This window comes from Atractosteus spatula, chromosome 22, assembly GCF_055471065.1.
Source record: "Atractosteus spatula isolate fAtrSpa1 chromosome 22, fAtrSpa1.hap1, whole genome shotgun sequence".
Classification (NCBI taxonomy): Eukaryota; Metazoa; Chordata; class Actinopteri; order Semionotiformes; family Lepisosteidae; genus Atractosteus; species Atractosteus spatula.
The window spans coordinates 10,730,628-10,851,056 of NC_142727.1; the positions used below are offsets into that span (position 1 = coordinate 10,730,628).

General features: G+C 45.5%; 9 protein-coding genes across 10 annotated transcripts; 4 read left to right on the plus strand and 5 right to left on the minus strand.

Annotated features, from left to right (window-relative positions):
• Nucleotides 1–19,519: 19,519 nt before the first annotated feature.
• Nucleotides 19,520–30,394, minus strand: arcn1a (archain 1a). Its single transcript, XM_088939892.1, has 10 exons — nucleotides 30,229–30,394; nucleotides 26,227–26,490; nucleotides 25,445–25,624; nucleotides 24,563–24,765; nucleotides 23,718–23,882; nucleotides 23,171–23,336; nucleotides 22,761–22,908; nucleotides 20,993–21,101; nucleotides 20,361–20,565; nucleotides 19,520–19,817 (listed from the first exon to the last, which is right to left on the minus strand). Exons 1-10 carry the CDS (start codon nucleotides 30,229–30,231, stop codon nucleotides 19,728–19,730), a joined length of 1,533 nt encoding a protein of 510 aa, XP_088796018.1. The 5' UTR covers nucleotides 30,232–30,394; the 3' UTR covers nucleotides 19,520–19,727.
• Nucleotides 30,395–34,479: 4,085 nt separating this feature from the next.
• hmbsa (hydroxymethylbilane synthase a) lies at nucleotides 34,480–49,757 on the plus strand. 2 transcript variants are annotated; one of them, XM_088939989.1, is made up of 14 exons: nucleotides 34,480–34,699; nucleotides 36,455–36,508; nucleotides 38,392–38,464; nucleotides 40,484–40,533; nucleotides 41,227–41,282; nucleotides 41,985–42,062; nucleotides 42,595–42,672; nucleotides 43,275–43,350; nucleotides 43,684–43,797; nucleotides 44,906–44,944; nucleotides 45,532–45,651; nucleotides 46,384–46,437; nucleotides 46,787–46,873; nucleotides 47,987–49,757. In XM_088939989.1, exons 1-14 carry the CDS (start codon nucleotides 34,676–34,678, stop codon nucleotides 48,158–48,160), a joined length of 1,077 nt encoding a protein of 358 aa, XP_088796115.1. In that variant the 5' UTR covers nucleotides 34,480–34,675; the 3' UTR covers nucleotides 48,161–49,757. The 2 variants fall into 2 exon arrangements, with proteins under 2 accessions (XP_088796115.1, XP_088796114.1); XM_088939988.1 differs by lacking the exon at nucleotides 34,480–34,699 and adding an exon at nucleotides 35,980–36,142.
• h2ax (H2A.X variant histone) lies at nucleotides 49,298–51,909 on the minus strand. The gene has a single exon (XM_088939990.1). It carries the CDS (start codon nucleotides 51,865–51,867, stop codon nucleotides 51,439–51,441), a length of 429 nt encoding a protein of 142 aa, XP_088796116.1. The 5' UTR covers nucleotides 51,868–51,909; the 3' UTR covers nucleotides 49,298–51,438.
• A 4,728-nt stretch (nucleotides 51,910–56,637) lies between these two features.
• Nucleotides 56,638–81,902, minus strand: c2cd2l (c2cd2 like). Its single transcript, XM_088940035.1, has 14 exons — nucleotides 80,050–81,902; nucleotides 70,070–70,165; nucleotides 69,466–69,585; nucleotides 68,683–68,793; nucleotides 68,131–68,244; nucleotides 67,471–67,588; nucleotides 66,841–66,958; nucleotides 65,943–66,013; nucleotides 65,367–65,488; nucleotides 64,835–65,006; nucleotides 63,371–63,469; nucleotides 62,269–62,402; nucleotides 61,756–62,002; nucleotides 56,638–61,608 (listed from the first exon to the last, which is right to left on the minus strand). Exons 1-14 carry the CDS (start codon nucleotides 80,422–80,424, stop codon nucleotides 61,382–61,384), a joined length of 2,124 nt encoding a protein of 707 aa, XP_088796161.1. The 5' UTR covers nucleotides 80,425–81,902; the 3' UTR covers nucleotides 56,638–61,381.
• A 1,442-nt stretch (nucleotides 81,903–83,344) lies between these two features.
• On the plus strand, nucleotides 83,345–91,460 carry dpagt1 (dolichyl-phosphate N-acetylglucosaminephosphotransferase 1). The gene is made up of 9 exons (XM_088940019.1): nucleotides 83,345–84,166; nucleotides 84,802–84,922; nucleotides 85,793–86,006; nucleotides 86,630–86,776; nucleotides 87,663–87,747; nucleotides 88,454–88,642; nucleotides 88,763–88,850; nucleotides 90,234–90,389; nucleotides 91,050–91,460. The coding sequence occupies exons 1-9, from the start codon at nucleotides 84,012–84,014 to the stop codon at nucleotides 91,113–91,115; spliced, it is 1,221 nt and encodes a 406-aa protein (XP_088796145.1). The 5' UTR covers nucleotides 83,345–84,011; the 3' UTR covers nucleotides 91,116–91,460.
• A 4,397-nt stretch (nucleotides 91,461–95,857) lies between these two features.
• Nucleotides 95,858–104,166, plus strand: hinfp (histone H4 transcription factor). The gene is made up of 9 exons (XM_088939747.1): nucleotides 95,858–96,022; nucleotides 96,598–96,824; nucleotides 97,499–97,613; nucleotides 97,788–97,940; nucleotides 98,340–98,417; nucleotides 99,185–99,305; nucleotides 99,909–100,047; nucleotides 100,342–100,466; nucleotides 100,979–104,166. Exons 1-9 carry the CDS (start codon nucleotides 95,866–95,868, stop codon nucleotides 101,460–101,462), a joined length of 1,599 nt encoding a protein of 532 aa, XP_088795873.1. The 5' UTR covers nucleotides 95,858–95,865; the 3' UTR covers nucleotides 101,463–104,166.
• A 1,492-nt stretch (nucleotides 104,167–105,658) lies between these two features.
• LOC148816797 (complement receptor type 2) lies at nucleotides 105,659–108,331 on the plus strand. Its single transcript, XM_088939462.1, has 6 exons — nucleotides 105,659–105,746; nucleotides 105,928–106,074; nucleotides 106,532–106,699; nucleotides 107,121–107,321; nucleotides 107,568–107,595; nucleotides 108,238–108,331. Exons 1-6 carry the CDS (start codon nucleotides 105,659–105,661, stop codon nucleotides 108,329–108,331), a joined length of 726 nt encoding a protein of 241 aa, XP_088795588.1.
• A 1,323-nt stretch (nucleotides 108,332–109,654) lies between these two features.
• LOC148816798 (transcobalamin-1-like) lies at nucleotides 109,655–112,144 on the minus strand. The gene is made up of 4 exons (XM_088939748.1): nucleotides 112,003–112,144; nucleotides 111,490–111,634; nucleotides 110,284–110,405; nucleotides 109,655–109,863 (listed from the first exon to the last, which is right to left on the minus strand). Exons 1-4 carry the CDS (start codon nucleotides 112,070–112,072, stop codon nucleotides 109,802–109,804), a joined length of 399 nt encoding a protein of 132 aa, XP_088795874.1. The 5' UTR covers nucleotides 112,073–112,144; the 3' UTR covers nucleotides 109,655–109,801.
• Nucleotides 112,145–115,803: 3,659 nt separating this feature from the next.
• On the minus strand, nucleotides 115,804–119,930 carry LOC148816799 (transcobalamin-2-like). The gene is made up of 4 exons (XM_088940001.1): nucleotides 119,856–119,930; nucleotides 118,226–118,370; nucleotides 117,182–117,306; nucleotides 115,804–116,070 (listed from the first exon to the last, which is right to left on the minus strand). Exons 1-4 carry the CDS (start codon nucleotides 119,923–119,925, stop codon nucleotides 115,991–115,993), a joined length of 420 nt encoding a protein of 139 aa, XP_088796127.1. The 5' UTR covers nucleotides 119,926–119,930; the 3' UTR covers nucleotides 115,804–115,990.
• Between the last annotated feature and the right edge of the window lie 499 nt (nucleotides 119,931–120,429).

Below are 120,429 nucleotides of genomic sequence, written 5' to 3' on the forward strand. Positions count from 1 at the left end.
AAAGCTTTGAAATGAGTAGGGGGGAAGAGGAAATGAAGAAAATGAGGGAGAGCCTCCATCGCTCCCTGGAAAGCAAAAAGTAGCCCAAGAGTTCCCCTGGTATTGTCAGAGACCCCAGAGCCTGTTATCAATGAGAACCGGTCTCTTCACCAGCTGACGCCCAGTCTCCTGTAGACACTGTACCACACTTCATTTCCTACAGGCTCCCTCGCCCTCCTGGGCTGTCATGGTGGACATAGCGCTCAACCAAGCTGATTAACAAATGGACAGTCTAAAATGTGAGGTGTTCAAAGAAATGCAAGAAAAATAACTGCAGAGTCCAACGTTTAAATGAATTTCAGAGACGTAAACCGCTCAATTAAAAAGGGCAGTGCAAGGCTGGCTCTTGAATTGTTCGGAACTTGGCGCACTTTGAGTCCGAAAACTAAATCAAGGGGTGCTTGCAGCAGATGGGAAATAATCTATGCATTGTCTGTGTCTGGTCATTAAGGAAAACAGGATCCTTTGTATTGTACAAGGGAAGACATGAAACATTCTGGTTTTGCCAACATCACTCTCCTGACAAAGAGCTGCATCGTGGTGCAGAGTGACGTTAACTCAAGTGCTGATTGCCAATCTCAGTCTCTCTCCCTCCCGATAGCCTGCTCTGTCCTGCAGTGACAGGTTACTGGGGCTCTGTCTGCATCCAGATGTATTCTACCAACCAGAAACCAGTGCAGCCAGTCACAGCCAGAGGGATGTTCTCTTAACCCTGTTCAAGATTTCTAGTCCTTTGTCTGGCTCAGTGATCTGCCTTTTGTACAAATCTGACAGCAGGCTACAAGTTGCAGGCAGGTGACCAGGGTTTTAAAGGAGCATTGTCATTCGGTTGGTCTACCTCGTGCATTATGCAGAGTCTAAGTAAATGTGACAAGGGTTTGCATTTTGTCCAGATAGCCTGAATCCCACCCCAGGCGTGGTGCAGAAATGGACAATCAATGTGAGTGGAGTACCAGGTGTGGCCTCAAGTGGGAGATCCCAGAGTCACCAGGTTGATAGTTTTGGTTAGCATCCAAGGACGAGGCTACACTAGCTGTTGTGTTCTCCCGGAGACAAGGGGGAGGTTAAATACTGCATCTGCGGATCACTGTATTTAACCATTACACAAGAGCAACCCACTCTGTCCACTCCACAGGCCGTCCTGGCCAGACGAACTCTGTCTGCATGAAGAGACTCCCTCATTCTTACCTGCTGATAGGGTAAGACAAGAAGGTCATGCCCACAGCAGGTTCAGAGGGCACCCATTGGCAGTCTGTCCTCCTGTTTTTTAAAGGGAGGTAAGTGTTTCACATAAGGATGAAAGTCGGAAAGAGAAAGAAGCATAGGAGCTCAGTCTAAATCAGGAAAAAGGGATCGGTATAAGACCTTAGGACAGAAAAAGGGCAAAATTTAGAAAAGTTTTAAAATGAAAAATGAAAGAGAAGGATTTTTCTGAAAATCTGCTTCATGTCTTTGCATACAGACAAAATAAGCTATTTGCAACCTCACAGAAACACATAGGTTTCTTCTGGTTCACACTGTTTCATTTATGTTCTTCAATAAAAGCAACACATTTTTCAATGCTCATACTCTAACCTCACCCCACACTTTGAACAGTTAGGGTACTAACAATTTCTGGCACATGGTGAAAGCTGGCTGCCACGCTAGGCTGCAGTTTGTGTAACAGGAGCACACAGGAGGTGCACAAGAGCTCCACAACAGAGGGGAAATCTTTAACAAAAGAAACATCTTTTGGTGAAAAAGAAAGTGAACATCAAAATGAACAGATTTGAAAAAAATCACAATTACACGTTACCTGATGTCACTAGTACAGCCTTCTTCAACTGCAGGTTAGACTGGGAGAGGTGAAACAGAGCACCCAGAAAACGAGTAATCCCAGACTATCCACGGGCTTCAAGGGTGCACTCACTGTTCCCACTCTTTAATTAATAAGAGACAAAGCAGAAAGTCATGCAATCCTGCCCGATGAGCTCCCAGTGTCGTGTACCCTGTGGTCTTGCCAGCGCTTGTGAGTTGCACGGGTTCTCGCACAGCACTGAGAAGAAGACCCCTGGAGCCAGCCGAGGAGACGCAGCGACAGACCCGGGTCGCTGGAGCCCTGGGGCCTCTCGTTTGCGCCCTGTGAGGCGGAGGGGCCCAAAGACCTCAATCCCTCCCTCTGTCAGGCTGCCCCTCCTCACCGGACACAAGGCCGCCTTTATTTCAAGCTGAAGAAACCCTCGCTTGTTCCTCCACCCCGCAGAAACACAAGCTCATTCTGAGCCAGCACGCCAGTGGGTTTGGACAGGGGAAAAGAGTCCTCTTAAATGTCTGAAATATCAGCAGCTCCCCTTGGCTAAGAGCGCAGACCTTTTTTTAAAAAGGACTCTTTTCTTCATTCACAACGCGTCACACAAAGACACTTGGAACGCCGCCACTGCCAACCAGATATCAGAACTGTCCCACAGAGTCACTCAGAAGAGCCTTTATTTGACAGTTTTCGCCTCTGTTTTTCTTGTCTATTTCTGTCTCTTTCCTTCAGTACGATCCCAAAAGCTGTTTTTCTCGTGTGTATGTTTTACAGGGCCTCTCTGGTTTTGCAATCGGTGAGTCTTCCGAGCTGTAGCATTTACTATCCTTATCCAGTCCTCCTGCTATCTGAAGCAGACAAAATCCAAACGCAGGCCGCTTTGGAGTGTCTCTCTCCACGTGTGTCTCTCTGTCTCTCTCTCTCCACCTCGTGCTCTTAGACGGCAGGCGAAACGGCCACTCTCTATTTCACTCCGCGTCTGTACCTCTTAGGAACATAAGCCACAGCCTAGGCAGGAGAAGGACACAGAAATCGAAATAAATTGAGCCGCAGTGACATTTCGTGGCTGAGCCGAAAAACAAAACAAACAAGCAAACAAACAAAAATAATTTCAAGTCTGACGTACCAAAAACGGAGGTGTATTTTTTTTCTTAAAAAAAAAAAACACAGAAATTGCCGGCTGCTGTTGTTTTTGGATGTGCAGTCTGAGCTGTTATAATTGGTTCAAGCTGCCAGAGGTTTGGTCCAGTTTGGCAGAACACTCTGACAGTTCTTCATAAAAAACCCCGCCCCCTGTCTAAGGAACATTCATTTCCATCCCACTGCAGCTCTGGTGGGGAGAGCGTAGGATGTACCAAGTGATCCAGCTGGGTGGAAATGTCAGAGTCTCCTCCTGGGAAAGCACAAAAAGGCAAACTTTTTTCGGCGTCTGGAAAGTTATTCTCTCCTATCTTCTTTGTTCACCGCGAGAGGCACAGAGTAAACTTGACATCAATAGTGATGGCACCACCGACTACAGTATTTTCCCAGACAACAGAGGAATTTGTGTGAAGGGCTTCGAATGCTTCGAGGTATCAAAACCTTGAAGGGTGGCCCAAGAAATTTTGTCAGCATAAGCGACAACAAAAGAAGGAATTGGAATTTAAAGACTTGAAAAGGAGAGAACTTCTTCTCTCAATGAGTCCTGTGGGTCTGGGCAGCAGCTGGTGTAGTGAGAAAGAGGATCCAGGAGGAAGACACCATATTTGCTCCAACCCAGGCCCAGTGGTGTGGCCTTTAGCCAAGATGGCCACCAGTATATTGAGAAAAGATGGAGAATCAGACGCATCTGGCCAAAGTAAGTCTTGAGCCCTTAGTGTGATTGGAATGCCCTGTGAGGGAAAACAGGTCACAGGATAGGCTCCGTGTGGAATCCCTAAGGGTAATTAAAAGGCTTAGAAAACTGGTTGAGAAGAAAAGGATTCAGTCTGCATCTAGGTTTCAGCTGGAAAGGAAAGAGAGTAAGCGCTTTGCAGGTAGGGGTTCTTGCTGGATCTCTGAATCAGGCCTGTAGGACCCAGAAGCTAGGAAGACTTTAAGATGATACAGCAAAAGCTGACTTAATCTTGGACACGAGTACTAGACTGGAAAGTCGAGTGGTAGCAACAGCTGGGCAGGTAGTGAAGAAAAGAAGCAACAGAAATGGTTGCCTCCATGTCAGGGATGCTTGGTTTACTATAGAAAAGCATCTCTGGCCAAACAGTGTCAGCTGGGAGAGAATGCAGAAAAGGGAGAGAGTGAAGGGTTGAGAACTGGCCATTAGTAAGAAGACCAAGAAGATGAGAAGAGAGGAAGCTGGCTACCATGCAGTGAGGGTACTACCATATGTAGTGAGGAGAGTTAATGAGAAGACTAGGAGAGTGTGAAGAGTAACAAGAGACTGATGTGAGAAAACAGGACAGGGGAGAACCTGCAGAGAGCATAGGATGTACCGAGTGATCAAGCTGGGTACATCCCAACCTGTAGACAGGCCACTGGAAGGGGAATGAAGGAAGATAGCTGGGATCCTGCTGGGAAATCAAATAGCTTTGGAAAGCAGACGCAGACCACGCAAGATGTGGGAGTATAAGGAGACACTCAATGTGTGTAGACACGAGGTCTTGAGGAGGAGTGAACGCTGGCAGTGCTCCAAAGCTCCCCCAGCCAAGCTGCTCAAGCCTCTTTAATGACAAAATGATTGTGCCATTTAGCACCTTTTGATGACACAACAGAGCAAGGAGCTGCACGGTAAAACAACACAAAAGCCCAAACAAGAGGCACACATTATTGCACAATTTAATGCATTAAACTGAATGAAAACCTGCTTCAGAAAAGTGAGTCTTGACGCAGGATGCAACAGTGCTGACTGACCTGCAAGATCTAATATGGGCTGAGAGGTACTTCCACAGGCCTGGAACAGCACAACAATAATAGCAGGTTCAGAGCCAAGCCTTGGGACCTGAATGGAAGCCACTGCCCATCGAGTACAAACAATGTGTAGATGGACAGGGAGATCAACGACATAGCCGGGGAGTCCATAAAGATGGACAGCAATCACAGAACCAGTGCAAAACAGCTACATTGGGAGAGACAGTTGAATAAGATTCTGGCTTCAATGAACTACAAGCAAGTAGGCCCCTAAATTGGGCTGAAAGGCCCTTTTCACATGGAAACTTTAAAACAGAAAACGTTCTTACAGCAGGTTTCTGGGCATTCAGCGTTAAAACACGCATACACTCCTGCTGAGTGTTTCCTCTATCTCAGATAGATATTTTTCCTCATTGCAACTTGCAAGTCCATTTTACAGCTCTTCAAAAAGGGAGAGTAAATTCTTCTGAATTAGCAGCCAACTTGTAGAGACACACATGAGCTCTATTAAACGTCGAATTAGAAGCCGCACCGAAATATTTGCTTACAAAGCAGGCAGAGGATGCGAGTTCGTGGAGAGCCGGCGTGGTCAACGTGCCTCTCTGCTTCAAGTGTCTATTAAGTGCAATTACCATTCCCCCCAGACATTTCAGCGCCACGCTCTGATATCCAAACCACACGAGCCAAGAGTGGGAAGGGGTAACCAGACCGACAGAGAGAAATGAAAAACCCATCCTGGTGCACAGAGAAACCGACTGGAAAGAGTGAATTGAAAAAAAGAGAGAGGGAGCATTTGTCTTTCCATTTTGGCCCAGTCCTAAGCTCTGACTCGAACAAAATTGGACCTGACAAGCCTGACAGTCAGGTAAACCTTGAGGGCAAGAGTAATCTGATAGACCTGAGTGGTAGCTGCTGCCTTTCCTGACTAAAACAACCATTAAACCCAGCCAGCGGCTCCTGGTAGCCAGCCTGCACAGTCTCTTGTTTCCAATGACTGTCAGTAAATGTTGCTAATGCTACTTTACATTGTCTGGCGTTGTTTAAATAAAGAAAACGCTTTCTGCCAGCAAAAGGCAACAACGGCTTGTCTTTCATGTGTAATGGGAAACACATCCCCCCCCCCAACCCAGCTGTTGGGGGCTTTTGGTACAGATTCTAAGCTGTGCAAGTTAATTGAACGAAAAAATTCATTAGAACCTGAGAGCCCTGTGTGATGTGCGGTTGGACTCTTGAAGCCGATTAGTACAGATCAATTTCTCTCCATCTGCTGGAAAATAGATCCGTATATGGTGCCGCCCCGAGAAATGCAATATTTCTGAAACGCAGAGTAAAAAGACAAACCGTCACCCTGACTCCAAAGAGCGAAACGATTCTGCCCGAACGGCTTTGTTTTGTGCTTAAAGGATCGCAGCTTGTTTGATCTCCTTCCAAAGGGGGGAGGAAGAAGAAGAGGAAAACAAACAAACACGAGCAATGACAACAGGAGTAAAGCCAGAGTGAAGTTTGGCAGCTTTGGCGCCGTGGCTGTCGGAGCTGTGCGGGGTCAGGGACGGAGTGTGTGAGGCTGGGGTGAGCCTACCCCAGCGCACAGACTGGGCGACCCCTGTATTCAGCTCTGAGGCCTGGCTCTCGGCCCGCCGTGCGGAACGCCAGCTCTGGCTGTGTTGTGTGTAGGGGGTTGCTATGGCGACCGATCGGCTTTTGGAAAGGATGACTGTTTTCAGGAAGCAGAGGACGACACTCTTGGAAAATCAGCAGAAGATGGGGAGGCAGGCAGGGAGGGAGAGGGGGAAGAGAATTTAAAATCCACTTACAAACAGAAGGAACCTAAGTGGACAAGATTCAGCTTGTATCTACTGGTGACCAGCTCCTTCCAGTTCAGAATGTTTCACAACCCAGTACAGACCAGTTTATCACAGCATTACTTTTCAAGAGTCAGTTTACATTCTACTATTAAATTGGTTTATTACCAGTAGGATTGAACTGGTGAGCAGTTTAAACCAGTTCATACCAATAAATGGCATTTCGGGCCATTTGCAGCCAGTTACAACTTAGAAATCTCTAGTTGGGAATGAGATCAAACTGCTCCTCACTACGGGTTTCAAACTGACACTTCTTTTTTTCTTTTAACTCCAGTTGTGTTCAAGGACATTTTTACAAGCAAAACATTACCTGACACAGTGGGGTTGTGGGTTTGGACTGAAAGGGCTTTTAAATTTGGTCTGTAATTAAGAACATTTTGGGGTTTTGTTGTTTTCTATTTCCTTCTGTTTATTCCCTTTACAGTATTAAAAATACCAGAATGACGGCCATCTGGTTCCCAAATGTTAGTGAAGTGCTGCATTGCTTTTCCACCACACTGAAGTGGCAAACAGAACCCCTGACCACTAAGATGCAAGATCCAGCTGTCCATCTTGGAAAAGAAAGACTCCCACACCTGCTGGTTATCACCTGGTGGTAACTGATTATCTCTGAGACAATGTGCAGAAGCAATTGAAAAAAAGCCTACAGAATTCTGTTTTATGTAGAGCAAAGTGTGGACTTGAAATCTAAGGGAAAAATGTCATGATTTCCACAATGTGCTTGTTAGACCTGACTTAGGATACTGCTAGGATGGCTGACTGTTCATTGGAAGAGCCTGTTGAATGACTCACAGCTGCTCTTAATTAGTAATTTGCACTCAGAGTGAGTGACATTCCACATGAGGAAAGCAGCTAATGAGATTGGGTCTGTGTGTGACTGATCACCCCTCTGGGCTAATTGTGAGGCTTATAAGAGCAGCCAGGACAAAAGACACCAGTTTGTCTAGAGTCTAGTATGAAAGGAGGTGTAGGAACTCCCCAAGTACTTCTTGGCTTTAGGAACAACAGACAGACAAGCAGTCATAGGTTATAAATGGGGAGAAACACCCCTGACAAAGCAGCAGCCAGTCTGAAGTTAACTTTCTGTATACTGTAGGACCTTTTTCCCTGGCCAAAGAGGATCAGCTAGTAGAGATAGTTAAAAATCAAGTGATTTGGTGAGGAGTGAGATGGAAAAACTGTAGGGCTTATTAACATGAACATGAAGAAGTGGTGTTAGCTTGAGTTCAAAGCCCCAAGAATTGTTGTTACTATGATGAAGATGGGGAAAACTGGGAGTTAAAGGAGAGGCCAAATCCACTGTGCCAGTGTTTCTGACTAAACCTGACAACTTAGGGAATATTGCAAATGGGTGGTATGACAAACCTTAGCGGAGTTCTACAGGGCCTGTTGGCTTCAGTTACACATTACTGAAGAGTTAAAATGAGAAACTATAGTGAGTTGAGTGCTTATAACCAAGTGAAGATCAGTTGAATGGATGAAGACGTCACTGTTAGATCTAGGATCCTGGAAGGGATCTACAGTAAGAGACAAAGACTGACCATTCAAATGTAAAAAGCAAAAGTGATGCGCTGGAAGTGTCCAGTTGTTTGATACTGACTGTGCTGGTGTCATCCTGGTTGCTGTGTAGGATTCTGGCCACCATGCTGTTTATTGGAGAGAATTCCTATTCTATGGGGAATGCCCTACTCGGACAGGTCAAAGGACATGATTCTAATTAGTATTGAACAGGAGAGGTCAGAAGGGGGCTTGATATGAGTATTCAAGGTCCTGAGATCTAACAAATCATCAAATATCAGCAGTGTAACAAAACCGTGTGGGCACAACTGGAAAATGGAAGTACATATGGGACCTGAGAACAATAGGCCCTTTTTTTACACAAAAGGTCTGGAAGAAGCTTCTAAACCATATTATTGTAACTGAATCCCTAGAATCTTCAAGACTTGGACAAATAGGCCCCTCAGATCTAAGTTAGTTATAACTAAATGAGCACGATTAGTCAAAAAAATCTCCTTTCCTTTGTACTCTTCTGTAGTCTCCTCATCTTTTAGTCTTTTGTTCTTAATGTCATGCATTAGTGCTATAGCTACACTATAACAATGTGCGTCATACAGTATAGTGGAAAACATTGATGTACAAAATAGTGCAGGTGCCAGTATTAAACTGCTTGTGTTAGGACCATGCCCTTTTTGGCTGTGAAGCGCTGTGAACCATTGCTGTCAGCAAAATAAGAGCTCACTGTGATCACTGCACCGTCACGCTGGCAAAAACTCCCAGACAAACACTGCAGGTCTGTCAGACCCTACTGGCTGTTTTCTGCCAGCTGTTCTGGGCCAGAGTGTGAAACAGAGAACAAGCTATGCATTCAGATGTTATTTTGGAAGTGTAATAATAGCATTTCAGCACTCAAAAGCCAGCAACAGACAAACAACACGTCTTTATTATTAGGCCTGATGTTAGTATTTCTTGTATTTCATTAGAATTGCGTGAAAATGATCAACTTTGATTGTTTACTCAGTGTTACTCAGATCACAGTGTTTAATTTCTGATTATGAATCCTTTTAGAATCATTAAACACTCTTTTTGGGAGCATTTAGTTTAGAAGTTGATGTGTGAATACTTTATTTACAAACTGTGTGCTGTACGTATCATGACCTGGTCTGTTGTATATCAGGGGTCTCTGGTCCTGTAGAGCCATCAAAAACCATCCATTTCTAAAGGCCTGAAACAGTTCACTGATGATCAATTGAACAGGTGATTCAATTGTGTAATTCTAGAAGTAGTTTGATCAAAAATCAGAATATTCTTCAGTCCTCAAGGACTAGTGTTCATTTCATTGAAACATCACTTGCTTAATTGAACATTTCTCGAAAAGAGTAGGGGTGTAACCCCGGTGTCCTGGCCACATTTCCCATTGGCCCTTACCAATCATGGCCTCCTAATAATCCCCATCTATGAACTGGCTTCATTACTCTGCTCTCCTCCCCACTGATAGCTGATGTGTGGTGAGCGTTCTGGCGCACTATGGCTGCCGTCGCATCATCCAGGTGGATGCTGCACATTGGTGGTGGTGGAGAGGATCCCCATTACCTGTAAAGCGCTTTGAGTGGAGTGTCCAGAAAAGCACTATATAAGTGTAAGCAATTATTATTATTATTATTATAACAATTGCTTAAATAAGTATTCCTAACCTTTAGAAAACAGGCAGTTTAGAGCAACCTACAAGAATAACTTCAATGGGGCTCTCCATTACCAGGGTTGGAGACCCCTGATCTATGTAAAATACTTTGGTTACTTCAGTTACTAGGAGATTAATGTCCCAATTAATACTTCATTTATAAAAACACCACCTGAAGAAGGACAAGACATTGTTTCTTCTGTTCTATTTTCAGAATGGAATTAACCTTTACTTCTTTTTAATACATTTCAGGCTAAGTACTTTTAAACATAATTTAAAGCACCTGACCTACGTTATTCATCGTTTTTCAAACACAGTTTGGATGGATTTCATTCAGATCCATTTGCTTTCCACCTGTGCATCAGCCTCAGTAGGTACAAGGGCGCTCTCAGTCTTAAGATGGATATTTTGAGGGAAGTTCTAATGAAATAATGCTCTACTGCCCTCTGCTGAATTATGATGAAATAACTATGACATCATCCCTGAAGGAAAAAAATATCACAACACAGAAGGCTTACACTTACAGTATATAGGGCTTTTCTGGACACTCCAGGTGGGGGCTACACACTGGTGGTGGAGTGTAAAGAACTTTGAGGGGAGTGTCCAGAAATCCAGAAATGTGCCATAACAAGAAACTTAACCAATAAAAGCTTCTTCACCTTCTAACTATTTTATTTGACTGATGATTGTATTTAAAGTGACTTAAAATTGCCACCATTTACACAGCTCAGTATTGGACTGGAACAGGTCAGGTGCAGCATCTAGCTGCAGGTTACCACAGCAGTGTCTCACCTGGATCCAGAACCCTAATAACCCCTCCTCACTATTGCTCCAGAGTGACAATTTGGGAACAGGGGGAAGAGCCAAGCTCTATTGCCCACAAAGTGTCACTGCCTGTGACCCTGGGCTTCCTGCAGCCAGGAATCAGCAGGAACTGAGTCAGGGATAAAGGAACTGAGTCAACCTGTAGCACAGTGCACGTGTGCAGATCTACTGTAGCTCTAGAGAAAAGTAATAAGCACTGCAAAGTGTCCGTTAGGTCCTGGAGTCTCATACATCACAGGGACTGCTTTGTTTGCTGGGTCACGGAAAAAACATTCCACAGGAACTCTTAGAATGTCCAATTTCCTGCTGAACCACAGAACAGCGTTGACCTAAGAGGTCAGGGCAGGGTCTGCTCGCTGGCTGGATAGGGATAAATCAAGGGGGGGATATTTCCCCATGTTCTTGTTTAGCAGGTCTTGGTTAAAAAAAAGGCAAGTTGTTGTAAAAGTGACATTCTCTTCATAGATGTCTGTTTTCTGCCTCTGTTTCCCTTGTGGAGCTGCGATGTTGGCAGTTTGCTCAGAAAAGTTAGAAAAGGTCATTGAGAATTGGTCGCAAAACAGTCTTCTCGGGAAGACTCCAGACTAAGGTGGATCTCGCATCAGTCCCAGATGGCTGCTCATACAGACAAGGGCTGTGACGTTACGTTCTGCTGATTAAAAAAATAGAATCCTGTTGCACAACCCAAAGTGTTTTAAATGCAAAATCGGTTTGAAACTGAGAATAATACGAATTAGAAACGATTCTAAGCGGAAATGATGGCTGGCACAGCCAGTGCCAGGGCTCTTGTGGCAGATCCAACGTGTCAGTGCTGATTTTACACATGGATGTTGAAAACCCGAGGCGCCGTTGTTCTGTGTTTTTGGGGATCCCGCTTGGATCTGATTCCCCCAGACCTCTGCGAGGGAAATGGCTGGGCTCGTGTGTATTTGCTTCTCCAGTTTATCGGTACAGTTTGTAAAAAAATTAAAAAGCCCTCCGCTCGCAAACAATCTTGAGATGGAACACACTGCTTTGCAATAAGAGACTTAAAACCGTTCTGTCTGAGGTTCTGGGTTTTTACTGATTTGCTCAAGCAAATTGCTGATAGTTTCATAGCACAGTCACTCCTCCCCTCCTGGCCCACCGATCATATACAGTGAAACACCAGCCTGCCCTCCATTGGCGAGGAGCGCCAAGATTTACATCAGTGTTTCCCAATCAAGTCCTGTTGACTCACACACCTGTGGGGTTTTGTTCCAGCTGGGCCCTCAATGACACAATCAAACCCTTCAGTGACTGAATAATAATAATAATATTATTAAGATTCATTTGGATTGTCTGTTCCTAGCTCTTAAACATGTTGCAGCTTTTAACCATTGTGTTTTGTAAATGAAACACAATCCCAAACTCGTGACTAGAAGCAAAATGCAAATATGCAATTGAAGCAGCTTCTTAGATCAAGTAAGACTTTGAGGATCTAATGAAGGCGGGCTGGAAGGAAAACCAGCAGGTGTATGTGGGTCACCAGCACCAGAACTGGGAACCCGTGACTTAGAACTTTCACAGAATGAGCATGTGGAAACAGCACAGCTCTTCTGAACAGTAGAGAGAGTGCTGGTCTGATTCAAGGCTTTAAATCACAAGTTCTCTAAATGTACTAATCATTTGTACACTTAGATGGGATAATTCAATAACTCCCCTTCCCCACTGCCCCCCGGATTGATAATCCATAATGGCTGTTTCTTTGTTTCTTGTAAAAGCTTTCCGAATTCCAAGCATAATGTGATTTATTAAGAAAAACCAACACATTTGCACTAAAGAGTCAAGACTATGCAAGGGGGAAGTCAGAGTTCGGGGTTATTTTATAGCTTACAATAAGACCATTCAAATGTGAGCCATGCATTTAGAAAAGCAAAGCTTAAGTTGCCAAGTTTAACCTGGGCAATCTAAACAGAGCATTCAGTGAGACCTTTCAGTTAAAGACGTCTTTGTCGCACATTGAAAAAAAAGAAGAAATTGCTGGATCTGAATGCTTCTACAGGACTGAAATGTTTTTGCTTCAAAGAGGGGGGTTATCATTCCTTTTAAAAGCACTGTACGTGTGGAGTCATGAACCACAGGCCAGCATGATTGTTCTGTCACAATTCCTTAAGGAAAAAAAAAACTGGATTGCTTTTTCATTTGCATTGTGAGAAACCAGAATCAAAATATTTGCCTAATGGGTATAATAACAAGTCAAACGAGATGATAGCAGTAAAACAGCAACTAGGTTAATCTCCCTTTGAAAACCGCACATCCTGGAGAGGAGATATTTCTTCAACATCTGTCCTGCACCTGAATATATTTTGTGGGGTTCTTTCAGTAGCAAAGAAAGAACTCGGAGCCACGAAAAAATGGCATTTTAAAAACATATTCTTAGAATCAGGTAAAACAATTGGTCTAGTGGTGAAAACTACAGCACAGCTGTGCCTTGGAGGACATACCTTAAATCTCACTTTCTTAGTCATCATCTTCACCCCTCTGGTGAGGTGAAATCTTTCCTTTTCCACACGCCGGGGGCTCTGGCGGCAGCGCCCAAAGGTGTCTGTTACTCAACAGCCGGAAAAAAACAAAACAAAACGTCGTCTTGGAAAGACAGTAAAAAATATCCGATGAAAAAAGGAGACTTGGCAAAAAAAAAAAAACAGGCTAGCGCTGATTTTGAAAGTGCCGCCCGAAGACTCTGTTAATTATCTGTAAAATTGTACAGAAGGAGTGTCATTCAGGACCACCGTCCTTAAATCTAGACCTGGAGGCCTGACTGAAAGGAATGACAATAGTCCAGGAGTGATACAGGAGCAGGGAGGCTCTGTTGTAGCTGTTGTCTGTGTTCAGTGGACTGTCTCACTTACAGAGGCACCTCACAAAGCCTCAGGAGCTACCCATGCACTCGTTAGACACACCCCTGAGGGAAAGGGCACCAGACAGTAGGGACACTCCTCCCCCCTGTCGTCCATATTCCAACCCCAAATCAGGAGCTACTGGAGTAGGGAGCCTGAATGAGGATTCATCCACACCCCCGGTCCCCGTGCCCCTTCTCCCTCCTGCCCGTCTCCGTGTCACAGCAGCGTCTTTTTGTCGATATCTGCAATTAGAGACAGACACTCCCCCCTCCCACCCCGCCTCCCCGCCCTTCCACTCCACTGCAATTAAAGTTTAAAAGAGGTCGCCAAGGAATTCATCTACCCTCTCTTATACACACACCAACTCACTCCCAGACACCAATAAGGCACCTCCCACCCAGCATCCTGGGTATGGAATAAAAAATGCTCTTACAAATAAAAAGAAAACATCTTCTGAGTTCAATCAGGGCTGAAATATGTCTTGTGTAGCAAAAACAGATTAGCCCTGCTGTGATGTGGCCTAAATAGTGCCACTGTCAGTGGATGTGTCGTATCGTAGGCAGACTGTGAAAGCAGTAGCCTGTCATCCACAGAACAGGAATATTTAACGAGAACTGAAGTATTTTATTTCTGGAAAAGCACACACTACATTTGAAAGCTTTCGAAAGCGGTGTTAGAGGATCATACCGATTTTTTTTTTCTGATTCCGTGTTTAAAAAGGATCTTACTGCAGATTTCAGCATGATTTTTGATGTTTGCCGTTCGTATGGAAAGGGACACCTACGACAGCCCTTAAGATGAAACTTGAGCGCGGATCAGAAGGTGAACTACTGTCCCAAAGTGCAAGCAGTGCTAAATTGCTCTTTACTGAGCCAGTGGTAAGAAGTGTTAAAAGGTATGGATGTTTTCAATCAATCAGAACTTCTTACCCACTGTTCCATTTATATCTCACACCCACAAAATCACAAATGACTGACAATCCTTTGGTCCTAGTAATACAAGTAGCCAGGACGATATTTGTCATTGAAAGAAATGACAAATGTCACAGGTAGCCCAGTGTTTTACAAGGTGTAGGACAGTCAGTGCAGTGTTCCTACTATGTGCTCAAATAGATATGGTCTTACTGAAGTGTTCCAACCCTAACCTGAGTCTCAGATCCCAGCACTGACCTCAGCTCAAATTATCACAGCTTTCGACACTGCCGAGCCCTGCTACACACTCTCTTTCTCACAGTTTTCCTCTAGAGAAGATTGTCGCGCTTGTCTAGACTCACAGGAAGGGGTCAAAAAATAAAGATGAACAAAAAAATTAAAAGACACCTTGTCTGCGAGAGAGCCAGCATTTTCAGTACACAGGGGTCTGTGTTGAACTGTCTAATAGCGTTTAACTGGGGTGCCTCACTCTCAAGTTATTCTGTTGGCAATTGCTGAATTGCTGCACAGTGCTGATCAACACAATTCGGCAACATTTTGCTTTGCATCTTTCTGGCCACCTGACACCTAGCCACGACAAAATTCTGATCTATTAAGAGTTCACGTCAAAAATTTTAAATCGACAAAACCCGTAGATGACCCTCGCAGCAGCAGCAGTAATCCCATTTCTACGCCTGGCTCGAGGAGTTTTCCTGCTGTGAAGGTGTGAATCCAGTTCACTTACACGAATTTGCTCAGGTTACATTGCCTGTATGACATGGTGGGTGATTACAGGGGTAGTGTTCAGGCAGCAGCGTCTGAAACGGTACAAGAGAGCCTTTCCATCGCTGAACACTGAACGCTGAACACTGCCAGTCTGATCGTTGAATGTCTTACCTGCGGTTTCTGGAACAAACAGTCCGTTTTCTCTCCTGAAGGCCTGTCTTCCTCCGTTTCCCCTCTCCTGCTTGATCCTAAGCGCAAGGGCAGCAGTTTGGGACGTTCGGTGAGCAGGCACTATTCCAGCACTGGCCGGCTCATCCAATCAGGGCTCAGCGGTACAAGAGTGTCTGTCTGCCGCTGTCACTCTGCTTTTATCATTCAGGCGTGAAGAGCCCAGTCCGGTCAACAAAAACAGCTCTGTACCAGAAAACAAAAATCCCCTTTTCTGGCAGGAAATAATAATCCAGATAGCAACTGTATCTGAGGGCGGCCAGTGGGGCTCTTAGTGGAATTGTGCTCGTCCACCCCCTTGTCTCAAAGGCAAGAGGAAAAAAAGCCCCTCCACAATGAAATGGCACGTTTCCTGAGCGTCACTTGCTCTGTGGACAGGATCAGAAGAAGGAACTCTTTGTTATACTCACACACAGGCCGCTGACTGTGTTTTGGCAGGATGTACCTCTGCCTCGTTTGCCAACACAAGCAGCGCTGAGGTCCGGCCCAAGAATCCCCTTCCTGCTTGCCTCATACCCAAATACAGCGAACTCTGACCTGACCCCTGACCCTTGACCCCATTTCTCTTCCCCTCTTATTGACAATGTTGGCAAAGTGGGGGGGACAGATGTCCAAGCGGACAAACACATCTCTGTCTCGCTCTGCCTTTCCCAACTCACACCTCTGCAAGGAATGCGATCCCAGTTTCCCACTGTTCTGCCAAGATAGCCTCTCCTATTTTTGGGCCTCGGAATGAACCTATTATTTCCTCAGTTACTGGTGGACAACATTTGTCTTCACTTGGCACATGCCTTCAGGGTTACTTAAAAAACTTGTTACTAAAAAGTGTTACTAAAAACTTTTCCAGCAGGAGAAACCATTGAGGGAATTACTGGCTGGTTTAGGGGTATGTGTTAATTTCTTCTTTTAGATGATTTAACCTTTGAGTTCAGTGTCTAAGGAAACCACATGCTCTGGTCATCACCTGTAGCTGCAGTTCCCAGACCTTAGCATAGGGAGCCACTCTCTGGCTTTTATACTGAGTTTGTTGGGGCACTTAGTCAAAACCCAAGTAAGGTGGGTTAATTGCTTTCAGGTCTTAAAGCCTTCAAAGGGTTGTGTAGATGGGATCAACTCTGTACCCATATTCAATTCCCAGAACTCAAACGAGAACAGGGTTGTTGGCTGAAATGGATCTCTGCAGGAAGAAAAAGGCAGAAATAAAGACAGGAGTGGAGATTAAGTACAAGTGCAATGAACACTGGGGACAGAGGGGTATGGGGGTCTGGACCAGAGCTACCCAGCCACCTTGTCATTTCTTGATAACCCAATTTCTTTCACGAAACAGCTCGATGAGATTCTCTGATTAAAATAGCGGTGATTAAACATACCGGAGTGTGGAAAAGCTTGCTTGCAAATGTTTATTCTTATTTAAAACCAGTCATGGTGGCTGAGGGCGTTCTCAAACACATTTTCAGGCGGTTTCACTTTCCAGCAATGGACATGTTTTGTTTTTTTTTTAAAGACGCACGTCCGCCCAGGCTAAAGTTAGAAAATGTCCTTACGCTTCACAATCCTGAAGTTTCTTAAGCGTGAAGAGTTCGGAACATTGTGACGTCAAAAAAAAGACCCTTTCCTCCAGCCTTCAAAGCTTTCACTTTTTCAGTTCCTCTGACAGAAGTACGTCTTGAAGTAGACAACCGCCATACAGGAGTGCAAGTAAACGCAGTGTGTGATAGTGGCTGCGAGCTCTTCCAGGTCCCTTTCCTCTAACCTATGAGACGCATCATGCAGCAGTGAGCTCGTGATCAGACAGGGCAGGGGCAGGCCTGCTGTTCTAATAAAAACCCAGAACTGAATTTCAATTCTCTCCTCCCGGTTTTCCGCCTTGTATCATTATTCCTCCGTCTCCACGCAACAATGTGAGGATCCCAGGAGCCCTCTCTAGGAAGGATGGGGAATTAACACACCTTCCAGCCTCAGCCAAGTTGAAAGTGGGATTAAGAGCATGAGATACACGATCAAACAGGCAGTACGAAATGGCCATAATAAACATTTTGCATGAACCTTCTTCCCCAATCTCAGGATCATATACATTGATCATTTTATCCTCCAAATAAAGCCTCCCGAGCAGACTACTGGAACAAACTGCACACGGTTAAGTCACATTTTATAATACACTTTAATTGATTAAAGATTTTTTTGCCTTTTTATTTATTTTTTACACTGGAATGTTATTTGCAATTCCCTCTTCTAGTTTTTTTTTTTTTACAGGGTTACAAAACGGTTTCAGCTTTAACCTTCCACCTCCCCTAACCTCACTCAGAAACCCCCCCCAGCCCTCCCTCCCCTCCCCGAAAATTCAAAGAATACAAACAAAAACAAAACAAATATTCCTTTCTTTTGTCTTCCAACTAGATTGACAATCAGGGCTAAAAGAAGTCAGTACGTAACAAGTAACGTCACGGGAGTCAGGACCATAGATTAGCAACATTTGTTTACATGACGTGGGCTGTGGGGAGGAAATGGGGTAGTGTTGGGGGTACTGGTTCCCTTAACCTTGGGGGAGCCTCCAGTTTTTGTACACGATATCCTACACTAATATATACACTCCTTCTGATGCCAGATCCTAAATCACAACCGAGACGTCTCAGAAATCCAACCACACAGCAGACATCCGTACTTTATACTAAATTTCCCAAAGCCTGATGAATTTTGAGCGTCCCTTATGTTTCTACCCAATAAACCTCAACAGAAGGTCCTGTTAGGTCTGGAAGATAAAGTCAGCTCAGATGTAGGTCCATCCTGATCACTGACCCATTTTGTGCAGGAGTCACTCCACGGACCACACGACTGAAGAACCTGCATGACGTTTTCCCGATTTCCCGCCAGAGCCGCAAAAACGATACCATCTGACCCTCGCCGGAACCGTTTAGGCCAAAGGTGCTTAAAAGGAAGTCCTTATCACTTGATCCTGACAATAGACTGCTGCTGGATATTTAATCATGTTAAGAGGTTTCAACATCCAGGAGCTTGGTAATATTCTGCACCAGCCTGATCTTCTGGAATGGCCAAACAACAGAGAAACCCAGGCTTCCAGTGCTATTTCACAAAAGCCACATTTTAAGTGGAATTGAAACAGTGGTAAAAGGACAAACGAGCCCAAGGAAGATTGGCCACACCAAAAATCAGGAGCAGGAGCTTACCAAGCAGCAGCTAACAGTCTGATAAATCGCAATCTGGCTGATATACAGTACTATCCGCTTAGATGCTACTGCCCCACAGGGACAATGTAGTTCATCTGTTTTTATCTTGCAATCTTGTATCAGAAGCAAAGCAAAGCTACGGAAAATCACTGCCTATGCACAAATTTATTGGATTTTAAAATGTACTGAAAATCTTAATTTTCAAACGATATGTACTGGAGGCCACATTCAGCCAAAATGCCATATATACAGAACACGCCATTTTGTCTGAATTTGAAGCTGTTACTTAAAAATATTTCCAATCACAGTGCAGCTGGGATCTCACACGTACTGAAGAGAGTGCAGCAATAATAAGGTCAAGGTTTCGATTTTTCTTCCCCCCCAGCTCTGCTGATATTTGAATAACATGTCAAGGTGCCCAGCTGTACTCGCATTCTCCCCTGATAAGATTGAGCCGAACGTCCAGCTCCTTCGGGCTGTTCCCACACTGGGATACATAACAAGCCGGGTTCGCACGACTCCCAGTCAATCCGAAGAGGCTGCGCAAGAGGTGCAGGTTAAAGCTGGACGTGAGGCAGTCATCTAGCAACTCGTTTAGTGTTTTTCCTTTTTTTTTTGCCCAGAAAGCAACATAGCTGCTCAAGCCACACTCCGTACTCTTCCTCTGACTGCGGTCGCAGGAACTCATCTGACCCCCCCCCCCCCCCCACACACACACACACACCCTCGTTACAAAGGCTGTCCACGAGCCTGGGATTTTTCCACCCCTGTCTTTGGCCGGGGAAACGTCATGCTCCTCAGGTTATCAGGACGTTCTTTTTATTTAGGTATTCAATTTTTGGATCACACCTGAAGCACAACCCCTAGCCCTCCCCCCCATCCCCACCCCAGCCCCCTTTAAACACCAATCGTCCCTCGTCTCCCCCACAGCCCTCCTGTTACCTTGCTTTGTGTATTACGGTTCTCCTTTGCTGATGCAGCACAACTGCGTCCTGTTCGGTTTTATTTATATATATAGCATTTCTGTTTCTTTTTTTTACATATAAAGGTATAAATACACCAAATACTGCACGCCATGGCGGTAAGGGCTTAGCAGGATTGCGTCCCGTTGATGTGTTGTATTCAATCTGGTACACAGCGGACAGGCTACTATCGGTTTCTCCTTTTCTTTTCTTCCTCTCTCGTCTTCTCGCGGTTGACGGCGGCCATCAGGGATCGCGAGGCGCCCGCGCGCTTACAGTATCTCGTACTTGTCGACGACGAACGACGTTTCCAAGGAGAACCTCACGGGGCTGTCGCTGTCCACCAGGGTGACTTTGGAAATCTGGGGGAGGAGGAGGGAAACCAAGCGCAAAGAATAAGGAAAGAGCAGGAATCCGGAAAGTCAAACTCCGCACGGAATATTCGCCCCGCCTCTTCCTCCAATAAGCAAAGCTCCCCCTACCGGACTAAATACCAAACCTTATTTAAAGGGGGAACTACTACACTACTTTTATACTTCAGGGTTAGAAAGAATCAGCATTGATGAGTGCACTTCATAGCACATGTATATATTCACACCGGGGGTCCCACAGTCACTCCACGATAATTCTCCACGACTTTTCCAATAAAATAGTTTTTCTTTACTACTAAACCTTATTGCCTACACCAAACTGATTCTACACTCCCCTTCAATCTTATCTTAAGTTCTCTAAAGTTTAACTGCAGTCTTTACCCTTTCTTCAGACCACTTTTTTTCCTCAAGGTAGGCTTGAGAAATCTTGGCCAATCAGAACACTGCGACCATGTGACCACAAACAGACCAATCGTGGCGACTCTCACCAGCGCAGGAGGGGGGGGTGGGGTGGGGGGGTGCGCGGAGGCTCACCTGTATGTCGCAGTAGTTGCGCTTGGAGACGAAGGAGACGTGCACGGGGAAGAAGTCGTTGGGCTGGCCCGCGATGCTGAACTCCAGGCTGCCCGTCTTGTTCTTGGCGTCGATGACGGGCAGGCACCACTCGAGCACGTTCCTGCGGCTGTCGTGCCGGTACTCGCCGTCCAGGTCGCCGATCACGGGGGCGCCCACTCCCGAGCTGCAGCGGGGGGGAGGCAGGGGCCACACTCACACGTCGGCTCATGATTGAAAAGCCACTACGTCAAAATGCGCAGGCTGTTCCTAACGTCTTAGCTTAGGGACATCCTGGAAAACTACATCTGAGTAAGAATGAGTAAATGACGCAAACCCTGCGCTGTGACTCAAGAGCTTCTTATTTGTGTGGCTGGTGCAGAGATGCACAGCAGCTGCTGCTCTCTACAGCCTCCAAAGAGTGTCAGGCATGCATTTACTGATGGCTGCACAGGGGAAGGCAGAGGATGCAAGTGGAACAGTGACGAAGAAAGCTGCACATTAGATCTGGCTCAGGTCTCATCTGATGGGAAAACAGGGTTGACGTGTTGAGTCTGTGGGCACCTCATGCCCATGCTGAACGCGTGCGTCATGCGGGGGCCGGGCATACTCACGGGACTGGGATAGAGATGACGACATCGTTGAGCTCCAGCCCCTCCTCCTGCAGCTCATACTCAATGTTCACATCGCAGCCGCTCCCACTCTCCGAAGGCCAGCAGTTAACTGCAGGGGGACAGAGCATGGGCAGGTGACGTCTGCTAGTAAAATCACACAGCTATCGTACCACAAAAGAGCACATCGAGGACTGAGATGACCCCCACAGGCTAAAGGGACAAAATTGACCTTGGATAACAATAGGTTACACCAACACAGACGGAACACAGTTTGAAATGTAAAGTTAAGTACATTAAGGAAAAATAAACAGCCGAAGAGACCAAAAGAGCTGAAGATCAGAGAACTGAAGCCATGTTGTCATGCACGGCTCTCAGCCTAGCTCGCCTCTACCTTCTGTGTTGCTATACTGTTGTACTTTCCCCTCATCTGCGCTACATTCCCTTAGTACAGCACTTTGAGTAAGTAAGTGCCTTTGAGACTTCTAATGGTTGCTGAACTGGAGAAACGCTACTCCCAATCTCAATCCGGCTTCACTTAGCTCGCAGGAGAGAGACGGGGGGGGGGACAGGGAATGCTGTAAATATTATTTCCACTTCACGGTCAGTGGCTTAACCCCTGGTGCTGCTGAGCAGCGAGCTCGGTGACGATTACAGCTATTAGCGCTTCCTCCTGCCAACAGCGGACTCTAAACCACCAGGCCCCGTGCCCCAAGGGGAACCGCGCTGAGCCAAATTATCAGAGCCGGTTAGAATTGGACAAAGAGGCTGATGATCTGAAAGACAATTCAAGTCTTTCATCACGAAGGCACGCAGCAGAATCCTACCACAAGGTGCAACGAATGCAAAAACACCACCCTTTCAATGGCTGAATTGCATGAGGGTTTCTTGTTTTTTTTGTTTTCTGCTCATCAACCTTTTTGTCAGCCTGTCAAGTTAAAAACCACTGCAACCCCTCGCTGCTCACCCAGCGTCAGTGCACGCCTGGCTGCCTGGATTATCTCAGGAACTAGGCACTGGACTCAATCAAGCATGACCACTGGGCTCTGCTATAATGTTCCCTTTACTATGATTTCAGGTCTTCCACAAACTCTGAAGGATACGGTGCCCGAAGTTTCCTTTGTTTTCAGAATTTTTCTCCCCAGCTGACCCACATTTTAGCTTGGATCACGACCAGCAGCTTGTCAGAATCTTTCAAGACTTTTCAGGCAAAAAACAGCCAGAAAGACAACTGGAATCACTGACGAGCCCATTTTAAACTCTGTCAACGGGCGTCTCGGCTGCGTGTAGTAACTGCATTTCGGTAGCCGACTGGAAATTCGGGATTTGTCAAGCAACTGCTCTATTGAAATACGCTCAAGCGTCTCCTACCGCAGCACAGTGAGACATTAACAGGTGTGACGCGGAATTTAGGAAAGAAAAAAGGAAAAACAAAATCCAATATTGCTTCCATTCATTCGTTTGTGTTGCGTTCACACGTTGTTTGGAACAGTAATAACAATGCGCTCAAGCCAGTAATTTGTGTGGGTGTGGGGCACACATTTTCTATTTCTTCTATCCTCTTCTATCTTCATCCTGTAGGATGAAAAAGGTCAACAAGCGCTGCACTGGCTGGCACTAAAGGCTGCTGCTTTCATTCCCAGATCTTGGGAGGTTAGGATTCGCGTGGGACCCAGCTGATAACAATAGCACGGCAGCACAGTGTCCCGAGAGACTCACAAGCTCCTTTCAGGAGTATCTGGAAAGCCCCCAGCGCCAGGGCACTACTCACTGGTGAGAGGTATGAGGGACTCGTCTGTGGTCTGTAGCCTCCACTTCAGCACACCAACGTCGTTGTTGAGGGGAAAGGACTTCTCTGGGTTTTTCAGGCCAATCAGAGACTCCGCTGTGAACAGCTTCTTGTCCACGTTGGGGTGGGTCTGTGCAAAGCAGTCACAGAAATCAGGGAGGGATGCAGAAAGAAAAAGAACAAGCACTGCGTCACACAGCAAAGGGGATCTGCCCCTCTTATTAGGGAAATAAATCTGGTCGAACTAAACTGATGTCCAGATCAAGCTGAATAAGAACATAAGCATGAGCTTCTTCACACCTTCTCTGATGCAACTACCATGCATGCAAATACGAGCTGCAGGACGCCTGGGGGGGAATTGAAATGGCCCTAACCGCTCAGCGGACTCTCACCTGCAGCTGCAGGCCCTTCTTGTCGTCGTTGTGGACGTGCAGGCGGATGCGGCCGCTCTTATCCTCCGAGACGCGCAGGGTGATCATCCCCAGTACCTCCATGTTCTGCAGCCCCCCGTCCCGCCCGCAGGTCAAGGAGATCTTTTCCTCCACCCGCAAGTGCACGCTGCAGGGAGAGGGGTCAGAGACAGGTGCAGTCAGGGGAGAGGGGGGTGATCTAATTTCTGCCGTCCATTCTTAGAAAAGCTCTATCTTGGATTGCTGTGGCTTGCTTTTTTGCAAGCATCCAGATCACCTGGAGAGCTGGCTTTGAGCCCGTTTGGACCCATGCACGGGAAAAACCAACCGCCCCTGTGACAGCTCATGCATGTTTAGAAGCTTTAACTTTTCTTTGGACAGGCAGGACTGAGCACAATTCCTTGAGAAAGATACCCCATAAAAACGGATGTATCAGAACGTGCAAGTGCTTCCACTCTTAATGTTTTCACTGGTGCACCCTTTACCGACCCAAGAAAAGGTGACTTCTGCCACGTGAGCTGCCTGTTACCTCTCCATGTTGACAGGAGGGGGCAGCACTTTGGACACCTCTGAGGGTCTCTTCCCCGAACTGGGTAGGATGATGTTCTCGCCCTCCGATTTCAGCTTGTCCACAAAGTTATCCACCTCCTTCCCCCTCGCCCCCAGCTTCAGGGCCTTACTGGGGCCGCTCGACCTGCCACAGCAAAACATCCAACGAAAACGTTATTGTAAGACGTTAGAGCACAATTATAACCACAGGTGAAACCGATCCCAAATTTTACCACTGAACACTGGCAAGCAAGGTACAGGCAACAGGTGTGCCTCAGAGCTTTGCAGGTGGAAAGAAAACTCAGCTGTGGAGAAAAACCCTGGTACTCCTCCCAAAGAAGAAGGGAAATGCGGGGTTCTTAGAGCAATGCTGCGTCACATCCCTCCGTTCCGTTTGATGGGTCACGGGAGCGATGCTGCATCGTGACTATCCGTTCTGTCTGAATGATCTCTAGAGCAGAGCTGCGTCATGACTATCAGTTCTTGTCTGAATGATCTCAAGAGCAATGCAGTGTCATGACTATCTGTTCTGTCTGAATGATCACTAGAACAAAGCTGCGTCATGACTATCCGTTCTATCTGAATGATCACTATAGCAATGCAGTGTCATGACTATCCGTTCTATCTGAATGATCACTATAGCAATGCAGTGTCATGACTATCCGTTCTATCTGAATGATCACTATAGCAATGCAGTGTCATGACTATCCGTTCTTGTCTGAATGATCTCAAGAGCAATGCGGTGTCATGACTGTCCGTTCTGTTCGAATGATCACTCGAGCAATGCGTCTACATTTCAGCCAGGCAGGCTGTGGCCGCGGGTACCTGCTGGGTGCTGGTGTCGCCTTGGGCTTCTCGGGTTCGATGAGCGTGTCAGTGATGGTGATGGGACTGCTGCCCGACATGCCCGAGCTGCCAAAGCCACCGAAGCCGGGGGCTTTCTTCCCCGAGCGCTCGGCGTCGCGGCGGGCCTGCTGCAGCTCCTTGGCCTTCCGGCGCATCTCGGCCTTGGCCTCACGCTCCTGGGTCTGAGGGAAGGGAGTGGGAGACAGTGAGATCCGGAGTCTGGACCAAACCTTTGCAGGCTCACATCTTCCCAACGCGAGAACATTTTTATTTATTCTTATGCTTGAGCCACTTAAAACAACTTCACTGCAGTACTATACACATGAAAATCCTACGCAATCCCTGTACTTTAGAATTACACCACAGAAAGAGCAATGTGGAGTAGTGGTCAGTGTTCTGGACTTGCAAATGACAGGATGCAGTTTCAGAAACTGGGTTGTCATTTTGTACCCTACAGCAAGGGGTTTCGCTCAGGTGGTTTTATTAAAATGGCCAGCTGCGTAAGTGCATAAATATGCAACTTGCTTTGGAATGCCAACATCACCTAAATTAACGAATACGAAACACATGTGCAGTGGGGCATCCTGCTTTGCAAAAAGAACAATTAAAAAACAGCAGATCAATGCATCTGAATTCGACTGCTTGCTTGTTTTACTGATTGGAGATCTGTGTCCTTTAGTTTGTAGAACAGCCTACATCCCAGAGGTTGGTGTAGATCTTCCTGAAATCATTTCATCTGCGTAGCTTAAAAAGCCACAGTAGTTCCAAAACAAAGCTCACGATTTCATTAGGTAAGGGACACCTGAGTAACTGATTGATCTTGTGATGGGTTCACAAAAGCAGAAGACCGTGGCTCCTCACCTCTCTCACAGCGCGGAACACCTTCTCCTCGTGTGAATCCATCTCTGTGAAGGTGCGGATCTGCGCCAGGTTGACGTTCTCGCGGTACCCCAGTGCCACGATCTCGTCGAAGGCGAAGATCAGGTCGAAGCAGTGCTCCGAGATCTCGCTCTCCTCCAGCACGCGACAGTACTCGGGAATCTGCAGGGAGGAGCGAGCCGTGAACAGTGTGTTTGCATCCCGGCTTTCACGTCACCTCTGCACAAGCATCGGGATATCTCTGCAATCACGATGTACAAGCTCAGATCAAGTTTACTGGCCCATATTTTCCTCTTAGTGTCCTCTGATTTGTGGCTCTTCATTCGGAAGTCTGCTGGTTTGACTTGATCGATGCAATGAATTTTGGTTCTGCTCCTGTAGCCTATCAGAACGGGACACCCTCTTAAGCCCCAGAATGTAACTGGTCATTAATTAACCAAAGAAGGGGTAATTTACATTTGTTTAAGCTGAAAGGACGGTTAGCACTGTCCGGAGGACTGGAACTTGTCTCAATGATGCCACTTCGCCATTTAAGGGTAAGGAAAGGCAGATTACTGGCTACAACTACTGCTACCCGGCAAAAAACATTCTGACCCACGTAGAAAATGGACTTCGCCTGGCTGGGTTTGTCCCACTCTAGGTGGTGGCCCAAACGATTAAAACAAACCTGTAGGAAAGTTAAGAGCGGGCAGTCTTAACGTGACCAGGGATGACTTCCTGCGTCAGGCCCGACGCCTGGCGAGGCAGGAAGGGGGGGGTCTTACCACACGGGAGAAGAGGCGCAGGGTCTCCAGGTCCTCCAGGATGTTGCTGTTCTTGGTGGTGATGAGCACCATGTAGAGCTTCTCCAGGGGCTGGTACACGTAGCGCACGCTCTCCGTCTCCACGAAGGTGTGCTGCTTGCCCGTGTTCATGAGCTTGGGGAAGGCCGCCAGCAGGCCCTCGATGCGCGTGCGGGTCATTTCCACAAACTGGCGCGACACGATGGCCTTGCCCGCCTTGGTGCACACTGCCGCTGCCAACAGCACCTCGGGGAAGAGAAGGGAAAACGGGGGTGTCAGCTGTCAAGCCGTGCTGAAGCCACGCTAGCGCCCTCTCTGGCCCACAGGTGGAACAAGAGATTTGTAGCGCGGCGAAGAAAACCGACGCGCGTGGAGACCTCCCGCACGTTCAGTCTCACAAGCCCGACGGGTTTTGTTCGCTCTGGGGACGGGAGAAAGTTTTTTTTTTTTTGCACTCTTGTGCAATTAAATTTTAGGATAGATCTTCCTCCCCCTAAACTTACAAGGCATATTAAAAATACTGACAAGACAGGTGATTAAATTGTGTACTTATGAAACGTTTTCCCCATTTAGACGGCTAAGACTAGAAGAGTGACTCCTACAAAGATGGAAAGCTGCTCTTCCGTTATCAAACAAAAAACACCACGTTAACCTGGAATGGCAGGGAGAGGATTTCGGATTCTTTTCTTTCTTCCCCTCATTTTAGTTTACTCTGTGTGCTTCTCTCCGCCTTGCCAAGCAGAAGTCTTCCAAGGGACCGATGAGAACTCAGGAATACACGCACAGATGCTTGGCAAAAGGTTCTGAAGGTTCTCGGCCCGTTTTCTGCGTCCTCAATTCTTCTCCCGTTCCGAAGGTCCAGAACAAACCGCAGCGCGGGCCGTTCGTTTCAGAAAACGCGCGGCAATTTTTGCTACCATACTGCTCTGAAGTAATAAAATCCAAATTCGCCATGGAAACGGACAAAGACTTTCTTTTAATTTTAAATACTGTTTTTTTTTACTTTGCATCCTGAAAAACGTTAAGAAATGCCGAGCGACGGTGCCGTTTACAGAGGCAGGCAGCAGACCTTTAAAAGAACATATCGTGGAAAGACAGAACCAGCTCCGCACCGCGGAGGATTCTAACCACAGCTTTCAAACAACAAGGCCGGGGCCTGTGTTGAACAAAGCAAACGATTTGCTATAATCCATTTGATTGCTATATTAGCAAATAAATAGCTTTCATTTCATGTACATCTCTTTCGTGGTTTAATAATTCGAAAACCAATTTCAGAGGATTGAAACAATCTAATTAAAGAAGGCAGCAAAGGGACCTTACATTTACCCAAGGTCTCATATCCACACATTTAAAAGGAATACACCTTTCACAGCTCAGATGATTCGAACCCCAAGACACCTGAAATGATCCAATTTAAATCATGCCCAATGTGCACAGAGGTTGAACACTGCCAAACGTTCCCAGGTGCTACCAATATACTTGTCTGCTGTAACCAGAAGGAAGATGGGACACTTTCTCATGCTTCTAAGCACTGGGGGTCAGACTGAAGCCAACGGCAGCACAATGGTCACAATGGTCTTCTGGCACGTGGTAAACTGACAGCCACCTTCAAGCACTGGATTCATGCAGATCGTCCTCAGGCTTAACTTGCACAGAAAGAACCTATAGGCATTTGTTGTTGTTTTTAACCCCAAATCCATAAGGTAAACAGTACTTCTGCACGGCAACGTCACTTTCCAGTTACGTGTTCACCATGGTGTTCAAGGAGCAAAACGCAGAATTAGATAAGTAGAATAAACCTGCATCGGAGAAAATGAACAGAGTACTTTCCCCTTTTTGTACTGGAAGCTGAGCAAACACAAGGATAGTGAAATTTTACACCAATCCAACAACTCAATCAGATGAGCTGTTTCTCAAACAGCATCCTGATTAACACTTAATACTTAAAACTGATGATGCATTGTTTGTGGGAAAAGGCCTGCTCCTTCCTACATCCTGCCCTTTAAAAAGCACACACACACAAATAGCAACCTCAAGACTCCAAAACATATTGTTGCTTATTTGAAAGTAGTCCTATGACTGGCCCTGCGGATGTGTTTCTTAAAACTGTCAGATGAATCCATTTCAAGAGTTTGTGTGCAGGTTTCACCAACCTGAACTTTAAAAAGAAACGGAAATGTAATTCCTGGAGAGAACTGTTGCTGAAATCAACAGTTGATCATTCCTTGAGAAGCAATTAATTCTACTTCCTTTGAAGCAATTAATTATCACCAATAACATTCGACCTGAGACCTGATTTTAACCATCACACATAGAAAGAATCAGGGAGAAAGTTTGCTACACAGCTCATAATATTTTGAAAAGACCTTAAATATAGTCAGATTGTAGCACTGCTAGATCTATAAATAACTAACAAATAGTTGGGCTTTTCTGGTAAACATAAACATCTGAGGTCTAGTCTAAAGGACCTGCGAGGTAGACTGTGATGGATGCAGTTCAAACATGCAGCAGTGTATATTTCACCCCCTTGTGACCTGGTCAGTAAAACAGGTGTTCCAGTTTTATAAACCGTTTCAATCTGTACTGTGATTTCCAAAATATGAGATGTAACAGAAAAGCAGTACATCAGCCTGTGGACTCTGCTAGTTTTTGTTTCGCCCGCTCTCCTGGTGCTAATTGATGCCTTGAATTGATCAGTGTCCTTGGTTTCAGACATACCATCTCATTTCATGTTTTTTTGACCACTTCAACATGCAGAATATTAAGCAGTTTCTCCTGGGCTCCCTTAATTCTGGCTAAAGGGCTTGTGGGTGATTGTCAAACTCCATAGAGTGTCTCCTGCCTCTCCCCTCCAGTGGCCTAATTGTAAAAAAATTCCGCTAACACCTGAATCAGGGGAGTTGTGAATCTCGGAAATTAGTACGCGGCCGACACTAATTAGTTTTGTGAACCCAGAGCAATTTATAGAACGCCTCAAAGCCAACTGAAAACACTTAGCCTGCGATTAAATACTCGGCTATAAAAATCAGAAGGCGACACTATCACCATCAATACCAGCTTAAGAAGCACTCCGATAAGCGATCTTGCGCGTAATCACCTGGTCTTAGACCAACAGCTATCTGTGCGATTCCTTTTCTGGAATACAACGAGATCGTGTACTGGTGTCCCAAGTCCCCAACTGGGCAGTAGTATTTATTTCAAGACCCGAGCTGATGAAGTTGTTCATTCAAATACGTATTGCCCTCGGACGTCGGTGCTACTCCAACGCTGTAGGTACGAGGTCCGTTGCTTGTTTTTGTAATGCTGTATTAAGATTTTTAAAGTAACTTGTTTGACAGGTTTCGTTATTTTGTGACGACGGTTCTTTAGTGTTCAGTATGTCAGTAAATAAAAATGCTGCAAGCTTGCATTTTCCTAAAGCAATCGGCTAGCTTGATCATGCCGAGGTCTACGAAAAGGCACAGTATAATTGATTGTTAGTGTTTACCATATTGCATAGCTGTCTGAGACACCCAAGCTGAAATTCTTACCGATCTCCACTAACCGTGCCAGCCACGTCACTCGAGCTGTGTTTTACGCTACAGGACAGAGAGAGAGAGTTATTCCATTCACCTACTTAAGGTCTCTTTTTATACCATGACTTGGATGGGAGGAAAAATTGGTATTTTACCTGGGCCAGCAGCTACTGTATTCACTGCCAAGTGCATTATTTCCAGCGGGGCCTACGACAGCAGCGGTTTGATCGCTATAAACCTCTGTCCGCTGAGGATACTGTCTGCACGAATTCCGACAACTCTTTATAAAAATAAAACTACCTCTTAACAGCTGTCGAATCAGACCGTTAACGGTCCTTGTCTCAATCAAGACTTTATATTTCCTTTCCGACTCTCGTCCACTGACCAAGCCGGAACAAGGACTGGTCTCGATCATCTTTCGGTTCAAAACGCACTGTTCGGTAACCGATTAGAAGACTGTAAGGCTTACCATTTTCGCTCCTTGTGCTTGTAAAAGATATTACTTTCCTAATGACGGGGGATCCTCCCAATTTCCAGACGCTTTCTCTGCAAAATATTCAAGAGTCGATCCGCTGCTTTCCACTGGCGTCTCCCAGCCTACGGCTCCAATATGGCAGCACAGAGCCACGTCTCCAACCGGAAGCAGCTTGTCACGGGGTCAAAGTGCACGGCGCTAGGTAGCATTCGAACATGTGGAAGATTCAACATCAGCATCAGTAGCGTAGCTTAATTGCTAATTAAACATCTTTCCCGTTAGCGTTTGTAAGCCCTGCGGCGTGGGTTCAACCTTTTTTTTTCAGAAATCCCTAGCTTTAAGAAACCGCCAACACCCACAACGTAAACACCAGCCTAACCTAGTAATACTACTTGCTACAAAATTTAAAAGCACATCTCCGCAAAGCCCGCATATGCGATGATTATGGACGGATTTTTAAACACGGCTTGGAATCAAAGCATTTAATGCAACCCCTCTATGTTACTAAAGCTGGTTCCCTGACTGCTTTGGAAAAAGTTTACATGATCGGAGGAGCTGGAAGGACCGATTTTGTAAATGGCATAGTATTCCCCATCCAGGAATAACTGGGATCCATGGTTAGGAACCCCTTGTGCTGACGAGGAGGGACGTCGAATATTTTCTTCTCTTGGACAACTTATGTATAAGGTATAATTATATGAATTACTCTTCTTATACTGCGCGAGTGACCTTGCTTTCACCACTCCGAATGACTTTTTAATCTCCTGCCGATAGAGGGCAGTGCCGATGTTTGTAATCGGGCACACGGTGAATCAAAATGTGCCAGAATCATGTTTGATTTAAGATCTTATGATTCATCCCTGATTAAAATTCTTATTTAAGCCACATGCGTCTTGTGAAACCTCGCGAACAGCAGTAAGAGCACGTCTGTATTGATTTCAGTCTTTCTTTTTGCCAGCCATTGCGAGGTTCTTCACCGATGTCCTCTCTTCTAATGTCAAAAGCCATCTTACTAAGACCACAAAACGCCAGGTGGATCCGCTTTAGACAAGCGGAAACTTCCAAGCACCTTCCTTTGGAGAGCCATAGATGCATCAGTTCTTAACTGTTGGTTTAAAGGCATGATAGTTACGTAAGTGAAGTCGAGGGGAGAAAAGTAAGCACCGTCAAGGCGAAAACCGAGCTAATATTCTTAAAGGGAGAGAAGGCCTGCCGTAAAACTATAAAGGTGCGATCAGAACTGACTGATGAATGTTAAAATTTAGAGACTGGACTTGAGGTGCGGGCTTTAAATTGGTCAATGTAAACAACAAGCCCCTTTTATTCATGCCGTAGAACAAAGACTAAATTGTTGACATTTTTATTTCTGTTGCACACGCGTCGAGTCGTACAGTTTGCGTCTCTAAATCTGACCTTTACAACGGTGAAAGACTTAATAACAACTGAGTTAGCTGTTATGATAATTATGAGCTCACACTGCGTTGCTAACTGCAAGGTTCTTGAGGAATAAACCGAGTATCCGGTTGCACCAGGCTGTGTCCATGACGCTGCTCTACGTTTCTGTTGCAGCTTCGCCAGATGGGTGCCGTGTACAGTTCGGATAGCCCGAAGAGCACCATGCAGACCAGTGCCATCACAGACAAACCGTTGAGGCCCCTTCACTTCGGAACTGGTACAACTTCTATGTGGGCATTTCCCCAGAACTACCAGGTGGCCAGACATGGTCCAGAACGAACGGTTTCTACTTATCTGTTTTGTGATACAGACACTGAGCACATCCTTTGGTGAGCTACATAGGTCTATCAGTGCTTGTGACTGACAAAATGGCTGCATTGTAGACGTGCCGTATCACTGTAGCTCCCAAACTCTGTCTCCAGCTTGCTTTTATCAGTGGTCAGTCCTGATACCTTGCCTGTTTTGTTCTTATTTCCTCCTTTGGAGCAGACGGGTTAGTTTAATATATGGGTAGACGTGAATCCCACATCGTCTAATACCAGGAAAATGTGTATGAATTTAAAAAGGAAGTAGCTCCACCAGTTTCTAAGAAAACAACAAATAGGGTTCTCCTTTTAAAGGCCGAAATCCTTATTAGAAGACAACTTTGTAACTATAGCAACTGGCTGTTCTGAGTTCCAAGTATAGATTCTCCAGCCAAATAAATTCTCGTTATACATCATATACAGAAAAGACAATTCCCAAACCAAGCAAACACCTTTTATTACAGAAACGCAAAACACTTACTAACGATCTGCATGAAAAGGGGGGGGGCACTTAAAGTGTTTTATAATTAAACACAAGTTACACCACTTGAAAGCCAGATTGTAGAGGGAGCTGCTGGTCCGTATTGAACTGCAATGAATACCTCACCAGCCCAAGACGCGCCCAGCCACTGATCTGAGACTGGGGCCTGGTCAGCAGAACACTGAGGGCTTGGAGCTGCATAACTGAAGAAAGATGAACAGCATATTGGATTTCTACAAATCATGCTCCTTAGGCCTGTGTACAAATAAAGTTAAATTGCCATTTTAGTTTTTAAAAGTAAAATAAAGACAATTGATAGGCAAGTGTGTGTCTAAATATTTAATAGAACACATTTATTAGTCATATCCAGTTTGTCTGATAATGTACATTTTTATACAGACACTGGAATTCAATATCCATGACAAATTTCAGATGACTTGTCATCTATGACTAATACCGAACATGGTTGATTTTCTTCCCCTAATCTCAAAGCAGAATCCTATGTGCTGTACGTTAAGATGCCTTTCCAGGTTTAAATGATAGTACACTTTTAATATAGCGCCTTTAAAATTGGCTTCTCAAAGTGCTTTACATTGTGGGGGGAAGCACAATGAGAGGAGAGAGCAGCATTTTAATGTCAAATAAAGCAATTGATATTTTAGCTTTATCTGCTCAAATAGTAATACCAAAACAAAATTGAAACCTAACAATTTTACAAAATTCCAGATAGACGGAAACGAGACTCGCTGCCATCTTTTTTTAAATTTTTATTTATGCTTAACAAAAGAACAAACATTACAATACAAACGAGTACATATAACAATTCAAAACAAAAATATCGTCAGGGGTACATACTACTACATAAATTCAAGTTATGAACAAAAGATTAAACAAATTAAATAAAAATAATGTCCGCACCGCTTTCATATTTTTGCATTTCGAAATAGTCTGCAAATACCCCTTTATTTCCATTTTAAAATACTCAAACACAGGGTACCTCCCAGACCACTTCATTTTATGTCTGTGATAACGTGCCAGTATAACTCGCTGCCATCTTGCCGGCTGCAGCGCACCTGACGCACAGGTGGGCGGGGCGTGTCTGCTCACGGTCATTCTGGAGGCGGGCTCGCTGACCTGATTGACAGCTGATCTAAAGTGCCTTGAAATGGGACGTTACATTGTGCAATATAATAACACTCCAAATCGTGTTAATCCAGGCACATCCCAATGCGTTTGTCCTCTTTTGGGTCTGTAGCAGAAATGAAAAAAAGGTGTTTGACAAATTCTAAAACTTAAAGTTGAATGATACAGTGGAATTGCAACATTGTTGCAATTCCACTCATCATTTAAGTAAATTATTGTACTAAACATGATGGTAGGGAACGATACTTTCAGTCTTACGGTAGACAAATGTCCGATTTTCTCTAACCTTTTTAAAGACGGAAAACAGCACCTAGCACAGACACAGCAGACTGTACGGCACGGTTTGCAGGAGTACCTGCTATTCGCTGAAGAGTATATTTTAAATAAAGTGACTGAAGACTGAAGCATGCAGAACGACCAGTTTAGCTGCGTATAATCTTAATGCCCCACGGACGCGTGAAGTAACCGCTTTTCCAAAATATACAGTAGTGTTTCCTAAAAACCCACAAAAAGCCGGTGATAATAAATTCTTCACTCTAGAGGAACAACACAAAAATTTAAAGGAATATAATAATAATTAATAATTGCTTACACTTACATAGCGCTTTTCTGGACACGCCACTCAAAGCGCTTTACAGGTAACGGGAACTCCCCTCCACCACCACCAATGTGCAATATGTAATATGTTACTTTTAGAAGTAACTCAAGTGAAATTGCTAACCTATTACAATGACAAAATACGGCTCTATAATTGAATTATGAAAAAGCTATAAGCACGACAGTATATTAAAATTATTCCTAATATTCTGTCCCCCACTTTCATTTGGTGCAACACGCATGCGTGACCTCCCCCCCCGGAAATGACTTTCTTTGGAGGACACGGGAAGAAGGACGGAATATTTTTCATTTAGCGCTCCGCTCTCGTCTTCTCTGACAGCTTGGCGCGTTGTAGCCGGGATTGCTGCGGTTTCCTGTTCAGCGCGTACAGAGCAGGACAACCTTCACGGCACAGCCGACCTCCTCTCTCCCCCACGCTGACGGTGTCGAAGGGACGGAGATGTCACGCGAGCCCGGCGCCCAGGTGGGTTTACGGTAGACACGCGGAAACCTGAAGTTCCCGGAGCTGAATTCGGAGAGCTGCGATTGGCTGCTGTGAATGTCAATCTGTGTGTCTGAGCGCTGCCATTGGTTGAAACCGAGGAGACCTGTATGTTGGTAGGCGGCTTAAATGAACAAGAACTTTCAAGGGGAGAATGAAACAGGAAAAGTTATTCTTAAAAAGACAGAGGACCTGTTCACAACACTGTAAAAGTTAAATTAGAGATGACTCAGTTGAATGATTGTTATGAGTGTAAAGTATGGAGTATGCACCATTTGGTTTATGGTGCTGATAACTGGGCTTTATATCTGTAGGTGAAAGAAAGAAAGAAACCGAAAACGTCTCATAAATCATGCGATCACATTAATTTCATCACGTTACATTACATCGCATCACATTTAGTGATGTAAAACTGTGAATAAATTGCGCTGAAATTCAATTTGTATATCTCGTAACAATATGTGCCAAAAGTAAATCTTAAGTCTTTTACGTAAATGGCACGTCCTAATACGGATTGAGAGGATTACTTGGAAGTCATGAGAACACACGTGGTTCCAAGGAAGCATAAGTGACACAAGAGAGAACACGTAGAACACAACGGTTAGAAAGGGGCACATCTCCTATTCCTGAGGACTAGAATCCAGAACGTTTTTTATAGGGCTCGTTAAATCGTCGACAGCTGAAGATCTTTTAAAAAATGTTTAATTGGTCCGATTTACTGAATGAGAAGATTAACAAAGCCACCGAGAGCAGGAATGTCAGAAAACTGCCGATTCCGAATGAAGGAACGTTATATTGAATGAAGCAGAACTCTGTTTCACTTGCATTAACCAATTCACCTCCATATTGTGCAATGTTATGTCTCTCTGGGATCTCGTATCGCCACTGCATTTTCTTCGGGTTAATCTTAAACACTTGTCAGAACAGTCAAGATCACCACTGAGCGGATATGCAAAGTATTTTAGGTGCCATGCAAATGTAGTGCTTCCGAGCAGCATTTCACAGCTGTGGTGCTGAACACTTGTACCGCAGTGCTGGAGAGACCTTGATCTGGTAGAGAGAACGTGAGGGCAGTTTGGAAAACACAAGGGTAGTGTGTAATGGGCTTGTATTTAAGTTATTCACCTCTCTATGAATCCCCCCCAGTCCTTTTGCTACAATGTACTGATCTGTATAAGGTCCAGGTGCTCCTCCCTACTCTCTCCAACGGCTGCCATGAATCGACAGTACTGTCTTATCAGCAGCAGCCAGGGGTGGGCGGTGAAGAACCCACAGGCACACAGGGCTAGACACTGTTCTCCCCAGTCAGCTCCCCTCTTTTCAGCTCTGCTCTCTGCTAGAGACGGGGGAACTTGTCATTCCCGTTAATAAAACGGCGATTTGCTCTCGGGAACAATGGAGAACGGGGTTCCTAAATACACCACGGTAAGTAAGATATGCGATGAGAGGGTCTCTCGATGTTAAGGAATGTGAGGCAGAGTAATTACTGCAAGAGCTGCTTTTTCATTGCTGCAGCAAACAGGCTCCATCTCTTTAGTGGGTTGGAAACATTAGCAGGCTTCTTAAATGTGGATTGAGGTTGAAAATGCTTCTGTTTTACCAGTGCGTTTGAATTATCGGTGCCCCCCCAAATGTTTTAATTCATCGCGAGGGAAGGGTTGTGTTCTGTCAGTGGCACTGCGTTCGCCATGTGAGTTCAGCACCTCAGAGGGATCTTGTCTTTCCCTTCCTTTGCAGGATGGGAACGGAAAAGCCAGCCAAGTCATACGGATTGGAACCAGGAAGAGCCAGGTACAGTATAGATCTCTAGATGTTATCGTCTTTTTTTTCTTTGAAAAACGTATCCTTTTCTCTCTTTTCCTGGAAGATCACCAGTCTTCTGATTTTCATGACCAGCAATCACCTGAGGCAAATTGTTCTCTAGTTAAGATATTTATTTTTCCCCGTCCATTGAGAACTGTTTAGCCTTAGTGGTAGGAAGTGTCAGATACACCTGTGAGTGGTTATCACCATTGGTCTTATAAACGTCTTATAAAGTTGTTTAGCCAGAAATGGAAGAGCGTTTATTACAAATAAACAACATGGATGGATTTGTTAGATCAATTTGTCCTGTAACAACCAGCAGAAGTCTTTGTAAATCCAAAGATTGAGTGTGGAAGTTGTTTACAAAGATCGGTAAGTCAGAAGATCAGTTCCATGGATCAGTTGGCTTCACTATTTAAAAGCACAGCTGTAACAAAAACCAGAAGAGACCAAGATTGATGAGCATATTCTCCTCATGCTGTGGTTGTAATTTATTTGTAGTGAACTATATTGGGGACACTCCTGCAACAGGAATCTTCAGTTCATATCCTTGTGACCCCAATATTGTTTCCCGACGAGCTCCTGATTATTTAATATTGCCCCACACTCAACTAGTATCTTCCCAAGATAGTGAGTTGTTTGAGTTGTTTTCAGTTGGGGGAACACTGGTGGAGGTGTTATTTTACCTACAAAAATCCTTAACCAGGGCTAAAGTTTTAGAATTGGAAAGCAGTTGAAATGGAGTGATCAGTGGAATTCAAGCAAAAATGGACTTTTCTGTCAAATTTTAGCGCTTTTTTCTTCAGAGAGAGGGAGGGACAGGGCTGAGCAATCAGATATGGAGCCATGCCACTCTGTCTTTGCAGATAACATGGAGTCTCTTCAATGCACAAATGGTTTGACTAAAACTCCAGAGAGTGAGATAGAGGTGTTATCTGACACCATTCCTTTGTACAGGATCAGTTTTTTACTGCTATATAAAACCTGTATGTCAGGGGCATGAATATCACAGGAGTAATGCTTTTTACAGCTTTATCAACTTCGAGCCTGATCTCGGCAGTAGCTAAGGGAAGGGAATGTCTTCAGAAAACATTGGGTTGGTGGTCCAGTTATGTCCAAAAAGAGGTCTGTCTTCTTGGTTATTAAGATCCTGTGGCCTTGTTCACATGGGTACTAGTGGTGTGACCCCAGAGTCCTGGCTTCATTTTACACAATCTGGCATTCTTAATTAATTAAGGGTGTTAGCTTCCCCATTAATTTCTCACATCTCTGCCTGCTGTGTAGTGAGGGCTGGATTTTAGTTGGCACAAAGTCGGTCTTCTGTGTGTAAAGTCCTGCTTGGTATCCTTTGAGATGAAAAAAGTTGTATAAAAGGCAGATTAGTTAATGCAATAGCTTTTTTGCAACTTGAGCAACAACTTTTAATTGTCTACAGTTAATATATTTTCAGCATTTGCGTTCAAGGAGTAGGATATGGCCATATGTGACGGAGCAGGGAATTTGGAAAAACAGAAGATTATTTTAAAAGCTATCCTTTGCAGAATTTATCTCCTTGTATCATTCTTAGACAGTTCTTAAAAAATGGTTTTGCTCTATATAATCAGATTAAAGCTAGTTTTGTTTCTGTTCAACAATACATTTGTAGTCATAAAAAGATCCATCCACCCTTTTCACTGTAACAGCATGTGTGCCATCGCCCAGGTACTAACTCAGAAGGTACTATGACTGATGCACTGTATAAGGTGAAGAACACACGATCTAGGATGCTGGAGTGGGTTTGCACTGCCTGGATTTAGACTGGACATGCTGCGAACGGGCGACACTGACCTCTTTGTTTGGCTCGTTTTTATGTGCGTGCTGCTGTTTTTCAGCTGGCTCGGATTCAGACCGATAGTGTGGCAGAGAAGCTGAAGGAACTCTACCCTGAGGTGCAACTCGAGATCGGTGAGGGCAAGCCACACCCTGAGAGACACAGCATCCCCAGTACAGGCTCTCCCAGATGTGTTTTAACCCCCAGATAGGAACAAATAACATCGTCTAACAAGACGATTGACAGATTGGATAATGCCTTGCATAAAAAAAATCTACACATGTTATACTGTTATCTTTATGGCACAGAGCAAAGTTATAAGCTTCATGGATAGTCTAAAAAGCCCAGGGAACATGAGGTTCACATTGATTGGCACCCTTATATATCTTATAAATCCTCTTAAGCAGGGATTGCATGTCTTAGACCCCTCCTGTAGTGCACTTCGAGATTGTGGCTCTTCTGAAGAGAGATTTTGGACTATTCTGTCAAATATGGACTAATTTGACTAGTCTGAAAACGGCCCAACAGCTCTTGCAGTTTCTGCGGTGCTTAAAGGAATGCAATATGGAGAAGCAGTTCCTCATAAGCTTCTACTGCAGAACCATAGAAAGTGTCCTCACCGGTGGCGTGGCTGCGTGGTACTGCCATGCATGTCAGGAATGCACTACAAAGGGTTGTGGCAACAGCACCGGCGATTATAGGATGTGATTTACCACCAATCGGTGAGATCCACACCGACTGCTGGCGCAATCGCCCAATCCATCATTCGTGATCCCAAAACTCCCGGCCACAGACTGGCCCCGGCGCTCTGGCAAGCGGTACTGCACTATTAAAGCAGGGACCCGTTAGACTCAAGAACAGCTTCTATCCCACTGCAGTACACATTCTCAACAGCTGACGACAGTGCCTATATACACATCTGCACTTTTTGCATGGTCTGCCATGTTTTTATTTGTCTCACTTCTACATATTTATTTATATGTATTGTTCCACAACATATTTATTGGTCCTGTTGTCTGCATTTTGTGGTGTTGTGTTGTACTGTGTATGTCCCGAGAGATCAGCGCGATAAGAATACCAGTGTACGTGTGCTACTCAACTCTATTCTTCCAGGCAGGATTGCTCAAGGTTCGTCAGTCCCTTTGGGTTCTGTTTGTGAAGGCATTCTTGGGTTTGAATCGCAAATGTTCAATTGGATTGAGGTCTTCAAGTTCAGATGGGTAGTTGAGGCCTTTTAAATTTCAGTTAACTATTGTCATATTGACCAAAGTAGGTGTAGTGAAAATGTGAGCTTTTTGTACATGGTCATCAGCTTTACCTTGGGCATAAAAAGAGCTCAAGCTGATCAAATGCTCCTGGCGTATTTTGCTGTGGGCAGGAGTGTTTTTTTTCCCCAACATGAGGGTCACTTGACTGTCACAAACTGGAAGAGTATGCATCTGGTTCTGGAACAGCAGTAAATGATGCAACTGGTTACTTCAACCACAAGAGACATCTCCCTTCTGTCAGTGTGATCTTCAGGGCCTCTGATTGGTCAGCCCCCTGCAAAGAGAGCTGACTCAGATGTTCTGGATTTCCACCAGCAAACTGTCTCACTTCCCGTTAATAAGGGGAAGTCTGTGTGCTTCACAAGAAAGCCGATTGTGCTGCGAAGAATCAGCCGCAGTTCAGTTTCCTATCTTTTCTTTCGCTGTGACTGCCTGCGTCATCCCACAGTTCCTAAGTTACTACAATTGTGAGGAAGAGGTGTCATTCCTTAGATGGAAAAGAAAGGAAGGACTGAAAGAACAGTCTTTCCATTAATGTGCAATTTTATCCACATATAGTTACAAATGCAGTGCACAATTCAGACTCAATATAATGCACTTACAGCTGAGTAAAATTTCCTTGCTTTTGAGGCACAGAAGCATCTGTAGCTTATAAAATTTGCTACAAATTTTCAGGCACTTGTTACTCCGATAGGGCTCAGACTCAAAGCTCTTTCCATCTGCTGCTTGGACATTTTCTTGGGCCGGTCCTTGACATTAAAACGTTAAGCCTTGATCTTTAAACGCTCAGGAAATCGGCCATCTGCAGACTGTCCTGGTGTCTCAGGGTTTGGTTTCCTGGTGCATCGTTGCTGTGTTCACCTTGTTTTTTTTTTCCTGTGCCAGTTGCCATGTCAACGACTGGGGACAAAATCCTGGATACGGCTTTGTCAAAGGTGAGCTTTTTTTGTCACTGCCCCAACAATACAATTTCAAGCAATTTCGATTTCCTTAATTTGTTACAAGGATCTTACTGAATATCTGCCACGTGACTTGGTTACAAAGTAGCCCTTTGGGTAATAATTGCTACCTAATAACAAATTTAAGATTGTTGTTTGAACACCTGCTTGGAAATGGTTCTCTGTCAGTGTGAGCACATTAATACAAGTCCTGTTTTGCTACCTCTATTGCAGGGCTGTCTAACCCTGGTCATGGAGAGCCTCAATCCACTTAGTCGAATTCTTAAGGACTGTTTGTCTGTTTTGGAAAAATTGGCAACAACTGTAAGCTATTGACGAATCAAACCAGTAATCTGTTCAATTAATTCCATATCTTTAGAAACTGTTGCTTTAATAGTGACCTACTGGACTGGAGCTCTCCCTGGGCATTTTTTTCTGTACAATTTAACCAGGAAAATGTTTACAGAATCTCAGAAAGTGTAACAGTATGATATTGGGGGGAAAAATCAAATTGTAACCTTAGTTTTGGTCTTCAGCCAGCATTCATCGATTTTGAAAAGCTAATGATCATCAGATCTTTTGGAATTCGGAGAAGTCTGGAATAGAGTTCTGTATACGAGCATCAGGATTTCAGTTTAACTATGACCCGTTGATACGGAGTTGTCTGAGTTGCTGGTTTGTGTGTTTCAGATTGGAGAGAAAAGCCTCTTCACCAAGGAACTGGAGAACGCCTTGGAGAGGAATGAGTAAGGCTCCTTATGTACAGGGGCTGTATGCTTAAGACCATTTAAAACCTTGAATTTCAAACTGATCCTTTCGTTACCAAGACTGATACCAGTGTTAGCAAGATCTCGGAAACTAACCAAGTACCGGTCAGTTCAGGGATGGGAGATCTTGGAAAACCATTATGCTGCTGGACCAGTAGGGGGTTCTTCACACCCCTGAACCAGAAGTTCCAACCCATTGGCCCAGTATGGTGACCTGGGACACTGCACTGTAGAAGGTGGCGTCCTTCAGATAAGTTATACAGAAGTCTTGACTGCTTTGGTCTTTACAGATCTGGTGGCAGTGTGTGTAAATCTGGGGGTCCTGGCTGTCTGGGCCCTGTAATTTCTTCCTTAATTCAACTTGGTGATGTAATTTCCTCCCACTTGTTCGGCTATGTAGTGGGACTGCTGGGACAGTATGGCAGTTGGCACCCAGTTGCAGCTGCATTTCAATGGGTGAAATGGGATTTTTTGGGGGGTTCCTTTGGGATGTTTAGTACTATACGATGGCAGCCAGTTATTTTAGAATAAGGCTTCAATGCGTGCCTGTGTGCTTTCTGATCTTTTTTGCAACAAGTGTTTTTGCACAACATGGAGAGTAAAGTGCAGAAGATTTCGTCTGGGCTGCTGTGTGACTCTCTGATTCTGTTAAGCCTCTTCCTCCATGTGTGTTGCTCACAGGGTGGACCTGGTTGTGCACTCCCTTAAGGACCTGCCCACCTCTCTGCCTCCTGGCTTCACCATCGGAGCTGTGCTCAAGTGAGTAACTAGATCGACAAGGACGACCTCAGACAGAAGAGTGGGGCATTATGGAGCCTGATATAAACGTCCTTGCATAACCACATCTTTGTCCAGGAAGACTTGAGGAGTTAGGTTCTCACTAGAAGTTGGGCAGGATCCCAAACTGCAAGATCTTGAACTGGGCTGTAAATCAAGAATCGTGCCCGGTCAGTTGTTTTTTAAAAAAAGTCATTGAGTGTGATTTGAAGTGAGAATTCTTTTTGGACCAGCTTATGAAATGAGACACAAATTTGAATATTTTTGGCAAATCACACTCATCTCGCAGTAACAGTGAGGAGGTACTAGCGAAAATACCTTATCTGAGGCTCTGTTACCCTGGAAATAAGGAGCCGCATTCCGTAAAACGGAGAGGTTAACTTCTGTGAGGCTTTTCAAGTAAAAGAAGTTAAGTAACAGTTTCACTTCCTTTCACTGTAGACCATTTTGTGATTTTTATTTCTGGCACGCCCTGTCCCATTGAACCCTCACCCTGATGGATAACTGCTTTCAGGCGTGAAAATCCCCATGATGCAGTGGTTCTTCACCCGAAGAATGCCGGGAAAACCCTGGGCACTCTCCCAGAGAAGAGGTAAGGAATGGGCTGGAGATCAGGGCGAACTTCAGACCCTCTCATTCACAGAGCAGGAATGAAATACCAGCAAAGCGCATGAATGAAGGCAGGGACCTTTTCAGATTCAACAGTGAAACAGGAACTAGAGGGCAGTGGTGAAAGCTTGGTTGAAGTGCATTTAAAAATCGAAAGCCTTCTTTACGAAAGGGTTGTAATCTTAACCTTTACTCTGCAGCCTGCACCCCTCTATTTCTCTGCACCCCTTATCAAAAATCATTGCAGTAGGTCCGTTCCTTAAACCTAAGATATCATAACTATAGAATGAAAGAAATGGAAGTATACTTTTATTTTAGTTTTGTGGTCAAATTAAGAATACGTGAAAAATTACACACTCTTTTTCAAGCGTACCTTAAAATACCCAAGCTTGATTCGACGAAGCAGTTGCACTTATGTGTCTGCTTAATTTGTGCTTTCAAAGATTTGACCTCCTAAAAACCCACCCCCAGAGGGCACTGCAGGTTAAGGTTAAAGGCACCCCTCGTCGCTGCATTAGACATCAGATGTTCTCGCGGAGCAGCCAGGTTAAAAAGATTGTCCGTCTGCCCTCTCTTTCTGCGCAGTGTCGTTGGCACCAGCTCGCTGCGGCGAGCCGCCCAGCTGAAGAAGAGGTTTCCTCACCTGGAGTTCAAAGATATCGTATCCTTCCCAGAACCCCCTCCCCCACAAGGCTCCAGAGCTTAAGACCGAGGCTTCCTGTCTCCTGTGAAACACATAGCTTGTCTACCACAACATACAAAACAATCCCACGCACTGCAAGCCTTGCTTACTGACATTTGAATCTATACCGTGGCCGTCTCAAAGTACTTCCTCAGACCATGTTAAGGTTATCATTTTCTCATTTTTTGAACCCGGCCACAGAGGCCTTTTGCCTCTTGCCAGAAAGATCTGGTGCTCCCTCTCTTTCCGTTTGTGAACTTTCGAGCTCCACTTGGGTGGGGTTGTGTGCTTCCTTGACCCCTACCCCGCCAGCGAGGGAACCTGAACACCCGCCTGAAGAAGCTGGACGAGAAGGAGGACTTTGCGGCGATCATCCTGGCGGCCGCCGGGCTCCGCAGGATGGGCTGGGAGAACCGCGTGGGCCAGGTGAGACGCTCCTCGCAGGAACCCGTACAGTTCCTGTTCACTAACTGGAGCCGCTCTCGCGCTGGTCTGCCGTACTGGTCCCAGCCGTTCTGCTGTTTTAAAGCCTTGCAGGTGTAGATCTAACACAGGGGCACAACTTGAGGGGCGCTGGCAGCTGGGAGTTCACCACCTAAGGGCGTGTGAATGAGGCGCCAGAGAGGTCGCGAGGGTGTGTTGGAGAGGAACAGGGTGCTGGGTCTCGGCACGACATGTAGTGATGTAGGGAGTGTTTGGTTGTGTGACTCAACCTGGTGGCGTCGGGGCTGGAGGCGGACCTGGGAGTCCGGGGCGCTGGCTGTGTGCGAGACGGTGGCCTGATGGAGTAGGAGCAGGAGGCACCGTGTTGGTGTCTGGGAGCAGGAGGTTCCTAGCAGTGAGGACAACCTGGTGAACCTGAGCCTCCGAAGGCAATGGGCCCAGAAGTAACCGAATATGCACTTATGTATCCTCTTACCCCGATGAGGGGGCCAGTGTGATCACCACTCTCGGAGGAGAGTGCGTGTAAGGGATCCTAAAGGGGTGTGATGGGGGTGAATGGAACCACGCCCAGTGTGATGTCAACTACCCATGTGACACTACAGCACTTGTTTCTCTTTCTTGAAAGCAAAGGAAATGTGAAGGGGATTACTTAAACGATTACTTTGTTTCATTAGGGGGATAGTTCCCTTTATAAGAAAGCATGCTAAACTCGGAGTGGGGGGGGGAAAGCACATCGTGTAGAGATGCATGGGGTCACGTTTTGTGGTGAAAATGGCCACTTCCGGAGATCACTGAAGGAGAAACACACTGGGTGTATTTCCCATTGTGCCCCGAATTACAACAGTATTATGGAGAGTTTTATAGTCAAGGATCCAGCCATGGTCAACCATGAATAGAGGTTTATAAATGACCCTTTCCCTTCTGGCCCAGGGGTTATTGCTGGCGATGTTATCAGCTGTTTCTGAGATGAACATGTACAGCAGCAGGTGTCTGTTTAAACATCACCCAAGCCAGGTCGTGAGTAATGACCCCAGGCCGGAGTCAGATTTCTACAATAGCGAATGGCTCTCTGTTTCTGTCCCGTCTGCAGGTCCTGGGTCCTGAAGACTGTATGTACGCCGTTGGCCAGGTTGGTACATTTGTTTCTGTTCTCATGAAATGAAGGCAGGCACCATCATGTACAATGCCAAGTTGTTAGTTAGCCATTTCAAGCTTTTGGTGTTTAAAAACTAAAAAGAGAATCTATTTTTTTTCCCCCAATTAAAGAATGAGTCGTATCCTTCCGTGTTAGTCCTGCAATTCATGCATTTATTTTGCCCGGATGAAGATTTTCAAGAATGAAAATCAAGAATGGAGTACACAGAGTGATGGAATCACCTTGTCCCCCCCCAGTCTTGGCAAATGTAACCGTTGCAACACAACACAAACCGGTAGTCATTGTTGCTCCTTTTAACGGGTTTCAGCTGTCGTTCTCCTCATTTTCCTGTGCTTAGTAAAATTTGTTAAAAAAAAAAACAAACAAACCTGTAATTTGTGTGGTTAATCCTTCCCGTAGTCAAACGATTTTGCTGTTCATCAGTTCGCAGGCAGTGCTTTGTTCCAGTATTTCAGCTGCTGTTTTTTTTAGTGCCCTGGTTACCATGGAAATATCTGTGGGGGGGACAATGTTGTTGTCTTTGCCCGCTCAGAACATCCACCCCAGTGTCCTGTTTTCAGGGTGCTCTGGCAGTGGAGGTGCGTGCCTGTGACGAAGACATCCTGGACATGGTGTCCGTGCTGCACGACCCCGACACCGTGCTGCGCTGTATCGCCGAGAGAGCCTTCCTCAAGTACCTGGTAACGTGCTGCACTGAACCGGATGGCACACGCAGCAGGGCGGGCTGTATATCCCGAAACGGGGCCCTTTTCACTTTTCACCTCCTGCTCTGGCCTGGATTTTGGGCAGAAATCCTTCCTATTGTGGGACACCAGACCATATCGGCGCACATGGGGACACTTTAGAGACCCCGCCTCACATAGCCAGCATGCTATGCTAAACCCCCAAGATCAGAGAGAGAACGAAGAGTTGTGAGGCAGCAGCACATTTATGCTGACAGTAGGCATAAAAACACAATCTATACAGTATTTATCCATTCATTCATTTTCTAACAGCTTTACAGGTCGTGGGGGAGCTGGAGCCTATCCCAGCAGGCAACGGGAGCAAGGCAGGGTACACCCTGGATGGGACACCAGTCCATCGCAGGACAAACACAGACACACACACATACAGTCCCACCAGAGACCACTTTCCCAGAAGCTAATTAACCTACCAGCACGTTTTTGGACTGTGGGGAGGAAATCCACGTGACCACAGGGGGAACACACAAACTCCACGCAGACAGCACCAGCACGTCAAGGCCGCAGTGCTAACCACTCCGTCACTATGCTGCCGATTACACATTATTTTCTTTTTAAATACCTATGTAGAAAGACTTTAATGTTTAATATTTGGAGTCTATTGCTGTGTAGCGATATGGTGCTCACACGCTTTCTTTCTACGCCCTCACCGTGTCCTTCTCCGTCTCCCAGGAGGGCGGCTGTAGCGTGCCAGTGGCGGTGCACACCGAGGTCAAGGACTCCCAGGTAATGAAAACTGACCGGGCGGGAGGGAAACATGCGCTTCCAGGAATAAAACCAGCGGCCCAAATCTGAGCCCTGCTGTGCTCCGGCACAGAACTGTAGCCCGACTCATTCGAACTGCAGAGCATTCCGGCACGTTCCACACTTTGAAGTGTGGCTCGTACCAAAACAAAAAAATCCCGTTTAGTTTGGATGGAACTTGAAGAAAGAGGGCATCTTTTTTTTTTCCCAACGTTTGAATTGAGTGCTGGGGCGCGGGAGTGAGACGGTGTTGGCTTGTGGTGGGGGGGGGGCAGAACTCCGTGTCCCGGCCGCGATCTCAGCTCTGTTTCTGTTGGACATTCTGTTTCAGCTCTACCTGACGGGTGCCGTGTACAGTCTGGACGGCTCGGACAGCCTGAAGGAGACCATGCAGACCAGCGTCGCCTCGGACAAGCAGGTGAGGCCCGCTCGTGCACCTCTCAGAGCTCGGCATGCTGGTCTCTCGCCGCGTCTCGGAACAGTGGCGGCCCAGTCCTGGTTCTGTAGCAACTGGGTCGCCAGCAGCAGGCTTAGGGCCGTCGGTGGGACTGAAGTCCAGAGACTGGTCAGGCTGTAGGAATTCTGTCCCATGGGACACTAGGCCAAAAGATGGGATTTTAATATTGCCCTTAAACTGAAATGAATAAGTGAACCGTCACTCGCTTTGCTGAGATGAACACTGGAGCCAATAAGCTGTTTGCAGTCCATCAGTGAAAGTGAGTGAAAAGTAGCTTGTTGTTACTGATTTTGTCTGTGGGGCATCTTTGCAAATTTTGTTTTCTTGAGAAGCATAGAAAGGAACTGGAATATTACTAACTGAAAACTAGAGCTTTTTATAGATGTGGGCTTCCTTAGTCAAAGACCACCTGCTTATTTTCTTTCAAACTCAGAGACCTGATTTTAATTCATGATGTTCAATTCAACTTTATTTGTCATTATACTTAGACTGGTGCATAGTATAGTGAAAAGTGTTTCTCATTAGTCTCTCAGGTACGGTACGGTCTCTCAGGCAGACAAGACAATATCCAGAAATAGAATAACAGTATAAACAACAGTATGGTGCCAGTGCAAAATTGTCAAAAAGTGCAAATACACAAATGGAGAAAAGTATACAAACAGGACAAAATCAGTGCTAAAGTAATGCGGCAATGATTAAATAGTACAACTAGTACAATTTCAGCTTACATTCAGTTGTCGTGTATGTAGTGGTGCAGGAGTACAGTCATTGTGAGTACAGAAAGAAGTGAGGAGAGATCATAGTATGATGGAGTACTGTGCTATAGAAAACTATAGAATACACTAATGTGTGCGAAGAAACCAGGACAAACTTCTCCAAAAAAAACCCAACCCTATAGTTCCTCCCGCTCCTGCATCTATGACTTTATAAAAACAGTTGAGTGTTGCTTTGCTGAGGCACAGACACATTCCCAGCCCTTCACTGTGAGGCGTGCCTGTCGGGCTCAGGTCGGTCAGTCCGGTTCGCTGCAGTGCCACGGGCCTGACGGTGCCTTTCTCTCCGGTCCTGGCGCAGGAGGAGGACGGGGTGGACGACGGCGCCCAGCGGGTGGGCATCACGGCGAGGAACATGCCCCACCTGGCGCAGGAAGCGGCAGAGAAGCTGGGGGTGGACTTGGCCAAGCTCCTGCTGAGCAAAGGCGCCAAGGAGATCTTGACCGTGGCCAGGCAGCTCAACGACGCCAAGTAACCCTTGCTCTCGGCATCACCCCACACCCGAGGGGCAGAGCAGAAAGTCTCCACCCCACCAGGAGGCTCATCAGAATAGATCCTTCATGCTAGAGGTGACTCTGACCAAACCCCCCCCCGTACTCTCAGTGACACCCTCCCTGTCTCGACTCGCAGCACGTCAGCCTCTTCCTGTGAACACCTGAAACAATCCACTCTGGTTTGTTGACGTCCTACAAAACTGAATAAATTCAGGTGTTTGGTTTTTATTACCCAAGGGGCTCTGGAGTGGCTTTAGCTGTACAGAGCCTTTCTTGGAGCACCAGTCGTGCCATTAGGCCCAGATGTTGCGGGTTCGAGCCCGGGACCGTGTCACTAGCCGACATTTGCCGGGATTGCCCAAGAACCTCTGTGAGCATTAACTGAGTTGAGTCACACTGCTGCTCCAACAAGTGTGACTCAATCTCAGCTTTGACAGATACTCTAGTCTCATCATCATACCTTCAAACCTCCCTTTGTTCCCTAGGATTGTGAAAGAGGCATCAGGCGCTGTGAAAATGGCAGGCGGTTGGAATTGATGTTCAGTAAGATTTCGTAAATAGGGGAACCTCAAACACCCGTTTTCTTTTTAAAGTTTTGCCTTTGTGAATTGCACATATGTACTTTGACCAAACTGTCTCTTCATTTATACCATCACTTCCCTCTATCCAAAAAGAAATTGGATGTGTAATAGTGTTATAAAGTTGATGATATATAAAGAATGTATGCACACCTATATATATATGACATGTTTCCCAAAGACGTATAGTTCTGTTTTCCATTCTCTCGACTGGAGCATGACAGGCAGATTATGTACGCTAGCAGTGTATGCTAGCAATGATGACTTGGAATGTTTGAGGTACACTAGTTAATGTTACAGAACAGACAGGATTGTCAAGATTAGCTGACTAATGTGGGGGGATTCAGACTTCCTGTAAGTGTACAACACTGGATTTTTTTTTCTTAAAGCACAAGACAATGCAAGTGATACTTTAGCGTTAACATCTCAGCATGCTGTATTTAAAGAGCTCTGGGCTTGTAATTCTACTGCCTTAAAGGGCTGAGCCTTGAGCAGTAGGCGAATACATCGGAGACAGAAAAATAGGCAATGTAATTTCACTTTGCCTGTAAAAAGCTTTTTTACTTAATACATGATCACAAACATAACAGGATTTACTGGAATAGACAGTATACGTGTTACAATGCAGCATGTATTGTCTCTATACTTTCAGCCACAATGCTCTTGAAATGCTGTTACAAGCTGCTTTCAGTTTGTTAAATGTCTTGCATTGTACTTGTATGTTTTTTATACATGGGTGGTTGTTAATATATGTGCATAAAATTTATTTTAAAAAATATAGATCTCTACTCTTCAATAGGCAAAGTTAAGGAAGGAGAACTATTTCCAGAACATCACCGGATACCATGTGCCTTTTACATGTACTCAGAATTAATAGTTAAAGGTAAACAGCCTTAAAGACCTGTGTTAATGATCAACTGTTAGAAATGTAACTGGTATTAAATATTATCTGGCACTGACTTATCTGTGGAAACAAAATAAAGAGGTTTTGTCCCAACTTTATGAAAGATGTATTTTTCTCATGTTTACCTTCTTCCTGAGTTGGAACTTTTTTATCAGTAACCTCTCCCAACTTCACACCGGTTCAGAGGGCAGACTTGTTGCTAAAGCAGTGCATGTGGCTTCATGGTGAGTAGTAACAGTAGATACACAAAAAGATGTCTGTATTAGCAGAAAGTGTTACTGTATTTCAGATAGCATTCTGAATTGATGCTTTAAATGCAAAGAATAAGCATGTTTTTTTTAAAAAGACTACAACCGTTAGCAGATGTGCCTTGAAAAACCCCACATCTGAAGCAGCTGCCTTTGGAAAGCATGTGCTCATTTTGAAATGAGCACAGAGAGGAAGCACCTGTTGGTCAATTGTTTTAACTGTTATATTCCACTCTTCACCCCCAAATCAGGCGGGGGTGGCAGCAACACGTCATGCTCACTGTTGGTGTGATTTTAACCCATCTACAGGTACGATTAGACCATTTTTAGATCTAAACCATACCAACTACTTTTTACAGACTAAATATTCTGAAGATTTGCAAGAAATGTCTGGTTTCGGAAGCCCTAATAAAAATGAATAATGAATCGACCGTTGCGTCTCCCTAGGCATTGCGATTTATATATGTAGCGATTTAATTTAAACAATTAAATATTGTATTTAAATAGCTTTAACTTTCCAAAATGGAATAAACGCGATGGGTAAACGCGTATTGATAGCCGGTTTTCGCGAATAAGACGCTAATTACATGCTAAACAGAAGAAAGAATAAAGAACAGATTTTCGGCTACGCACTACGGATGTAGAAGACTCCACAGTCCGATCACGATCGGTCATTTTGTACAAGCCACCCGTTCTGAAATCGCCTGTTTGGTAACACCGACAGCTTGCTTTGTAATGTTCTGTTCTTTGGCAATTTAATGCGAGCAACATTTAACGTTGTACCACATCACTGCTAACGATACAGGGTCCCACCCTATTGATCGCCGTTTTTTTTTTTTGGTGGTGAGAAGCCTCGGACTATAGTACCAACACCAATCCAACGCAGTCGCCTTAAACCCCTACCAAATGCCGCTATCCCCTATAGACCTCTACTCTGCCCCAGAAAAAAAAAAGGTTGCTGCAGCAAAGGGCTAGGACTACTACTACTTTTGAGGACAAAAAAAGGGATATACATCGACCACCCCACCCCCCTTGGCGGATATTAAACAAGGCCCGCCGCTTCTTAATCGCCACATTTTCAAATCTGGCGCCCAGGCAGACACGTGGGTGAATAGAGCCTGCACCGGAAGTGACATTAAACCCCAACCCCCGACTGCTAAACTTTGGGCAGGGAAACAACCACCTATAAAAATAAAAACAGCTTATAGCAACTTTTAATGTGAAGGACCGCCCTACTTAATAACTTGTAAGCGACAAGGATTTAAACCTGTTTAGCAGGAGTGATGAACGCCCACGGCAGCGCCAGCCTTTTTAAAGCCAGCGCTCCGCGGGACTCGATGCTAAACCCCAATGCAGTCGAGACACACAACAAAAAAAAAAAAACCCATCAGAATGAAATTCAGCTCTTTTCTGCGACTATCTGGGCGGCCCTTAAAAGGGCCTTTGTGTTGAAGGGGGTGGATGGTATCGGTCAGTCAGTAGTAAGGTGGTGCCGTGACGCCGCTCGCCCGTCTTCCTCCCCGGCCAGTCTAGTACTCCTGGGACTGCTGGGAGGCCTTCTTGCCGGATTTACCGGTGCTGGGGGCGGCCTGCCCGGTCTTCTTGGGCAGCAGCACGGCCTGGATGTTGGGCAGCACGCCGCCCTGCGCGATGGTCACGCCGCCCAGCAGCTTGTTCAGCTCCTCGTCGTTGCGGACGGCGAGCTGCAGGTGCCGGGGGATGATGCGGGTCTTCTTGTTGTCCCGGGCGGCGTTGCCGGCCAGCTCCAGGATCTCGGCGGTCAGGTACTCCAGCACCGCGGCCAGATACACCGGGGCTCCGGCGCCGACCCGCTCGGCATAGTTTCCTTTCCTGAGCAGCCGGTGGACACGGCCGACTGGGAACTGCAAGCCAGCCCTGGAGCTGCGAGACTTCGCCTTAGCGCGGGCTTTTCCGCCAGTTTTGCCTCTGCCAGACATAATTGGAGATTCACGACACAAACGCACCTGAAAACCTAAGCTTAAACTGAACGAACTGCTTTCGATGCTGACTATTTTATCCCTGGCGTTAACCGCCGCCCCCATGAATTCGCACTTCAATTCGATTGGATTGAGGTTTCAAGGAGAGTCTCTGATTGGCTCAAAGAAGTAGGGGGCCGTACCTGCTGGCCGGCTATTGGTTGATCGACATTATGTGTAACAAGTCCATAGAGGCGTAACAATCAGGCAAGGAACGATCCAGAAAGGTCACGGATTGGCTGGCTTTGAAGAAGCTCGTCTGTGATTGGGCTAAACTGCCGTCAATCAATTTCAAAACTCAGTGCGCCACTTTCAGCAAATAAGAATCGTTCCCTTAAAATGCAAACGAGAAAGAAGGATTGTGGCGCCAGTGAATACGTGTTTTATTGTGCTATAAAATAGCTCGCATTGAGAATTTGTAGGTTGTATTTAAAAAATAACAGAGTTTCGTGTTATATATTGAATTTAATAATCCTATTAATTACGCTTCATAAGGAAACACGCACTATGCGATATAAAACAATCTTTAACGTTTTCTTATTTTTAAGTACTACTGTGTCCAGCGTCGTAAACTAGTAATCACATATCGCCAAACAAAATTGCAAAAGAATTACCAGTTTTCACTGCTTTATCCATTGTTCCCTAAAGTTCGGGGAGGATAAAATTAAAGCAGTTAAAACTTAACATTAAAACGCTCTCTTAATATTTTCTTTTTGCTTTTGTTCAGGAGTGAGAGCGCACGCGTGTTCTGATCTCACAGACAGACGTGTCGATGCCGAGGAGGCAAAGATAAAAATAAAATGCATATGTGCCTTGTCCTAAATCCCAGTGATACAGGATGTATTCAAAATACAGCCTTTCTTAGTGAAACGTTCCAGACACAGACACATAGCAAGACAGATTATCGCGTATGCTTTTCAAAGGTTTTTATTATTTTTTTTAATACAAAAAGGGAAAATACAACAAACAGGGGGTATATACATACAGATATACAAATATCACAACGTGATAGAACAAAGGTAACATCACGCAAATGAAACAAAACCCCCCAAAAACACTTTGTCCACAGTATAGAGGTTATGTGGTGTTTCCATGTCTGTATGCGTGAAGTTAGAGAGAAACAATGTTGCAATAAACATAGATATGTTTAGAAAAATGTTCAAGTAATAATAATAATTGCTTACACATATATAGCGCTTTTCTGGACACTCCATTTAAAGCGCTTTACAGGTAATGGGGATCCCCTCCTCTTCCACCTGGATGATGCGACGGCAGCCATTGTGCGCCAGTACGGTTATCAGATCACACACCAGCTGTCAGTGGGGAGGAGAACAGAGTGATGAAGCCAGCTCATAGATGGGGGTTATTAGGAGGCCATGATTGTAAAGACCAGGGGAAATTTTGGCCAGGACACCTGGGTTAACACTCTTAATCATTTCGGGAAACACCCTGGGATTTTTAATGACCACAGAGAGGCAAGACCTCAGTTTTATGTCAGATCCAAAGAATGGTCCCTTTTTACAGTAGTGTCCCCGTCACTATACTCGGGCATTAGGACCCTCTGCATTAGGCGGAGTGGTGGCTCTGTGGCTAAGGATCTGTGCCTATGACTGGAAGGTTGCTGGTTCAAATCCTGCAGCTGGCAGAGGAATCCTACTCTGTTGGGGCCCCTGAGCAAGGCCCTTAACCCCAACTGCTCCAGGGGGGTTGTACAATGGTTGACCCTGTGCTCTGACCCCAAGCTTCTCTCCCTGTCTGTGTCTTGTGGAGAGCAAGCTGGGGTATGTGAAAAGATGAATTCCTAATGCAAGAAATTGTATAGGGCTCATAAAGTATTATTATTATTACACACATACTGCAGACTGAGCGCCCCCTACTGACCCTACTAACACCCCTTCCACAAATAATGAGCACCTAGCTCAATATTTCAGTTTCTCTTACTGATGCTGGGTGAATCCACTTTTCTTCATCTCCGCAAGGACCTCCTTCAATCATTGAGCGAAACACTCGCTTTGTTTAAAACTGCAAACAACTTTACGTTTAAACTAAAATGTTTAAGGGGGCGATTTACTTTATAAAATACAATAATATAACGAAGCTTATATTGCTTGAAAACATTTAAACCTTTCCCTGAAAATTGCGATACAATGTATGTTCGTGCTTCGGGGTGCGCTAAAAGCCACTCAATGCGCAAGGCACTCAAATTAACCGTGAGTTAACTGTTGCATTTTAGGGAAAACTTTTCTTGAACGGGGGTCAAGGCCTGTAGTCATTGACAGTATTTTTGCAGGTGCGACTGGGTTTTCGGTGTGTGTTTGGTAGTGGTATGATATTAAGTAAAATTGAAATAGTAAAAAAACTCCATTAAATATACTTTACTAGGTTGACTAACGGTCGTGGAATAAGAGGGCGAATGACTTTTATGTTAAAAAATATTTGAAAGTTCTAAGTCTTAAATCGTTGTAACGTGGTTCAGTTTGCCTTGCCAAGGAAAGGAGCTGAAACCTTTTTCTTTACCCGAACCTTGGCGAATATTAATGTCTCTTTTATTGGTATTATTTTGCAGAACCTCTGTCTGAGGTTCAGTCGCAGGATCCGTGACCTGACACTGCTGAAACCAATTAATGATGATTTTTTAAAACTCGTTCCACATTGTTCGTATTGATTGTTCCAGTCCCACACAGAAATAATTCAAACAGAAACGTTTTCGCGTTTCGCGAAGACCCAGAGTTAGTGATTTCGAGAGTCAATGTTCTTTTTTGTGCCGTACTTGTTTAACGTTTTTCCTCTCATCTGAATCCACTATAGATTGAGGCGTGGTGTTTTTCGTTAGATCTGTAGACGTGGTAAATTTGGGTTTTCGAGAAATCCCGAAATGGCTGCACTGGCACTGCTTATGAGGACAAATTAGATTATATTTACAACATTGCACAAAAAAAGCTTATTGTAAGTATACTGAACATCAAAAGAACCGTCACTTAACTCTCACTTTGCTGCAGGTATTTATCGGGGAAATGGTCATCTGTGTAGCAGGTGCAGTGACATTTTATTGCATATCTGCAGTGCCTGTCTTGCACCAGGTTGCTCTCTTGTGGGATTTGGCCTGTTTTCTCTCTCCCGGAGCCTGGACAGCCTGTTCCCTGGTCACTGACAGCTACACATTCAGTGAGACTTCAGTCAGGTGAGTGGGGCCTTCATTGCTTTGACTGTCTCGTTCTCATCCTGCACACCAGCTGGTTTTCCAGGAGCAGCAGGAGGACATGCACTGTCCTGCTGGAACGTTGTCCCTTCGGGATGAGCCTGCATGAAGGGCAGTGAGTGAGGACCCAGGACATGGGCAGTGTAGCACTGTGCAGCCAGGGTGCCATCAAGCACTACAAGAGGAGTTTGACAGCAGCTAGACCATCACACTCAGAGCTCATTGTGTTTGGCTGTAACGCAGTGGTGGGTTAGAAATTGCTCTTTTACAGAAATTGCTGCAGACCACAAGACAGCGAGCAAGAGTATTGTGCCAATCTGGCCTCCAACACACCAAGGATACAAAGGTATTCTCTTGATATGAACATTGTAATTATTGTAATGGTCAGTTTTCCTTGGCAAGGAAAGTAGTTGAAGCCTTGAAGTGAAATATGTGGGGCAAATGGATTCGTTTGTGCTTTTCTTTCTTGATCTTCACTAGGCTTGATATTCAACAGGACAGATCTCCACTCCATGACCTGATCAGTGCTCTAGGTGAAGAGGTGAGTTAGGGCTCATGCAACAGTCAAGTCACGAGAGATCAGGTTATTTTTGAATAACTGATTTAAATTTGTGTACTTTACATTTTCTAAAAACTTGCATGAGTGGCGTTTCTTTTGATGTTTCGTATAAAGAACACTGATGTGAACATTTTGATGTTCATCTTCTTGAATGAGTGGCACACCAGCTGTAAAGGGACTTAATGCCAGCCATAGCAGTGCAAAGGGAGATACAGATGTGTTTAGGTATCCACCCATCCTCTTACCACTTCTTCTGATTCAGGATCACTGGGGAGTCTGAGCCCATATCAGCAAGACATGGGTGCAAGACAGGGTTCACCCTGATTAGGACTCCAGTCCATCACAGGGCACATTCACACTCACGCCTACATGTAGGGCCAGTTTTTGCAGCTACAAATTACCATACCAGTATGTTTTTGGAGTGTGGGAGGGAACCCATACAAACACTGGGAGAAAATCCAATCTCCATGCAGATAGAGCCCCAGGCCCTGGACTGAGAGGCAGTAACCCTAACCACTGTGCTGCAATGCCACCCTGTGTTTAGGCAGATATGATTAAATCCAGATATGATTAAATATTGCACTTGGATGTAGCCAACTGAATTGATGTGGACTCATCTTGCAGAGAATCAGTGACTTGTGCACCATTGTTTCTCTTAGACAGAACCTCTAGTTACCATCTCACCTAAAGATCCACCCCTCCGGAAGCACAGTGTTCTTGTTTGGTAGAAAATGGATGGTTAACTCTGTACCTGAGGAGAGCGCCACCTGCTGGTCCTCAACACCACTTGCAGCAACAGCAGTAGTCCGGTTTTCCTTAGAGGTCTCCTGTCCCAGTACTGACCTGGTCTGGTATTGTTCAGCTTCTGGTATTTGGGGAGTTAATTCAGGCTGGAAGGTTTTGACGCTGCTGTTAGTTGCAATAATGGACACTTCATCCACCCCACTAAATACCAGCCCACAATTAAAAGCATGCTTTATATCAGTTTGATTCTTTATTTATAAGTTAAATGAAATCCATTACAGTAGTGTAAACCAGATTCCAAACATTTAAAAAGAAAAAAAAGGCTTTGTTTTTGTATCATTGTTATATTCAGCATTGTAAAAGAAACAGGATTCCCTAAACTGAAGTACTACTACAATATCCAGGAAAGCAGCTCTCAACAGCAGGTGAGGGACTGTCGTAGCAGCACACAGGAACTGGAGACAGAAGAGTGCAGAGGAGAACCACAGCACATGGAACCAGCCACAAGTACAGGCCAAGCCCGCTGGACTCTTGACCAGGACACTGAGGTTAGGTGGAGCAGAGACACAAGGGGAAGGAAACTGAGTAGCTCAGAAAGGGATAGTGGAGAGCTAGGGGGGACCTGTTTGTACTTTTACAGTGGTTATATGCCACCGGAGACCAGAAGCACAGATCTCACAGCTCTGTCCACCATGATTGCAGAAACCTAAAACCCTGAAAATGGGTAAAGTTATCTGGGTGAGCAGGCTACACCTCAAATCTCAACCTCTCTTCCAACTGCAAATTACAAACCCAGTAATATATGGAATGGTGTGTTCCCAGTGTATAGCAGCATAATTTGCTACTGATGGGTGCACATTGGGGAGATAAACAAAAATTGTATTCCTGGTCTGAGTTTGAGCAAGTGCTTAGGCTGCACAGCAGAGGTGACCAAGTCCAGCCCTCACAGCCACTGTCAAGTGGGTTTTATAAGCTTGTTAAATTTCCAACAGCAAGGAAGGGCTTCAACTTGTCCAGTTAAGCACATAAGGAATTCAGTTAGCTAATGAAAGTCCCTGTCACAAGAAAGGAAAAGATTGGAGATGTGTGTCACTGCACCACAGTGCAGTTGTACCCAACCCTGGACCAGATAAACACTGCCTTCTGGAATTTACTCTAGCTGAGTTCTTAATTGGAGTCTAGCTGATTTCAGCTTCCTATTTTAGGGGTGTATTTGTCAGTTTGTCCTCCGCTCTTAAAAGGGGAACTGGGATTTGTACCTGGCATCAACCCTGGATCAGTATCAGAGTGTCCCTCACTCAGATGTTGAATGAAATGTAACCAGTCGGATAGAAAGACAAAAATGCTCATTCTCAACTGCGTAAACTCATCCTCAAATTGATCAACCAGTAAAAGCTGTTTAAGTCCAAATAAAATAATGGCAAGCAATTCAAGAAAAAGCTGAGTCATTTTCTGTGTCGGAGAGCATACTCTTGAGTATTATTGACACCCCCAGCTTTGCAGAACATACTAGTTAAGTCTAAACAAGCAAGCAGGTGAATTGAGTAAACACCTAGCACTGGAGATCTGGAGCACAGCTGAAAGGAAGCAGTGTTCCTTCAGTGGTTTTTCAGCTGAAGCAGGGGACAGCGATGAAAGGCAAACTGAAGTGTAACGGGAGCAGGTTTGCACTTTTGGTACTCCGAGAGAGACTAATCGGAGAGACGTGGTATAATCTAGTGCTTTCTGGAATCGTTTCCAACCTGTCCTAGAATCCAAACTACTGCGGGGTATTTAGCTCATCTTAGATTTCACACCTCCCAGGTTTGAGGCATAGCATGCCAAAGAGTTTTGAATTCGTCTCTGCCAAAAGACTGGCCTGCTACAGCAGGAGACTTTTACACAGTCTGGTTTCCTAGGGGTTTGCGTTGCCTTGTAACAGGTTCAGAATGAGCCCGTTATGCAACAGTAGAGCAGTCTGAGGTTTTGACGGTGGTAAATGGAGCCCAAGTGCATGGCCCTGTCTCTGCAGTGTGTGATGAACGTTAAGAAGCCGCAGCTGACAGGAAGGTACTTGAACAGTATTGTCTCTTCATTGATTCTTCTCTGCCTGTGCCTGCAGCGCACCTGCACAATCGGTCTCAATCGTAAACATTACAGCACCGGAGTCTTCTTGTTTTGATGTTCACTGCTTCTGGGAAGCAACCTGCGTGTTCTGCACCTCTCCGGAATTGGAGTTAAACATTTCTTCTCTTTAAAAAAAAAAAATCCAGCTCTCAGTAAATCTACCTCCCAGAAGAATTATATACATTAGTGTACACAGCAAGGTTCTCGGTTTCCTCTTTCAGGAAACACCTTTGAGGAGAAGATTCAAATGACAGCGATTATGCTCCCCCTGGCATAGGAGAACAGTGCGATGGGGTCTGCTAGCAGAATCTGTATGTTACTCTGTACCCATATAGTGGTAGGAGCTGTGAACTCCTGCTGAATTCACATGCTAAATTCTGACCGTCACGCTTGCTTAAGCACAGATGCTTCCCTCCCCCCCAAATGTTGAGTTTTACACAAAACGCCTGATGAGAAAGGAAGGTTTAAGTGCTTTCTGAGTCCTGGAGTGTTGTGACAACATTACCTCAAAGACAGGAGGGGGAGTGTGTAGAGAAACGTGTATATATAAGCTGTGTAGAGCCATATCCCCTTTGAACTACGATAGATACTATAACTATTATGGTCCTTATTGTAGTTCCTTGTATGCATACAATAAAGCTTGGCTTGACGAACGAACGCTTCAGGCTCGAATCTCTTGGTTTCTACAGTATAGAAGCTTCAAAGTCATGGTAAATGTCGGTTTGCAGTTCTGTAAAATTTGAATTGTACTCCGAAACGTTTGCACTTCTCAGTAGTTGCATTTGAGTGTTTTCAGTTTATACTTTAAGGAAAAATAGTCTCTAAGCAGGATTGTGAGGTCTGAGGCCTTGTCTTGTTGCGATTGATTTATCACAGCTTGCCGGAAACTGAGAGTTTGGAGTGGAGGGATGATAGATAGGGATGATGTGTCCCCACTCGCAACTGTGTGATAAATTCCATATATTCCAGAACTGCATGGAATTCACTATACTTCCCTCTCCTTTTCCTTTGAATGATTTTAGTACTTTAGTAAGGGAGCCACAGCCCCTTCATATACATTGACTGCAGCTCTGACACTTGGTCTGTTTTCAATTGAGTTCATTCAGCGCTAGTTGTATTTGTTCCTTGTTTCATTTTTGAGAAAAGCTGAATGTTGGAATGTGCTTTAGTAGCTAGTGTTCCTTACCCTGATAAATGGAAATGTACTATAGCTATTGAAATGCCCCATAAGACTACATTTTACTGTAGCACGGCTTAGTGGAGTGTTCCTCACTTAATACAGTAACTGTTTGGTCATCTGAAGCTTTTTCCGTTTTCTCAGATGTGGTTTATACTGACAAACTCCAGTGGCCTAGAATCTTTCACTCCTGGCGCTTGTACAGAGTGGGGAAAGATGGATGGTCATGTTTCTCCCATCTTCTTCATGGCATTGTTAGGTTTCACAAGGCAGGGGCTGGTATTTGAGGAATTTGATCTTAATCCAGTTGGGGGAAAAAAAAATACAGGAGCAAGCAAAAGAATCTTTCCAGGAAGGAGAAGATCACTCCGATATTTCCAAATGAGCAGCCTCAAGAAAGGAGGCAGGGAGCTCTAGAGGAGACCCAACTCTTGGCAGAGCCGCTCTGTGTTCGATGCGGATCCAAGGGTTCCTTTCAAAACTTCCCAAAAATAATGTGCTCCGCAAACGGCACTATTTTTACACACATCCTTCTTCCTAAAAAGGAAGGCTTAAGAGTCCCAAATCTCCATGACTGCAGTTACAGATGAGTTCTTGCTGACCTGTAGTTGTCCACTCTGCCCCCTTTGCTTTATCTTGTTCCTAGCTTCATTTTTAGCCAGACCCATGACCAGAGATCCCGGGAAAGAAGGAGGAACTCCGAGCCTCGCGTGCGGATAGACTGGACCTAGAACTCTGCTCGTAGAGTGGCGGCTGTGTGTGTAGGCACTGGGATGCCTCCAGTGGTGTATTTTTGTAAAAAGTATCAGACACCCCTCTGTGAAAGAGAGTGGGTATTTTCTCCTGCACCCTACATGTCAATGAAGACCTGTGGAGAAGTATAATTTCTTCTTTTTTTAAAAAAATACAAAATCTGTCACCCCAAGATGTGACCCTTCCCAACACCCGTCTCCCCCTCTCCTACTGCAAGCAATGGGACCTGTAGTGTAAAGAATACCTGAGTTTTCTCAGAGTAGTGTAACCTCCTGTGTACATCTATTGCACTGACCCTTTAAATATGTAGTTCCTTCATAAATTGTTTAGCCACTGTTGGACCTGAATTGCAATTGTAAGTAAAGAACTCGTGATGTGCAGTTTCAGTTTGATTGCAGTGCAGTCAAAACTGAACAATTCTAATCAAATAAAGAGGCCGTTAGCGTGTGGTGAGATTGAGAGAATATGCCTTCCCTGCAGGATTTAAAAAGTCCTTTAAAAAATAGAGTATTTTCTCTGCTCATTTTCATAGTGCAATCAAAATAAACCTGCCCCTTTCTTCTAACAAATGAACAGTACAGGCCACTCGTCCTCCGGGTATTTAAAACTCTTTTCACTTTGGATGCATTCAGTGAGGCTAGTTTGGTGGGGGGAGGGGGGGGGTGGGGGATAAGGACTTATTACTGTAGAGGAAGTCAAAATGCCACACACAGTGCCCTTCTCCTGTGTATCCCAGGTGGGCATCAGTCTGGAATTGAACATTTAAAAAGCCCCGTTCCCAGAGGAATTAGCTCACAGCGCTCCGTGGAATCCGGGATTAAGTGGTTGTTGGTACGAGGGGCGTGCACCAGGGATCTATCCCAGGTTCTTGAATTAAACTGCGTTGCACGCCTTTGTCTGCCCTTCCCCCGCCCCCCTCCCCAGCCCCCCCAACAGCTCAGTCCTCTGCGCCGCCCATCCCACCGTTGGCACTGGTCTTGCTCTTGGATTTGGTGCGGAAGGAGAAGCGCTTGATGAGGCGGCGAGAGAAGCTGCCCGACTTCTTGCGCACCGCCGAGCCGTTGCCCAGATTGGAGACGTCCTCGTGCGATTGGCTGAGGTTGGGGTCCTTCTGCCGGTGCCGCCTGCGGAAGAGGAGCTTGGTACCACTGCGCAGGAAGCCCACTGGACCGGGACCGGGTTGCAGAGACGAGGGAGAAGAGGGCGGATTGGAGAGGGTTAGAAAAACATGTCAAGCTGTGGCAAGAGGTGGAGGCTACGCAGTAGCAGTGCTGGAGGGAGAAAAAGGGATGTGAAATCGGACAGGGGTACCTTTGTGATCTTTCAGGCTACGCGTTTCCAGGGCTCCAGTTGAGCCAGTCTCGGATTCGACGTCGTCCACGGAGGGCCGCTCGGAGATGTCCGAGCGAGTGGTCTCGTCGGGCTCCTGCTGCACGGCACCCTGGGAGGAGGCCCCGCTGTGGTTGGCAGCCCCAGGGACGGGCTCCCCCTGCAGGGCGGCGTCCATCGCTGCAGCGTAGTTGATTGACAGGGCTGCCTCATCCTCCATGATTGGAACCTGGGAGGCAGAGGGGAGGCGTCATGTTGGCGGTGACAACTTCAAGCGCTCGCCGGCACAACGGGACCGACCAATAGAAAGCCACACTACACTTCAGGTTTGAGACAGATACAGATGGGATCGATGAGATGCTTCACAGTGTCGAAAGGAAGTGCTACATTGTTTGAGCTCTTAAACAAGCCTATACTCTGCTATATTAAGGGGCTAATCCGTTTTTGAAAGCGTTGCTCGAGATTGTTTTCCCTCCCTGCGGCGTATGGACTGACCTTCGACACCCCCGAGATGATGAGCGTGCTCCTCTTGGTGGGCGTTTTCTTCGCCGCCTTGCTGGCCGATTCCGTCAGCTGGCGGATGGCGGTCTCGGCCACGGGGTCCAGCCCGTTCGAGAGGTGGCTCTCCGCTGCCCGACGGAAGGAAAGCGAGTTTAGCTCTAGCGGACCGGGGCCGGCGGCAGTTGCGAGGGGGAAGGGAGCCCGCCCGGTTGCGCTGTCTGGAGAGTTCTACAAAGGGTTGATCCCTGTCCTGTTCACAAATCTCGAATTGAGCACAAAACCGTGAGCTTTGTGAAAGTACAGTAAATCGCCATGTTGTCGCCAACTGCTGGTCTCGCCATGGGTAAAGAGCGAGAGTTCCCATGCACTGCGACATGAAGTGGCCCTTCCTGCTCGCTAGTCACTGTAAAGACTAATGTAATGCGATGAACGAGAGAATAAGTATGGGTTGCGCAGCAGACATGTTCACCGCAGAAATGTTCCAACGTGACCTGCATGCAGAGTTAACAAGTTAATTCAATTTATCGGCAAAACCATCTCGAAGTCAAGAGCAAGATTTCTATTGGATTAAAAGAGATGTATTCACAAGCCTGCTTGTTTACAATGTAATAGGGCTGCTTCATGTCACCGGAGGTTTTGTTGCCTCGTTCTGAATGGCAAAATATGGCGCTGACATATTTTGGAAGTTTTACAGGTTACTGTGAACGTTTTTACTTTCATTGTGGTTTGAAATTCACAAATCTATGCTGATTCTTCCAAACCCTGAAATATGAAAATAGCGTTGCAGTTCCCCTTTAAGAGCACACATTTGTATGTGCCCCAAATAACACTTAACCAGTTATATTGCTCTCTACACACTTCAACCGTGCAAACTCCCCCTGCTCTATTTTACTCGGATTTAACCACAACCCCCACCCCACCCCTTGCCCCCTGTGAGGATGTAATCGGTAAGCCCTTTGCGCTGGAGGCACATGGTGCTCTGTTCTGTCCCGGCCTGCATCACTTGTCTGAATGCTGGTGTGGCCCAGATCGCTAGTGGCATCTTTAGGGGCTTTTTTTCTCCCGACAGGAAGCGTTGCCTATGCGTGGGACTTACTGCTGGTGGTAGCGGAGACCCCTTCCTGGAGTTCCTCCACAAGCACGGTGGGTTTCTTCTCCGTTACTTCCACCTTGGAGGGAGAGCAAGAGGGGGAGTCTGGAGGGAAATGCATGCTGGGGTTAGGAGATCCACCCAGGACAGAGACAGTCCCACCTGCCTTCCACTGAAGGCCACTTCCCCAAAGCAAATCAAACCCAGCTTATTTCTCAAAAGCGAAGATCAACAGGGAGTTTAAATTCCCCTTCAAGAAACTGCAGACAACTTTGCTTCTATCTTTTAAATGTATTTTTGCAGCTTTGACCTGATAGATGACGCACAATTAACAAAGCCATGTATTACGACATTTCTTTTGTGATAATTCTCTGACTGTTCCTGGAGGGTCTTTTCTAGCTTTTGGCCCAACGTGAATCGTCGACAACTAACCTCACGATAGTCTTAATTAGACGTGTCTTTTATGGTTTATTACACAAGACATACTGTAGTTAACGGTACCCTTTATGAAGGGAATAAGTCAGCCTGCTTAGAAGTGTTGCAAGTACACAGCTAATTAAATGATTTTTTCAACGACATAACTGAGAACATGGGTGAAAAAAAATCAGAAGACACTGGACCCTCTGGAATATGAGTGTGTGAACCCTGCTTTACACAACGTTTTCAGCTCTGGGCCGAGAAGATTTCCCCTTGGCTTTTAATTTGGCTTTAATCACTGAAACTTAATCAGTTATGTTTAATTTCCTTAATTAGATATTCCTAACTTCTTGCTTAGAAAATGTTCATAGAAGCGTAACAAACAGAACTCCACCCATTCTCTCCTCCACTTGCTTCCCAAATGCCTTATTTCTGTTGAAATAGCTCTTAACAGGTGGCCAATTAATGGTGTCTAGACACTGTGAACAGTGACTGATCTCCAGATGTCCAGTTACTGAAACACTCTTAATGAGCATAGGTGTGAAACTCTGAAGTTGGTTCATTGTTGATGGTCATTACTAACCTGAACCAACATCTTAAGACTTTCAGACACCTAGAGATCAGTTAGCCTAATTAAGATCTCACCTCAGCTGGAATGCAAGCTAAAGGAGACATGGGCGGAGTGGTGACACTGTGGCTAGGGATCTGCGCCTGTGGCTGGAAGGTTGCAGGTTCAAATCCCATGGCTGGCAGAGGAATCCTACTCTGTTGGGCCCCTGAGCAAGGCCCTTAACCCCAACTGCTCCAGGGGCGCCGTATAAATGGCTGACCCTGCGCTCTGACCCCAAGCTTGTCTCTCCCCATCTGTGTGTCTCATGGAGAGCAAGCTGGGGTGTGCGAAAAGACAAATTCCTAATGCAAGAAATTGTATAGGGTTAATAAAGTGATCTTATCTTACATGGAGTGCTCTACCCCATTCTAGGACCAGGGCTGAGAATCACTGCCACGACCCCGTGACCGAGAGACTGGTCTCCATCCCACCAGCGGCCTTACCCAGCTTGCAGTCCAGCTTGGGCCGTGACTGGATGGTGGTAACCGTGGTGACGATGGTGCCATCGGGCATGATGGTGCGGTCCATCTCCACCTTCTTCGTGGGGGTGAGGGAGGTGCGGAGGGGAGTGGCCGTCGGCCAGGCGCGGGGGTCTCCGGGCTCCAGATACACCAGCTGCAGGAGAATCGCCCCTTTCCCATTAGCAGACAGACACCGGGCGTGGTGCCACACATCGGCAGCCTCGGACACTAGCTCGAGTTAAAAACCTTTCCATCTGGGCTGATCGGCCTGCGACCAGATCACACGATTATCCTGCAACCAGCTCCCTGATCATTGAATTAGAATCCTTCTACAAATGAGCATGTACTCTAATACCTTCCTTAATACCTAACTTTTATGGTCCGTTTGCTGTTATCATGTATGGATATACTTTTTTTTTCTCAGAAATGTTGTTTTTTGATTGTTATGTGTTGTATACCCCCCCCCCAAGGAAACAAATAAAGCATTTTGAATTGAATGTTATAGGTTCCAGACCTCCAGAGAGACGGTGCCACTCAATGGCAGTCCTGGGCCTGGACTGATTGGGAGGACCTGTCGGCCAGTGGGAGCCTTCTGACCGATGTCCAGTGGGATAGCAGCCTGGCCGGGCAGGAACTCTGCAGGAAAGAGAAAACGGGTCCCCTTTCGGGCTCAGAATAGCTGAGTGTAATCGCACTGCTTCCACGACACAAATATAGAGAACGGGGTGAGTCGCTCACGGCGGAATTCTTCCTTCAGCAATTTGTTTAAAACATCTGTCCACAAGAGGTCGCCACATCCTCGCAGTTGCACCTGTCACAGTCCGTGCACGTGTATTTGTTTTAAAAAACAATCGTTTAAGAATAATTACGGTTTTAAATGCAGGTAGTGAAGATAAGTAAACCTAAAATCTCAAGGCACGGTCTGATTGACCACTATCTCTCATTTACATGTAGATTAAGGACTTATAGCTTTGATGGCATCATAGAAAAGGGGTAGTAAGCGAAGGATAATTGTTTTAAAATGAGTACTGGAAAGTACTAGAGTTTAATTTGCATTTTGCGGTGTTATTTTGCATTTAAAGAGCCATACGTTCTCCTCCGCTCGTTCTGTTCCTCTCCAGTAGCCTCACTCTCAGCTCCCTGGTGTTCAGGCCCAGATCCCTGTAAAGACACAACAGCACATCGCTTTGCAGGAATCTCTCAAACGGTTTCAAACGCTATGGTCTTTTCCAGCGCCACCACTATTTACAAATCTGCACAGCCCTTTTTTGTCCCTCTCACTCATTGCATAAAACACATACATGCTAAGACTGATTCCACTTTGGCTACGTTACAGTGTTACCCTGTAGCAATTCCATGCTTTATTTGCTAATGTGAGTACTGTAAACATGCTGATATTAGGCATTTCCACTAATGAGTGCAAAAGTGACTGCTCAGCAAGACTGCTGGTCTTCTGCTAATTCACCATCACCGAGCACTATGAACGTCTCTCCTGAGACTCCTCCTCCTTGGAAAGAGAAACACTTTGGACAAATGTTTGGGGTTTTTTTTTTAGTTTTGAACAGATAAGACCACAAGGGGCCTAAGTTATGTACTCCAGTGGTTCTCAACCCTGGGGGTACCTCGGGCGTCGCATCCAAAATGGCGGATTTTCATGGGCTTAGGTTTTAGTAAAATATTTATCAGCTAATTCTGAAATCGTTTAGATTCTAAATGATCTATGCATATTTCCGATATTCCCGTTTCTGTTGTCATGAGGACAACATCCAATATATCCCATCCCAATAGACTGCTTGGGGACCCACTGATCCAGAAGACGGAATAGGAAACTAGGCTGACAGGCTTTCCGCTGAGAGCAGGGGGCACTTCGTTATAGCAAAGGGATGTGGGAGTCTGGAACAAGCTGGGCCCAGGCTGATGCTAGCCACCCAAACAGGTTAGCTGGGGCCAACGGCACCCTGAACCTCCTAATGTGACTGGTGTCTTACAGAGTGATGTCCTCGTTCCAGTCCAGCTCCCAGTCCGGTCCCGAGGGAGACAGGAAGTGGGTCCTTCCCTGGTGTGTGGGCGGATCCAGGTCCAGAACACAGCACAGCTCACCCTGGCCTGTTGGGGGAGCCGTCAAACACTGCGCTGAGCACCGCACTGCTCCCGAACGGTACATCCACTCTAATGCCTCAGACCACACAACCTCCGGTGTTCTTCTATCTCCTATTATAGTACTGTTTTATTAGTATTTATTTATTGTTTTAATAATGTTTATTGCCTGTTTTGTTGAAGCTGGAGACCTCGGGACTACAACACTGTGTTGCGGTAGGCGTAACAAATGCTCCTTGAGAAGAATACATTGGCTCATAAATTTTACAATAAAAATAATCAATCTCATGCATTTTCTCCTACGTGCATTATTAACGTGAGGTTATTTCAAAGCAGGCAACACTGAATGATAGAATTGTCGGATTTTTAGCTGCTCAGCGATCTCAATCGTCCCTTGCTTCGTTGTGAAGTTTTCGCACAGTGAGACTTTGTTGCAACTGGAGGGTTTTTTTTATATTAAAAAAAAACCGGGTGGGAGTCGAGCGCTGTGCGCTGGAGCCCCGGCGGGCGTGCGGTCTCACCTCCTGGTCCTGCCCCGCTGCTCAGGCCGGCCGCCCGGAGCTGCTGCACCAGCAGCCTGCGCGCACAGACCGCGCGGGAGGGGGAGCGCACGGGCCTGACGAGCCGCTCGCCCGGCGCCTGGGGGTTCGGGCGAGAGAAAAACAGTTCGGGTCACGAATGCCTGCACGCCACGGGAAACGAACTGCAGCCGGTTATTAACTCAGCGCGCGGAATTAAATGTGCAGCAGGCGTTTTTCACCATGGGAATGTGCCAACGTGGTCTGCACGCGCGGTTAACAAGTGGGATTCGTCGCAAAACCGTCTCGAAGTCGAGAGCAATATTTCTGTTGGATTACAAGAGATGAATTCACAAGTCTGCTTGTTTGCAATGTCATAGGGCCGCTCTACGTCACTGGAAGTTTTGTTGCCTCGTTCTGAATCGCAGAACTTGGCGCTGCGCAGACCTGGAAGTGGTCTATTTTGTAGTGTAAATTGGAGGTTTTACATGTTACTGTGTACATTTTACTTTTGTTGTGCTTTGAAATGCACTCATCAGTGCTAATTTTTTCTAACCTCCCCTCAAAATAGCATTGCAGTTCCCCTTTAAGTTCCTTTACCATTTCTGCAGTTTTGCGTAACGACATAGTGATTAGAAAAGCGTGCTGGGAAACGTGTCTCACCGCAGGGCTGGAGATGCAGGCCCTAAGGTTGATGATCATGGCTGGCTGCGTGCTGACGATGGTGTCCCTCACCAGCTCCCCAATAGTGCCGAGATCCACCTTCCCATCATTCACCTGGGCAGCAAAAACCACACGGACATGAACAGTGAGACATCGTGTATACACCGTCCCTTCCAGAAGGTTGGTGAACCCAAGGTTCAGTGTTTTTGATCTCCATACAACTATTTCAAAAACTTCCTCTCGTTCTAAAGCCTTTTGTAAGGCAGCTTGCCATCTGCACAGCAGTGTGCAAACTGTAACATATTCACTGTTCACTACAGGCGTCTGAAGTAGCCCGAATCCATTAATTCCTCTTGTACCTCTGCTCAGTAAAACCCCAGAACAAGACCACTGGTCATGGGAAATTAATTTTTTTTTTTTTAGAACACGAGGGAGACAAAAGCTTGGAAAATTATCAGACTGTGTCTCTTTTGCAGATAAGCCCTGGTCTGAGTGGACAAGCGCTGGGGTGTTTCCACAGCACTGCAGGCGTCTGGGGTTCCTGGCTCTTACCTCTCTCTGGACCCTGCGTGGGGTGACGGTGAGGGACAGCAGGGGTTGCTGGGAGAAAGTCCAGGACACCAGCAGGCCCTCTTCCTCCACCTCCTCCAGGCAGACGACCAACTGAATTAGGTGAAGACGGATAGAAACACAGAGTTCAGCATGTGGTGTTCAGGTTACGCTGGTAATGTGAAACCTTGTGTGAGCCAATTGAACCTGTTTCTTCAAGCCGTCAGCTGAATTCACGTCAGTCCAGGAACCCAGGTGCGGGAGCTGCCTGAGGTCTATCCACAGGAGGAGTAGTCCACAAGTCGTACACAGCACCCGGGATGCAAACTATTTTTATGTAAACAAAGCCAGCAGCGCCACCATTTTGTGTCTGATTGAGTGCACCGTTTGTGCTGGTTTGAGTCCCCTGTGGGGTATGACACGTCTTTGAACAACCTTTTCTCAAGAGAAAGAAGTTAGCTCAATATTTCAGCTCAGCCCAGGCCATTTCATTCTTGTTTTCAAGGAAAACAGGGTGATGGAATTCGGATTCTGCAACAGATTTTGATTACTACAGTGGAAGTCATCTTATTTCCTTCCATTCGATCAAAAAATGCCAGGGTTTCGGGACATTGTCTCCCAGTTAGACGTACAGAGACGGGAAGAGGACAACTGAGCGATCGTGTTGCGAAAGACGAAGCACAGAAACTGGGCAGCACCTTAATCCATCTGCTCTGCACTTCACACAGGCTCGTTCTCACACTCGCACTCTTACCCACAAATGCAAACCCTGCACATCCCTCTTACCTGAGCTTCCATGGGCGCCATGGCGACCTGATAAGTATCCAAGGAGACGGCAGCGGGTGACTGCTGGGTGACCGTCACTGGGAAGGCCACTGTGTCCACCGCGCAGTGGCACTGCAACACCTGTGAGGGAGAAAACCAGAGACTTAGAGAGAAAAGCAGAAATAGCGTCAGGTTATGGAAGGGGTGTCCAGTAACCTCTCCAGTCAGAGCTCAAAGTGCTCTCTGGCTCTGGGGACACATTTAGGAGGAAGACACAAGTTAAGAGTTGGGCTACAATTTGTTTTGAGATGCTCAGTGCCTTGTTTAAAGACTTTGAGACTTTAACCATGGTACAAGCCTCCTCAAAAGTCAATGGAGGCACCGCCAGACACCCAAACGTCTTTACACAAAGGGTTGTAGGAGTACGTAAAAAGCTACCCAATTATGTTCTTAAAACTCAGACCCTGGCTTCTTCAAATTGAGTCGATGAGACGAATCGATCCTCAGATCGACTACCTAACAATCAGGCAAGATGGGCCAAATGGCCTCCTCTTTTTCGTAACCTTCCTTTTGAACTGATGTTCCTGTGACCACCCAGACATGTTGGGCAAGGCAGGGAGCTCACCATGCTCTGCTCTGATTGGTCCGTGCAGGTCACATGACTGATGGAGGCCGAGGAAGGGAGCTGGAGGCTGTCCTCAAAGGTGATCTGGATGGAGCTCTGAGGAGAGGAGAGAGAGGGCCCGTATCATTATGAGGTAAAACATTGTTTCCAAATGACCTATCTTATGTTCTGATATCTTCTTTAACATATTCAAAGTGAGGACCATTGACATTAGACTGCATAGATGTATAACTCAGCACTGACCAAAACACCAGAGCACACAAAAGGAGATGAACAATTAATTTGATGGTATTCCACTTAAAGAAGCCTTAATATAGGCCTGGACCTGCAGGGGAACCATAGGAGATCCTAGCCCATGCAGTTTAGATGCAGTCACCTCCCCAGTCTCAGATCTGTAGTTTGCTTCACATCAAAACAAACACGTTGCCCAGCATCCTAGCACAGCCCCAGCCCTGCCGAATCACGACCCTGTACAAGTACTGACCCAGAAAGATCCAAACCGAGTGGCTGTATAAAATGAAGTCACCTTTTCCTACTCCTTCCTACGCAAAAAGGATTCAGAATAAAATAGGACGGAGGACTTCAGAAGTGAGGTGAGCTGATGTGGCTGTACAAGCCGGTGGGGCCATCAGGGGTGGGGGGGGTGGGACAGAACGCCAGGAGCAGGATGTCCTGCCGTTCACAAGGGTGTCTCTCCTGCCTTCTCAGTGTCCCTCAACCACCAGATTAGCCGCACCGTTCGAAGAGCTCATTAGGCAGCTTTAATCAGGTAATACACCCGGCTCAGGAGGGTTTATCAAATCCCATTGTCACGAATTACACTCGCCATCCCCCTCCTTCAGTCCCGAACTTTCTTTCATAGACCAAGGAAAAGAAAAATAAAGGTTATCCCTTAATATACAGCGAGTCTGTCTATATATACACGCAAATTACCAGTACATCCATGTGTGCTATTTTAAAGCAATTTATGGCCTTGACTCAACAATAAATTATGATGTATTACAATGCCTCCATTTACGATAAACTAATGAAAGGTAGTGTTTTCCTTTCAGATCTCATTGCTTTGTTTAAATAACTGAGAATGAATCATCCATGCTAATTGCGTTATTCTGGCCCTTCCTTATCTTCGTCACTGTTTTTCACATATATATAGTACATGTATGCATGCTGCTTTTGCAGTAGGAAGAGAAAAAGATTTCATCATCTCGTCTTGCAATATAAATCCAAGCTCTGACTAAGCTAAATGCAAACAAGGCCCTTCAGATATATTTGCATGAGCCCAGGGCTTTTCACTTTGCAAACCGCAGCACTCCTTTCACGAACGGCAGTGGGAAGAGAAATGAACACGCCTTCCGCAGACTTCAAGGAATGCGTTTCAGGCACCTGAATGCAGATGCTTAATAACCACGTGGGGAACAACGCACTGGCCGAGTCAGAGCACAGAGGTGCTTAATAAAATGGTTTAAGCGCTGATCCTGTCAGCGCAGCAGGGGAAGCTGGGAAGGCTACACAAAGTGTGCTCAGCTTTGAAGTGTCCGTGGGTTGCCAGTTTCCATACAGAGTCACACATTTGCAAGAGTGGCCAACTGGCAGGGATTGAAAACGGCCACCTGGGAAGAGAGTATCGTTTTGCAGTAGGAGGCTAAGAGGGGGTGTTTGGATTTCGGGGTCACCCTGGGCTCAGCAGCAGCGTGCTGTCCACAGCCCCTCCCTGCTGCAAGAGGTCTCGGGGCACACCAAAAATATCACCCCCCTGAAGGCAGAGCTCGACCCATCCAGCACAGCGCCGCAGTGTTTTCTTCAGGAGTGAGCGCGCAGGCCTGCGTTTCTGATCGCACAGGCTGACTTCTATGTGTCGATGCCAGGGAGGCAAAAATAAATATGTGCCTTGTTCTAAACCCCAGAGTGACACCAGCCGATGTCTTCAAAATACAGCCTATCTTAGGGAAACGTCTCAAACACACAGACGCGTGCATAGCAACAGAGATTCCCCTGCACAAAAGGTATTCCCCTGCCCAAAAACAGTGAGATATGAGCACCCAGCTCAATCTGTTTTTCTGACACTACCTGAATCCACTTTTCTTAGTCTCCTCAAGGACCTGCTTCACTCAGAGGGTGAAGAAATTGCTTTTTTTAAAAAGTGCAGTTGGAACATTAGACCGATATTTATCTCTAATAAAAGGTGTTAGCAGGTTGCTACCACTGTCTGAACCTTTCATGTCATCATGAAAATGCTGCTGTTATGTGGCTTTAAATGATTTTACCCTTCATATCCCACCATGCCTCAATATGTGGGTAAAATATTCATATTTCTACACACAGAGACAAAAGACTCTCTCCAGTATTAGTGCTTTGTCAGTCTGGTTACACTAGCTTCAAAAACCCAAGGCCTTTGGAAGCTTTGTCCTGCAGCTCCAAAACCCTTTAGAAGCCCCCAGGCAAAAGGTACAATTGAACAGTCGCCTGCAGAGCTCTTAATCTTCAATGTCTTAAAATTCTGGACATTTCCAGCACATAATTACAGTCCCGTGTTTCCATGAATAAGGTGCACTGTGTTTCTCCACAAGCATGTAATATGACATTCCTATTAGCAGCAGCATGGTACAATAGTGCATGGAAAACAAGAGTATGACATTTCCAGTAACAGTAGGCCTTTTAAGATGAGACGCGTACAGTCCAAAAGCCATCCAGTTCACCTGTAAAGTCTAAATTTGGTCATCTGTTTTAAATAGAGTGGCTGTGGCACTGATGTGGGGAACTGAAGTATGGCATTTCTTAACCTTTTTTCCCTCTTTTTCTGTTCTAGAAATATTCCTGCACTCCTAGATCCTCATGTTTGCTGGCTTAGGAGGCGTAGCTGGGTTCGTAGATGAAGAGGTTTGTATAAAAAAAATTAGGTTTGCATTAAGTCTAGCACAGCAAAAGTGTGTTGAAAGGCACAGGACCACCCGTATAAAAATGCTTCACCAGCTCATACATTTTTTAGACTCTGTTATTATTAGGAAATGAGACTAGTACATTCGCGACCTTGGGATATTGTTTGCAAGTGTACGCAAGTAGAAAGTCAGACGGGACCAAACTGTGGACAAAACGGGACCTCTTTTTTGATTAATCCTGCACAACAGGCACATGCAGGACACAGCTCTGCAAACCTCTTTTCACAAGGGAGCAAAAGCATCGTGTCTTATTCGCCACTCACACATGTCCGTGCGCTCCTTATGTCATTAATGCCGTTGCGCACACTGGCCAAAGATGCACTGGATTGGTCTGAACCCCCCTGTTAAAGCAGTGTCCCCAAACGAGTGTCTGCAGGGGGAAACTGAGACGCACAAACACATCTTCCGGACCCATTCCCATCCTGCCTCTCTGTGCAGCAAATGCAACAAATTCCCAACCAAATTCCCAACTTTACAGCCAACGGTATCCATACAGGCAACGAAGGAGTAAATCGGATGGAAAAAGTCTGGCAAAAGATTTCCCCCTGTCTGGTTTGGATTCCTAGAATGCAGGCTAAATCAGCTGTCATTCTTGAAACGAGGCTGAATAAATGATACGAGCATGATAAATGTGTGCAAGATAGCTGTAGGGCATTTAAGTCCCTGTATCTTAATCACTGCCCTAAAAAATTGCTGGAGGAAAAGCCATTGGTAATTCCCTGGTATGAAATGGATCATCTGAAAGGACTGATTTGCAAGGACTGAATAAAGACAGATGTTGGCCTGAGTCTAAACTGTCACCTATAGGCTGCTAGTCTATGAGAGCTTGTGTCTAGTGATAGGGATGCAGCTCAGCTTGCGTGGTGCTGTGTGCCCTGAGAGGGCGTCCTGTCCGTAACGCCACACATTGGCCAGCTGTGCCATGGCCGTCTGCCAAATCCCAGGATTACAGAGGTAGAAAGCTTCTTAGCGCTTCTGTGGGTTTTTTTTGCACAGCCGGGCTTTGAAGGCGGAGCTGTGCGCTGTCACAGAATGGGAGTCAACAGCTGCACAGCTCCTGCTTCGGCGCGGCGCAGGTTCGAAACTGTTCCGAAACAGTGAACCCCCCCCGCTGCGGTTACCATATTACCAACAATCAAGATGGTCAAAGGGGAAAAGCTCACCAGGATCACTGTATTTACACCAGTCATCATCAGCACTTCCATCTCAATCAGTACAGTGCCCTCCAGAATTATGGGCACCCTTGGTAAAGATGAGCAAAAAAGGCTATGAAAAAATGTCTTTATTGTTTATCGGCTTGATCTTACACTGAAAATATGAGAGAAATCTAACCTTTCAGTGAGGTACAATTATTCAAAGAAAAAACAATCCTTTAAAAAAATAATCATTTTTTTTCATAGCCTTTTTTGTTCATCTTTACCAAGGGTGCCAATGATTCTGGAGGGCACTGTAAGTGCTGATTAAGAGGGGAAGATGGTCTGACATCTCCCAAAACATATTACACATTAGGCAAAGGTTTGACTCTTTTTGCCATTTTATTTTACAGCTCAATATTTAGGATTCGAAAGTGACCCCATGCAGGACACGTGTAAGGAGTTTTGCTTTCAACTGCAGTGCTTTCTTTTTGTTGGGCCCAAAAACTATTTTAATTGCAATATTGTGAGCTTAGTTTAGCTGAATCCTTTGAAGCCCCCAACTCAAAAATGTTGAACGAATCTGTGTTTATTCTATTATTGCAACGAAAACAACAACATACATCAGGCATACAGCTAGAAACCTCTTCTGCACCAGTAATTTGACTCAGGCCTCAGATTCATTCCGCTACTTCTGATCATGTGAAGGTACACACCGAATGAAGCAGCACTTTTCTCCTGATTTCAAGTCATGTTAACCCCCTGCTGGTTCTCAAGATAATAGGTGTTGCTGGTAATGTCTTTCTTCTGAGTTGTAACACTATAGCACACCACACAGCAGTGCTCAGTTGCCTGAGTACCCTCCTCCTCAGCACGTAATTTGAAGTGCAGCCAGTTGAATGAACAGTGCAGCCAGGTAACAACAGTAAGGTGGCTGTTAGCCTTTCAGGCCAAACAAAACTTGTTAAATGGACAGTTGAATGCTCAGAGACAATGTGCTTTTGTACAGCGGTGTTGATGCAGCCAACTTTTTTGGTCTTCAAAATCAACACAGTCTTGGGGATCAGTGATAAATACCACCCACAAATACAGGGTGTCTTCCGCCTCCTGCTGTGTTGTTATATGATATCATGTAGAACAATGCAGTTTCTGCACAGACAGCCAGAATAAGGAACTTTGTATTTCTGATGAAGTCATGCAAAATTATTTCCTTGGTCATATATAATAGGTCTTAATATTTGGCCATTTTCTGTCCCGCAGCTTCTCAGGCTCAACTAAGCAACCTTTTCTTTGTGTCTATGCTACAGCTTCCCAAGAAACCGACAGATGGTCAAACCTTGTCAGCCATCTTGCGACTCCATTGGTGAACGGACCATAATTCAGTCCAGATGACACGACAAAGTAGGAAAAACGTTTTCGTAACACTTTCTACGCAATTCAGTTTGATTACTCATCTGTGATCCCAAGGCGACTCTAGGAAGTATTGTGTTTGAAGAGATGTGTAGGTAAATCACAGCTTTAAGAAAACAGAATGTGTTGTAGTAATTAGCTGTGCCTATAGCCTATAGCAGAAGGTGTTAAGCAGCTCAATGAATGAGTGTGAGTCTACAGTGTTAAGAGTACTGAACCACACTGTGGCAGATCGGTGGTTAGAGTTGCAGGCTACAATGTGTTTTTGCAGTGTGTTCAGTAGTTCAGAGGGTTCAGCAGTGGGCTGCTGTACAATAAGTAGCTCAGCGTGAGAGAGCTCAGCTGCACGGTGTTCAGTGTCTCCATGTTAGGAGTGCCAATCTGCAGTGTGCCTCTAGCTCAGCCTGGAAGTGTGGATCTGCTGTGTGTTCAGCAGCACAGTGAGTACAGTGAAGGCCTGCAGGCTGCGAATGTGTTTGCAAATCTCAGTGGCTAGCAAGCGCTGTTTAAAAGTGGCAAGAGCTTGGGAGAGAGCAGGGGAGAGCTGCACTAATGCAGGGGAGGCTGTTCAAGGAAGCTGTCATCACAGGCGCTCAGGCCTGCCTCTGAGCAATGAGGGAGAGAGAGAAGGGGAATCAGCTGGGTATGTTACTGCACAGAAAAGGGGGGGTGGGGCTGTAGGGGTGAAAAGGCGTAAAAGCTTTAAATTCAGAGCCTGAATTAACTCAAGAACCGGGCTGCTTCAAATTCGACAATGTGGATCCAAGACAAAATGAACTGCCTGGGCTGTATTAGATTTGCGTCTTGCTTTAAAAACCTCTAAAGCAAAACAAAACAAATTCTAAATGCATTGCCTGTATGCACACAATGTATTTAAATGACCCTGCGATTTGTTTAGGACTGTAGAAATATACTTCTAATTTGAGAATATTTTAATTGAAACACTAAAGTGTAAATGTTTATTGCTCAAGCACAAATCCCCCCCCCCCACCCCCCCGCCCCCTTTTTTTAAACAGACCTTTCTCATCGTTTCTCAAACAGGCTCACAAAACTATGCTCCAAACTAGGCTATCTCCATTGTTTTGGTGACAGGATTATGGCAAGTCCACTCTTCCGAAACGAGCGAAAATGTGGGAACGCCAAACAGTAAACGAAGCAGGTATCCGGGTTGTTATACAGTACATAAGACGCAGAGGAACTTCTGCTGTCTCTGCAATCTTTCGACAGTGCTAATCAACTGTATTCAGTTTTTTGTTGGTGGATGCAGAGCTGTCTAGTAAGCAAGAAGCAACAAAACTGGCTGAGGTCAAAAGACGAGACAATATTTTTAGCTCTGATGACGGGTTGGTGTCACTGGAATGACTTTTGAATGTGCCGAAACCTCCGATATTACCCTCAGCTCAAGTTTGTCGTTCCGTACAAACTTGCAAGTCTGGTTTTTCAGGTCCATGGTATTTACACACACTGCGCTGTGAGTGAATGAGATCTTGTGGTTATGGGGGATAGGCCAGACCAGTCGCTGTTCTGCAGCCAGTGACAGGCTCACGTGAGATGGACAACAAAACAAAGGGACTCTTAGTACCATTGGAATGAATACCTTCCCTAAAAGACGAGACTAACCTGATGCCTAAGTGATCAATGGCATTTGAATCTGGCAGTGATTAACCCGGCGAAGAGGTTTTCAGGAATGTCTTTCACTATTGCAAAAAAAAAACTTCTCAAAATACAGCCGCTGCTGATGAGCAAACTCATGGTGACTCTTCCATGTTCTGAACCTGTCAGGCAAGGCCAGGGCTGACTGCGTTTCTGGTCCAACAGCATTCCTCCAAGAGCAGAAGGTAAATACCTGGCATTGATTACTGCACCTCTCACTAGGTGTTACGTTTTATATTTTCCTGTTACAGCTGTTCCCAGGGGGCCACAGGTTTGTGTCCTGTGTGGACTCTCCCCAGCTCCCTCAGCCAGTCAGGTGGGATCATTCGAGTCACTGCACACTCTTCCACAGCGCCGGCTGTCTTACACAAACGCACAGGTCAGGTTTGTCTTTTAAAATAGCAAGCTCTAAACGACCTCGCAAAAACGTTAAATCTGTCCAGGTGAGCCTCTGATTTGAACGCTTTTGACTTAATTTGGAGCTTTGAGGTCGATCAAAAGCCACAAGCCCTGTGGCCTATGAGAACCGTCATATCCAGCCCCTGTTCTCTTTGTTAAGTGAATAGTCAGTAGTTTTACATCAGCTGCTCCTCTGAATATAAATCACCCCCCTTTTTCAAATTTGATTTAATCGCTTAATCAGATTTAACATCGGTATTAAACTGAAAAAAAAAACTGATATCAAATAGTGCTGAACCAAAAAATGTTACTTGGATTGTAAGACTTTTCGGATAGAATAGCTGTAACCGGAAAGAGTTGGGAATCCTGGAAATGACATGAATTTAATTGATGAGTAATCTCACCCTGCCTGTGCAGTAAACGTCATTTCAAAACCTCTATAAAAATAAATCGTGTTTTTTTTTATGAAGGCAATCTGACACCTTTGGCCAGTGAGAATTTCCAGACTGAGTTCCATTTAAAGCTGCGTCGCATCTGCCTGAAGCACCAAATATCCAAAATACCTATAATAACCACTGCAAGGTGGATCTTGTAGAATAGGTTGGAAAGTGTACAAAATCCACAGAAGTCAGAAACACGCTCATGATTTTGATCGTGCAGACTCAGCATTGTGAAAAGTCTGGTTTGCATTGTGGACTTAACAGGATTTCAGTGACTTTTCGGAGATGAAGTCACGTTTTCTAACTTCAAAGCAAGTCACCTAAAGAAGAGTCCATAGTCAATGTTAATATAGGTACATGTTCATAAATGGCAAATAAACTATCACAGGTCAAGGGTGTGTGACACATCGTCAGAGCCCTGCTGTGGTGCGAGAGCCCTCCTGCACAAACGTCTGCTCTGATCCCAGCGAGTTCTATTGCCTCACACATGGGTGGCGGAAAGGGTAGCCCGCCGATTTTATTTCATGTCCATGGGGCATCTCGTCCCTGGCTTTTATATGGAGAGATCAAATGCAGGGGAGGAAAAACAAAACAAAAGGACCTCTGAAGAGTAGATCCTCCTGCCACAGCCAGTGGGTGCAGGGGAGAGGGAGAAGGGGAGGGGGAAGCAGGGCGTGACTGTATTTTCTGGTGGGGACAGTAACTGTGGTCACCATTGGCGCTCTTGTGTACAACTCCCCTTGCCCCTGCTGGGATTCGACCCTGATCTCTCGCAGGCTCTGACCTAGCACAGCACCACTCTCTAGACAGTGGTTAATTCCCCTATGCCAAAAGGCCAGTCCCCTACTGTGGCTGAGTATTACACTGTCTAGATATCAGAGGAGGGTGGTGTCACTTCTGGGGCTGCTACACGTGCATGTCTGACTAAGTTTGCACTGACTTTGGTGCAGTTTCTTGAAAACGGCTCAAAGACGTTAGAAAGTGATCCCTTGCACAACCAGTGCCTTGATTGCTCGTGTCGCTATTTTTGAGGTGACTCTGTAAATGCCTGTCCCCCCGCGTAGAAACATGGTACAGGCTGCAATGGCTAGTGTATCTGTCAGTTCTGGCTCGTGTGTGCCTCACAATATCTCTTCTAACTGGTTTGTGAAGAGATGAGAAATGGGTTCCAGCTCTGCCTGATTCACCAGTCAAGTTTCTGTGGGTCTGGGGGTCTGCCCTTTGTGCAGCTAAGTTTGTCTGCTTGTGTTATTCAACATTTCAATACATTCAATACAAAAGTGAACCTTTGCATGGCCTAAAACAGTCCAGGTTTGACTTTACTGTAAATTAACAATAGTCTGTGGCACTTATATGTAATTAAATTTCAGAAGCATTAACAAGAGGAGATTAAATATTAGCTCCGTGGTTCATTTTAAAAATGACTATTTTCCCTCTTTATTGTCGTCATCTCCTTCATCTGTAAAACAGATGAGCACAAGAGCACAGTTTACAGATAAGCAACATGCCCACATATCATGTCCTAAAACTCCCACCACCCATCAATATCTCTGCGCCCACACAGACAGCACTGGGCATCTCTTGTGCTGACGAGAAGTAAGCTGCTGTAAATCAACACTTATCGACAGACATTGGCATTGGCCCTTACTTACAAATGATATTGCAAACTACCACCCAAACTCTAAGCACATAGATTCACGGTAGAGCATACTGAAAACAATATTAGAACATAACAGAAGTTTAAAAGTGAGACGTTTTCGCTTGTCACTGTAAAGTGCGGCTTTAATTTGCGGAATCCAGCGATGCTTTAAGGTAAAAAAAAGAGGCATTTAATTCATATTCCCAAAGAAAACATTTGAAGCTGACATATGAATAGAAATGCATTCATTCTGACAGGCAGTCCGAAATATCTACCTATTCAATAATGATGTCCATTTGAAGGATATTGCGTCTTCATCAAGCATCACACCAAGATCCCCCGCCCGCTTTGGGAATGTCACGACACTCACCCCATTCCGACACGCTTGCTCGTTGAGGGCTCGAACCCAGGTCCGCTGCCAGTTCTCCCGAAACGACTTAAAGGCGAACAGGGATGACAACAGGCCCTTCACCCCTGCCTCGCTTTCGCCGCTGACCCCGCTTCCTCCGTCCAGCCCGAACCCCAGCTTCAGCAGGGAGCCCCACACGCCCCCGGCGCGGATCTGGCGAGGTGCGGTCCCGGGCACAGAGACCGAGCCGCCGCGCTGGTAGCCCAGCCGGCCGGTCCGCCGCCGCAATACTCCCCTCGAATACTGCACCAGCCACGAGAGGACAGTCAGGACGGAGGCGAAGAACAGCGCAACTAAAAGGAACCAGCCGACATCCTGAAGCCGTACTAGTGCCATGCTTAATATCCACCCTTATCCAAGTACTGGGAGCTGATGCTTGACGTGCAGTCCGAGTGCGAATTCAGCAAAAGCCAAAACAAAACAAAAAAGAGAACGCCTGCTTCTTTTCCCTTCTGTTCTTCTCTATGTCCTTACGATGTCCTAACGATGATAATAAAATGAAATATGTCAGTCATCCGGGGCGCAGTCACAAATTTTAGGAATGGCAAAGGATGTTTGAATTAGACATCCGATGTTGGAAAAGGGCATCCGAAATGAACCTATAGCTGAGCGTGAGTTAAATAATATACAGCATTCGATGTATGAACAGTGCGGTGAACATTATGTAAACATTATGTATATTCATATCATTTATGATGTACGATAGATAAACGTGCGCTAATACACAAATATTCTCACAGGCTTACGTTAATGCAACAATGTCATTAAATGTCTCTGTGTTTAATATTCGCATATTCGGTGGTCTCCGGCACACTTTCAGCTGCAGGGCGCTTGCTGCGGTCGCCCTGGTTATTTGTGACCAAGAGTGAAATAAAGTCTTCCTCTCCTGTCGAGAGTTTCGCGTGTGTTTAGACAGCTGGGGTCCTGGCGTCATGTTCTTGACGTCGAGAAAGATGCATGGCTGAGGTATGCAAACTGCACAAAAAAATAATGAGAGAATGGAAAAAATCTGTCCCTTCGTTTCGTTGTCTCGCTCGTGGGTTTTTTTTTGTGTGTGTGAAAACGAGTTTCCCCACTGACCACTCTTAGTCTTAAGAAATTTACCAGCGCAGGTGCTTCAGTCCGTCCAGGTTATGTCGCCTTACATTGCTCCGGTTAACATCCCACATTATTTCAGAATCCACATTCAGACCCGCTCCCTCGGTCTTGTGTAATATTCCATTGATACACGGAACTTGCGTAGTTGATTTTTATCCTGATAGTATTAGCTGCAATGTGGGTTATATTGATATTGTCACCCCTGGCTGTTTTTTTTTGTTTTGTTGTAGCCGTGTTCAAATAATAAACACAAATGTCCATCAGAATATAATCGCGTCAGTAGTTACAGTATCATTAATAGCTAGTGGGTTAGGATTATTTACTAACGCTACTGCACATCTAAACGGCAACCTATGCAACCAGTTTTCCTTTTTTAACAAAAAAAATCATTGTCAAGGTTTAATACACAGTAATGCCAGCGTCTGTAGAGCAAGCACGACACTAGTAATAATTTAGATACATTATTTTGTATATATTTTCCTTTTTAAATTCTCCCCCCTTCCTCTTCGTCTCCGGGCTGTGTCCACAGTGCCGAACATCCAGCGAGGAAGCTGTAATCTTAACTCCTTGTTTTCTTGTATAGTTACGGTTTCCACTTCAGCCGAAAACGACACGGTTGGTATCCTCGGAGGCGGCTAGTCCCTGTGAACAGCGCTCCCGGAATAGCGACTGGAGCCCTCTCACAGTCAGAGGGCCATAATCGGGAATGCGCAGGACGCAGAGCTGTCAAATCGCAGCACAACAGGGAGCGCACAGCACACAGTTAAAGGGGCAGGCAGACTTTTTCAACCACGTCCATAGTGGCAGCTACTCGCGTAGGCATTAGTAGGACACTTGCAAACCGTGTAGGTGTTAAAAAAAAAGATCCCCGCCCAGATAATTACAGTACTGAGAAACCAAATGGTACTCATTTTCTAGAAGCGTAATGAATGCTTTTGAGCAACTTTACCAATCGTGCAGTAACGACAGTGCGCTTTCAGGAGTAGTGCTTTTAAGGACAGCCGCAATTCAGTGCAATTTAGGTCTTGACATCAAACATTTTCAGTGCACTTTCAATTCTGGAAGCACCTTTCGGGCGTCTTTTAGCAACAGCTACGAGTTATGGAGCCCGCTGGTCCAGGTTATTAAAAAAAAACACATAATGAAAATGTGTAGTACTTTATGAGAAAGGAATTATCCCAATTCACTCCCCCCCCCCATTTCAGTTAACCCCAGAGATACAGCGCATAATTGCCATAATTGGTAGTTAATATATTCAAAACTGTCTATAACGAGTCAAGGTCAATGCGATTAACAGTCTACACTGTACAAGCAAATCTGCCTCTCATTAAGTCGATAATTTCAGCAGTTCAAATTGGTCTCTTATAAAATAATGAACAAGGTGCCGAGGCTTAAGAAAACAATGTGTGCAGGCTGTTCAATAAATGGTACAATATACTTGGAAGGGGTTAATTTAGCTAACTGTATACGGATCAAAGACAAGAAAGATGGGTTCTCCTTTAACATGATTTGCTCTCTGACTCGGTAAATTTCCACGACGTTCATTTCCTCGCTTCCTGACTGGCAAAAGGCACAGAAGCCAGAGAAAACTGTACTCAAGCATAACATGAAACTTGATGTGTGCCGATTTATTTTCTTTACTGATATTGTTAAAAAGTAGGGTGTGTTGCTGCACAGTTCCCCTACATGGAAAATGGGGGGGGGGATGCTACACATTAGAAATGTCTTTCGCAGAATTAAAAAAAAGTAAAGGCAATATCTCAGTCCTAAATGCAAATTTTATGCAGCTTCTGATGTAAATCACAAAGAAGACCACGGATTACTATTTCTTCCTCGACAAAGACTTCAAAAATGCATTTTTTTTCGCACTTCCTAACGCGTGATTCAAAAACTGCAGTATTTCTCGCTGTAGAACAGCAGGTGCCAGCAGAGTGACAGGACAACACAACAACTTCCTTCACGGTGCAACCACCAAATGTGTCCGGCGAGGGCAATGCGACGTTTTCATGGGAATTACAAGATTTTAAGCAGAATGTGAGAGTCCAAACAAACATGGCAGCAATATAGCCTTGTTTCCAGATATCATGTTTTAAAATAACAGTTTGGAACAACCATACAGCTTTTTAATGAAAGCAAAAATATTATCGGAAGTAGACGTGTAACTAGGGAAGCGGTCCCAGGGCTCGACTAGGAACAAGGGCGGATTTAACAATCAGGAGCGGAGATCGAGAACCTTTGTATAAGCTGTCAAATTGCAATGCCAATTTACTGTGGAATAATTTATCCTGTCTGAATGACACTCGATCATGCCATTAATGCTAGCGCTGGTTATCACTTTTTTATGATTTTTGGATGAGCTGCGTATGAACTTGGAAGAGGGACACGACAGGAGTTCTCGTCAATGTGGGAATAAGTATACGGAGAAAAAGTGGACTGAATGAAAAAATGCACAACATGGAAATACAAGTGGATGGTTGTAAATTGTAACATGTACATTTATAAAAAGCTTTATAAATGGTGTCAAATGAACTTCAGTCTTTAGGAATAAATGACAGAAAACTGTCTACGTGGGCTAGATTAACGTGGTAGCTAAAACTAGTTCAAAGTTGGACGACCCTAGGGCTACGTAATGCGGACTAACACGATGTCAGCCGCTAGATAACGGACATTTGTATAAGTTCAGATGAGCCTTGCTAACAGCAGTCGTAGGACAGCAAGGAGTGAAAAAGAGACAATTCAAATTTGCGTTAGCTTTCCGTTTTTGACGGTTTCACCTGGAGCCTAGTATCAGTGTTTATTAAGATCAGCCGACGTGTTCTGCAAAAATGTCACCCCTACCCACCTTCCCTCTTCTCATTAACATCTGCATGTCGGCTGTGGGGTTCTATGCTACCTTAAAACTGATCCCCGCTTTCAGGGAACATTTCATCTCGGCCAGGCTGTACGGCGTGGATCTGAACAAGACCACCAAGAAGGAGATGTGAGTGCGTTGCTGTTATTCCCATTAAACTAAAACAGTCTTAGATGCAAGTGTTAAGAAGTATTACAGTAACATCGCTCCTGGTCCAGTAGTACGGTTAGCTGAATTAGATGTTGTCGTTTTACTGTAGCAGATGCTAAGTCATGCATTTAAGCACATGCTTTGAGATTCCAGGGGAATCAACTTCAAATTACACCAGAACCACGAATCACGTTGCTAATCACTGTTAAGGGTGGCTGAAATCCGCACTCTGACGATTTAAATTGAATCTGTCTAGGCATTTCCTTGCATTTCTACTTGAGTCTGTCCTTTTTACATCCACTGAATTGTTTTTCTATTTAGCAGAGACTTTCTCTGCCAGGGGTATTTGTTATCTTCTGCTTTGTGTTCCGGAACCTTCCTAACAACATGATAGTTTCCCCCCTTACTCTTCAACTTGGTTTAAAGGCTTAACAAATGAAAAGAATTGAGGTTACGCAAATGTGGCTTGGGAGCTTCATGTTATGATTTTTAAACTTGATGACGGCGCAGTGACACTGTCTTGATGATTTGCTCTAGTGCTGTTGTGGTTCTCAGCACGCAAAATGTTCCCGTTAAATCAGAATATGGCCGCCTGGCGGTTTGTCTTCCCCCAGCCCCGAGTCTCAGGGAGTGATCAGTGGCACGGTGTTCCTCATCATCCTCTTCTGCTTCATCCCCGTGCCCTTCCTCAGCTGCTTTGTGGAGGAGCAGTGTCAGCGCTTCCCCCATAATGAGGTGAGAGGGGCCACAGACTGCGCTCTTCACAACCGGACACGATTGAAATCTGGAGATTTTGTCTTAATTTGAAAAAACGTCCATATCCACAAAACAAAAACATTGTATCTAGTGTTCCGGTGTTTTTAAAAAAAGTGCATTTGAGTTTAGTTATTTTAATGTACGTTGGGATTGCACCTGCCCTGGATTGTAATGCCCTCCGTACTGTATTTTGCTTGGTGGCACTTTATCGTCAAGAACGCGCCCCACATGGGTAAATTCCAGCACTCTTTCACGTCCTCCCAGGTTGATTGTGAAAACAAGGGTAGTGAGCTCGCACGTTTAAGGCTCGAGCTGGTGCAAGAGCCGGTGCTGGCGTTTGGTGCGTCAGGTCCGCAGGAACACTGGGCCAGAGCACGAGTGAACTGGAGTGAGTGGTGCGTCAGGTCTGCAGGAATGCTGGGCCAGAGCACGAGTGAACTGGAGTGAGTGGTGCGTCAGGTCCGCAGGAATGCTGGGCCAGAGCATGAGTGAACTGGAGTGAGTGGTGCGTCAGGTCTGCAGGAATGCTGGGCCAGGGCACAAGTGAACTGGAGTGAGTGGTGCGTCAGGACTGCAGGAATGCTGGGCCAGGGCACGAGTGAACTGGAGTGAGTGGTGCCTCAGGTCTGCAGGAATGCTGGGCCAGGGCACAAGTGAACTGGAGTGAGTGGTGCGTCAGGACTGCAGGAATGCTGGGCCAGGGCACGAGTGAACTGGAGTGAGTGGTGCGTCAGGTCTGCAGGAATGCTGGGCCAGGGCACAAGTGAACTGGAGTGAGTGGTACATCAGGTCCGCAGGAATGCTGGGCCAGAGCACGAGTGAACTGCAGTGAGTTTTCTCTCCCCTCAGTTTGTGCAGCTGATCGGCGCGCTCCTGGCGATCTGCTGCATGATCTTCCTGGGCTTCGCCGACGATGTGCTCAACCTGCGCTGGCGCCACAAGCTGCTCCTGCCCACCATGGCCTCCCTGCCCCTGCTCATGGTCTACTTCACCAACTTTGGGAACACCGTCATCGTGGTGCCCAAGCCCTTCCGCAGCCTGCTGGGCCTGCACCTGGACCTGGGTGAGTTCGCCTTGCTTTGGCAGCACATGTCCGCTAAACCTGGAGCGATACAGAGCAGATCAGCAAGGCCCCCTGGGCAAGGATGGCAGGTGGGTGAGTTCGGAAGACAAGCCAGGAGGTGCCCGCACCCCTCTCGTCTCCAAGCCCTTATTCTTCTGTTCTGTGCTTTGTGGACGTGATTCAAATACCATCTGTACTACTGAGAGAAGAACAGGTCTCTTTCGCACTCACGGACTTCAGGTTCCTGTTTTTAAGAACTGGCGTAAATAACATGGAGAGTAGATGCATACATTCATTATTGCTTCCGTTGCCTTGATTCATCACTTTATTCTTCAGTCGGAAGAATCAAAGCCTTTGTGACTGTAAATGCAGATACATCTTGACTGACACAATAGAGTAGTGCTATGGTGTCTGGATCTTTAGCTGGAAGGCTGTGGGTTCAAATCCCAAGTGGGATGTTCAGTGTTCATTGAGCAGGGCCCTTTATTCAGATGGCTCTTGTAAGTATATAAATGCTATATGCTGCTATATAAATGGGGCTAACATTCTATATTGTCATAGGAAATGCTAATTTATTCTCAGTTGGCTCATGCGGTTAAATTAAAGGTTTCTGATTGTTGCAGGTATCCTCTACTATGTGTACATGGGCATGCTGGCCGTGTTCTGTACCAACGCCATCAATATTCTGGCCGGGATCAATGGCATTGAGTCTGGCCAAGCCCTGTTCATCTCTGGCTCCATCATCCTCTTCAACCTGCTGGAGCTGAACGGTGAGGGGCTGAAGGAGCCAACCGAGACTCTTAAAGCCACAGACAAAGAGCTTTTGCTCATTCTGTACACCCTCTTGGATTTTTATTGCCATTACAATTATAGATCACATCATTTTTTTCCCCATTTAAATGACCTACTATGCAGTATGTATTAGGTCATATTATGATATAATATGCCACTTTATAGAAAAGTACCACCTGTGGTGTTAAAATGTCCTAAGAGTTTACTTTTTTTTTCCAATCTGTTAAATTCTGGAAATAAATAGTAACTGTGCATTAAAAGTTGCAGACATATGTCAAGTTTAAGTTTGTTTGCTGCAGAGGTTGTGTTAACTGCTTTTCATTTAGAAAATCAACAAAACATGTAATTTGTCCAGAGGAGCCCAGACTTCTGCATACAACTGTATACACTAGCATTTTGTTTGTCTTTGCTTTGTCTTGAACTGCTTCCCCACATTGTATAGAAGATGCAAATAATGTCGCCACGTAATCTCCTAAGTCTTCTTCAAAAGCAGCCTCTTCTAGCTCAGCATTTCCCATTTTGTATTGATAGTGTTTGTGTTTGCTAACTGCATGCAGTACCCTGCACTTGTGTACATTAAAGCTCATCTGCCAGGTGTTTGCCCATTTGTGAACGTTATCAAAATCTATTTGAAAGTCATCTGCCGTTTCCACAGAGTTGCTTCTATGCTATTATATAGTTCAGGCGAGGGGCCATGTATTTGTGATCAATGTTATCACAGAAACAGAAAATCTGGTTGTTTGTGTCAGTCTGTACCACTGGGAAATTTAAAAGAATTAAAGGCTTGCTTATCCATTCATCTCCCACATGCACCTTCTCGATCTGACCTGTAATGAATCAAACGTTTGCCACTGTCTCTTACAGGGGACTACAAAGACGACCACGTTTTCTCCCTTTACTTCATGATCCCTTTCTTCTTCACCACGCTGGCTCTCTTGTACCACAACTGGTGAGGCCCTGAGGGGTTTTATTCACCTTTAAGCACTGGAATTTGAAGCACAAGCCGAACAGTTTTTTTCTCCAAACAGAACCACACAAGACCAAGAGTTAAACGAGAAGGCCGTGAGAGCACATTTAAAGGCAAAACCTAGCAAGCTGAGAAACGGATGAGGTTTTTCCAAACATTTAATTAAAAGAGTCATTGAATGAACACTTTAAAATGCATCAAAAAGTCGGGACAACTACCATAAATTGAGGTTGATAAGATTCTTGTATGACCCACACTGTGACTATGCTGTTTATTTGTCTCCACCTCTCAGCTTGATACCTAGATATGCCAGTGCGCGCAAATTAAAATTCACAACTTTTACAATTACCAGTGTTCTGGTCTTCCCTCTCTTAAAATCAGGAGTTATCTGCTTGCTGAAAACGCAGCTAGAGATATTACTCCTGGTCTAAATTCTTGCATTCAGGCTTTCTGGGTGAACCATAAAAAAGGCTTGAGTGCAGCCAGAGCTGGAATTCTAGAATTCCATTCCGCTAGACATTAGAGAACAATAGACAGGCAGCGTGAGTTCTTTTAAGTCGAAGTCGACACTTTTTCTTTAGTAGCGGGCTGGGGTGCTCAGGCTTAAAGAGCACTGCGTAGAAATAAATTGACTTGAATATTGGTTCCTCCCCCCCCCCCCCCCTTTCCTCTGCATGGTTTGCTCCAGGTACCCATCCTCTGCCTTCGTGGGAGATACCTTCTGTTACTTTGCGGGGATGACCTTTGCTGTGGTGGGGATCCTGGGCCACTTCAGCAAGACCATGCTGCTGTTCTTCATCCCCCAGGTTCTCAACTTCCTGTACTCCCTGCCCCAGCTCTTCCACGTGGTGCCCTGTCCTCGACACCGCCTGCCCAGGTAAAGCAGCACGCCACAAGTGGGCGTTGTTAAACGTAAGGAAAATGACAGCGAAACAGTTCACAGAAGCTCACGCCTCATCTCTTGTACTTTATCCTTTTCACTTCCTGTCACGTCAAGGCTGAATCCTGTCACTGGGAAGCTAGAAATGAGCTACTCCAAATTTAAAAGCAAGGACCTGTCCAGGTTAGGAGAACTGATTCTGAAGGTATGTTTCTCGTGCGTATTGATCAAAATCTATCTGAAACGTATCTCTGTTAATGTCTTGTGAGTTTGAGATCTTAGTTCTCTTCGGCAGCTGTACTGTGGAAGAATGAACAATTTTAGACCCTGACTCTCTGTGGTCATTAAAAATCCCAGGGTGTTTCTCAAAGAGAGCAGGGGTGTAACCCCTGCGTCCTGGCCAAATTTCCCATTGGCACTTCGTCGTGGCCTCCTAATAATCCCCATCTCTGAACTGGCTTCATCACTCCTCCCCACTGATAGCTGATGTGTGGGGAGCGTACTGGCGCACTGTGGCTGCCGTCGCATCATCCAGGTGGGGCTGCACACTGGTGGTGGTGGAGGGGAGTCCCCATTAGCTGTAAAGCGCTTTGAGTGGAGTGTCCAAAAAAAGGGCTATATAAGTGTAAGCAATTATTAATTATTATTATTATTATTAATTTGAAACACTGTGATCTGCAGCCATGTTGTGACAGAGTAGGACAGTACGTGCTCTGTTACTCCCCTGGATATTTTATATAGTTACATGAAGATATGTAATTAGTTGGGATGAAAGCACAGTTAAGTACTCTACTGATTTTTCTGCTTAACTAAGCCATACATGTGTATTTTAAATAGCCACAGCCTTGTACTTTTTTCAGGGTATTGGATTTAACATAGATATTGCAGATGTACCACTTATATAATTAAACGTGTTCTGACTGAATATCCTTGGGGAAGGTATGATTTTTTTAAAGCTTCAGCATCTTGACCTTCGATGTCTTTGTTTCCCGGCTCTAGCCCAGTGGCTCTCAGTCCTATTGCTGGGAGGACATTGTCTCTTATCGTTTCTCCTCCAGCTGTGTTCTTATTGCAGGCAAATGGGCTTAAGTATTTTTTTTTTCGGTTTATGTGTGTTTTGAAAGTATCTTTCAGCTCTTGAAAGGTTTTTACAAGGTACAGTGTGTAATTGGTGTATTACGTGCATCAACCCTATTTCTGCCATTTCTTGAGTTAGGTTTCAGGGGTGGCAGCTGAAACGTAACTGATTCCACTTCGGCAGAAGGAAAAACCGCTCATTATGAACCACACGCGAGCATACCCAACTGCGTCCCTTCACCATAAATTAATTGCCAATTAAGAGCTTTCCTAGTCGGAAGCAAAGGAGCAGTTTCTGAATGAGGCCCGCATAAAATTGAAAACGATGGATAAGGGTATTTTGGGGAAGTGCAGCAAAAGTGTTCAAGAAGCAGGGAGATCGTGTGCTAGCCCTGGGGACTGAGGGCCCATCGTTTCACGGGGGTCCCCCAGGGGCAAGCACTTCTCCAGACCTTCTGTAGCGTGTACCTTGTTTCCTGGTCTCCCGCAGTTTCCCCTTTCTGTCCTGCAGGGAGCGGGGGCGGTGCGACTGGTGGAGGTGCACAGAGCTGGGGATGGGGAGGACGAGTTCATCGAGTGTAACAACATGACTCTCATCAACCTGGTGATCAAGGTGCTGGGCCCCCTGCATGAGAGGACGCTCACTGTCATCATGCTGCTCATACAGGTGACCTAGGGGCTGGGGACAGTGTCACTCATTCAAGGTTCCTCTCTCTGATTGTGTCCTATTTAACCATCCTTTCATTCAGCTGTATTCCTACTTGTAAGTTAAATGCATCTTTCTCACTCCTTAATACTAACCCCATTTTTTTTTTCTACAGTATATACATTTATGGACATTTTGGGTGGCCTGATTACAATCCCTTTCAAACTCTGGGCATTTATGTCATGAGGTGTTCTCTGACGGAAGCCTGCAAGCTTTATAATTAATACAGTGATTGAGCCAGCACGCCTGAGATGGCATTGAGGTGATGATAGGAACAAACTGTGGATTTAAATCAAAAAGCTTATCATCTGTAACACCTGTTTGTAGGCCTCCTCACCGTTTAAATTAGAATCCACATTTTAATTACTTGATCTGAGTGCTTAATTTTTCACAATAACTGTTGCTCCCAGCTTTAACCAGATGCTGATTAAAAGATTCCAAGTAAAACCTGCAGCCCCTAACGATCCGAGTTAATCACCCGTTTAAATACTAATTGCCCCCATATTCGCCTCTAAAGTGTGCTAGCTTTAATTTAGCTTAAGTTTTAATGAGGAAGCGAGCGTGATTCCCCCGATTGGTCATTCTGACCCCTGACCTCTGGATGACCTCTGACCCGTGCAGGTGCTGGGGAGCGCCGTGGCCTTCGGGATCCGGTACCACCTGGTGCGCCTCTTCTACGATGTCTAGACGCCACACAGAGAGGCCCCTGGGAAAGAGTGCGAAGAGAAAAATCCATGTTTGTCTTTTTTTTTTGTTTGAATTACTTAACTGTCCACTACTGTGAAAATCCTGAATGTTGTTGATGTTTGTTTTTTTTTAATTTACTCCTTGTATCTTTGTTCCTGATCGGGTGTTAGTGTGGTGTACATTTCTGACGTTGTTGCAATGTTTTTAGCCACTCTCTGTCCTCACAAGTCAGTTTGCTCATAGGTGAACTTAGATGTCATGAGATGATTTGGACTCTGGCGCCTGCAGCTTAAAGAAGGAAGTCAGAAACCTGCCTATCAAACCGCTGGAATAAAAGTGAGTCCTGAAGGGTTTTGTTTTTGTCTGGCTTAATCTAGACCCCCCACCTTGCACTTGGGTCTGTGCCATCTTCGTCCCAGGTCTGTCACTGTCGACTGCTGTCGTCCGAGACGAGCCCCCAGCAGTCCAGGAATGAGTGACTGAGTCAGTCACATGCCTGGGTGAAAACATGACGAGGTGGCCTGCTAACAGACCTTTTCCATCTCATATCCAGATGGTTGGCCATGACTAGGAATAAAAACAGAAAATGTTAGTTATGGGAACCATGTAGCATGTATACACAGATTTTCAAACTCGACATGCCATAAATGAGTTTAGAAAATGTATCATACTAATTTTGGATTAAAGTATTTTTCTAATGTGCTCTGCACATTCATCACCTTATTTATATGCTATGAGTATGTTGTCCTCATCTTCTGTGTCCTTTGCTAATGCATCGATGCATTGCCAGCCCAGATCTTAAAGTTTTTACAACTGGATTCCAGTTTGCATCTTTTTAAGATATACAGAAAAGTGGTCAGACCTGGGGCATTTATCTCTTCTGTTAGACCAGTGCAGCTCCTGGAGGGTCTGTGTGGCCGCTGGCTCTCTAACACACTTAAGCATGACCTGAGGAACTGGGAGAGTCCTTGGCATTAGTCCACTTAAGTCAATAATCAGGGGCTGTACATCGGTGAGAGCTGCAGGAATTAAAACCTATAGCTGCACTGGCCTTCTCCTGCTCTGCCGCAAATCGACAACGCTGTGGTATGTAAACAAAAAAAAAATACATATGTTAGAAACAACGAAGGCATCATCAAATTACTTTAACGTGGTTTGTGTTGTTCACCTTTTACATCTTGAATATATAGCTCTTGAAGAAATTAATGAAATGCTTTGCCCCCATGATGTACGGTTTCTGTGCTACTGTAAGTATCCCTTCCAGTTGACCCTTGAGGATCTGGGACACTTCTACGTGTAGAATTTCCTGCAGCTTCACCAGCCCAGTGATTGCTGCAGGGCTGTTCTATCCTGGTCCCGGAGGTTCAGCATCTGCTGGTGTTCACTCCAACTCAGGTCTTAATGTGCTCAATCAGCCAGTTTCTGAGTTAGCTGGCCCAATTTAACAGCTTCTTCCAGCTTTATAGGTGCTGCTTCTTTAAAGAGATCCAGAAAACCTAAGCATAGTGACCCTCCAGGACCAGGTGTTGGACATCCTTGGAATACAGGCTTCCGTCTAAGCATGTACAATCATGAGTCAACATCTTACTGAGCATTGCGCCAGCCTGAGTCGCAAACAACACTGAATATGAATACGCAGTCCATTTGACCCCATTGAATGACTGTAAGTAAGAATCAAGAAACAGATCAATAAAAGTATTAGTTAAATGTTGTGTTGAGTTTATACATAATTATCCTTAAAAGTGCATGGTAGTGAACCATGGAAGTAGATAACATTGATCTAAAATCTTAATATGGGATGTACTTCTGACACACTGATATAAGATCTGAGCAGTGCATGTTCCATAGGTTTACAACTCTGGTCGTCAAAAGAAAAAGGCACCGTCCTTCGGATAAGACGCAAGACCGAGGTCCTGACTCTGTGCTCATTAAAAATCCCAGGGTGTTTCACAAAAAGATTAGGGGTCTTACTCCTGTGTCCTGGCCAAATTTCCCTCTGGCCTTTAGCAATCATGGCCTCCTAATAATCCCCATCTATGAACTGGCTTCATCGCTCTGCTCTCCTCCCCACTGAGAGCTGGTGTGTGGGGAGACTACTGGTGCTCTATTGCTGCAGTCATGTCATCCAGGTGGGGCTGCACACTGGTGGTGGTGGAGGGGAGTCCCCATTACCTATAAAGTGCTTTGAGTGGAGTGTCCAGAAAAAGCGCTATATAAGTGTAAGCAATTATTATCATCATCATCATCATCATCATCATCAAGGACCTGAATCAAGCAGTTATCAACAGCTGCAGACCTGTGAAAAGTGTTCTATTGATCCAGTTTGTTTCATTAGATCATTACAAGTACAAGCAGAACAATTATCTAACTGGCAATCCAGGAGCCTCCAGGTTTTACAGGATAAGGGAACTGCAGGCTTTCGGCACCTCCCAGCTAATAAGTAGTTTAAGGTGCCAAGGTGTAAAACCATTCCACAAACCCAGACTTCACAGGCATTATGAACTGGTTGGCTCTGGCAGCTGTATGGCAGGAAAGCTTACAAGCAAAAGATCCATCATGCAGACTTGATTGTTTGCAGCTAAGTGATCTGAAAATCGTATCCAGCCATTTCTCGAAAGCCAGAATATCACTTTTGCACAGTTAAAAACTCTTCCTGAGTAATATATGCATTTCCCTGACTACCAACAGATCACCAACCTAGAATAAAGTGGTCACATGGAGCATTAATTGTACTGCATGTAGTTCAGGCACACTAAAGACCAGACCCCTACAGTGCTGAAATACACTCCTTGTCCTGGAGGGGAAACGTGTCTTCTGCTTTTCATTCCACCCTGGAATCTTAATGGCCTTATTCAAATCAGCTGAAACTAATAAATGATCTGTATTAGCACCGTTTGTAGGTTTTTACCCACTAAGATTACCCGTGAAACCTGGTAGGACCCAGGCAAGGGAGCAGAATACAGTACAGTGTGAAACTGGCTTTTCAACATATCTGAAACTACTTAAGTAACATCAGTGCATATTTTCAATTTTGCCAATACAATTATCTTATCAGCTTTAAGATTTTTTTAACACTTGTCCATATTGTAACGTTTTTAATGACCAAGTCATATGTCATTCTATTGCTTTTCACTGTTGATGCACTTTCCAGTTTCTCTTGGCAGACTTAAAAGCAGGCATATGTTGCCCGGGAGGGTTTCCATTTTAAAGATTCTCCTGAAAACCGTGCTCGGTACGCTTGGAAAGTGCATTGCACAAGTTAACCACTTGCAAGCGCGTATTAGTTTGTTCGTGAAAAGATTTAATCAATCCCGTTATTTCTCGCCCAATTCATGACTTTCATGAGTGGGACAACACACACAGTACAACCCCCATTTTCTTGAATATGTTCTTAAACTAATTTAAGAATGATGTAAATTCAAAGAAATAATAATAATAATATAGCTGTTGGGAACCTAATTCAATCACATTCATTGACCCTAGTTTCTCGGGGGGGAAAATCTAGCAGACGTACTGTTTTCCTTCCTAAGACTTCTATTGGTCCTGAGCATTTGTCCGGTTTATCCAATTAGCTACATCAGCAGTTAAAGACACCTTTCCATTGGACAGGACGCTTGCCAGTTACGACAACCTTTCAAACACGATTGGTTACAGCTGAAAGTGGGAGTCGGTCAATGTTGAATTGTGCGGGAGAAGGGGGTGGACACTTGAAGTGAGGTGGAGGTAGGAACTGAAAACGTTGTTTTTTAGTATCTGATATTTAGTATGGCTTTGCCTTTTCAATTATGTTATTTTATATCACGTAAACGCTTGTATTAGAAATTGCATAGTGGTCAAAAGTGCTTTCCGTTGTACCTAAATGCCCTCACGATAATATTGAGTTACTTATAACTCTGGCGAGGGTCTGACACGGTGTATAAGTTAAAGTTCCTTCTGTTTTATAAAATAGTTTATTAACATTAAGGGAGGGGTTTCTCGATTGTTGAATGCAAACGTGCATATCGCCGTGTTGAAATTAGGCATTCATGCCGCAAGGAAGGAACCGGATTTTCAAATCAGGTTTTCTGCAGCTGAAAATATTTGATACTTCTGCCCATAATGCGGTGTTGTACAGCAGCTTAGAGTGGCGTATATCACATTTGCATCATGGATGCATTTGCATTAAGCATGGAAATCTAGAGTTCTTGACTGCCTAAAATGGTATGTAGAATGTAGAAATAGTATTGTTTATTTTTCCGTAAAACATCAATACAGTACGGCTCGTCACTTCCTTATTAAGGAATCGTGCTGCATTTGACAAAATCAGGCGGTCTCTGGTGTGGAACCAACTGCGTAATGTGGGATTTTAATAATTTTCACCCTTAATCCCAAGAACTCGTGAACTATGTGACTTTCCAATACAAATGAATACAGTACGGAAATATGCTTTCCCGTCGGTATCTATTTTAAGTGAGGGTTTGTTGAATTTATTAAAAGACTTGTTCTTTTCGTCTATTGGAAAAGAAATACTGTGTATATGTATTTTTAAAAATATATGCGCTTAATCCGGACGACTAATGTTTAAAGTGCTTTAGTACAGCACCTTAAAACTGCAAAGTAATGTACAATTAACCTAACCTGACATCGTCGTGTGAAGTTTCTAATGTTTTAGGGAACGTACTGTATATGGGCACGACGATAAGAGCTGCGTGCGACCCTCTGCCGGTTCTGATGGGCTGGTGGTTCTGCTCCTCCCCAGGGCCCAGGTGCGATGGCTCCTGGGAAGCGTGCGAGGAGGGAAGAGGTGCAGTTGTGCTGCGAGTGGGGACCGTGCCAGGCCACTTTCACCAGGATGGAGGAATTCTGTCAGCATGTGGGGGAGCATCTGGAATCTCTGCAGCTGGAGGCCGAGGGGAGCGAGATGCTGGGTGAGATTTTGGGATTGGGAAGGGGGAGTGTCTCGTACCGGGTGTTTCTTTTACTGGCTGATCTGTAAAGGTATTGTAATTCGGAGAGATGTGGGGCAACTCTGCCATCAGTGGAGAAGAATGTAAAATCTCACAGCAGCATCTAGATTTTAAGAAGATTTTTTACAGAAGCTTTTTGGTGCTACGGGGGAAAAAATGCATTTAAATTAGATAATATTGCTTTGAAATGAGAAACAATTTTGCGTTTAAACTAGTATATTTTTCTCTTGTGGTGCTAATAAGCTTCCATAGATTTTAACATTTGCATTTAACTGGTTAACTGTATTCATACAGTTTTGTCTGTTGTGCACTTGATGTCTGAATAAAAGGCTTGTAATGCAGAGTTAAAATAGTGCGGATGTTTTATGAAATCTAAATTGATGAGAGCTGGGTATAGAATTCACTAAAATAAGGCTGATCTCTCGTCGGAGTGTGCAGGTGAAAGGAAAACAGTTCCTGTGGAGCTGGGGTTTCAATGCTCGGTAGAGAGTTTCACAGTCCCACGCGGGGCGTGTTTGCTGGTGTTCCTGTTCCAGAGGAGCGCAGCTGTCTGTGGCGGGACTGTGGGTTCTGCTCGCTGGAAAACCCCATGGAGCTGGTGAGGCACATCTATTTCCACTGCTACCACACCAAGCTGAAGCAGTGGGGCCAGAGCATCCTGAAGAGCCAGCCCGACCTGGGCACCTGCACCTTGGACCTGCAGAACCGCAACATCGTCCCCGAGATCCTGGATAAATTCCTGTGCCAGTGGGAGCACTGTGAGGTGAGGAGGGGAGGTGGGATGCATCCCTCTGTCCCGAGGGATTGGGGGAGCAGGGACTAAGGGGCTGCGGGAGGGGGGGAGGAGTACAGTGTGTACAGCCTAGCAGATTGTGGGATGGTGGGACTTGGCCTGCAGCATGAGAGAAGAGGGATCGTATGGTAGGGTCTCGGCACCTGCAAATTTAACATTTGCAAATTTGCTCGCTCACGATTCGGTCTGGCCAACGAGGTCTTGTATGCAGCGCGGGGAATGACAGGCTGGAGATGACAAGCTCACTGGTAGTTTTATTGCCCTTTTCTTGACACAAGGAGAGAGAGAAAGCGCAGGCATCCACTGAATGCAGAGGAGGGATTCATGTTGCTTATGTTAGCGGATTACTATAATTTTGTGATTACTGTTGTTTGCTTTAGTTCATCAAAGTTACTTTAACTTAAAGCCAGTACTGTGGTTATCGTATAAGGAAGGGTAACTTATGTCTTTTAACCTTACAAACTATATATTGTAGTACATAATGTGGCAGTATAGGAGTGGACTTGGTAACTGTTATATGGGAACGTGGCTGTTTGCTAATGTTCTCTGCACTGAATCCTCGCAGATTTTGAGACCCTGCCGTACAGAGTTAAGTGAGGCTGCCCACAGCGTGAATCGTACGAACTGTTTTTACTTTTCTCCAGCAGGCCTCCTTTGAGAACCCGGAGTGGTTCTACCGCCATGTGGAAATGCACGGCCTGTGTATGGAGCTCAAGTCCACCAGCAAGGAGGAGCCTGTCCTGCGCTGTGGGTGGAAAGGTGAGGGCGAGATTCCCTGAGGCTTTCCTGTGTGTTCGCTGGCGCTCAGTTTCTCTGCTTTTCTCTCTCTCTCTTTGCCTGCGGAGGTGGGGGGGGGGCATCTCGATTGGGCCTCATGTCCCCCCTCCCCTTCCCCGGCCTGCGCGCCTGATGGTGGTCTGTCTGTCCTCCCAGAGTGCGAGGCGACCTTCAAGGGCCGGTTCAAACTGCGAGAGCACCTGCGCAGCCACACCCAGGAGAAGGTGGTGGCCTGCCCCACCTGCGGGGGCATGTTCGCCAACAACACCAAGTTCTTTGACCACATCCGTCGGCAGACCACCATCGAGGGTGAGCGAAGGGGGGGGGGGGGGGATGTCGAACAAGCAATGTGGAGGGGTGGGGTTGGCGGTTGTCTGATGTGGATTGTTTGAACCCAGTGCAGTCGATCTTACAGCAAATTGTAGAATAAGAGGTTAATTCTGAGACACAGCTCATCTCGTTTTAAATGATCAAATTTGAACCTTATTCCTGATTATATTAAGTTGACTTGTTTCTTGTATCATGTGTATAAATATTTGTTGCTTTTGGGCAATCGATGTCTGTATTCAGAGTTCTGTAGGAGAACTCTGGTGTTCTTTGCTGAAGATCCTTGCGCTTTTTCTCGCTGTTTTTTTCTGTGTCTTTCTCCTTCACCCAATTCTCCATTCATCACCTTATTCCGCTCCTTGCTTTCTCTGTGGTCTCCAGGCCAGCGGTTTCAGTGCTCTCACTGCTCCAAGCGCTTTGCCACAGAGAGGCTCCTTCGGGACCACATGAGGAACCACGGTGTGTATCAGTGTCGTATTTGCCTGCTTTTGTTTGTTTTTTGGCCCCGGTCTTGTACCTGAACACGCTGTTCCATTCTTGCACAGAGCAACGCCAAGCAGGATATTGGACTGTGTGTCACCCAACAGTCGGGCTCTGTTTTCTCAGAATATTTTTTTTACCTTGGGGCAAGAGCCAAAAGATCCATATGGAATGAAAATGTCTGGTCCAGTCAAGCCTTAATTACACCAAGTTATCTCTTAAACTATTATTATGTTTGAAGTATGAGAAAATCTTCTAGACCAGCGCATAATATCTCTGGTGTAAGAACACCTGTCTGCGCCTTTGTGGTCATTTAGGGTGTTCAATTAGGGGGACAGTGCATTTTCGTGCATGAAGCTTTGCCTTGTACAAAAAGCACATGTTAAGAGAATTGCAACGGAATTGTTACCCTTCACGATGCCAACCCCTGGAGGAATGAATTGGTCACAAAGAGACGCTCCACTAACTCGCCCCCAAGTGAAAAGTGAAAAGCTCCCTGATCAGTCGTGATCGCTGCTTATTCCTTGTTTTTACAGTTTTCATTTTTCATGAGTCATGCAAACATGCCTTACGCTACAGAATAATGGAACACCTGAAGAAGGCTCCACAGCTGAAACGTTGTGATTCTTGTCTTTTCTGCCTGGAATAAACCTTTAGTTGTTCCTTTGCAGCTTACACAGCTCCCTACTTGAACTTCTGTTACAGCATACTGTCCATTGTCTGATTGTCCTTTCTCGTCCTGCCAGTGAACCATTACAAGTGTCCCTTGTGTGAGATGACCTGCCCGTCCCCCTCTTCCCTCAGAAACCACATCAAGTTCAGGCACAGCAACGAGAAGCCCTACAGCTGCGAGTACTGCGAGTACAGGTAGGGGGCGCTGTCCCCCTCTCTGGGCAACCCAGGGTGGAAAAAATCAGGCTTCAGTCAGTTAAAAGCGTCTGTTTGGAGGAACTGAATTGTTGCTATCATTCTTAGAAAGAAGTCTTGAGACCATCTTGAGTTTTGAATGTAAGAAATCTCTCTCTGTCAGCATTACTTATAAAACTGCAGCGTTGCATCACCATGGTGTTTCCTGGGTGCTGTGCAGACTGCTTTCCGTATACAAGTTTGCTGTCTTAACAGCACAGGGTGCGTGGGCTTGTGTTTTGTGTTTGAGGTGTATACATGTGGGTTTTTGTTTGTTTCCTGCAGGTGCTAGCCCTGGTAGTCTGTTAGTAGCGTTGCTGTGTGTTTCTGCAATATGTAGTATGTTGCGTGTGTTGCTTAAGGTAAATGTTACCTACAGTTTGTATATTGGGTCTCGTTCCTGTGAAGACAGCCTCTCTTCGCAAAGCGGTTTCATCCGCTTCAGTTTTTCGCTGTCAGGTGTGACGGGAGATAAGCCTAACCCTGACCTGAAATGGCTTCAGCTGCTCGGCAGCAGTGCAGTCTTACGCCCTGAACCCCATGCCCTGCGTTTGTGCCCTGCAGCTGTAAGAACCTGATCGACCTGCGGAGGCACCTGGACACCCACAGTAGCGATCCGGCCTACCGCTGCGAGTTCCTGGACTGCAGCTTCGCCACGCGCTCTCTGCACTCCATCAAGTCGCACTACCGGAGAGTGCATGAGGTGAGAACGAATACAAATCTTAACCCAAACCCATCCTCGCCACTCGATCCGCTGACCCTGGAGCGTTTCGGTTTTAGTGGCTTCCTGCTCCTGCATCTTTCTTCACACCACCTGCTAGAACGTTGCAATCAAGTATTGGATTTACTGGTTGCTGCTGTTGGCCCTGGACATGAATCTGTTCTGGGGGGTTAGGGGGTGAATTGGCAAGGCTCAGTCCTGTCATATTTCACAAACACCGCTATGTCGGAAGCCTGGGCAGGTTTGCAGGCTGCGTCTGAACTCCTGTCCCCGCAGGGAGATCTGACGCCGCGGTACAAGTGCCACGTGTGCGAGAAGTGTTTCACCAGGGGGAACAACCTCACCTCCCACCTCCGGAAGAAACACCAGTTCAAATGGCCGTCGGGGCATCCCAGATTCAGGTACGGTCGCAGGCGGGACCCGCCTGCACACCGCCGAAACGCAAGAGGCGTGCAAAGCAGACGTGGGTATACGTGCAAGGGTGAGAGATGCCTCCGTGCAGCAAAAAGGAGTAAAAAGGTGCAGTCCAGGATCTCGGCTGCCTGTACTAAGACACGCAAATTTGAGTTCCGTTTCCTCTGAGGAACTTGGAAAAAGTCCTGAGTGCACGAGGTTATGCGCGCATTCTCATTACAGACGCAAACGTCAAGGGCTCAAGCACCAGTGCAGGTATATAGACGCAAAAGCACCCGTGCAGTATCGTCCGATCGAGCTGAAAGAAATAATTGTTCTTCCAGAATCTTTTGAGAGCAGCTCTGGAGGACGGTGAGCTCCTTGAATACACAGCGGCAAAAAAAATAACAAACAAGAGGGCGTTTTTCGAATCTAGGTGGGCCAGATCGCATGAGATTTGAGTAAAAAAAAAAACAACAAACGTTCAGGTTTAAGCGTTCCGCCCCTCCTCCTGTCTCAGGTACAAGGAGCATGAGGACGGCTTCATGCGCCTGCAGCTGATCCGCTACGAGAGTGTGGAGCTGACCGAGCAGCTGATGAAGGAGAGGCTGGCGGCGGGGGAGGGCGCGCGCCCGGACTGCCTGGAGCTGGGTCCGGAGGCGGGGGACGCCGGCGCCCCGGATGGGTCCAACAGGGGACCTGAGGACGGGGAAGCGCCGGGGGTGAAGGTGGCAGGCGCGAGAGGGATCGTGCTGGAGAACGGAGCGGGAGGAGGACCGGATGACGGAGGGGCACAGGGGGAGGCGTTGAGTACCGTCATCCGGGTGGAGAACAGGACCAACGAGATGGGCGAGAGTGAAACGGTCTATTACGTGCTGACCAGCAGCAGCCCATCACAGGCCCCCGGGACGGAGGGGGCAGGGCATCGGGCCGAGGAGGACGGAGGCAGCGTGATGCTGCAGCTGCAGGACACGGCGCAGCATCTGGGCATGGAGGTGGTGTAGCGGGCCCGGTGGGGGGGGAACAGGCTTTGCGTCAAACCTTCGGCACGGAGAAGAGCCGTCACGCGCTGCGCTGCGCACGCGGGCGCTCCCACCGGACTCGAACAAGACGGGGACGGGGGGGGGAGAACAGGAGGCATCTCGCTTGTCCGCCATTCGCCATTCCATCTGCAACGCAGCGAGATGCACAGGCCATGTCTCTGGCCGTTTTATTCGCTTTCATTTGTGGGCTTTCCAGGAAGAGATTCGCCTTTCAGTGATGCTGGGGACACATTTTCAGGCAAGGAATATACAGGACGATGCAAAAGTGCATTGTTTTAAAGTGAAGCTGCATGCTTGTTCTGGGTTTTCTTGTAAATTGTATGAGTAATGAGCTTTTTATTTTATTTTTTTTTACTTTTTACTTTTACTGGATGTTAATTTTGATTTTTTTTTTCCAGTTATATAAAGCTGTTTGTTTTTGGGTTTTTTTAATTAAGGTCTTGAATGTGAACATCCTGACACACAAGGGTGAGTAGGATGTGTGTCCACATCGGTACCATATTGCTCGGGACCACTTGTTGGTACTCTGACTTAATCAGCCCCAGTGTCGGCTGGTAGAGTTAGTCTTGGTCTCCAGACAGTCTATGTCACTGGAACCAAAGCAGTCCTGCTCATGTCTCACAGCTGAGGACCCTGTGACCGCACACGGGGGGGGGGGAACGTGTAGGCAGACCCCTCCATGCCTCATGCAAGTCACTTGTTTTAACACCTCGCAGGCTGCTCAGTCCAGCCCCCTGCTGGGGAATCATCACTTTACTGATGGCTCTGCATGCCTGCAAGCTCCCAGGAGGCCACAGGGGGCAGTGTCACCGAGAGCTGAGTAATCCCACCCTGGACTTGACACTCGGCTGATCCCGGTAGGCACCACCTAGTGACATGTCCCAGGTTGTAACCCTGCGATCGTAGAGCCTAACCTGACCTGGGACCAGCCCCTCGGGAAGCCCAAAGTAACTTTTTTTGATAAAAGCGATTTGGAGTATTAAGCAACTATCCATGAAATCCATCCTTCTGAAAAATCCATTGAATGAGTTCCTGTTACTAACAGTGTTAGTGGAAGTAGTTAGGGAAGTGGTGTTGAACAGTTAGGACTCAAGGTGGTGGGTTCAAATCCCAGGTGAGACACTGCTGTTGTATCCTTGAGTGAGATCCTTCACCCACATTGCTCCAGGAACATACCCAGCTGTATAAATGACGATAAATGTAAGTTGGGCATCAGCCCAGTAAATATAGAACAATGACAACTGCCATCATGCCGCTGGCCATACACTGGTGTAGACTGATGTTCCTGTCAAATAGAAGGAGTTTAGGACAAGCTGCTGTGTTTATGTGAACAAATTTTTTTTTAATGTGCTTTCTACTGTACTGTCTGTGCTTCTTCAGGGAAGGAGAATGATATGTTTTTTTACGTCTCTTTTGACTTTAACTTCGCATTGTTATTGAACTTGAAGTCTGCATGGCAGTCTAACATCGGCTACACACTAAGGCAGCTGTGTCCTTTGTACTCTGCATCCCAGTGAATCCTGATTAGTGGTGGGTGAAACAGCTGCATTTTCATGGAGTTTCCTTACTGGTTTATTTTTGCATGCCACTGGTGTTTCGTAAAAAAAAATAATTTTATGCCACATGAGTTTAGAAATGTGAAAAGCTTAAGATGAAATTTGTATAGGTTATATTACCCTTGGTTTTTGATTCAAAAAGACACCTTATTAACCTGAAGACGTATTAATTGTCGTCTTTCTGCCAGTCTCTCGTAAATTTCCTATGAAATTTCTATTTGAGTTTTGCACTAATGGAAAGCCCAATGATCTGCACTATGGCTTGCATTCCAGACTGCCTGACATCCTGCGAACCACTAGAGGGCACTATTGTGCTGCAGCATTATACCCTCTCATGAATACTTTAGTAAAGATAGGTCACTGGCTGGATTCAGTATGCAGTGGTAGTCAGGTTGCTGAAAAGATTTCTTCTGTCTGGATTGCTAAAATGCTTCAGTGTGCTTCCCCAAGAGGTTTAGAGTGGATTATGGGTGGGCAATGATTCCTATAGTTTTAATGGTCTTATACCCATGTCTTGACTTATGAACATAGTCCGTCCCTCGGACATGAAGGTGCAAATTTGTAAACCAAAAATGCAATTCCTATTCGTTTTCATGCACAGCTTTCTGATTCTTTCCAGTGGCCTGGACAGTCGTCCAGTATTATTTTTATCCTGAATTGTCAAAGTAAAGTAAGAACACTATTGTTAGTGTTAGTTTGTCCTGTTTGCTCTAATACAGTAGGCAAGAGAAATGTCTACACTGTCTAAGCACGCAGATGCGTTGAGGACATGTGGCGGGGGAGGTCACGCTCTGAGGGTATAGTGTCTTCCATTTGGCTGTGATGGGCGTGCCGTTGTTGTAGCGCAAATTCTCTTTGCAGCTGCACCAAACAGGCGTCGCAGTGCGAGGGGGGCGGGTGGACAGTGAACGAGCTGCAGCCAGCAGGAGAAGCGGACCTGTAGAAACAGCAGCTCTGATCCTCGGAGAGCCCTGCAAGTGAGCAGTGTTTGAGCTACAGTAGGCGTCCCACATGACACCTGGGCCAGGAGGAAGCTTCTGTTTTCTTTTCTTTGCAATGTAAAATTTTGTTTTGCAACGCAGTATTGCTGTATATAAAATTGGTCGGTGTATCCCTGGGTTTTTTGTTTTCCTTTCTCGTGCCTGTATTTTATTTTTCTGGTTTTCATATATATGCAGCATGATCTTTAATGAGTTCTCAGGGTGTTAGTTGTCAGTTCAGTCCTAAGAAGAGCAAAATCAACAAGGTCATTTTAACTTGAACTCGGTTCATTCTGATTTTTTGGAAACTAGGTTCATACTGCAGAGGAAAGCTCTCCGTTCTCATCTTTTTAAGGCCCAACACTTTGGGTGGAGCTCATTATATTTACTGTAGTGTTTAGGCAGAGGAATAATCGACTTCATAGTTCACCACAACCTACGTGACTGAAAAGGAATTAAAAGCCCTGATTAGATTAAATTAAGCAGGTTAAAATATGAAGCAGATGCGCTCCCATACAACTGCAGTGTAAATGTTTTAGAACAAATATTGAGCAAATATCCTGGAATGGACAGGTGTTGTTAACATGTCGAAGTTTATAGCCTGCATGGTGTACTCTCCTCTGGTATTCACCCCCAGCCAAGACAGCAGGACCCTTAAATACCAACATAAGCTAATCTGCTTAGTGGACCCACCTGCTCAACAAACCCACATTATCCTGGGAAAAGAAATCGCGTCTCAGAGGAAAAACCACTGTCTTTTCAACTTCTACCATGAGCCCAGTGAGGCAAAGGGCTGAATGTGCTGAATTTTTCCATTTGTGGGCACAATGAGGATCAACTGTGGTTTGTTTGGGCTCCGCACTGTTCAAGCACACAGGAAAGGCTGGGTCTGATTTGTTGGTTTGCTGGTCTTTGCTTGTGTGTCATGATATCGAATGAAACCAGGTTTTACAGCTTGGAATTGGTCTGGTTTCATCCAGATGATTTTCCCTGCCTTCCTCTTCTGCCCTCTCCCCTGGCGATTTCTGCCGTTTATCCGCGTTTAACGGATTACTCAGGGGCTTAGGGCACCAAGCACATGACTTGCTGTCTGTTAACCAGGGACTTGTGTCGGTGGGAACTCGGTGGTTTAAACGGGAGAGCCTCTGCACGAGCTTGGGATTGGGACACACTTAAAGGGAGATGGAAACAAAGCCTGTGTTTATTTGTCAGTATATTCGTGTCTCTGCAGTTGGAAAGTGAAGGATCGTAAGAAACGCCGGCTTCCTTGGCATATGTTTAGCTCAAGGTTGCTTGCTAGCACCAAATGACGATCTTCCGATTAATATGAAGAAGCTGGGAGAGAGGTAAAGTCTCCGTTTCAGTCATCATTTCCTTTGCCTGTTTATGTTTGGGTGAATATATCCAAAGAGGGGACCCAGTTCAGAGAAGATTGGTTGGCAAGTCAATGGTGATCCACAAGTGGTGTCTTGGCAGATGCCTGCTCTTTGTGATCTTGTGGCTCCAGGTGAGAACAGAAGTTAAAGAGTCAAGTAAGGGAGGGGGGGACAATTAAAGAAGGCTCTGCTGAGAGATTGGCAGCCAACGATGAACTGAAACCGCAGCCCGACAGACATTCGCCATGAGGATGGGGCCACTCCTGCTGCTGCTGGGGTCCTTGCCGGGGGTGTTCGTGCAGGTGCCGGCGGAGGAGGAGGAAGGGAGTGGCGGTAAGGCAGGAGCCTCTTGTTTTTGGGATAAAAATATGTGATTTATTCAATTCAGTGATCCGTTTTAGTGCAAAACTATTGCGATTCATCTCTCTATTCTGGAAAGGCGCCCCGCTGGCTGCCCTGTACGGACTGGTGAGCTCCTCTTGTCCGTGTTGACTCCCTGCTCTGCGATCTGCAGGCCTGGCGCTGTTGGAGCCCGACACCTACTGGTCGGGCACAGCCCCCCTGTGCCTGGGGGGCTGCCGGGGGAAGCACAAGGAGCTGAAGAGAGACCGCTGTGGGGACGGCAGCTGCTGCTGGCTGGGGTCCAAGTCCCTGTGCCGAGGTAAAAGAGTGACGCACTGACCCTCATCCTCACCCCAACCCTGCAGTACGGACCTATCATCCGAGCCGATCGCTAAGTGCTTCACCTGTCATGTAGAATTCACTCCTGCAGTAGAGCTGCAACTGTACGTGTTCTTGCCAAGGCCCCAGTGCTTAGTAGTGCTTTAAGGTTCAGTGAGGTAAATAGAGGAATTAATCGTGTGTGTGTGTGTGTTATTTATGACTTTTCACAGGAGGCTGACAATTGAGTCATTTCCTAAAAACCTCTTGACCAGTTCATTGTACTTTAAATCAGACTTGTACTTTTGCTGTGATCTATTGCAAGGAGGTTCCTGTAAAGGGTTTTTTCATTTCGTAATTCCATGATAAAGCAGTTTATCGAAACAGTATATGAGGAAGAATGGAGAAGAGGCTGTTGTGTTCTTGTGACTGCTATACTTGCGCTCCCCACCCCCCAGTGAACTGTGGGAAACCCGACGCCGACTTCAACGCGCTGGTGTTCGGGAACGACTGGTGGGTGGGCTCCGTGGTGAGGTACGCCTGCCGGCCCGGGTTCCTGCTGGTCGGAGACCCTGCCCGAGCCTGCCAGTCGGACGGGAAGTGGACCCCCAAGCCAGCTTGCGTGCGTGAGTGGCAACAACTGGGCCCACTGCTCACAGAGGCCTGGCGCACGGTCGCCATGGCGTCGGCGCTGTTTCTACCTGCTGAGCTTCGAAATCCATGCTCGTCTAGCCTAACTGTTTGTTTTTTCTGTTCAACACAGAGATAACTCACCAGCAGCTCCACCAGTAGGTCAGGTTCATAAACCTACATTCTAACGTCTGCAGCTAGAAAAACATTTTTTAATATGGGAAAGTCGGGGTTTGACTTTTGTTAAAACATTGTTATTAAATAGACATGGCCCAACTCAGCAGGATATGTACTTTCAAGGTGTCCTTGTGCCCTGGCCTTTCTTTCAGACACCCACACACCTTTTACCTCATCCTCTCACTCTCCTCCCCCCCCCCCCTTTTGGCACTGTGGCCATTCTGCTCCCTCTCCCCGCAGGGATCTGTCTCCGGGGGCGGCTGGAGATCAACGAGAAGGACATCGACGGCAGCTGCTCCTCCTCCTGCTCGGCCAAGAGGCACCTCGGGCCGCTCCACCACGGCTGCGCCAAGATCGACAACTGCGTCACCAAGCAGTCGGGCTGGAAGCGCTGGTTCGTGCGCTGCGACTACTGCGAGTGCGACTGCTTCACGCCCTGCGGTGAGCCAGCCGGACCCCGCCTGCCCCGGACCCAGACGGCTCGCGCCCCGGCTGCCGCGTTGCACAGACATCCGAGGCAGCCGAAGCCGTTACCCTTGACGCGTAGAACTGGGAGGGGGCGCGGTCGTGGGTATGGCTGCCTCCCAGTGCCTGCGGACCTGGGTTCAGTCCTGGACCCGGGGTGCTGTCTGTGTGGAGTTTGCATGTTCTCCCTGCATTTCTGTGGGTTTCCTGTGGGTGTTCCAGTTTACTCCCACAACCGAGAGGCATACTGGTGGGTTAATTGGCTTCTGGGAAAAATGGCCTTGGTGTGAGTGTGTGTGTGTGTGTGTGTGTGTGTCCTGTAATAGACTGCTAACCCATCTAGGGTGTATTCTGCCTCACGCCCGTCGCTTGGAGAAAGACGTTATGGTTGGAAAATAACTGTGTAAACTTGCACGTCATGGCATTAAGTGGTATTAATTATATGATCCGATTGGTTTGCTCTCCATGGCTTTCCAGGGTCCGTCTGGTTACCTTCCTGTGTTTTTCCATGGTTTACCTGTCATTTCATTCTGCTGTCTTTGATCTCCTTTCACCTCGGTATACCACATTAATCTTTTGCCACATAGCGATGTTTGATCAGATAAATCTGATTTACTCCTGGTCTTCACCATAAAGCTGCCTCATTTTGTCTGTATGGCGGGTATATCAGAAAGGAGACCCTTTTGTAGGTACCTGGAGTTTATCTGTTGTGCAGTAGTTTGAATTCACGTGGGCTCATGTCAAGCTTCCGTCTTACATCAATGGCTTTAATGAACTACCATCAGGCAGAAGCTGTCTCCCCCACCCCCCGTTGTTTTTTGCAAAAATCAACACTGTCTTTCTCTCCCCTAGCTTTGTCTGGTTAAGACAAGAGCCTCACTCCTCCCTCCAGGACAAAGTGTCTTTTAATGACGGAACTGCAGAGAACCTTCACCCTCATCAAGCACGCCAGCGGACAGTTGGATCGACCAGGGCTTCCTCGCTAGACACCAGTTTCCTCCAGCGGCTCGGGTTCACGTTGCCCCTCTTTAAGAGCAGAGGGTTTTTTGGGGTGGTTTTTTAGCAGCCAGGACCAGCTTGCAGGCTCGCTCGTCTCTGCTCGAGTGAGGAGAGGCCGGAGCCGCTCGCAGACTCTGACCGGCGAGCGTGCGAGCCCAGAGGAAGAGTTGAGATCACACTGTGGCACTGCAGGGGGGAGACGCGGGAGCAAAACAAAAAAAACTCTTGACACGTGTCCTGGACCTTGCTGAACACCCCCCTGGATTGTCAACAGCCCTGGACTCACGCAGGACTGCGGCGTCTTTGCTGGTTTGCTGCTGGAATGTAAAGACCTCGTCTGACAGAATAGCGGGGAGGGGTTTCGTCTTTGCTGAGCTCCCCTCGGAAGTGGAACGCGACAGGAAAGCACCGAGAACCTGAAAACTGGCTTCCTGAAAGCCTCAAAGGCAGGGGAGAGGAAGTGACTGGGAAGCAGAAGGTTTGGCGTGCCAGGGAGGGAAGAGAGCGGAGCCTTGTCTGTCCGATCTCGACCGGATTAGGGATCTGCTTTCAGCCCACCTGTTGCCTCCATCTGCTCCAGACGAGCAGTGTGAGGAGCTCAGGTCCTAATCGCATTATTACTCTGTATTTCTCGGCGAGTGGTGGGGGGTTGGCTAAGTCGGTCCGATGAGACTGACGCACCCTTCCCAGCACCGCCTACGACTGACTCATCCCGTTCCGTTACTGGGGGCTTCAGGGGATGTCGTAAAGACATGGGACAGTGTGGGACGCTGCTTTTTTTTTCTTCTCCAAGCTCCGGACATCTGCATGTTTAATAGGGGATAGAAGACGTTATTTGCACCTCCATGGGAGAACTAAAATGTGTGTGTTTTCTGCATCAGTCTCCTGTGACGGACTGGAGGAGCGGGGTTGAAAAATATTGCTGTGTTTGGTGTTCAAATCTGGTCTTGATTCCTTAACAAAAGTGCAGCTGTAGATTGTTTTGCTATCCTGCCAAATGCTTTCTTTGATGGCATGTGGTTAGATGTTATTACTGACCATAAACAAGCCTTTTCTGTATTCGAACCCTTCTCAATTACCTCTTAATGTCTTGGTTATATATACAGTAGGCAATATCAACTTACTTTTACATCAGACCCTCCATTATCCAAAACCATACTACCAGGTAGATGGGTCTGCATCTGCTTAAATAGTGTGCTTAGTGTTCTGTCACAGTTGTCTCCCTGTTACGGATCCTCTTTTTAAATTTGCCTGGCTAAGAATGTTTTCTGTCAGATGTTTAGAAGAAGAATAAAGTCCAAACTTTGCAATGCATTTAAACAATTTATTTCAAGGGTGTTTTTTAAGTCATGACAGGCACTGTCATGAGAATCCTACACGTACAGCAGCCATCAGAAGGATGAGAGGAAGCTCTTGTGGCCAGTTCTGGTATTGCATCCCTCTGGGTTTTCCAGGAGTTAGTACGAGGTGAACCTCAGAATAATGTGGTCATTACTTTGTACAACGTAGCAGCCTATCCCTGCAGACCAAACCAGAGACAGCAGTATGGGAACAAATCCTTTAGCATTCATTACACATATAAAATAGGCGTCTACCCACCTAAACCTCTAAACAGATGAAAAGCAAGTGTTAAATGACATTCTATCTTTTAAAATGTTTTAAGCTAGCATTAAAAGTGTACAGATGGTTTGTTTTTATAATACTGATAAAGTCACAGTACTGGGTGAAACTATGTTGATTAAAAGCTCATTTGTAGGAGCTGATGAAATAAAAAAAGGTTGTTGGAGCTGGTGCTCTGATGTGCATGTAGGATGTGTATGGTGCTGTTCAAAGTGGAGACTCTCCAGGGTCCTCCTGGAAGTTCCAGATATTCCACTGTTTGTGCGCATGTTGGTAAGGATGCATGAAGCCTGAGTACTCGGGGAGTTGATTCTCTTACCCACAGTGAGAGGCTTGTTCGGAGCCTTCAGCAGCTCCCAGTAGGTGTGACTGGATGTGTTGGCCTGCAATCCGTTCACACTCTGCAGGTAGAGTCCGTAGTCTTCCACAGTGTACTGAAAGCTAAATTAAGAGAATATAACCAAACCACACAGTCATGTGATGTACAGAGGTTCAAATCTGCAGGGATCAGCTAAGCAAGGAATGTCTATTACTCAGAGTAGTGTCTCTGCTTTTCTACAGAGCTTTCAGCAGACAAGGTGATAAACCTCTGACGATCTACGTCAAGGTAGTTACCCTTGAAAGCTTTTCACTTTGTTTTATGCCATGCAGGGAAATCTGGGACTGTGATTATTCCCCTTAACCCATCACATCCTGTCCTGATCAGATGAGATTACCCTGGAATGTCTGTGGGATTGGGAATGAAGGAAGGCCTGGGTTTATTCACACTGCAAGGAGCAGATGTAGCAGACATTAATGCAATTCTGAGAAAAAACCAAAATAGCCCAGTGTTTCCTCTAGTTTTTGCCTCCTCGTTTCTGGACTGAATGATAGAGAACTGTTTTCATCTCACAGTTACAGCATGATGGGTTAGGCAGTAAGACGCATGTTTGTTTCATTTCAAAGCAGTACACAAAAAGAGTTTAGGCTTGTGACTTTTAACTGTGTAAGAGGTTTTGAATTCATGCCGTATGATGGTTTATGACTAACTTATCACTGCTGCAGATGTCTGGTAGCTAAAGGTTTTAGACTGGAAATTAGGATTCTCTTCCTCCTGAAAGATGTACTGTATGTCTTAAAACCGTTTTCTACAACTAGAACAAATAATTTTACTGAAAGGCATTAATTGCAAGAATATTGGAACTTATAGGTCGCATTTCCAATACCTCTCAAAGTTGGTACTGTACCTTGTAGATTGATGCTCGGCCCAATCTACAATCTCTGAGTTATTGATTCTATTGATTTCATTCCTTAGTTAAGTGTAGGTAAAAAGTCACTTGGAAAAGTAGTTAGAGGAATAGTAGAGTAGAAGAGCACAGTTTATTCTGACCTGAAAAGGTTGAGGCAAACTAATGGTAAAGATATGCATTAGCAAAGCTCTTGGTGCAAATCTACAGAAGTCAATGAAGCTATAGAAGCTGCAGAAGATGGGTGTGTAAGTTCTGAGCAGATCACAAGTACATGAAGAGCACAAAAGCCCTCTGACCTGAACTTGTCTTGATTGAGCTGGTGTATCTTCCTCATGGCCCCAAACAGAATGGAACCCTTTGGGATGCTGACCTGGAACTGCCCAGTGAAGCTGTTGTTGAAATCGCTGCGGTATGACAGCTTAAACATAGTAGTGGTGCTGCCTGGGAAGACCATAGGAAAGGTTGGATGATGTGCGAGGCTCCTGAGGTTTCAGTTTGGGATCACATTGAGAAAGAGAAACTTGTCCAAAAAACATACCTGAATATCCCTTAATTGGGAAAAGAAACATGGGATTCCTTCATTTCTATTGATTTCAAAATTGTACGTCTCCCAGCCTGAGCAACAAACCCACAGCTTCACCCATTTCCTCTTGGAAAATAGAAATGCTATGGTCTGTTGATATGATAAATAATATTAAACAATGAATCACCCTGATTGAGCCGACCTGTTCGCTTGTGTAGCCTGACTAACACATGTTGTTAAGCCCTTCTGATAGGAGCTAGGATCCCATGCCGTAGTTGTCTCTTACCTGCTTGAACCAGGAGCGCTGGAACCAGCAGCAGCACTGTGGAGAGGATCATGGTCACAGCGAGAGCCATCCTGCCTGACGTCTCAGTCAAATGTCTCCTGTGCTGGCACACGGGGCTACTTATACCTCCTCTCCTGTCACAGATCTGGGGGAGGAGGAAGAGGGTGTGAGTACAGAGGGACCGAGTTTTCAGTATGGGTCAAACTGGTTAGAAAGGATTGATTGTGCTGGAAATTTTGTTCTTGCTCTCCCATCTCCCTCCTCCTTCTTTGGAATGTTATTTTAGTTTTGATAACCTAACCTTTCTTCTTGGGCTGTCTTGTTTTTCGTGTTTTCCCAGCTTGTTCTCAGCAGCCTTTTTGAGCGAATGGCGTGTTCATACTCTTGTCATTTCCTAGATCTGGATTGGTCTGGTTCTCTGTTACTTGCCTGAGGTGCCTGGTTTTTGATCTCAGGGACTTGGTGCACCATCTAGAGGAACTGCTAAACTGATATAAGATCTGCTCTCCCGATGGGAGGTTGGTGGTTCAGAACAAGGCTATGTCAGCAGTGCACTCTCCTTTTATTGTGCTGGTGCCCTCAGTGGTTTGCAGTATGGGAAATCACACAAGTACTACAGCTAATAGGTTGACTTTGGCCTCTGGGGTTGCAGTAGGGTTGCTGTGGAAAGTCATTCTATCTGAGGATAAGAGTAACAATGCACTTCTAGGATAGGATCTAGCTTGCCGTTACTCTCATCAGGATAAGTGACAGCAGATGGATGGATGGACAGCAGAAAGCAAGACAAGACAAGGGAATGAGTTTTAATCACTCCAGAGTTTATTTGGATTCATAGACATGTTCAGATTTTGAGCAAAATCATTATGTATACTCAGAGTTCTCTTACTAGAGTGACTAATTAATTACTGCTAGCAATCTGGAACTTTGTCTGGTACTGTATATTGCATTCCAGATACTGGACTATATTATTGTTATTAAATCTTTAAATTGGTGTCTGTAACTTCTCACCAATGTGGTGTCCTGACCTGAAATTAGAGTTGGCTTGTTGTATTCTCCAAATCGCCCCAAGAAGAGAGCCCCTGTAGGGCACAGATCCTCTGAAGTGCAGTGGAGCTTTCTGGTTGATGGCGTTGTGCAGAGACATCAGAATCTGTGACCAGCTAGGAATTTCTGGGAAATAAGAACATTCACTCACTGAAGGTGTAGATCTTGATATTGACTATGACAGGGATTTCCTTCTTGAGAGTTTTTTCAATGCTATTTTCACTCCTGCAGACACAAGCAAAACTCAGGTTTGTGAATTTTATAGATCTGGATGGTTAGGAGTCAACTGTGAGCCAAGTGTTAATTAATTACTGACACAGCTTTTGGGCTCTAAAACTAAAACATGCCTTATACAGGCTGTATTATTGAAACATGAAGATTATAGATTAGGCATTTATTATTTATGTGAAAAAGTAAGTTTGGTACTATAATTAAGTGATATACAGAGATTGCTAAGTGTTGGTTAGCTAGACACTGTTAATTTGCCTTTCCTGAATAGCCAACACGTGTCTTACAGGTGAATCCAGTAGGGACTGTGCACTGTATTCTACAGCAAAGGATTACACCCCTTTTCATCAACTTTTGTTTGTCCCTCCTGCGTGATGCTCCTCCGGGAGTGAAATAAGCCTATTAGTTTCTGTATTTCCATTTAAAAAGACTGCACATGTTCAGCAAACAAACTCTTATGTTATTTTATCAGGAATTAATTGCTGTTACAATGTTTCTCTGTGTTTTCCTTTAGAAAGTGGTGACTAGTACTGGCATTCAGGAAAGTTTTCATCTGAATACCTTTCTAGTGTTACAACCTGCAATTTACATTGATGGGAAAAACAAAGAATTCTTAAGATGAATAAGGAAATAGATAGAAAAACAAGCTTATAAGGAAATGAAAGAGTGTAACAGAATACTTCCTTATATAAGGTGGTTCCAAGAACTGATCATATGAAAAACTCTTACTGCTGATAGTGTATAGAGCAGGAGGCTTTATTTCACAGATACTATAGTCTTCATAAAACACTCCAGAAGAGATACCTCAGACACCTCCCAAGCACCCAACCTCCAGCTAATAATGCAAGGTCCATTATATTCCTAATATCCCAGTAATTAACCCCCATGTGCAAATGTGGAAAGAACCAGCACCAATAATGAAAGATTTAGCACCCAGTGTGTCTATTTCCAAATAGCTGTCATATGAGTCATGCTGAAGAGCAGCCTGCCACAAAGAATTTCCATTCTTGCATTTTCTAACTACTTCTTCCAATTCAGGGTTGCAGGGGTGCCAGAGCCCATCCTGGCAAGCAATAGGCGCAAAGCAGGGGCCATAAAGAATAATGCTGATTAAAATAACCATTGAGTTAGCACTGTCTCCCTGTTTCACTTTTACATAATCTGAGAAAGCTAAAGATTAAAACAGTTTCCTTAACTAAATAATTACAATCAGGTGGTGGGCACAAAGAGAAGAGAGAAGAGGGCACAAAATCAAAAACGGCAAAGAAAACAAGATTGTATATAACATATGTATTTTGATTAATATATACTGACACACCTGATAGGTGGGGGCTGGTGTCTAGGCTCCTTACCTGGCTGAACCAGGAGCACTGGAACCAGCAACAACACTGTGGAAGTGCTCATGGTCACAGCTAGAGCCATCCTTGCTGACTTCATTGTCTAAGGCCTCCTATACTGGTACACTGGGCTACTTATACCTCCTCTACTGTCACAGATCTGGGGGAGGAGGAAGAGGGTGTGAGTACAGAGGGACCGAGCTTTCAGTATGGGTCAAACTGGTTAGAAAGGATTGATTGTGCTGGACATTTTGTTCTTGCTCTTCCATATACCTCCTCCTTCTTTGGAATGTTTTTTAGTTTTAATAACCTAACCTTTCTTCTTGTACTTTTTTTTGTGTGTTTTCCCAGCTTGTTCTCGGCAGCCTCTTTGAGCAAATGGTATCTTCATACTCTTGTCTTGACTTGGTGCATCATCTAGAGGAACTGCTAAACTGATATAAGATCTGCTCTCCCGATGGGAGGTTGGTGGTTCAGAACAAGGCTATGTCAGCAGTGCACTCTCCTTTTATTGTGCTGGTGCCCTCAGTGGTTTACAGTATGGGAAATCATACCAGTACTACAGCTAATAGGTTGACTTTAGCATATGGGGTTGCAGTAGGATTTTTGTAGGATTTTGTGACTGTCATTCTATCCAAGAATAAGAACAGCCCTGTGTTTCTGGGATAGTCTCTAGCTTGCTGTGACTCTCATCAGGATAAGTGACTTCCTGACAACAGATGGATGTATGGTGCTCATTTTGAGTAAGGCTGAGTATAACGATGGCCAATTACAAGTTTGACAAGGTGTCTCTAAACTGCCCTGGCGTACATGTACCCTGCAACAGATTGGCATCCCAACTCATGGTGTAGCCCTGCCTTAATTCTATTTTGCATTCATGTATTCTTTGGCAAATGGCAAGCTATTGAAATGACAATCTTATTTTGGGGGAGTCCAGGCAAGAGGGGTAGTGGGGTGGATGGATGACGTAGTAGAAGAGTATGAATAGCTCAGTAAAACTACAGGTGTAAAAAAGGTAACCTGAGAATTGCTAAAGCATGATTTGCTGCTCTTCCTACACATGTTTGTTATATCTGTTTACCAGTAACACATGCATTGATTGAATATCTATCTCAGTCCGGCAGTAGCCCACTTGTGTGTCATGTTTTAGAAATAAATTCATCTCAGAAAGCAAGATAAGACAAGGGAGTGCATTTTAATCACACCAGAGTTTATTTGGATTTCTAGACATGTTCAGATTTTGAGCAAAATTGTAAAGAATAGTCAGAGATTTATTACTAGAGCAGGACAGCTGGGAAGACCTTGTGAGGAAATTCTTCTGTCTGACTTGAGTCAGTTTCACAGTAGGAATGTAGGGAACATTCAGCCTCCCGATTAGTTTAGTGTAGTTTTGGATTGTCCCAGGTTGTGAAGTTCAGGATGATGTGCTCTTTTGGCTGTGGAATATAGCACCCAACTCCTGGAAAGACAAGGTGAGTGAACAGACAGATGTGCTTAATTTAGTTATATCGAAGCACAGAGACAAGCTAGCCCTGGTGCAGGGATAAGCATGAATTAAAACAGGAACTCAGCTGGACAGAATTCGCAAGGCATGGATTTCATAGCTGTTGCCATTAGAGACTTGCATCATCTTCCCTCTACATCACAGTCACATTCTAGTGTTTGTAATCATTTTGCTGGAAACCAAAGCAGTTTAATTTCCAAGCTTGCAACATTTGTGATGAGAACGATCTATGCACCAGCTTGCCTGACTGAAATCAACTTGACATTGATCATTCAGAGCGAACATTTCTGATTCTTGGGTGGAGAATGACCAGTGCACAGAACGTCTTTGCCCTTATCCAGGACCCAGAATACTGTGGCAACAGATTTATTTATTACCACACATTTATTGCTGATTTTCAATCAATTACAGTAACTAGTAACTTCACTGGTGACTCTTGAGTTCTTGTGGTAAGAATGTTTCTCTGCCCATGGTAACACACCCACATGAGCTCACTCGCCCTAAGGCTGTGGATGGGATCCTTTGGGCAAGTGGAGCTGTAATTCTCTAGGTGATGTGTTAAACACTTCATATGTTTTGTTTTCTTCCAGTACCATGAAGCTGAACTAGATAACCAGTTAATGAGGGGTAACAGTAACTATCCTGTGTTTTTGCTGGTATCTGCATTGGCGCTGATAGGTGTTCAGCATGCCAGTGTTTCTGCAACCAAGGAGAAGGCGGGAGAGTCAGAGAATTGAGGCAGTTGTATTGCATTACATGGAATCAGAACCGAAGACAAACATAAGAAAGGTTTCAAACAAGATGAGGCCATCTGGCCCATCTAGTCTGTTTGGTAGTAAATCCTTGACCCAAGAAACTCCTGCAGCCATTTCTTGAAAGAAGCCAGGGTAGCAGCTTTAACAACATGGCTGGGTTGCTTGTTCCAGACTCCCACAGCCCTTGAGCTGAGCTCCTGTCCCTTGTCTTCCAGTCAGGACGAGGATGGCGCAGGGCTGTGGCAGGCCTGTCTCTCCCGGTTCTTTGACAGCTCCCACAGGGGTGTGATGGGATTCTCACAGTGACTCACCCCGGTCCAGAGGCGTGTTGGGGTACCTCAGCAGCTGCCAGTACGTGTGGGCCGTGTCGTTCCCAGCCACTCCGTTCACACTCACCAGGTAGGGGCCGTAGTTGATGTTATCGATGGTCTCATACCTGCAGAAACAGCCATGACACAGCCTTGTATAGCTGAGCCCAGGCCATTAGCCCACAGCGACAGCTTCTGGCAATGACACAGGCAGCTGGAGAAAGAGCGTTAATTCATACTTCTTGACGCAGCCAAGAAACTTCAGAGTGTAGGGAAAATGACCTGCGGTTTAGACTTCATTCAGAATGGAAGTGTTTAGCATAGAAGTTATGGTAAATGTAGGTTTGCAGTTCTGTAAAATTTAAATTGTACTCCAAAACTGCTTCTTTTTTATTATGGAGGTTTTTCTAAAATAGAGGGTCCGTTGCTGAGACCAAAACCCATTTCTACAGCAGGGTGTACTGGAACAATGCAACTAAACTACTGTATCCAAAGGTACAGCAGCTGACTGAAATAATTATCACTGCATAGTTTGGAATCGCACACTTCAGGATGTTTTATTCAGTATTTGTAAAAGAAACTGTTATAGTATGTAATACTAATATTGATATTGTTTCTTATTTACCTCATGAGCTAAATGTGACTAAAATTCTCACTTCATAATCAGTAGGTAATTTATTCCAGCCAAGCACAATCGCTCATTTGTCACCATTTTTATTTTTCAGGCTTTTCCTGGTTTCACATTATTCCCCCCTGGAGAAACAACAGGTTATCATAAGACCTAAGTTTTCTGAGTTTATAGAGGCAGATATTGATAATGGTTTCCAACAGGGACTTGAACCCACAACACTCGACAGTGTCCTTTACACTTCATAGTACAGTACTTGTCTAAAATGGGCAAAGAGACCAAAGACTGGCCATTATTAACTAATTCTGCAGGGGGACTGTTTCTGCTACAGTATATTGCATTTGAGATACTGGACTATATTATTGTTAAGAAATATTTTAACTGCTGTCTGTAACTCCGCACCGATGTGGTGTCCTGACCTGAAATTAGAGTTGGCTTGTTGTATTCTCCACATCGCCCCGAGAAGAGAGCCCCTGTAGGGCACAGATCCTCTGAAGCGCAGTGGAGCTTTCTGGTCTATAGTGTTCCACACTGACAACAGAATTGGCGACCACCCGGTAGGTTCTGTGGGGAAAAAGGACATTCAGTCACTACTCTCACTCCTGGGGACTCTTGCAGGCACTCCAGGTTTGTGATTTTGTTTTAGATTTAGATGTTAGAAATCATCTGTAAGGCAATTGTTAATACGTTATTACTGACACACAGCTTTTGAGTCCTAGACACTGATTAAAACATGCCTTATACAGGCTGTATTGGTGAAACATGAAGATTATTAGGCATTTATTATTAAACATAAGAACAGTAGTTAAGTTGTATACAGAGATCGTTCATCATTTGCTAAGTGTTGGTTAGCTAGTCACTGTTAATTTGCCTTTCCGGAATTGCTAACGCATGTCTTACAGGTGAGTCCAGTAGGGACTGTGCACTGGTTTCTACAGCAAAGGATTACACCCCTTTTCATCGACTTTTGTTTCTTCTTCCTGCACGATGCACCTGTGGCAGCAAAATAAGCCTATTAGTTTGTGGGGTTTTTTAAAAAGCTGCACATGTTCAGCAAACAGCCTCTTAGGTTTTTTTTACCAGTAATTAATTGTTGTTGCAATGTTTCCCTGCTAATGTTTTAGTTCAGAAAATGGTGATTAATACTGGCATTCGGGAATGTTTTCATCTGAAGACCTTTTTAGTGTTGCAACCTGCACTCCATTGATGGACAAAACAAAGGCATTCTTAAATTGGATAAGGAAATAGCAGATAGAAAAACAAGAGAGTAAGAAAATAAAAGAGTGTAACAGATTGAATCATTTCATAAGGCGGTTTCACAGAACTGATCATATAAAAAGCTGTTAATACTGATACTGTATAGATTAGTATTAAGATTTATTTCACAGATACTACAGGTCTTCATAAAACACCCCAGAAGAGACACCCCAGACAGCTCTCAAGCACCCAGCCCCCAGCTAATACTGTGAAGCCCATTATGTACCTAATATCCCAAGTAATTAACCCTCATGTGAGAATGTGAAAAGAACAACCACAAATAAGGAAAGAAATAGCACCCACTGTGTCTATTTACAAACAGCTGTCATATGAGTCCCCTCAAAGACCAGCCTGCCACAAAGAATATCCATCCACCCATTCTCTAACCACTTCTTGCAATTCAGGGACGCAGGGGAGCCAGAGCCCATCCCAGCAAGCAACAGGCACAAGGCAGGGCCACAAAGAATAATGCCGATTAAAATAACTAAGTAAATACGTTAGCAACACCACCGGTTTAATTTTTGTCTTCTCTGAGAAAACTTAGGTAACAATGTTTTCTTAACCAAATAATTATATTTAAGTGGTATAATCTAGCAGCAGAACCAAATTTTATCAGAGGGCACAAAAGAAAATGCAGTGTGAAATCAAGATTATGTATGCAGTAATTACTAAAGAATGATGATTACTGGTTTGATTAAAGAGCTGTACAGTAGTTATCATATCCATACTCTGATTAAAATACTATACGCTAAAGCACCTGCTTGGCAGGGGCTGGTATCTGGGATGTCTTACCTGGCTGAACCAGGAGCACTGGAACCAGCAGCAGCACTGTGGAGAGGATCATGGTCACAGCGAGAGCCATCCTGCCTGACGTCTCAGTTGAATACCTCCTGTGCTGGCACACTGGGCTACTTATACCTCCTCTACTGTCACAGATCTGGGGGAGGAGGAAGAGGGTGTGAGTACAGAGTGACCAAGCTTTCAGTATGGGTCAAACTGGTTAGAAAGGATTGATTGTGCTGGACATTTTGTTCTTGCTCTCCCATCTACTGTACCTCCTCCTTCTTTGGAATGTTTTTTAGTTTTGATAGCCTAACCTTTCTTCTTGGTCTTTTTTTTGTGTTTTCCCAGCTTGTTCTCGGCAGCCTCTTTGAGCGAATGGTATCTTCATACTCTTGTCATTTCCTAGATCTTGATTGGTCTGGTTATCTCTGATCTGCGACTTGGTGCACCATCTAGAGGAACTGCTAAACTGATATAAGATCTGCTCTCCCGATGGGAGGTTGGTTGTTCAGAACAAGGCCATGACCGCAGTGCACTCTCCTTTTATTGTGCTGGTGCCCTCAGTGGTTTGCAATATGGGAAA

Excerpts from the sequence above, each read along its gene's own strand:
- hinfp (XM_088939747.1), top strand. The coding sequence starts at position 95,866 with ATGGCTCCTGGGAAGCGTGCGAGGAGGGAAGAGGTGCAGTTGTGCTGC. Across the intron at positions 96,023-96,597 it reads CGAGGGGAGCGAGATGCTGG|AGGAGCGCAGCTGTCTGTGG; the intron begins GTGAGATTTTGG and ends TTCCTGTTCCAG. Across the intron at positions 100,048-100,341 it reads ACTACCGGAGAGTGCATGAG|GGAGATCTGACGCCGCGGTA; the intron begins GTGAGAACGAAT and ends CTGTCCCCGCAG.
- h2ax (XM_088939990.1), bottom strand. The coding sequence starts at position 51,867 with ATGTCTGGCAGAGGCAAAACTGGCGGAAAAGCCCGCGCTAAGGCGAAG.
- LOC148816798 (XM_088939748.1), bottom strand. The coding sequence starts at position 112,072 with ATGGCTCTCGCTGTGACCATGATCCTCTCCACAGTGCTGCTGCTGGTT. Across the intron at positions 111,635-112,002 it reads AGCGCTCCTGGTTCAAGCAG|GCAGCACCACTACTATGTTT; the intron begins GTAAGAGACAAC and ends TGGTCTTCCCAG. Across the intron at positions 110,406-111,489 it reads CTCAATCAAGACAAGTTCAG|CTTTCAGTACACTGTGGAAG; the intron begins GTCAGAGGGCTT and ends CTCTTAATTTAG.
- hmbsa (XM_088939988.1), top strand. The coding sequence starts at position 36,113 with ATGGAGAACGGGGTTCCTAAATACACCACG. Across the intron at positions 38,465-40,483 it reads TGAGGTGCAACTCGAGATCG|TTGCCATGTCAACGACTGGG; the intron begins GTGAGGGCAAGC and ends TTCCTGTGCCAG. Across the intron at positions 42,063-42,594 it reads ACCATCGGAGCTGTGCTCAA|GCGTGAAAATCCCCATGATG; the intron begins GTGAGTAACTAG and ends AACTGCTTTCAG.
- c2cd2l (XM_088940035.1), bottom strand. The coding sequence starts at position 80,424 with ATGGCACTAGTACGGCTTCAGGATGTCGGCTGGTTCCTTTTAGTTGCG. Across the intron at positions 68,794-69,465 it reads TGGCGCCCATGGAAGCTCAG|TTGGTCGTCTGCCTGGAGGA; the intron begins GTAAGAGGGATG and ends CACCTAATTCAG. Across the intron at positions 66,014-66,840 it reads TGGAACGAGGACATCACTCT|GGATCTGGGCCTGAACACCA; the intron begins GTAAGACACCAG and ends GTGTCTTTACAG.
- LOC148816797 (XM_088939462.1), top strand. The coding sequence starts at position 105,659 with ATGAGGATGGGGCCACTCCTGCTGCTGCTGGGGTCCTTGCCGGGGGTG. Across the intron at positions 105,747-105,927 it reads GGAGGAGGAAGGGAGTGGCG|GCCTGGCGCTGTTGGAGCCC; the intron begins GTAAGGCAGGAG and ends TGCGATCTGCAG. Across the intron at positions 107,322-107,567 it reads CGACTGCTTCACGCCCTGCG|TTTACTCCCACAACCGAGAG; the intron begins GTGAGCCAGCCG and ends TGGGTGTTCCAG.
- LOC148816799 (XM_088940001.1), bottom strand. The coding sequence starts at position 119,925 with ATGGCTCTCGCTGTGACCATGATCCTCTCCACAGTGCTGCTGCTGGTT. Across the intron at positions 117,307-118,225 it reads CAAGCCAACTCTAATTTCAG|GTATGAGACCATCGATAACA; the intron begins GTCAGGACACCA and ends CTGTTTCTGCAG. Across the intron at positions 116,071-117,181 it reads CAACACGCCTCTGGACCGGG|GAGTTGGGTGCTATATTCCA; the intron begins GTGAGTCACTGT and ends TTGTCTTTCCAG.
- dpagt1 (XM_088940019.1), top strand. The coding sequence starts at position 84,012 with ATGTCACCCCTACCCACCTTCCCTCTTCTCATTAACATCTGCATGTCG. Across the intron at positions 84,923-85,792 it reads AGCGCTTCCCCCATAATGAG|TTTGTGCAGCTGATCGGCGC; the intron begins GTGAGAGGGGCC and ends CTCTCCCCTCAG. Across the intron at positions 86,777-87,662 it reads CAACCTGCTGGAGCTGAACG|GGGACTACAAAGACGACCAC; the intron begins GTGAGGGGCTGA and ends TGTCTCTTACAG.
- arcn1a (XM_088939892.1), bottom strand. Across the intron at positions 24,766-25,444 it reads TGTTCCGCGCTGTGAGAGAG|ACCCAGGAGCGTGAGGCCAA; the intron begins GTGAGGAGCCAC and ends CCCTTCCCTCAG. Across the intron at positions 21,102-22,760 it reads GTCCCTCATACCTCTCACCA|TTAACTGCTGGCCTTCGGAG; the intron begins GTGAGTAGTGCC and ends GTCCCCCTGCAG.